We start from the raw sequence: 123,423 nt of genomic DNA, 5'->3' as shown, positions 1-123,423 counted from the left end.
GTTGGCTGAGTTGAGGAGTTCAGCTTGCTGAGCCCAAGGTCGGCTCCTTTGCTGATAAGAGCTGTGGTGAGGAAAGCTAAAAGCAAGGGCCTGCCCCTCCTTTCTCTTGGGAGCTGCTTTTAAGCAGAGAATTTACTGCTGGCTCCTGTTACACTGGTAGACACCACACGAGCACTTCAATACACTGATACCACTCGTGTATCAAGGCAGGTGGGAGCAGATAATGCCTCACCAACAAGGAGCCGGCATGCTATGTAAGACAGTTCTAGAGTCAGTTTAAATTTAAATACTCTTAAGATTAAACATTTTTGCAGAGATAAGATTTTATATTCCTTTTTGATTAAAACCAGCTATCATTTATGTGTGTGTGTGTGTACATATGTGTGTGTACATGCACTGCCATGTGTAAGTAAACAAAGCCACACAGGAAGAACATGTCAAGATGAAAAAAAACCCCAAGCATATAGAGGTCCTAGATTTCAGGTCCAAGATATCAGAATCTTGGAGGAATGGCAGAAAACGGTGTAATCTTAGGGACAAAATCTCTTACTCAGAATTTTGATATGAGGATTGGAAAGAAGAAGAGTCAGCTCCGTGTGAAATCTGAGAAATTAAATACAAATAATTTAAATGAATATGCAGTTTGTAACATTTAATACAAATGTAAGCATTATAATGTGCTGTGTCTCATCTAAACACATTGTTATTCTCAAAGCACTCTAGAAACATTAACAGTTTAATGATATCTTATCCCTTGATTCAAAAACTGAGGTTCTAATTAAAAATAGAAAAGGATTATCCACTTCTCTAAAGCGCATTTTATTTCTGAGTTTGACAGGTAAACCATTGGCCTGGCATAAACAATGTCATATCCAGTGCAGTTTTGAAAGTGTATCAAATTACATTTTGAGCAAACAACTAATGCTGCTAAACAGGCTGGTGCGGGACAGCTGGATATCCTGAAATGTTTTAGTGAACAGTGTTTGCTTAATCCAATAATCTCTAATCCATAGTGTGGTAGAGATGTTTCCATCAAGAAGATGAAGTAATAAGTGTATCATGCTGAAATGTAGAAGATTAGCAAGGCCTGGCTCTGCAGTACAGATTCAGGACACAGGGTAACTGTCATGTTCGCTCTTTATGCTAGCCTGGGACTGAAAATTAGAATATTTACAGCATCCTTTTCTCTCAGGGGTGAATGTGCTTCTTTGGGCAGGAGGAATGCTCTTCAGTTTACTTTGGCATTGGGGTGAGATTAATTCCCCTTTTGTCATGTTAGCATTAATAATTTATTATATACTGTGTGTAAATGGTAACTGTTCACCTGTGCCTTGTTTTTTCTGATTCACAAAGTGAGACAAAGAGTAGAAGTTCTGAATCTGAACGTATGTAATATCTCATGTCACAATCATATGGACTCATTATGGAAACTGCTGCCACAATATGGATACATCTGTCATTCCAGTTTTGTGTCTTGTTCACTTGAGCCTGGGTCTATCCACCCATCTTCCCATGCCACTTCTTCATTCAGATGAAGCAATACTGGTCACAAGGCCCCTCCCTTCTTTCGTTTCCCACCCTCCCACCAGCAGTGCCTCTGCCTCTTGCAGACAACATATGCATGTTTGGGAAGATGGGGAAGCTGAGGAGAGGTGTCGATCTGAGGAGTAATGTGAGAGAGAAGGGGAGGGTTGTGCTGGACGTGGAGAACGTCATATGCCAACTTGCAGTGCAGCTTTTGCCGTGAAAGGAAGGCTCCCAAGGGAGCCTTGCACTCTTCCCATGGAGATCAGGCGAATCCCTCCTTCCTGCACCAAGCCACCTCCCTTCAAAAGCACAGCGAAGCTCTCTGAAAGTTTTAATGCTATTGTGATGCTTAGTGGTATTCCAATCCTATTTCTGGCAGTACTGTAGTGAAAGAGTCAAATGCCTTGAGTCAGCTTTTGTGGCCAGTTGGGTGCTCTCTAGTTATGCCGGCGTGGATGACTGATGGGTATGAGTGGTGCTGCTGTCATGAGTAGAGCTGACAACCTAGGTGAAGTGACGAAATCAAACAGAAGCCTGTGACTTGGGATCGGTAACAGGCTTCGTTCAGTGTATATTGACTGAAGAGGAGCTGGCACATTTAGCATGAAAGAAAGATTGCCCAGATGAGACCCTAATATATTTGACAGACACCACTTTTAAAACCAGTTCTCCTCTTGAGTTTGTGATTAATTCATATTCACTGGATTAGAGAAATATGAGCCAACGTGTCACAGCAGAGAGCAAAAAGATCAGTGACAAGCACTCAGATGAGACACTACTGGATTAGTGGAAATATGACATCAAATACGAAAATAGATGCTTAGTTGGGGATAGTATTAAACCAGGGATTGTCAGCAGGTTTGAGTTTTTGAAATGCATGTGGGTCTTGGGTATATTTTCTAACAAAGTGGCAAAATACTTCCAGAAGGAGCGCCAGGACAAGTTGCAGTATTGATGCTCACAGGAAGCATAAACTTCAAGGAGAAAAATGGGCGTATCACATTAGCCTGGATGCCTTACTGTATGCATTAAGGAGATCAAATGTTTATTTCCTTGTACTCCCAAGAGCAGTGGGAGAACTTAGACTTCCTGAAATCAAATTTCTGGTTCTGACTGGCACATTTTTAACTGTCACTGGTCTCCTTAGGAGCTTGTTCTTACTGGGTGCCGGTGGTCTCTTCTGGGCAAGGACACCTTGTCCCACCTTTTGTCAGTCCCTCCGAGCCATGCTAGCGCATGAGGGGAATTCTGTCTGAATAGTCTCCTCGGGTTTGAAGTATTTCCAGGATAATACTTCCTGTACAGTTTACTAGAGGTCCTTCTGATTTCTTGGCTTGGAGAGTTGTTTTACTGTCTTGAAAGAAGGCTTGCTCACTGCTTGTTTCTAAAGTCCAAGTACCCTTTTCATGTGGCTTTATTTCTTTTTTCATAATGAAAATGGCCCCATTCTTTCTATTTTCTGTCATGGTTTACACTTGTGCTTTCAGTGCTAATGGAGGGGAAACTATCATTTTCTTACCATGCTGTGAGCAGTGGCCTACAACATCCCCTGGCATCCCAAATTTTCTGTTCTGGTAGATGTGTCAGTTGCCTTAAAGCTTTAAAGGCAGAGGAAAGAGAGACTAAAATAGATATATACTTTATTTACTTGTTCATGATGTAAGGAAGTTAATTTTTTTGCATTAAAGATTAAGGTCCTCCTTGAAAACCTGGACCACAAAATAATTTACAAGCGAAGCCCCAACTGATGAAGTGATTCTTTTTCACACTGTGTAACTGCTATCTTTAATGTTTATTTTTTACTGCATGTTCACCCAAGCAGTAATGCTTCTCTGAAAGCAGCACGTTTGTGCCGGGGAGCAGGAAGAGCGCGGCTGCCCTGGGAGGGAGCTGGCAGACCAGCTGAGGCGACCCCAGCCCGGCATGGCAGTGCTCTCATGGGCAGGGCGCAGTCCCCCACGTCCGAGCAGGGCTGGGATGGAGACAGGACCTGCCGATGGTCCAGTGGTAATCAGAGGAGGTGAGGTGACGGAGGAGCTCCCAGCCCCTGGGCAGCAGGAGGGGGTCCTGGGTGAGGTGGTCAGGGCAGCACAGCCTGCCCGTGCGCTCAGGGCCCCGACAGTTTGGATGAGGGAGGTTCTTCCAGCGAGACACCACCTAATGTCTTTGGTTTTGAAAGTGTACCTACTGCATTCTCCCAAGCTGAATTTCATGCTATTTAATTGCACTGTTGTTGTAATATAACTCCTCTCTATTTCAGTGGTGAGGCTTGGGACATGATGGGTTAATGAGCGAGTGCAGCTTTGTCGTGGCAGCCCAGGTTGGTACGTGCCTTTTGTCAGGCAGTGGTCCGTTTTCACCATAGGCACTCCCATTTTAGCCTATTGTGGAATGATTTATTGCCAGAGCCAGCCAAAGGAGGCAACTGTGACAAACACATGTAAATATTCTGAAAACAATCTCCTTTCTGGAACAGATAACACAAACAAGACAAGAAGGAAAGCAGAGGACTCCCTGGATCCCTGTCTGGCTGCCTCCAGCCAGTGCGTTGGATGAAGTTAATTCTGCCGCAGGAGGTGGTGCATAAAGTCATTAACATCTGCCGTAGGCTGAATACATCTCCTGGGTTTTGGTAATGTTTGGAACTAATTCCAAACCTTTTCCTTCATTTAGCTTCTCTACTCTGAAGAATGATAAATATTTAGGCTGTCTACAATACTTATAATACAGCGCACTTCTCTGCCCCTTCCTCAAGGAGAAAATAGTATTTGATGTGTGTTCAAGCCAGTTCAGTAACTGCTATAGCACGGGTTGTAACAACATAGCAGTAGAGCAGCTGAACATAGCAAGGCTGTCTCTGAAGTACAAGGATTTGGGGTTGGTTTCACTGTCTGCAGGTGGCACAGGCTGCTGCCCTCCAGAGCAGACAACATACAATAAGATATTGACTGTCTTCTTCCAGCACATTCTGCCCTTCTGCATGTTCTAGCAACCAGAGACCCCCCAAAGGGCTGTCCTTTCCTCTTGAGAACTAGTCTTTTCTTGGGACAAACCTAGCAGAAAAAGGATTCCCTAGACCTAAATAGCTCCTACTGGGGATGGCTCTCAGTGTTAATAAATCCATTTGCTAAGTAGGGGAATTCAGGCAGGTATATGTTTAAGTGTCTGAACTTGTTTAAGCTCACAGTAGGTTACCCTCCGAACTGGAAGCAGGATCAGGGAGTAGTAGAGCTGTTTGTGCAAAAGCCCAAATCAATGGGTAAAACTGCTGCCTTGTGTTACGGAGAGCGTCAGTCTCTCCACAGCTGAGGTTTCAGCAGTTTAGAGATTTATTTTCAGCCAAATAATAAACATTATCTGACCTTCCAGTAAAAATCTGTATTTGAACACTTTGAATGTGACTATTTTCAACACAAATTTGTAACATAGTAGCTTTTTTTCTTTTTAAAGTAGGAACATATAGGACAACATAGGAACAGTGAAGCCAGGGACTGAGTTTATCTGAATTACCTTTGTCTCTGTGAGCTTTACCCACAGGTAAACTGAGGTACAGAAAAGGAGCATAACAATAACAGTTGAGTGAATTTTGTGACATCTCACCTATCAATGAAGGCTCACAAATGTTGGATTTCATCAACAGAAAAAGTTGGTATCAGCAGTTCCGATTCACAGCTTTTTACCGATTTCCCAGGGTGAACAAGGGATGTTCTGAGACCCTTCTATTTGAATAAGCCAATTAATTGCTTCTTGTTCAAAGACCAAAAAAAAAGGAGAAGAAAGGATTACCCTCATGTAGGGAAAACCCTTAGGGGGGCACAATTTTAAATTTTTTTGGTGCAGCACACTAGGAAATAGCAGAACTGTCTTCATAGTGATGTTGGGTGCTACCATCGTTTAAAGGAACTTACAGCCTCTACATCCCACCAATACACGTGATGATAGTTCTATATATACATTTTTAAACAAATCATATTTTTCCATTCCAAATGCTGCCTGGAATGGGATGCCTTCAAGGAAACAATGTGTGAGTCATCCTCAAGAGACATGCAATTGAGGCACCTCCTTTGGAACAAAGTCATGTATATCCAGCTAAAATATCCAATTATAAACAGTGTTATGTTACTGACATAATTGCCCAATGGGCTTAGGAGCAATCTGGGGTTTTTATGACAGAATTAATGTTGAGTTATTGATGTTAAAAGTTAGAATAACATAACGTGAAGATTAAACTGCCATTTCAGTGATAGTTTGTTCTGGACTATGTTAAGAAAAGAAGTATGAGCCTGTGATCATTTAAGACTCATAAAACTTTTACTCCTCGTTAAACACTTGTTTGAATGTCTGAATGTAAAAGATACTTGCTGAGGCTTAATTCTTGTGGGAACCTCAGGGTGGATGAAGAACTCACTATGGATTTTGGTGGATAAGATAGCAGCACTCACAAACTTGTGTGGATTTTTTTTTTCTGTGTACCTTTCTGTATTATGAAAATACTACGATAGAATAGATTTTCACAAATTCCTAGACATACATGGGCTTAATGCTGGGTGTGTTTCTCAACTCCTTGGCTCTAGTTTTTAGTTCTCCCACTCTGAGGGGTATGGAAGAACTAATGCAAGGAGAGAAAGGTTTGAGAATAGGTAAGTATATGTTAGAGCCTGCTCGTTGCGGGGGGAGGCGGGGGGGGGGGCAGGGGGCAGAGGGTCTCACAAAATATAAACGAATGGTGTGGCTTATTTAGGAGGAGCAAACTAATTTTGTGTGACCTGATGCATGACGTTCAGGGAGTATCTGTGACGATGTGCTTCCCACCGCCCCCAACCTGACCTTTATCTCCTGTAACCCTGCTCAAGCAATAACCACTGGTGGCAGTCGTAATGGATGCGTCTGGTTGTGATGGATGCGTCTGGTCGTGATGGCTGCATCAGGCTCAAAGTGGATTTGGGGGAGACAGATAACAATACAATAGCCAAGGGCTAATTTGAGCAATGCGCCCACATAACCACAGTGCTGGTCAATGTCCGATTCAAGCCAAATTTGGAAGAAACTAAAATCTGTGGTCAGTATGCAACTATGACTATGAGTCAATCATTTTACCCTCATAAATAGTGAGCCGCCCAAGAGCTCTTTGAGCTCTCCTGCATGGCAGCGGGCTGCATGATATGATCTCTCCTGAGTACGGATGTCTCTCAAGGTTACACCTGCCACAGAGTTCCCTTACTCCTCAATATTGAGAGATTCCTTGCCACAGCAGATCCTCAATAAGTGAATAATAGCTTGCTAAACTTCATAAGCTTCGCTAAGATTATGTCTTAGATCGATTGTGCACATATAATCCTTTAGACATAAACCATTGACCAAGTCCGAGACTAAGTTTGTAACCAGCCGCACTTGGACTCCTCTAAGGGAAGGAGTCTAGCACGCAAGGGGGTCCTCTTTGAACCTCATGACTCAACAGTGTGGTCTCCCTAACGGTTTTGTCTGACCCTGTCCTTTATGCAGTAAATAATCAAGTGTACCTTGCCACCGAATCTTGTTAAACCACTGTTGCATTTACTATCAAACTTTGTTAAATCACAGTTTTATATCAACAAACGTATTGCTGCTTCTCTCTTACAAGTGAAGTGCATCTATTGCTCCATCCGTGACAAATTGGTGTAGTCAGCAGGATGGCAAGTAGTATCACCGATTATTTATGGAGGCATGGAGCGAACCCGAGTCCCAACTTCTCAGAAGAGTGGGCTCGTGACAATTGGCATAATTGGCAAGCCGTTGAAGAGCACCTGGAGGTAACTAGGGGCTGTACAAAGGGTGAAAAAGGGAAAGGAGTTATCTGCAAGATGCTAGGTACCTATTCAGAAGCTGCATATCAAGAGAGAACAGAAATAGAAAGGAGCAGGACCTAGAGAAAGAAGTATAAGGTAGAAAGGCAACTGAGTTGTTACTGTCTTTAAAAATTGAACAAATGCAGAAACAGTTACAGGAGGAAAAGGATAAGGGACAAAAGTTGGGAGAAAAGGTCTAGATGATGCTTATGCAGGCTCCCTGCCCCCCTGACATACAGATCAGGAAACTATTAATATCCTCTGAAGATTGGGATGAAGACATCTGGGGTGATCCTGATGATAGCAAGCCAGAAGACAATGATCCTTTGTTCCCCACAAATCCTCCTGAATATGAAGCCAGACCCGTTGTTAAAAGAGAAGGAACTATGGGACCTCGGGGTGGTCGTCCACAACATACTATGCAAACCATCCCCTGGGATCCATTGCAATTGACGAATTTGCAAGAGATCTGGCAGGAAACCAGGTGAAACTGAAACTGGATACTTGTGAGTATGCCTAAGTGGTGGTGACTGAATAATGTTGAGTGCGGATGAAGTAAGTGGCTATTGGGGTGCGGGACTTTTCTTAAATTTAGGACCTGACCTGACAAATACACCCCATTCTATCACCAGCTGAGTAGCCTGTTAGGCTGGAGGAACAGACACCATGGAGCGAGGTGAACCCTCCATAATCCCCATTAAGTCTTTATGTGAGCTGTCTACCACAGTCACAAAAGCCTCTTGCATACAAGCCATGCATGAATGAGGACCCCATGATGTCCCACTATCTGCTACAGTAGATTTCGCAATGTTAAAACCACTGATTAGAGGACCCCAGTAATTCTTAAACCCCATGTAGTTGCAAAATGAGATGAGATCAAGAAAGACACAGAACACAATAAGGGACAAGGTGATAACGCGCAAAATCCCCACAAGCAACTCCTTACATGGGCAGAATTAATGCACACCATTCTTAACTACAGCTGTGAAATGGGCTGGGACGATGCACCAGCTGAAAAATAAAACCTGAAGCCCTGGGGACAAGATCACAAATGAGACTTGTGAAACAGGGAACAGAAACTAGATTGAAGGGAAACAAATTTAAAAACGTGCAAACAGACACCAGAGAACGCAGGACTGAGTTACGGAAGAAAGCATTAGCCCTAGGCATTCCCAGAGCCGTGATACAAGGTCAGCCTAATAGTATTACCTTGAGTCTAATCCAAGCATTCCAGAAACGTGATAACGGTGAAAGGGGGCAGCATATTTTGACTCTGTGGGTGCCAGTTCCCAGAGAGGGAGATAGATAATCCCTTCCTTCCCCTTAGGAAGGAATTGCAGGACATGAAATCAAAAAAGGAGTAATGCCCAGAAGGCAAGTGGGCCTGCCTGTCCAGAAAGCAGAGGATTATTGGTGGATAAGTGATGATGGCCTATATATTTGATTCCAGCTGGCCTTCAAGGGCAATTGGTGAAGTTTTTAATAGATACGGGAGCACAAATTTCACTACTAACACAACTAGACACCGAGAAGCTGGGCATGCAACCTGGACGGCAAAGAGTTAAGATTACCGATGAGAACAGAGCAAGTCTTGTGTGTCAAACTACCAGGGTCTGTTTAGGGCTCCCTCCTGAGAAGCGCATGTCGACTACTCGCTTTGCAATTAAAGATCATCATGAAAGTAGTATAGGTTTTGATGTTTTAAATGGACAAACCTGGAGTCTGCTAAATGGCAGTGTGCGGTCCTTCGGCTCAAATATCCATCCCAACCCTGGTAGAAATGGGGAGGCTGCAGTGCACGTACTTTGCACAGCCCCTGCCCTCCCTGAGTCAAAAATTACCAACGTACCACAATATCCCATTTCTGCTGAGGCACGAAATGGAATTTCTGAAGTTGTAGCTGATTTGGAGAAAGGACAAATTATCTCCAGAACCCATTCCCCATATAACTTACCTGTCTGGCCAGTTCGGAAGCCAGATGGGAGGTGGCATTTAACAATTGATTATTGGCGCCTGAATGCTAATACAGCCCCAGTAATAGCTGCTGTACCAGACATTGCAAACTTAACAGCTGGTTTGCAAGCAGCTGCACACCCATGGATGGCAGTGCTAGATGTAAAAGATACATTCTTTATGGTTCCCTTAAAGGAGGAGGATAAAGAGAAGTTTGCTTTCACCTGGGAGGGAGTACAATACACCTTTAACAGACTCCCACAGGGGTATAAACATTCACCCACAATTGCTTATGCTGCACTTGCTGAGCTTTCACAGACAGTCTCACTCCCTCAGGATGTGAAACTACCAATATATAGATGATATTCTGATTGGAGGAACTTCGCCTGAGAAGGTGGGGGAAGTGGCAGCAGCAGTATGGCAAGCATTAGATAAAGCAGAAATTGAAATTCTAGCTGGAAAATGTCAGGGACCAAGTAAAGAAGTAAAATTTTTAGGCATTTGCTGGATAGCAGGCAGTGCAGTGATTCCTCCAGATATCTTAAGAAAAATTGAAGAGCTGCAAATGCCCTAATCAAGGAAGGAGTTACAACAGCTAATGGGAACTTTAGGATATTGGAGGAAGCATGTACCTGGATTTTCTATCATTTCCTGTCCATTATACTCACTCTTATGGAAAGGCAACCCCTGGGAGTGGAAATTAGGTCATAAAGAGGTGGTCAAAACTCTAACTGAAGAATTAAAAACATATCAGTCACTGGGACTAGTACACCCCTGCGACCCTATTATAGCCGAATGGGGTTTTGTTGAATGTGCTACTTACTGTAACCTGTTTCAAACTGTCCCCGATGGACCAAAAAGACCTTTACTGTTTAGCTCAACCGCATTTAAAGAAACAGAACAACAATACTCTGAATGGGAAAAGGGACTTTTATCTTTAGTCTGAGCAGTTAAACAAGTTGAGAAAATACATCAGGGACAACCTGTGCAAACCAGAGGACCATTGAATTTACTAGAAGCAATCCTAAAGGGGACTGCTCCCCCAGAAGGAGCTGCAGAAAACCCCACTATCAGAAAATGGTATGCCTACCTAACAGGAGTTGCAGAAAATATGCAGTTAACTGAAGGACACACTAAGGTTTCCAAATTGCAGATGCCCATAAACACAGACCCTTTAGCATTACAACAACCTTTTAAACCTTCACCCATTCTGGATGCACTGCCCCTCACTGAAGGTGCACCAACAGAAAACATTTGGTTTACGGATACTTCAGCAAAAAGAGTAAAGAGTAAATGGCAATATAAGGCCGTTGCATTAGATATTACCACCAGCAAACAAGTAATAGAAGAAGGTGAAGGCAGTGCACAAGTAGGAGAAATAAGAGCAGTTGTTTTGGCAGCACAGAATGGAGCAAAAATCACATATGTAGACCTTTACGCTGTGTGGGCTGGTGCCACGCAGTGGATCTGTCAATGGGAAACCTTGAATTGGGAAGTGAATAGATCCCCAGTTTGGAGAAACAAAGATTGGCAATTATTACTAGATATAGCCAGGAAAACACTTTTCAAGATGGGATGGGTAAAAGCTCATGACAAGGATAATCAACCAGCCACGAAGTGGAGTATGTCTGTCTGTGACAGCATGGAATCCATATGTCCAGCCAGCAGTCCCCCTGCTTGGTAGTAATACTTTCCTGTTACTGCTGCTGTTCTGTGCTACTACTAGAATAGCTCCTGTTGCTCTCTTCATTCCTGGGATAGCATGCATGTGCCATATGGAGCTAGCACAGGAGTGAATGATAAGCCGAACTTCACCCGCTCTCCAGAGAATTGACAGGACTTAGGGTGAATAATAAGGGCTGTGGAAGGGAGCCCAGAAAACACTGGTTAGTTAGCAAAGTAAAGGGACTACACAGACAAGTTGCATCGTTCTGGCATTTGCTTGAAGAAAATAAAATACCTAGCCCCTCTAACTCTTCTCTCCACAGTCACCCACCAGGTTGAGTTTTTTGGAGCTTTGTTGCAGCACAGATGTGGGAGACCTTGAGACCCTGGGAGCAGCCTGGACTCTGAATGACTACTGAAGGAGTAGTGATCCTTGGTGTGAGTAACACGTGCTATTGGGAGTAACTAGCTTTGAGGAATCATCTTGGAATGACACTGATGTATTTGCCATGTTCATTTGACTGCAGGTTTGTTTTGTGGGTAGGAAGAAGCTGCTTTTGAAAGAAACAATGATGATTAAAGGAAGCTGTTCTGCAGTCGATTGTAACTGCTTTCTGGAGCAGATCATGAGGATCTGCTGGATTGCCATCTTTCACTAAGTCCTCCAGTGACAGTGGTATGTCCCTATTTCCCTACCTGTAATATTTTATGCCTTTCCTTTTTAGTGTCCTTCCTCTTGGATCCTCTTGGAGCTCTTAACTACCCCTATTCAACAACCCTACCTCTGTAATTTTCCCTTCCTTTATTTTGCCTGGACTTTTTCACAGCTTTTGGTCATAACATAGCAATTCCCTCAGAAGTATGAGCCAAGGTTATGCAGCTAGGCTGTATCAGACTGGATCCTTGGCACAGACAGCTGAACCCCGGGGGGGTCACAGAGGAGGTGACCAAGAGAGGGTTGAAAGACACACTAGATAAGAGGTTACAAGATGCAGTAGATCTGTCTGGATCCAGCCCAGACAGTGCTAAGTGAGTACATGTTGCAGGGATACTGGGAATAGTATGGCTGCTTTCAATAGCATGTAGAATAGCATCCCTTTAGAAAATAATCCAAAATTCAAACAAATTAATAAAAGTCTTTATGAGTATGTAAAGGTCAGACAGTGCCTGTTACACACTGACCTGCGATATCTTACTTTTCAGTTGTAGCAATGTGTCAATATCTCGCCAGTAATACACGTGCAACTGGGATATAATAGGGGCTTTACTGGTTTCCACCGGGCAGTGAGTGGGGCTACAACACAGTCACCGACCCACTTTTATTTGAAACAAACAACCCTTCTCTCTCCCCTGCTGCAAACAATAAGATTGTTAGATCCAAGGCCAAATTCATGTTGTTGTGAACAGCTGCAAATCCACTGACGTCAGCAGAGCTGTAACCACTTAGTAAAACAGTGAGTCCAGCTCATGGTGGTTTTTTGGATTAATTTCAGTGGAACAATTGCATTCTATCTATCTAAAATTCTCCTGAGTTTTTCTCTGGATGGATATGTTTTTCCCTGTCCTACGTAGCGCTGAAGTGTGCTGTCAAGCAGCTGTTTGTGCCATGTAGGTGATTCTTGCAGTTCTCCACCTTATGAAGCACATTAGAGTCTGGCTGGATGAACTAGCTACATCATGGAAATGCAGGAGATTGTAAAAGGAGAAATAAAGCTTTGTATCTCAAGGGCCCAATAAACACGATATCCTACAATGCAGGAACTATGAAGCGTACTAGAGAGGTGCAGGCCCTACATGGCCAGCAAGAAGCATGAGTATAATGTTCAAAGGGCTGCTCAGAATAGTCTTAACTTACAAGATGCAGTCCACTCTGCCTTGATCTTGCAGAGTGTCTAAAAACATTAGTCCCGTTGACATAGACCTTGAGTTACACAGATCTATGTGAAGCAGAGAACCAGCACTGCAGAAGTTCAAGCTTAAGAACAGTCACTGCTGATTGCCAGGACTTTTTTTTTTCTGTTCTCCTGAGAAGGGAAACTCTAAATGAGAAGGGAGAAAGCACTGGGTGGGCATAATGATCTCCAGTGGCTTCAGCCCCAGCTTCCAGACCAATGCTGCTGTGCCTGAAGTACAGTGAAGCAAGTTGCTTGACCTTTAGCACAAGAAATTACTTCTGACAGACTATATCTACGGTTAGATTGTGCTGATCCTACTCCCTAATCAGGGCAACTGCATGGGAGTTGCGCTCCAGTTCTTCCCATTGAAATTGCAACTGTCTCAGGAGTTTGCATTCTCTGTGTTGAAATGGTAGATAAGTAAACAGGTTCTTTTAGGGGAAAAGAAAGTATTGCTTCTTTTAGTTTAGTCAAAAAGAGTTTCTTTATGGACATTTCTGTAAGGAAATCTGATAGTGTAAGAATGTTCACAGTTCTAATCTTCATTTAAGTTGTACAATGAAGTATGTACAGATTACTAAGGTGGACTTTCCAAGGCTGACATGAGCATAATATAACATCAGCAATCAGGATCTATTGATGACGTTCTTTGTGCAGAGTCACGTTTAGGCTGATCTTTGATCCAAGCAGTGTGAATGACAGTGGTTTGGGATGCTTACAATGACAAAATGAGGAGATGTAATAAAATTCTTAGCACTGAGATGCAACGATTTGATGAAAGATACATGTTTGAATCACTGAGGGAAAACACTTTATGTACAGAATGAATTCTGAGTGTCCCATCTTCATCTTGTTTAGCCTGAGGCTGTGGGAAGAGCAAACAAAGAACATGTAATTGTTCCCACACAAGAACAGACAAGCCTACACTGAAAAGATGATGAGTGAAACTAGCAGGATTCAGGGACATTACATGCAGTCTCCAAGGAGAATCAAACTTCAGTCTGAGACGTTGAAGATCAAAAGGAGTCAAAACACTTATAAACCCTTTGAAAAGAGACAGGAGGGGAAGATCACCTTTCAGAAGCTCCCTGTGGAGACAAACTGACAGAGACAGAAGGAGAGAGATAGCGAAGAGAATTTAAATACATCCAGCCTTCCTAGACCAGGAGGGAGGATGGCAAGCCTAACAGTTGGATGTGCGGACAGTTTCACGGTTTTAGAGATATCTTTATCTTTCATATGTAAGTAACAGATAATAGGATTTAAGCTGGCCGTTCATTACATCTGTCATTGATACTAGAGAAAACAGAAGTACAGTTACGTATGAAGAACTAGGGGAGTCATAATTAATAGTCTGGAAAGTGCAGACAGGGCCCCAACAGGAAGCAAAAGCATCATGATATTTCATCATACACAAAAAAACAATGATAGCTAGGGATGTGGGAAGAAACCTGCTAAGACTGAGGTCAGAGGTATTTTTCAAGTATAGCAATGCTAACAAGTAGCTTTCCCCCTTTTAAAAAGAATTGGAGTATGTTCATCCCTTCATGTCTTTTTCCTACTCTGTATCTGCAACTTTACCTTTTTCTGTCTCCTCCTTTTTGATATATATAATCCTCCTAAGGGTAGTATTTTTGTATGGGGATGTTAAACAGTTGCTTGTACTAGTAGTTCTTGTAACTACTACTCCAGCTATGCAGGGATGTCCTTCAAAGAAAAGGCACAAGTGTTTTAAACTTAATTGTTGGCTAAGTGGAGTTGTTTGAAGAAGCCTTTTGTAAAATCCTTTTGAAGCATCTTTTTTTTTAAAATAGAAGTACATTATTTACTGGGGGAGTGGAGGTTTTCTTTCAGCCATGTGACTAGCACCTTTCTGCATCTTTCTAAGCTGCCAAGCATTGACGGCAGGTTTCTAGTCTGCCAACCCTAGTACCTTGGGCAGTAGACGGCTGCTTTTAGCAGCAGTCATCTGCTGCCAAATTACTTTGCCAATGCTCTTCTGATTTCTAGAGAGCTTGAAATCCAGGACAGGCATGCTCAGGAAGTTTGACAGAGGGCACATAAGGCTTCCTACCCATTCATAGACTGTGCAACTGCTCAGCACGTCGTACATGGTGCCCTTCCTTGTTGGCCTCCCAGCCACAGACATTGTTTCTTTCCAGTTTGTCCTGCATTATTTCCCATTGCTGTCAGTAGCAAGAGCTATTTTTGCAGTTTGAATCCTTCAGTGCATCTTTGCCTGTTGCAAGGATTAAGATCCAGGGCCTTGCCATCAAAGCCCCCTGTGATACCCACACTAGTCTCATTTCCTCTCCTGTTGCTTTCCACCACATTTCTCTCACCACTGATGCCAACTGCAATGATTCCTTCATGTTATTCTTCTGTCCTCACCTCTCTCCATTATTCCAGTGAATTTGCTTCGTGTGGAAAAAATTCCTGACTTTGTATGTTGTGATTTTTCTGAAGAATTCATTAATTTCAGACCACCTGCTCATCTGCAGGCACCTGCTATTGTTTCCCTTCCTGCATGAGAAGGAAAGGGGAACACCAGGAGGCAAACAACCTTCTTTTTTTAAATTAAAGCCTTTTTTTTTTTTAGGTTTTTCCGGTGAGTCACAGTTTGTGCAGTGTTAGGCTGCAAGTTTATTTGATCAGGACTGGTTTTGTTTGGTTTGGTGTCGTGGCAAAGTCTGGCCCGGTGTGTGCACTTCTTTCCTGGGAAATTCTTCTATAAACTTATTCAGAAGCAACAGCCGGAATCCACATGCACCCTCTCCATCCCAGACACAGACAGGGCCTGCAGATATCACCTGCTAGCACACAGCATTTGCCCCACATCATTATTCTTTGCTTCTCTCCATTGAAAAAGAACAGAATAGAGTGAACAAGAGGACAATAGACTTGGCACATGCCATCCCTTGTGCAGGCAGTGGACCTCCTCAAGCTGGGAGGAGGCTGCCAAGGTGCGGCCATAGTCTAGCAGTGATGAATGAGCTTAAAGGAAAACAGTTATACTTCCCTGCAAAATTTTATTTTGAGTAAGCATCTCGAATGGTTGTCGACTCCAGTTTCATTTGAACAAATTGCAGAAACTCATTTCCAACAAAAGAAGTTAGATGTGATGCTTCAGAAAACATTTATTCTCAGTTCTTCTTTTCAGTCATTGTGACAATCTATTTGCATTTGCAAATATGAAGTGAAAATGTAGCAAGAATATACACTATTTTTTCATGCAAACATATGGTATTTTTATTGTAGAGAAAATTAAAAACCTTACATGTAAAGCACTGCATATATTTTCTTTTCAATTTATACTGTTTTGCATAACTGATTTCTAATATCTCATTTGTTTTAACAAACCTTTGTTTCAGATTTGCATATCTTTGGAGTGCCACAATAATACATATTCTTCTAAAGTTAATGCTTATTTGTATCTTTCAAGAGATAGTTAACAAGTTTATTTCCCTTTCATGTAATAATTTAAAATTATCTGGCTGGGCCATTTTTATTTACACAGATGAGGTTTGAATCACTTCCTCTAATCCCTTTTTATCGGGTGTCTCTTGAGGGAGTTGAAATTTAAAATATCTAGAACACTAACATGTCGTGTTGCTTTCCACACATTCCAATACTGTGGTCGTTCTCAGTGTGTGAATTTGCACCAACCCTGCCGATGTTAGAAGCGTTAACTCTTGGACAGAGAAACCTGTGTTCAACCCTATCCCCTCCAGTAGGTGTCATTGTGACAATGGAGAATACTGCTGGGAATACTGGGGATGAGACCTCCCGTGCCAAGGCAGGAAAAAGCTTTGCTGCAATAGACTTTGTTTCTGTCAAAACAAGGTAGTTCTCTGAATCCTTAGCATTTATAGAGAGCTTTTCACTTCTAGAATGCTTTGAAAAACATGGTGACTATTAAAACACAGCCACCAGTCAGGTCATACAGGGCTGTGGTCCATGGCAGTGGTGTCTATATGCTCTGAAGGTGGCCATAAATATAGATATATATGGGAAGACATCATGTGCAATACTCAGTTTGTCAACTGCTTTTTTTTTTCCAACGATATAGTTTCATTTGTATGACACCCCTTGCTCAAAGCCATCACATCCTTTCTGTTATACTTCCTCCTCTCCCCCCCAAGTCCTTTTTAGAACTAATTTCTCCAAAGGAAGACCCAAATCTTCCTAATTCATTTTTACCAAGAATGAATCCTTCCACACCCATCAGCACCTGAGCTGCTGGGTGTCCAGTCAGTTTTAAGGTTCATAGCTGCCTGAGTGAGTGATGGATATTCAGTGGTGAGTAAATCCACAACCCTGTATTATTACTGGGTATCATTTTAATCTCTCAAACAGAGAACAAATCCTGAGAAAAGGCAAGAGACAAGTTAGTCACTGGCAGTTTTACATGCACAAGGGCTGCAAGACTGCAACATACATAACTACAAAAGAATTTGAAAAACTTGTTGAAAATATGTTTAGCTATTGTTAAATAGCTGATATGAGTTTCTCAGGCAAGATCATGAAGTTCTGGCTTAGAAAAAAAATATCAGACACCTTTTCCCACCTTGGAAGTCTCGACAGTTTTGATCGAATATGTGATACATACCTAATGTGTGTTGTCCCTTTTTAATTTCAGCCAGTGCTACATCTGTGTTCTTCATGACAGAACGACAGTATGTAAGATGTCATCAGATAAACCAGAGCACAAGCTGAGCCAAGTGAAGCAAGAAAGCTGCTGAACTGAAATGTGACTTTCTAAAACTCAGCAGGGTGCAGCTGTATTAAATAGTAAGTCCATAATTTGAATGTTCTCTTTTGTCTAGATAATCGCCCTATGAATAATAACTTTTTCTTCTTTAAAATGTCAGGCTTTAGGGAAGTAGACAGCAAAAAAGCAGAGCACTAATGGCCTGATTAACTTAAGAGTCTGCTTCTCCTCCTTAGTCCAGTCTTTGAGACTGAAGCAAGTCTCTGCGATCAACATTATAAATTCTAGGGAAAACGGCCAAATGATTAGACCAAATTTGTGACCTCCCACACTAAGTGGAAAGCAAGACTTATTGGCAAGATTTTTTTTCATTGTTCACATTCTTAAAAAAAAAGTTGGCTGGAATTTTGTCCTTGACCAAGTGGAAAGGCTCTCTGCTGGCAGGAAAACAAAATATTTAATCAAAACAAAGCAGCTGATGCCCTTGACAGAGCAAGAACAGACATCTGTCTGGCTGTTCTGAGTAAGCAAAACCATCTCAGATAAAATATCAGAAAAGCCCCATAAAATTCTATTAAAATAAACGGCGTAATGAGAGGGGTGCAAAGAATGCACTTGTTATCATCTCATTTGGGTACTGTCAAAGTAGTATAGAACCGGGGAAAAAGAGCATGTCTTTATCCTCAGGAATTTAGGGTGTTTTATTATCAAAGTTAATAATGAAGACGAACTGTAAAAAAACCCCATAGTAACATTTTAAGAACTGGGAAGATATAGCTGTCAACTATAAAAACAGGAGACAAACGTAGCTATGATTTATCAGAAAAGGTAACAAAGATAACTATCTACCTCATGTTTGCTTTGGATTTTGCTTCAAATATGTGAGTTTTTTGTTACACATATATTCCTATTTAAGAATACTTATGTTCCCATTAACAGTGTTCCCATACTTATTCTAAAAGCATTTCATAATACTATAATTTAGCACTCTGAGTTTCACTTAAGTCTTAAAATATTCAGTCTGTAACCCATTACTTTGGGAGGAGAGAGTAAGCACAGCTGATAAAAGCCCAGAAGACAGTCATGAAGAGATATCACTGTTCTCTGTATCTGTCTTAAAGCAGGGTCAAATATACCTAAACTGTTCTTAAAAAACTGAGCTGATGGTAATTCCACGTTTTCTTCCACTGACCTGCTCCAGTTGCAGTGCTATCTGTACAGTTAGAGCAGGACTTCCTAATGCCTACCTTCTGTCTCCCTGTAGTTTGTCACCCTATCAGCTTTAAAATAAACATTAGCATTTCTCAGGGTTATGAAACTTAGTAATGTAGCTGCAGCCTTAACTTTCCCCAGGGGAATTGCTTGAAATGTCAAGTCTTCAGACCAGTGCTGGTTCTTGTACCCTGGAAGAGCTACAGCTGGGAGTAGGGTGGGGCCATGGCAGTTGAGTTGGGTCAGCCCAAAAAGATGTTGCTGTACAGACATACTGATGCTGCTTTTCAGGGCTGCTTCCTCCAGTGCTGTATGTAGCCAACCACAGTACATGTGCTAAAGGCTTGCTAACACAGGCCAGGTGTCAGGGTGTCCAAGCAGGACGTCAAGCTGCTTCTCTGGGCTAGCAGAAGACACATGCACTTTGTAGACTTGCATCTAGTGCCTTGGTTTTGGGGGCTAATGGGACTACATCAGAAGGGAGGGCTTCCAGTATAAAACTGTGTGCGTGTGCTTGTAGTTCTTGTGAGTCAAAGGAAAAGCTGACAAGCATGACCCAAGAGCAAGCAGTAATGACAAGTCAGCTGGTAGCTCTGAGCCCAACCGCACTCTTCATCAGCTAACCATGTGCCGAGGAAGGAAGTGGTGAGCACAACCGGGCCAGCCTCGTACACACCGAGCACCACCCGGGCTGCTGAGCGGCTTTGCCCTGGCCCTGGCCGCTGCCCCAGGGGGACAGGGCTTCTCACGGGGGAGCCCCCGGGTCCCCTGGGAGGCAGGGTGGGACACGTGTTGGTTTGCTCACTGGGAGACAACTCATGACTGTAAGCATCTCCTGAAAAGAATATGCAGCTCTTGGGCTGGTCAGGGTGTCTGAGAGCCCATGTAGACTGAGCTGTTCATTTTCTACAGTCCAGCAGCAAGACAATAAATACCCACACTCAAAATACTGTCAACATGCCCAGGCACACGTGGGCTGGGAGAGAAATTTTCTGTAGGAATAACAATTAGTGAGCATCTGGAGAACCATGAAAATGTAGAAATCCTTAGATTGCCTTCCATCATTTTTTCCTCATCTTTCTCCCTTTTACTTTCACAGCATCCCCACCAGCCCTTCCTGCTCCACTTTGTTTGTACAGTGAGGAGGAGCCCCCAGTCAGGCACCACAAATGGCTGTGGTTAGGGAGAGGAAATCCAGCTCAGCTGTGATAATTAAAATAGCTGTGATACTTTAATTGAGCTGCTAATACCAATGTAGGGATGTTGCATAAAAGGCCTGGTGGTTAGCAGCATTTCTTTTGGTACTTCCCTGAGCAGGGAGGACTGTAATGATGCAGGACTCACAGGAGGTGCTGTGGTGGATCCTTGTCACCTTCTTCCAGGTTCCCCCTCCCAAATACAACCTTTCTTGCTCGCGTTTCTTCATGATTCTGTGTGTTGTACTTCTTATGAGAGCAATCTCCACATAATTCTCTTCCCCTCCCTTGCCTCGAGGACTTGTTTCTAGGATTCTGGACTACCTGGACTTTGATGCAATGCTTGCGTCTTTCCACTCAAGCAATTAATCTTGTGAACTGCTGCGCTTACAAACCTACATATGTGCTTTTAACCTCTGCTTTTAAAGTGTGAGGAAGAAAAAGTAATGGATTTCCTAGCTCTCATGTAGTAGAAATAGTTTATGCATAATTTATGTTTATTATGATTTGGTTGCTATGTCTCTTAAAATTTTGACTTACAGTAGTGGTACAATAAGAAAAAGCTTTTTCTGTTATCAAATCCTCGTAGTAGCTTCTCCTTAAAGTTTAATCAAAATCAGGAGCTATTACATTTTATTTTCTAGTGTTGTAAGCATCATCAAAATATTGATATGGAACATATTGTTTACAGAACTGGACTTCAACAGCAAGTCAAACTTGGTTTTAAATTTGAGTTATTTGAATTTAAACTTTTGGAAAGCCTTTGAATAGTAGAATAAATTAACTATTTTGTTTTTAATTCTAGTGTAATGTTTTTGTAATAAATACTTCTTTACAATATTGGCAAATCAAGGCATAGTAGCATTATGCTTGTGTGTAAGTTTTGCCAAGAAAAACTAAGTAAGGAGACCTAGGGAGAACTCCAGGTTGCCAGAAGAACTCCAGGTCAGTAAAAAGCATAAGATAAAAGCTATCTTCATTTAGAAGAAATAAAACTTATCATAAATTGCACAGTAAAGGAAATGTATTTTTTGTAGTTCTATGCCAATGTATGATTTTTTAAAATCTTAAGTTCTATTAAAAGGACTTTATTCAATCAGTTGACCAACAAAATGTTTATAAAGGCCATCTTGAACATTTTTCTTTAAAGTGTTTTGTGGTAATATGTGAAATCTGAGCCTGTGAGATCTTCAGTGTTTTGGAGTCAAACAGATGTTAGTGATTTTTCAATTTCCTGGAAGATCTGGCAAAGAGCTTTCTGCTAGAGCAATTTTACGTCAAAACATGGATTTGATAAAATGTAACTTTTTGTAGGAAGAGATCAGTTTCATTTATGTTTTCAAGAGAAAGCTATCAAAATATTTTATTTGTGGTTGAAGCTAGAATATTAAGAGGAAAGCCATAAGTCAAAACTAGACATCTGACATTGTCAAAATATTTTATTTGTCAGTTGTTTCAGAGCTCCTAAAATAAAAATTGCAGAACTTGTGTTTTTGCAGAAAGTGTTGACTTCTTACTTCTATTTGAAAGGAAATTTCAGAATATCTAGTTTTTGTTCCTAGGTCAGCATGATTTTCGTACTTTTCTCTCCTGGCTTTTTACACGCTTTGGTTAATGAAACTGTTTTCATGGAGGATGTCAGACCAGGAGTCTCCAGAGCCATCTGCATTTGATACAAAGCTCTTGGAACTCTGCTGACTTGAAGAAGGACTCAACTCTTCCTCATAGTCCCAATTAGTGGCATTATCAAAGGCTCTGTAGGAAAGCAATGCAAGTTCTGAGTGTCTCTGAAAATGTTAGCTGAATTTCTAATCAAGACTATGGACCGCTTTTAATCCTGCAGTGAGTGTTACTCCATCCTAACCGAAATAGGACTTTTCCACAAAGGCACTACTGTCCATCTAGCAGCATGTGCAGTTGTTACGGTCACAACCAGCCTGGCCTAGGCTGGCACTGGGACAGAGGACCAACAAAATGTCACTTCTGGAGTTCTGTCTCTCTCCCTAAGCAGTGCCCTTCTCAGTGTCTTACAGGCTACGGATTTGCTATGAGAGCAGATTACTGGAAATAACTGCTATTTTTTTCACAAGGTCCAGATGCACTGTAGTTTAAAAATGGACTGTGTGTTGAATTGAGCTTTAAGAATGTGGTCATGTGACAGATTACAGTTGTTAAGTATTTATTTATCAAGGATTTCTATTTTTAAAGAAGCTTACAACCCCATTATAGTTCAGTCTAGATAGAAGAACTTACAATGAAAAGGTGCAGACCAAAAATAATGAAGCACGCAGAAGCTGTAGGTTCCAAATTATGTTCCTGAGCAATGAGAATGTTTTATGAAATCCAAAGGAAACTTCTTCCTGGAAATACTGTTTCTGAAACAACACTGAGCAGCCCTGACTGCTGGGGAAGTGGAACAAAAGCTCTCATACTTTGTAGCCCTCCTCTTAAAGGGCAATTTGAAATGGATTGCTAATGGTAAAAAAACTGCCGTAAACACAAGACTAAAGGCAGTAAGTGATGTGAACACCTATCCACAGAAATATAAACACAGTAAAAAGAAAATATATTGCATACTGCTTTGTGCATTTAGTGTATTTCAGGCTAATGTGGTAAGAATGCCTCAAACACTAAAATAATTTAGGAGTTATCAAAATCTGTGGAAATAATATAAGGTGAACTATTTCCTTTTGATAATGTGACCTGACGTGGCGCAACTGTTAATGTATGTCATATGCTGCGTGTGAAGAATTTGCCTGCCTTTTGTTTGTGCATGATTCATTACTTTTACTAATCATGAGAGTCATAACACATCAATAACAGTAAAATTAATAACTAATGACAGTATGATCTCAGTACATCTCTTTGCAGTTATCAGGGTCACTTAGTATGTCATCTGTGTCACAAGCCACTTCAGTACCCAGTCTCCCTCCTGACACTGTTTGTGTACTGACTGGGTCTGAGGATGCAGGCTAACAAACGCCTTCTGTGCTGCTGTATCTTTGCTCCCATTGCTTGTTCTTTGGTTGATGCTGCTCTTAGAACTGCAGGACTGAGTGGCGAACCCCAGCTCAAGGAACAGAATTGTGTTTAAAAAAAAAAACTTGCTTTTTCTATTTGGTTCTTTTCAAGCTGAATTGATTTGGTGTTTTGTGTAACTGTTGGGTCACAAAAACCAGAAGGGTCTCAGGAATAGGTACAGGCAGCAGGTGGGAAAGACATTGTGATGGGACCTGCATATGCCTGCACTGTTGTTGGCAGAAATAGTGGTGGAAATGCAGAGAAGCTCAGATAAAGAGCTTAAAAAAAACCCCAAACCATTAAGTATTCTGGCTGTGAGTCAGATGTATATTCTTTCTAAGGTAGAAATTTATTATCTCACTCAAAGTCCCATTTGGTTGTTCCCAAGACTATGGCATTTAATTGTCTCTCTTCATCTTAGTAAAATAATAAAGCTCTCTTACACCTTTGTTGGAACAAATACCATCTTTCTTTTCAGGAAAACAGACCTATTTTATCCAGTGTCATAGAAACTGATGCCAGCATGAATTTAGACCGTAACACAGTGGGAGTGATCTAAAGACAAATGGCTTAGTAAGAAAGATATTTATGTTCTAAAAGCAGTTTTTATGTATCATAATTAGTATTACAAAAGAGCCTTGAAAATAACACATACATTTTATTGTCAATAAATTAAAATTATATACTAGATGCTTATGGAAAAGAATGGTACAATAGCACAAGTCTAGATGCAGTTTCAAACAGAAAGATATTCATGTACGTACACAGGATGGCCAGGAAATCTTGAAGAAATGCGGTGAAATTTTCTCAGGTTCAGGGCTCCAGGGAAGTCAGACTTCTGTGTGAACACAGATTATCTACCTGTATAGAGTCATTTAGGAAATTAAGACTGGTAAGGCATAGAAGAGCATGGCTTTTAAATGAGTAATTGTATGGGACAACACTTCATGAAAGTAAGTGTTGGTGGAGCTGATTTGGGCTCTGACATTACACGGTATTTGACACTGACCAAATCGCAACCTCCTTGCCTCAGTTTCACCACACAGCAATTAGATTACTGATTATTTTAATCTTTATTAATCGTGAAGATTACCATAGCACGTGCTTCTGACGATTAAAACTTAATCCTCAAAGCACGCTTGCAAAGAAACCCTGGTTGTAACAAGAAATGTAAACCGAACTTTAATTAAAACAAAAAGTAGCTAATTATGCAATATTCAGTTTTATTACATGTTCATTCTTCAGAACAATCCAACGATGGAGTCAGTAGACAAAAACTGCAAAAAAAGAGGAAAGTACTTGTAATCGAAAAAGGCCTTAGAGTGCTGTGGAATGAGAGTTGCCCACAATTGTTCCGCTTTGGGAAGGCTGTTAAGAATCCAGTCTCTAAATAATGATAAAGATACGCCTGATAAAAATTAAGAAGTATTCAATTATGAGGTATTCTCACTAAAGTGCCTGGAAACATCCCTTGCGGAGCTGTCAGCCAGTATAATCGTCCCTTTGTGAGGGCTGGGGAAGTTAAAGACTTTATTTTGCTTTATTAGTCTCATTAGTCAGCCTATCGCTAGCTCTATTTTTGTTTCTAAGCGATGGGAGCCGGAGGGGTGAGGAAGGGAGGGGGTGGTGTTTTCGGACAGCGGTAAAATACACGTATCTGGTGCCGGCTCCCTCAAACCCATCCCAAGCGCTGCCGCTGCGTGTTTTGTTCTGTGTGACAGCTCCCACCAGCGCTCGCAGGGCAGTTTCGAGAGCGGGCGCTTCCCGCAGCCCCGGAGGCAGCATCTCCCCTCGGGGCACGACCCTCCCCAGCGCCCCGGGCTCTGCCTCAGCTGCCGCCGCGGCGGGGCTGGGTGCTGCCCGGCGCTGGAGCCACGTTCCCGATTCAGCCCCGGCGGGGAAATAATGACTTGTTTTCCCCCCGGGGCTACCGCCGCCTCTCACGTTTCCGGGCCTGCAGCGGCGGTACGCCGGCGGTGCCCGCCCCCCCGGGGCGCCCTCACAGATCAGCGGCCCCCACCCGCCCAGCCCGGCCGCCGCCCGCCCTCGGAGCGGGGCAGCACCACCCATTGGGGGAGAGGAGGGCGCGGGCGCCCGCACGGTCCTCTCTGCCATCCTATTGGCTGGCGTGACCGCGCTTCGGTCTCCCATTGGCTGCGGCAGCCGCCAGGCAGCGGCGGGGTCGGGCGGTGCCAGCCCGCCGCTGGCCGCCGTCGCCGCTGTCGCTGCCGGCGGGCGAATAAGTCCGCGAGCGGCCGTGGTGGTGGAGGAGGAGCCGCCGCCGGGCGGGACGGGTGAGTTTGACTAGCGGCCGCTCCTGCGGAGCCAACTTTCCCCTGCCGGGATGGAGTAGCCTTCTGCGCTGGTGGGACGGTCTGCGGCCGTTGGGCAACTAACGGCCGGTTGAAGAGAGCCCCACTGGCTCCAGGTCCCGCGCGCCGACTCCGCGGCGGCCTCCCCCGCCCCGCCCTGGGGCAGCCGTCGGCGCGCGGCTGGAGCGGCCGTTACTCGCCGGGCTCGCGCGGGGGGAGGGGGCGGCGGCGGTGGGTGAAGGGCGCGGGGAGGGAGGAGGCGGCGGAGTTGCCGTGGCGGGGCTGGGGGAAAGGCCGGTGCCCGGGCGCGGTGGGGGTCGGTGGAGGGGCAGGGCGGGGGGCCGTGACGGGCTCGGCGGGCCCCCTCCCGCATTGCCGGGCAGAGGGCCGGTCTCTGACCCCGGTGCGGGGCGGGGTGAGTGGGGCCGCGGGGTGGACCCCGGGACTGGCTTCAGCCTCCCCCCGTTCTCGCCGGTCCCCCTGGAGCGCCGCCGGCATTCTGGCCGCCTGCCGGGGTCTTCCCGCGCCCAGTGTCTCGCTCAGCTCCCGGGCGGCGATTGGGGAGGGCGGGGGGGGAAGCGGCGACCTCGCCGGTGCGGCTTGGGGCTGGCGGGCAGCGGTCACTTGTGTCGCCTGGAGAAGGCAGCTGGGGGTGCGGGCAGCCGGCTGCGGGCGAGACAAAGGAGCTGCTCCCGCTCGTCTCCCCGGAGCCCGGGGCAGACAGTGTGGTGCCTGGCAGCAGACTTTCCGCTCCTTGTGCTGGGCTTCTGTGCCTACTCGTGGGAGTATTTAGGAAATAGTTTAGTGACGTGACGTGCTGTGAAATACATTCATTCTACCCCACCTCTTCTGTATGTTTTTTTTCTTGCCGCGTTGACTTCGGTGTCCGCGGGTAGGGATGCGAGAGGTGGCAGCAACAGTTACAATTGCTGAGAGTTTGCGGTTGAGGTTCGTAAGTAGGAGGTGCCGCAGACTGCAGGGGGTTGTGCTTGTGTAGGCTTCGTTATTTAACTTCACGCACGTTAAATTGAAGTAACTTTCCGTGTGCTTTGTGTTTTAAAGGTAACGGTAAAAGCAGCGGTAATGCCCATGAACTTGTCTTGTTCCCTGTAATCCTGAAAGCCATCACCTTTGTTTCCTGTCCCATTGAATTCTAATTCTGTCTCGACAAAGCTCCTGAAGTCTTACGTTCGCAAGGAAAAGATTTGTGTACTCGAGGATTATTAAGTCTTGTTAGCATTGATCTTTCATAATTTTTAATATACATTGCTAGTGTGTGAGAAGACGACTACAGAAGAACAAAATATGAAAGTTTCTATTAAGTGATTGCTGTTAGGTGGTTTTGCTATAGCTGCAAATTCAGATTTGGCGATTAGGTTTTTTTTTTTAAAGGCAACTTGAACAAATGACACTGCAAAGAAACAAAAAGCAGTTTTATGTAGCGAAGTGTAGAGTGACGTTGCTGATTGCTTTTCATTGCATCTAAAAGGCTTTTCTGCAGTTTTCTCCCTGCAATAATGTAGCTAGATGCTGCAAAGTGTCTTCAGAAGCTTGTGCTTTTCACAGAATGCCTTCTTCTATGACAGTTGTCTTGCTTTTGTTGTCCTCTCCACCTTCCAACAAGGTCTTTTATGTTGTGAAAAGTGAGTAGTGTTATAAAGCTTGGTCAAATTAACTTCCAAACTAGTTAACTTTCATCAGTGAAATACTTCTGGTAGGAGTAACGTACTTTGAAGTTGGGTTTTAGATCCATCTGGCAGTGTTCTTGGACGTATTTTTTTCCTCTAGAGTAAAACAATATGAAAATACTACTTTTGAAATGTGAAACTCTGCTGCTTCTCTTCTGTGATAATCTCTTTACGAGACAAGGTACTTTTAACAGGCCTTTTATCAGAGGGGTGACAATTTTGAGGAAGTTCAGTATTGCTTCGGATGATTTATTAACTGTAGCAATTCACTTCCTTTAAGTGTTAAGCTGTTTTAAAGGTACAAGTTAAATTTATTCAGAATGCTGCTTGCAAGGGAGAAGGCTTTCACAGGCAGAATCGTGTTGAACTTTTGCCATAGTCTCCTGAATGGGAGGGTTTTCTTTCTCTTGAGAGAGTCCATGGTAGACATGTTCATAGGCATAGCTGGGTAGTTAAGTCACTTGGATTCTAATTTTGCAAGGACTTGTATCGCAAGCAAGCATGTGCGTGAGATATTGCAAGGCTAGGCACTGCCAACGGTATGTGTCATCTGTATTTTACTTAGCACAATGGGGCTGGCTTTAAGCTGGGAAAAGAGCCTGTTTACTGTTGCATATGTTATGACTGTATCCAGCCTAATAGTAAGTTGCCGAGTTAAAGTCTAATTCTTCGTACATGTTAGTGTGAAACCCTGGTATCTTGAACCTTCTGTGTATGTTCATGTCAGGAAATGTATTTTCATTAAATCTTGCCTGAAGGGTACATAATTAGGGTCTCTCTTAACCTGTCACTGACTTTAACGCATGCAATGTGAAAATCATGTTGTTCATTCTGGAGACATATATTATTATTTATCAAATGTTGGCTAATGTCTGGCTATTTCAATTAGAAAATAAACACGCATTTTATGGCCCGATGTGACACTGTTTTGTTTCAGGTTGTGTGGAAGATGCATAGTTTGAGAAATCCGCATGATTTGTAAGAGAAAGGTCACAGGTCCCAGGCTTTCCTTTGGGACTAAGAGCCTGTGGAGTACTCTTTATATTTGAGGCTTTTAAATGAAACTTTCATGAGGCTTAAATGTTTATGTGATGAGAATATTAAAATGCAGTAGCACTTGGACTCTTAACAAACATCACCTGGGCTCTCTGCAAATATACAAAGCCTATATATATCGGGACCAGCTTAGACTTAAATCCGTTAGGTGGATCACCAGGTCAGGTTGCATTCCCAAGCCTTAACTTAGGCAAATATGCTCTCTGTGTAACCTGGCATGCTTCCTCTCTTGGAAATGCAAGATTGGGTACAAAGCTTATACTTAAGTCTGCCATAGGATTTGTGTGGGTAGTTTTGTTAGCATAAATGGAGATTACATGTATGAATCACTGCACTTGTGTGTTACTTAGTGTTACCAAGCAGTCAGTCTTTAGGAGCGGTATGCATGAAGTTTAAGCAGGAGATCCTGTCATGCTCTATAGGAAATGAGAAGCCTGGTGACAGGACGCTTGCTGTGTGTATGCTCTGTCTTCTTTGAAGTTAGGAGAACTAGAGTCCGACTCTCTTACACTTTAGAAAAACTAAGACTGCAAATTTGTATTTATCTTCTGAGGTGTAATAGCTTGATGACTGGAGTGACTCTGTGTAATATCTAAGACGTCTTCCATGGTATTACGAAAATACAATGTGCTTGAAACCTGCATTTTCTATGCAGTGCTTTTCAGTGTGTTTGTACTTGATAGGATGTACTTGAAAGTATTTGTTGTTTTACTGGAATGTGATAGTTTTCCTGCTCAACAAAATTACAGCTTTTGATTTGTTAATGCTATTCTGTTTAATTATGCAGGTATAAAAAACCCCCACCTTAATTAGAATTGTAGGCATGATATCTTTTCTTTAAATCCATATTTTCTTTTTTAAAAAAAAAAAAAAGGCCCTTTTGGCAGTTTGCTGTCCTCAGTTGCCGGAATTGAAATGGTGGCATATTAAATGCACATTTGGGACTGGAGAGTGTGTTGGGATTAAAGCCTTGTTTTATTAGCATCAGTTAATTAGAAACTTAAATTGGATTATTTTTTTTTTAATGCTTCTTGAGATAATCTTGGAAGGCAGTAACAAAGTGTTGTGAGGATAAGGACTGAAAGCTGTGTCAGATCAGTGTCATCGAAGACAAGGAGTACTAAAGTATGAAAATGTTTTGAATGTGTAGCAACTGCATATTGCTGCAAGGCCGTACTTAAAGCTTCTAGGCTGCTCAAGCTCTGCATGCCATTAAAATGTTTGTTAGTTCCTGCATTGACCAGAATCTTCCCTCTACTCTCTAATGAATATTATAAGTGTATGCACATGCTTTTAAGACGAAGGACTTCTGCATGCTCTCAAGATTTATTTTTTTTTATAAATAACTGACACTTTAAAATATTTGAAGTTATTTGAAAACATTGGTGAAATTTAAAAAGTTTTCCCTGAGGCTGAGGGGTGAAATGCTTCTGCATTTGTTCTTATTGTAAATCATCAGATTTCTATCAGAATTTGTGGTGGAACTTTGTTAGTGTGGAAACTCAAATACTTCTGGATTGAAAAATAGACAGATTAAAAAAAAGAAAAGCAACATCTGAAAGATCCAACAACTATAATAGTTTTCAATTTATAGCACATCTAAAATAATGCAGGGTATGAAATGTTTTCTTGTACTTCTGGTGAAACTGTTGTGAAGCCTTTGTCCTAATTAGGACCGTGTTCAAGAGCAGCAGAATAAAAATAGAATGTTGGCTTAGTCTGGGAGGGCGACTGTTGTTTACAGCGATTTCTTTAGATGCATCCCCACATGAACTTACATGCTTTGGTAATGACTGGAAAGGTAGTGAATGAAAGCAGCACAACTTACAGGCCAAGTGAGTACTGAAATAGTCTGAATGTGATCCTTTCTTGTCACTGCAGTGCCAGAAATGAGATGATGCTGGTGTATTTGTTTCAGTGTGATGAATTAAGGGCTTCATATAAGGCTTCAGTGTAACTTCTAAATGGTGTACAAATTTAATACAAGTGGGTTTGATAAATAGTTGTTACTAGGAGTGTTATTTATTAGAACTGGAATCAATAAAGCATGTGGAATTTGGACAGATACTTAATAATCATCACTCTCCTGTATGGAGAATGTAATGAAAAACGAGGGCGTGCATGAAAACATTTCTTAAGTTTATTTTAAATGACCAGTTTTACTGGAGAATCCTCTGGTTGTTGAGAGGAAGTCTAGAAATGGGTTATCTCTCCAAAACAGATGTATGTTTGTGTTCTTCCATCTCTAACCCCTGATGATACAAAATGCTGTGTAGCAAACAAAGCGTAACAAAGAGATTTAGGTAAAAGCAATACTAGCTGAGTAGTAAAACACACCTATTGCTGATGCAAAAGTCACTGAGTATTTGTTTTCCATCCTGATTGGCATAAGAGCTCTCATTCTAAATTTAGTGACAGAAACTGTATATTTTGCGCACTTTTGATAGCTACTAAAGATGGCTCTCTTAGGTAAGGGATAAGATATCCCTTGCATTTTGTTGCTTTTTTTCTATTTTGAAGCTAACCTTTAATTAAAAATAGCATAGTAAGCTCTGAGGCTGCACTGGATACTAATTAACTCACTTCAGTGCTTAAAGCCACGCTGTCTCCTAAGGTTTCCTGCTGTTTGCACTGGATAAATATTTATGCTTCAGCAAGGCATTAACTTCAATGTGATGAATAGTGCATACAACGTTAATATTTTTGTTAATACTAAACACTATGATTCAGTACTATTACTATATTTTATTGCAATTCTTTTTTTTTTGGAAAGGAGGGAAGAAGCCCATTACGCTTTAAATATGCGATAGAGAATTAAATCTAGTACTCAAATAATTAAGCTGTCTAGCAGTCTGAGTATTGTATAGAAGCTAGTGCTGGATAATATAAGGTCTTAATGAATGGTTAATGGGCAAGGCTGTACTATATCATTGTGGTTTGTTTTCAAGTACTTGAATCTGGTTCTCATATGTAAAGACAATTGTTTTGTATTTTAAATTCTTTTTAATCCTGCAGTATTTGCTGTATTAAAGGAAATGACTGGAATATGTGTAAAAGAATTAAGTTGACCTAATAAATCTTTAAAAACTGCATTTAACAGGTTTTTAATACCAGCCACCGTCTCTGAAAATTAGGATATTGTGAATGTTTTCAAACAGTCTATTATGTAAGACATGTTGGATATACTACAGTAACACCTCTATGTGAGGAAGCAGGCTATAGGATCTTCAGGTACAAAAATGAGAACTTTTTTCCCCAGTGACACTCCTTCTCAGTGTTTGCTGGCTGAAGGAAATTGTGTTACTCTTTTGGAGTTGAAGTAGGTTGCAAAATCAGACTGCAATGTCATATATTTTGCGGTAGGCTGATGAAGGGAAATTTTTTTGAAAGCGTGGGGAGGAGTGATACTAGGGAATTCCTTAGCTCTTGGTACTTCGTGCTAAAGCAACAATTTTGTGGTCCTTACAGTAACTTTACACTGGATTTTGCCAGTGAAATTCTGAGTATTCTACAGTTTGTGGTTAGTAGCACATCTGGCTGAACCAATTACTGTCTACTCAGTTAAAAGAATACCTTTCTCATTGACTTTATTTAGATTGTGCCAAAATACCTACCTGCTTCATGTCACATGCTGCAGACATGCTAGTGCTTTTACTCAGTTACAGATTTTAGGCTCAATAAGCTGTAGTCTTTCCACTCACATCTTTCACGTTCCCCATTATATTAACTCCATATGTCAGGTCTAGAAAGACTAATAGGCTCCTGCATTTTTTTTTACTGCTTTGAACTAAATTCCCAGCGCAGCAGCCAGAGGAGCAGGTGAGAGGCTTTTGACAGTAATTCTGCACGTCTGCTTACATATGCATTCTGTAGCTTTGCCAGCGCTGGTATAGTATTTACCAATTCCTGCTTGTCTTGAGAGAATGTGATTTACATCTAATTGTAAAGCTGAAGAAAAAAATTCAAGTTTCTTTCCCCCATTCCTGTTTTCTTAGCAGCATTTTATGTCAGTACTGTAAATAATGGGTATTTTCACCACAGTGGTGTTGTGATTGAGACACTATACTTCAGACAATCAAATTTGTCATGTTACGTAGTGAAACACAACAAAGGGAACATCTGTTTTGCAGAGTACTTAATGATATTGCTTGAAATACCAGAATTCTGTTGTTTCAGCTAGTTGAAGTTTTGTTGAATTTTTAGTAATGTGTGCAAATATAGCAGAACTACTCTTCCAGCACTTCTGCATCATGTTAGAGATTGCCTGAGTAGGTCAGCAATCTCTGCTATTTTTTTGTTTTTTGCTGCCTTAGTAACTTTTATTTGGCATACGTATTTTCAATATAATTCTTTTTGTCTTACAGCAAAACTTAAGAGTATCTGAAACATGTACATTTGCACTGGTTGCCAAGAGTTCTTACTAGAATGTAATGGTTGTTTGTCCAGTGATATTTCATCCCAAACTTTTGTTACTGGCAAGCTGTAGCTGTACAGGGAAAACTGATAAGGATTTTTCCACCTGAAACTTAACATAATCAGAGATCTCTAAACTGTGTAGTTCCTTTGCATACATAATGCATACATTCATTCATTCCTTAAGGAAGTAATTAAAATCTTTGATTCATGCCCATTTTACTGGTATTTAAGCGTCTTAGATGTTTTGTCCTATTCTGGCAAAGTGGATGATAGTTCACCAATGCTCACGAAGTTGCAGCAATCCAATGAAACAGTGACAAGGACTAACTTACTTAACCATTTAAAACTGCTTTTCAGTGTGGTAAAATAAGTCCTGTATAAATTCAGTAGCAGCGGTAGGATGTGCATATACTTCACATCAAGGGAAGAAGGAATACCTAAAAGAAGGTCCCTGCTTGTACAGTAAAGAGAGGAACTGACAAAAGTGGGAATAGGAAGTTAACTGAGTGATGAAACAGAAACCAGATGATGCCACATGGTACCCTTCAAGAGGTTCCTTAAATGTGTCTACTGATTTTAAATGATAGGTGTATGATCTTTTTGTTGTGTGGTTGTTAACCCCCACCCCCCAGATGTCATACTGTTTGAAATGTGGCCATTCACTGAGATTATATTTGTTTTTTCCTCTTGTGATATAGCTTGCTTTGCTCTTAGTTCATTGCAACTCCTCTTTCCTATGCAAATGACAGTTTTTACAAATGTGGTGGGTTGACCCTGGCTGGGTGCCAGCTGCTCTATCACTCCCCTTCCTCACTGGACAGGGGAGAGAAAAATATAACGAAAGGCTCATGGGTCAAGATAAGGACAGGGAGATCACTCAGAAATTACTGTCGTGGGCAAAACCAACTCGACTTGGGGAAAACAGTTTAATTTATTACCAATCAAATCAGAGTAGGATAATGAGAAATAAAACCAAATCTTAAAAAACACCTTCTACCCACCCCTCCCTTCTTCTGGGCTTAACTGAACTCCCGATTTTCTCTACATCCTCCCCCTGTGTGGCACAGAGGGATGGGGAATGGGCGCTGTGGTCAGTTTATCACATGTTGTTTCTGCTGCTACTTCCTCCTCAGGGGGAGGACTCCTCACACTCTTCCCCTGCTCCAGCGTGGGGTCCCTCCCACAGGAGACAGTCCTCCATGAACTTCTCCAGTGTGAGTCCTTAGTGTGGGCTGTAGTTCTTCATGAACTGCTGCAGCGTGGGTCCCTTCCACGGGGTGCAGTGCTTCAGGAACAGACTGCTCCAGCGTGGGTCCCCCACAGGGTCACAAGTCCTGCCAGCAAACCTGCTCCAGCGTGGGCTCCTCTTTCCATGGGTCCACAGGTCCTGCCAGGAGTCTGCTCCATCACAGGCTTCCCACGGGGTCACAGCCTCCTTCAGGTGCATCCACCTGCTGTGGCGTGGGGTCCTCCACAGGCTGCAGATACCTGCTCCACTGTGGACCTCTGTGGGCTGCAGGGGACAGCCTGCCTCACCATGGTCTTCACCACGGGCTGCAGAGGAATCTGCTCCCATGCCTGGAGCACCTTCTCCCCCTCCTTCTTCACTGACCTTGGTGTCTGCAGAGTTGTTTCTCTCATATTCTCACTCCTCTCTTCTCTGGCTGCCATTGCGCAGTTGTTTTCCCCCTTCTTAAATATGTTATCAGAGGCACTACCACTGTTGCTGATGGGCTTGGCCTTGGCCAGCGGTGAGTCTGTCTTGGAGCCGGCTGGCATTGGCTCCATCGGACACAGGGGAAGCTTCTAGCAGCTTCTCACAGAAGCCACCCCTGTAGCCCCCCCGCTACCAAAACCTTGCCAGGTAAACCCTATCAACAAACATAACATGTTGCTTCCTAGGATTGTTAAGCTGTGTTGATATTGTTCAGCTCTGGTTCATTTGAGTCCACTGTGTCCCAAATACTTCTGTAGTTAATGACCAATTTCCATGTATTGCCATAATTGCATCTGCCATTCAAGTGACTTTTCAGTTGCTGCTTGTAAGCAGAATACACTAAATCAAGTTCCAAGTTCATAGACTTCAGATTGTTATAGAAACAAATTTTGACTACTTTGTTGTTAGGCTGCAGAATTATTGTCAGGCTTTAAATCATGAAGTCGGTGCTCTAAACCAGGGCTCTGAATTTGTAATTGAATATTGAAGTGCCACTCACTTATTCTAGTAATACTAGATATGTAGGTCTTAAAGAATAAACTTAGAAATCAGGCCTGTCTTGAGTAGAAGACATCTTGAGATTTAATGAGAATGCAAATAAAAGAAACAGGAAAAGAAAATGAATGCATGCTCTGTTACTTTTAATCTTAAACTGTTTTCTGCTGCCTAAGTGATATCAATATAAATTCATTAGAAACTTTCTGTTGTTATGGCTTTGGAACAATGGCAGATTACTTGGTGATATCATTTACTGTGGAAATCTGAACATGAGTTGCTCAAATAAGAGTCCCTCCAGAACCCGTGTAACTTGAGTTTCATTAGATTTATGTTTCTTTCTTGGAAGAATTAATATTCTGACCTTTGGATGTTTTCATGAAGTGGGAACTTCTTACTTGAAGAGCTTTCTCATCTAATATGAATTCAACCTAAATTAATATGCCCTACAATGTGAGACAATTAACACCTTTTTTCTGCTTTGCCACTTTTATGCTTTTTTAAAAAATTACAATACAGAGCAAGACATACAGGGTAGTAAATTGTCCGAGACTTCAAGTTGCACATGCTTTGTCTGTACTGCAGCATAGAAATTATATGTGGCAATAGAGCATTTCACATGTTGGATGTATCTTTCTGAATGAGACAGAAGTGTGGCTCCTGCTGTTACTTTTAACAATTTTAGTTAAAGAAATCATGTTTCTCCATTGCTTGTAAAGTATGTAAAAAAAACACAAAAGTTGTTCCTAGGTGCTCTGAAACGTTTTTCAAATGAATGTGTCCAGTCTTGTGAGGATAACAGGCTTGTGCAGGAGGGCTGGGGGGGGGGTGGGGAGGTGGGCAGGGGGCGGCAGGATGGGATGAGGAAGCATGAGAAAACTGCCATGGAGAGTTAAAGCATATTTTTCCTGAAGCGGTTAAACACAGCATTATGTGCATGTATCAACGGATCATTTTAATTCTGTAACTTAACAGGGAGCAATCATCAACCACTCAAAGCAAACTAAATCCTAAGATTATTCTCAGTATTGATGTACCCCTTTTCTAGAAAATACAACTTTGTATACCTTTTTTCTGTCAAAATGAGCTACTAAAACACGTATCAATAGACCACCAAAAGCCTCTTTTTGATATAAAATCTGTGGTGGGTTTCTAATAGCAAGGTTCCTGCTTTTCTCTCATGATCTTTGGGCAAATGGTAGAATGGTATACTGGAGACAATATTTTGCAAATATTAAGTTATCAAGAATGCTAATGCTGCTGCATTGTTAGAGTTAGGGTGATGGGATGTATCTTAGCACTCATTTAAAATAAATGCTCTGGAGTAAAAGTAAAATCAAACCCTTCCATTGCAGTCATATTTGATCATGTCTGATGTTGCTACACTATATTGTAGATCTACCCTGGGGAAACATACCTTAATGGTTTTTCTTGCAGTATACCAAGTTCTTTAAAGCCTGTTTCTGGGACATCCAAATCATTGACCTGTCCCAGGATTTATGCCAAAAGCATTGTTTCATGCTTGTTTCAAATGCAATGTGTTGGACTTTCTCAGCTACAGGTGGAAATGCTTTGAAAGGATAGTTCATATTTGTGGGTACATGAAAGCTTATGAATGCTTGCGGAGTAGGAGTCCAGGTTGCAGAGGGAAGTTTTAACTGGACATGTGTGACTGTGTTGCAAAGGAAGGTATGATTTCAAAGCAGGCAGAATTCTCTTTAAATGGTTGTCATGCTAGTAATACTGTTTTTAAAAGTTTTTAGAACTTATAACAACTTATTTTTGGCAAATAAAAATAAGTGACTTCTGAAGCACCTGTAACTTTTGCAACCTAATTCTCAGTTTGTGGAGCTCCTTGCATTTTGTGGAGGCAGAAGGAAGATTCAGTTGAAATTAAGTCCCAAGAGCTGCTACAAAATTTCTTCATGGGGCTTGTCTAGTCTCTTCTAAAGTCAGTCTCTGGCTTGCAGGTAGGCATCTCTGCCTTTCAAATTAAATGAGGTGCAGATACCTAAATGGGGTTTGAAATAGGCAGAATCTGCCAGAACCTCATTCTCAGCCAGCGGAGTTGGGAAGTTTTGGCCAAAAATGTTGCATTCTTAATGTTGCTACCAAAAAGTAGAAGGTGAAGAGCCTTAAAAATGGAAGGTGAAGAGCCTGCTCAAACTCCTGTCCCTACTTTGTGAGCTGAGTGGTTTTTTTCCTTCTGATAAGTCACAGCTAAACTACTTGTCAGATTAATGCTTCTCCACTTGCTCTAGCTGAAACTACATGCTGTAATGGTAGAAGCTGTTGGAATCGTGCCTTTAACAGTTGATGCTCAGAGGTGAAGTACAACCTCTGCTCAATTCTCCACAGGCTTTTTAGGTCATACTTAAGCTATTTGTTTAGCATATGCATGCTTTGCACTGAGAGTCTTTCCAACAGCTGGATTACCTGACACCTTTCTTTTTGATATGTGACTAAAAGTTCTGAACAAACTCTAACCTGATGACTTGGAATTTTCACTTAGAAAGGAAAAGTTGCTTTTAAAATTAGCTTGCAGCAAACAGACTTCACAAACAGCTAGATTAAATGAATAACTACCAATAGAGGTATACTATAGTAGCACTGAAGTTTGAGGAAGGAAGGAACTAGGTGTCATGGCATTGCTACCAGAATAATGCTCTATGCTCTTGAAAAGTCCATTGGTTGGTTCAAGACTTGTTGCAGCTCTCATTTCAGTGTTGCATACATAATTATTCTCTCTGCATAGTTTATTCCATTTCACTATTTTAAATTTGTCTTTGGGTTTTAGGGAAACTTCCTGAATTCATGGCGATGTAGTGTACTTTAGGCTTAGGGAAACAATGGCGCATGAGAACAGTAAGTTTATGTTGCTTGGGGTTCTGTAGAGAATGTTTCTTGTAAGTGGATAAATTCTGCAGTACTGCTTTCCCTTACAGAAGTGGTAAGAGCACTGTGTCATTTACTGTGGTATTGCCTGCTCATAGATGCTTTTGACACAAGTTACAGGAGTGCTGATACACAGAAAACAGGTAACATTTCTAAAGCTTTCTGGTTCATTCTCAGAACATAAAGAAGATACCTTTATTTTAATACTGTGGAATTTTGTGGCAGGACAAGAGGAAATGGCCTCAAATTGCGCCAGGGGAGGTTTAGGCTGGATATGAGGAAAAATTTCTTTACTGAGAGAGTGGTAAAACACTGGAATAAGCTGCCCAGGGAAGTGGTGGAGCCACCATCACTGGAGGTGTTCAAGGAATGTGTGGACGTGGCATTGTGGGACATGGTTTAGTGGGCATGGTGGTGTTGGGTTGATGGTTGGACTTGATGATCTTACAGGTCTTTTCCAACCTTAGTGATTCTGTGATTATGTAAAGCAAAAACTGGAAAACCTGTGTGGATTAGGTCACTTTTGTAGTATTAGCACACTGTTCCCTTTTACACATTTCTTTATGTCATTTCAGTTATGTTTGGTTAAGCTTGTGGTTGTACTCACTTTAATGTTACTATAATTTAAATTCTATTTACTTATGATGGATATAGTTATTACCTTGATTTTTCTTTGTTTATGTTAAATTGTTAACTATTTTAATCCAGAATAAGAACATACTTTAAGACAAGATTTTTCAACTACATGTATCTTATTTTATCAAAGACTAGGCTGTTTATATCTGTTCTTTCTTAAAGATTGAATAAGATGTAAACAATAGTGTTTGCGTGGGGTAAAACAAAAGAGGAATCAAGTGTATTTCAGCTGCTAAGAAAAACTGTTTTAGAAGTAATAGCTCTTGTTTTATTTTTCTATAATGAATGTAACTATTGGTATATTACAGATGATAGAAAAGCTAACACTTGAGGATATACTGCAAATGAAGTAGCTTGAGAGAGAGTAGGGCTTCTGCAAGCTGGAGAATGGGATGTAACCTCAGTAAGTTGCTGGTCAGTTTTGACTGACTCTGCGGTTACCAGTATAGCAGTTGTACTTATAGTGTGCTTTTGTGCAGAAGGCAGCGAGGAAGAAATAGTAAAGTAGGATTAAAAAAAAAAGAAAACTCAAGCTGTGGAAGTTACTTCATCTTACTTCAGTTTGGCACTGTACTGCTAGGGCTGCTTTTGTACTGCTTTGACAATATAAATCTGACTTACTGTGGCTTGTATAAATACAAATGAATATATCAATGTGTAATCTCATATCTGTATCTTGGTGAGTTGTTTAGCTGGTATGAGTCATTTGGTTGTCTTGAAAGAGTTATCTCCTTGTTGGTAAAGGGCAAGTACATGGTTAGTTGCGTACAAAGGTGGTTTGTAATTGTTGTTTGCTAATCTGAAGTTGAGCAAATATAATTGCCAGGAGTCAAAGATGAGGTTTAAAATCTTCAAAAGCCTATGCTTATAGGGATCCTACCTGCTACTCAAGACTTTAGAAAGCTTTCATCATGAATGTTTTAGGTCATGTGTGCCCATATGACTATTTGCCAGCATTGTAAATGGCGTTATGACTTCAACTGTAGGTTTTGAGGTTTTTTTTTCCTATTGACAGAATTGGAAGGTTGTAGAAGGGTGAGTTATAGTTAGATATGCCAAGTATTTGTGTGTAGGTTTCTGGGCTGCCAAGTGTCAGTATTTTATGGTGCTGGATCCTTTACACAAGAAACAACTGCATTTAAGACACTTTCTATACAGTCTAGTTAATGTACACTTTCTTTAGAGTAACTTTTTTTTTCCTTATTTGCTGTCATCAAAACTGAATTGAGGTCTGTCATCTGCGGCTAAATATTATTAGCCCTATGATTTAAAAAATTTGTAATGGGTATCATTCAGGAGGGCAAATATCTATCACTTTGTCATATCCCAAGTGTAAACTGTTGAAGAAGCATATGTGCACAAGATCAGGAAATCTTATTTAAATCTATATCATGGAAAGGTCCATTGACACCTGATTCTTCAAGGCTGACGTTCCACATTGTCATCTAAAGTGTAAGCTGCAAATAAGGTGGTTGCTTCTGGCACTGACAGAGGGTGGTGGGGAGAAAGCAGCAAAACTGAAAAATGCCCTTGGCAATAAGAAATTCAAATTGACTGCAGTTTCAGTTCCTAAGGTTCAGTAACCCTTACAAACTGCTGGGAACAAACATGTTCAGAACACTTATCTGTGTGTAGGTTTACTACTGTATTGTGAAGACAACTGCAGTAATGACCGTACTGAATCAGACCAGAATTTCTGAAACCTCGTTGTCTAACAGTGGCTATGAATAGATGCCTAGAAAGGAACTGAAAGGGGAAGCTGGAAGAGTGTTTTGTGGGAGCAACTTATGACTTCAACTTTCTGAACTGGAAGAAGTGCTTTTATATTTAGGGGCTGTGGATGTATTCTTCCATGAATGTGTCCAGGCTTCTTTTTTCTGTGCATCTATGTAAAGTTCATGTACTTGGACTTGGGACTCAATGCATATTTCCTTTGCATTGTTTTTGGTAACCCCTTCTGTTTGTTTTGAGCTTGTCACCTATGGATTCACCTCATGCTTGCTAGTTCTCCTGTTAGAAGACTTTGAACAGCCATCTCTTGTCATTTCAGGAATTTGCTTGAGCCTGAGTGAATGATACTTGGTGCTCTGTAGCAATCTTGTTGACACTGCCTGATTTTACACTGAAGATAGCAATTATCAGAGAATATTTGATACTGAATCTTTGAGCACTGCTTGCATTGTGTGCTTGAATAGAGCATGTCACTGTTTCAGGCTTTGCATAATGGGGTTTTTGTTTCTTTGTGCAAGTTTGAAAAATGTCAAGAAGTCAGACCTGGCCTCTGTGCCAGAGTGGTTTTTGGAGTCCAGACTAGCATCAGTTTCTTTTCTTAAGAGACTTAGAATGATTTGCTACCCATTACTGCACCTACAAGTGTCTGTTTGAACAGGATAGCTTGACCATATTCCAAATTACATAGTAAATGAACAGATTACTGTATCACTAGAATGATTTGTACATTAACATCAGGAAAACACATTCTCTTTCGCAATTTATTCAAGAATACACTTGCCTGAGTGCTGTTTCCTCGTCTGAGGCTTACCGAGGATTCTGTCTTTGTCTCTGAAATGCGTTGGGAGAGAAAAGGGTTCAGCAACATTAATTTGAAGTATAGACTGTAGTCCTTAAGTGAACTTGAGGTATGATGTAGAGCTGATTAAAAAGTTTTTAATACTACTTGTACCACTTCAAAGGGTAAGAAAAGTTGAGTCCTAACTGGCCCTTCCTTGCTTTTGTATACAAACTACTACAGAATACAAGATCAACATGTAACCAGGGACTTGATCTCTTGTGGGTTTGGTACATCCTACCAGAATGCTCACAAGTTTACTTCGTTCCTCTTCTGGGATGAGTTGACGAATTTGGCTGATGGTTCTTAAAAATCTTAACTTTCGCCTCCATGTTTCCCTTAGGCTAAAAAAAATTTACTTAGCAAATAGTACAAACTTTCAAGCAGATACTTTTCAGATTAGGTAAGGACACAGTATATGCTTTCCCTCATCTTCCAGCAAGTCCCAGAGGACAGGACTTGAGCAGTTTTTGGCTCCTGGTTTTGTTTTTTTCAGCTCTGTGACTTCCACTGGCAAATACCTAATACTGTGGTTCCAGAAGGTCAGTTCTGCAGAATTCAAAAGTTCATTCTTCATCCAAGTCCAGCCTCCTTGTACTTAATCCAGTAAATTTCATTTACACACATGCATTCTGTGGATGAATTCTACAAAGGCTGGGTATCTATAAAGAATAGGAAAGCCACCTATTGTGAGAATTTATTTTTAAAGAACAACCTGTGCATGTGTTGTCCGTGATTTCATTCAAGGCTATGATTGTATATTATTGTATTAAAAAAGTCTTGAGTGACAGGTATGAAAAACTGAAGCCAGTTAAGTAGATGGATCCATTAGTAAGTTTGCCAGAGAATACATCTTAATCCATCTTGGCTCGCCCTCCACCAGCTCAGTGCGTAGTAACTTCCCCCGCTCCTTAAAAACAGTGAGTTCAGTAAGTTCCTGTTGTATTTGTGCTGTAGTGGAAAAAAGAACGGTCTCTGTAGAGACTTTGTAGAAGTCTCTTCCAAACAAGACTTGCTTTTATCAGATAAACTTGCTTGATATCTTATTCCAGTTGTATTACTCATCTTGAAACAAAGCAAAATGGATTGCAGGCCTTGAGTGGAATGTGAGTTAGACCTATTCTCCTCTTGCTGATATTAGAGCTCAAGTTGCATATGTCCTAGGGTTCCAATGTTACAGATTAGTAAGGGCTGTATGGCTTTATGTATGCTTGCTTTAAATAGATGTTCTACTAGGAAAGGTGGTTTGTTAATTATTGTTTAGTATAAATCCTATCTCTTGCTGCTAATCCAAGTTGAGAGTCTTGCAGAAAATACTCCAAAGTGCTTTTAACTCACAAGGCATAAACACACAGATAAATTTGCCATGTGTTAGCTGGGCTGCAGTAGCTATACATGCTTTCATCATGTGGCAGATGTGAAGTAATGTGGTAAGACCTGCAATGAAAGAGTGTTACCTAAAGTTGCTTTACTTCATGTATTATGTAAGCTAAGGATATGTATGCGCCTAATAAGTTCAACAGAGATGTGACAGCCTGACTGTAACTGAGATCCATCACAAATAACTTTGTGGTATCATTTGAATCTGTGAGACTTCTTCCTCTTTCCTGCAACTGTCTTCCATCAGGATATCCAAATGACTCTGCCTCTTAATCTCTTGGAATGACAAGCATGGGGGCATTCGAAGCTGCTTGTCAGTTTTAGTCAAAGTATTTTTTTATTTGTGGGGACAAAAGCAATTTGTTTTTAAAGAAATTCCCGAACTCCACTCATCTGAACTCTTTGCAGGGACTTAAGAGGAAGAGACCAAGGAAAAAAAGTCTATTCAAAGGGAATTATGTGCTGGTGTACCTTAAACCAAGACTTTTTGGGGAGAAATGCTGTGTAGTGCTTGCTGTATTGTTTGAATTTTCATTACAGTTTTGGTATTTATAAAGTACACTCTCAATATAATTTTACAGATTTTTTCAAAGTAGCATGTATTTACTTCATTCACTTTATGTTGCTTTAATTCTGTAGTGACTGGGGCATCTAATGCTTACAGTGTCCTGTACCTTTGCAGTTGAATCCACTCAAACAGAGCTGTAATTAAGGCATGCTTTTTTAATCCTTTTGGGATTTTTTTCTGTAAAAGGTTAACAGATGCTATAAATTAGACCTTATTTTGGCCCATTTTGTGCTAAAAATTCCATTTTAGAGTTAGTTTTGTAAACTTTCTGTGGGCTTCAGAAAAAATTGTAAACTGAAATTTGTTAATCCTGCCTTTAGAGCAGTCTTGGGTTTGCCAACTCTGTCCATACATTCACAGAATCGTTAAGGTTGGAAAAGACCTATAAAATCATCAAGTCCAACCACCAACCCAACACCACCATGCCCACTAAACCATGTCCCACAATGCCACGTCCACACATTCCTTGAACACCTCCAGTGATGGTGACTCCACCACCTCCCTGGGCAGCCTGTTCCAATGCTTGACCACTCTCTCAGTAAAGAAATTTTTCCTCATATCCAGCCTAAACCTCCCCTGGCGCAACTTGAGGCCATTTCCTCTTGTCCTGTTGCCAGTCACTTGGGAGAAGAGAGCAATGTTCACCTCTTTGCAAACCTCTTTCAGGTAATTGTAGAGAGGGATAAGGTCTCCCCTCAGCTTCCTCATCTCCAGACTGAACAACCCTAGTTCCCTCAGCTGCTCCTCATAAGGTTTGTGCCAAACATTGTTGCAGCCCAACTTGATCTATTATTTAACTAGCACAGAATGTGGCAATCCTCAGCAAAACAGTAGGTTGTCTGCCTGTTTTAATAGATCCCATACACCTGATGTGTGGAATTGAAGCTTTTTTACCTTCTAGGGAGAGATCAGTCTAACAGATAATCTTTGTCTTCAGGGAAAATAATTATAATATTAGATTTCTTATTTGTGACACTCAAATGTGTATTGCTGTGGATGCATATGTGCTTGAGGTTAAACAGTGTATTCAGAAGGTACATGCATTAATGCATGAAGGTGAAATGACAGTCTATTTTCTGTGCATCTCAACTGCCTTAACTCTCAAAGGAATGCCTCTGCTACTTTAAAAATCAAAGACCTGATCAGCAAAAACTTTGACCTGTTTCTTTTAGTTCAGCTTTTTATAGAGTTCCTTTCAAAAGTTCATGCTTTTGCTAAAAAAAAGACTTGCCTTCAAATACACAGTCAAAAGCTTGAAGTGTTCTCCATAGTCAAATGGATAATGCCAGCCAAGGATGCTCTTACTGTTTTTACTGGTCAAATGAATTCTATATTCTCTGGGAGCCTTTAATCTGAAAATAATGCTTGATGGATCAGTAGAAATAGGTACAAAAAGGGCATCTCTTGGATGAATGTAGTGTCAACTATGGACTTGGAGCATCCAGGACTCCTGGACACTTTTAAGTCATGGGGTTTTTGCTTTGAATCATCAATATTAGCACAGGCATTTGTGCTATTAATGGGGCTCAGTAGGGAATGGTTACTATTGTCAACCCTGCTGAAGCATGAGGTATTGCAAAAGCCTTTGTCCGCCTTCACAGGAATGAAAGTAGGGCTAGTAGGTCTTGTGATTCTGTAGGAACTGATGAGGTCGTTGCTTCAATAATTGTGGTAGGACTAGCCTTTGCGTTTGTTAGCACACAGTATTATCCGTGAAAGCCTCACTTCACAGCAGGGTTTGACACACAACCTATACCATTCAGAGGCCACTAATCCGTATTGTCATTATTATATACCTTTAGAGACCATCAGTGCTTGTCAGAAAGAGTTGATATGAAGGAAACTCATCTAGCTAAATGACAATCCTTCCTGTTTCTTTGTTGGAACAGGATGACAGAATGGATGAGGTTTGAATGGACCTCTGGAGATCATCAAGTCCAACCTCCTTTGCTCAAAGTAGTGAAAATTGGAACAGGTTGCTCAGGATCTTGTCCAGCTGGGTTTTGAGTATCTCCAAGGATGGAGACTCCTCAGCCACTCTGGGCAACCTGTTGCAGTGTTTAATAACCCTTACATGAAATCACATTTAAACTCTTTTTTAGTGTATTTCAATTTGTACCCATTGCGTCTTGTTCTGTCACAGGACACCAATGAGAAGAGCCTGGCTCGGTCTTTGCTTCCTCCCCTCAGGTAATTATCTACATTCATAAAATCCCTGTGAGCCTTCTCTTCTCCAGGCTTAACAGTCCCAGCTCTCTCAGCCTCTTGTCATGTGAGAGATGCTCCAGTTTGTCCATCAGCTTTGTGGCTCTTTCCCAAACTCTTTCCAGTATGTCCATGTGTCTGTTGCGCTGGGGAGCCCAGTGCTCTAAATGTATCTCACCAGAGCCGAGCACAGGGCAGGATCACCTCCCTTGACCTGCTGGGGATCTGGGGGCTGTTGGCAGTCTTTGCTGCAAGGGCGTGTGTGGCCAGCTCATGTTCCCCTTGCTTGTGAAGACCCTCAGGGCTTTTTCTGCAAAGCTGCTTTCCAGCTGTTTCATCGTCCGTTGCAGGGTAGAGCTCCATGAATCCCTGCTGCTCTCCGAAATAAAGGGCAGCTTTCCTTCCTCACCATCCCAGACTGTCCTTAAAAAGCCCATACCCTGCCATAGCCATAGTCTGGTTGTGTGAGCTATGCTGCTGGGTCTCAGCAATCCTGTTGAAATCATAGCCCTGCAACTGCACCCAGACCACTAATTCCTCCTGCTTGGTTGCCATGCTGTGTGTGTATTGGTGTATGGGCACTTCAGAGGCACTCAGTCATGCTGATTTGCTGGAAAAGGTATTAGAGCTTCCCCATCATGCTGTCTTGCAGGCAGTGCTTTATATATGTGCTTACATTTGAGGTGGGGCCCTGGTTAGCTCTGTTTTTTGTCTGAGGTCTCTCTTGCCTACATCACTCTGTACCCTTTACTTGCCCACGCGGTCTGCCACTTCCTCACTTGGCTGTGTGTTTCATCTACCTCCTCTGATGTTGCTAGTATCCTGCCCATGGAGCTGCCCCAACCCTCTACCTGCCAGGAGAAGCCTTTTAGTGGAACTGCTGCTGCATTGTATCTCCTAAGTGTTTACAGCCTCTACTGCTGTTTTCTCCAGAAATTAAATCTAGTCCTGTGCAGTTTATAATTCCTTAGCCCTTCTTTATTCCCCTTTCATCCTCAGAATGTTCTTGTATGCTTTGTGCAGACTTGCCTATCTTTCTGGGGTTGTAAGAGGCGATTACCCTAGCTGGTTCCTAATGGTTTCACCTGACCAGGTCATTTATTTAATGATACTGCTGGGGGCGGGGAGTGGGACTGTGCATAGCAGAAATCTCTAGCTGCTTACACTATTATTGTGTATTAAAATGATTCAAGAAGTTGCTGGACAGTCTGTTCAATTTTATTCCTTTTGCTGTTCGTGTCTGAATAGTCATTTCCTCACAATCATGTCCTATGCATTGAAAGATTTTTGGTCGCTTTCTCATAAGTAAAGCCTTACTTAAGTATATTTTTTCCCCTTGCTTTGGAGGGTTATAGTGAGCTCTCACTGTTATCATGTCTGGTTCTTCTCCCTTTAGGCTTTGTAAAATTCTCTGGATGTATTCCGCTACAGCCTGGATTTCAGAACAAAATATTTGTATTTATATTATACAAGGCAATTCTTCCCCTCTTTTCCTTTCTTGTCATTCATAAACAAGCCCATACTTGGGTATCAGTACTTCATAACTAATTTTAAACTGGCAATGCAAAACTTGATGGGATGTCTCACATGACTGAACATTTCACCAAGTAAGTGTTAATTTTTTCCTCAGATGAGTATTTAATTTTGTCACTGTTTGAAATCCATGGTCACAATTTGGATAAACTACTGTGTGTTGTTGAATAGTTTACCTGTGCCTAGGGTATCCCCTACAGCATGCTCTTTTAATAGTTTTGTATCTTAATGGTATGTTGCTCTTTGTTTCAGAATAAGCCGTTCCAAAGGACAGTTGTTTTTAAGTGTTTTTTCAAAAATTAAGAGAAATCAGAAACTGATTTCAAAAGTCACTCTGCATCTCTTGTGTTCAAGTCTTACTACTGATGATCTTGCTCTGCCTGAGATTGTGCAGGATGTTGGGCAGGGGACTCCATCTTAGGCTACATGCTGAGGCAGCAGGCTCGTTGTCTTGCAGTTGCCATTGTGGGGGAGGATTGAAAGGTTTTCTATGAGCCTTTATTTCAGTGACATTTTCCAAGTTAGGAATAGCAGCTGAGTAGGAAAAACCTAAACAGTCATTTCTCTTCCGTGAGTCCATACAGTTTTCTCTTGACTTCTGTAAGCTGAAAAATAAATTGAAATTGAGAAGGTAATATCTTCCGTTTTCAAAATGCCATTTCTGCAAATCTTTGACTTATTGAGCTTCCCACACAATACATACTTGGAATTTATTAAACTGTTATACATTAAGACTCCCATGCTTAATGCTTCCAGCAGCTTACATAAGTGAGGTAGAATAAAAGTTCAAAGTAATGTCAGCATGTGAAATGTTAACAAGTAAAAGCATGATAAGATTCTTTAAATATTCACAGGGACTTAATTTTCATCATCTGCTTAACGCAGTGACTACATAGTTTTCACAAACTGTGTTTGCTTATTCTTTCAGGCTGAAGGTTTAGGAACGGATGTTGGAAGATGTTAGCTGTGGATACTGGGGTTGTGGAGGAGTGGTTATCAGAGTTCAAGGTAATATACTCTCAGATATTTAGCCAGTAGTGTTTGAATCACTGCTGGAGCAGTATGCAAGAGTGCTTGATTGCTGTAGAAAATGAAGAAAAATAGTAATCTTGGATTTCGCTGAGATAATGTGATATATACAAATGTCTGCTTGAAAGGATTTTTTTCCTTGTCCTCTTTGGAATTACATACTTTCTGATACAGAGCAGTGAAAATGTGTATTACAGATGAATGGTCTTGGTTTGAGTACGGACTAGACTTGAATATAGGTTTTATTCCTGGACTCCTTAGATATACCAGGAATGTGCTTACCTATCTGTATAGTGGAGTATGATCTCCTTTGAAGGACTGCAGATAAGAAGTACTGTAAGAGCTATGAATGGTAAGTTTAAATGTACAGCTTCCAAAGGGTTGCTAAAAAGATTAGATTTTTTTTACCCTCTTAAGTACTGGCAGAAAATCTGTTTAGTGTTACAGAAGAGCTGTCATGTCAACTGGAATTTGTGTTCTTTCAGAGTAATACTATATTCTGTAATAATGTTCACTAGCTGTGTACAATCAGTCTTGAGAAAACTCCTTAAAGTATGGATCTGCAAACTGCTAAATTTCACGGTAAAACTTCAGTGGGGTTGCACCTGTGAAACTCTTGGTTTTTATCTTTCTCATCCACTGTCATTACATTCTGTATGAAACTGTCTGCAAAATTATAAAATGCAGTGTGTCTTCTGGCAATTTTGTTGTCCTGAAAACATGGTGATATCCATAGTAAGGATTTTTTTTGTGAAACAAGTTTTAATTTACTATAAACTCTGATAAATAGTAACTTGAAATGGAAAATTGTTGTTGAAATTAGCTGTTATATTTTAATGATAAAAATTGTTTTTTCTAGTAGTTATAATATTTTTATTTCAGACACTGCCAGAAGCATCCATATCCAGCTATGCTAGAAACTTGAAAGACAAGAGTGCTTTGATTTCATCTCTTTACAAAGTAATTCAGGAGCCACAGAGTGAAGTGAGTATATTGGATCTCTCACACAAAATGTCTGACATAACACCAGCAGAATAATATAAGACCTTGCGTGCTAGTTAATTGTGTTCTAACTATGTGAACTACAGAACTACATGAAGAGCCTCCCTCAAAATGCTTGTTCTTAGCAATGACATACTACCATGGAAACAATTAATAAGTTTTGTAACCTACTGATCATAGCTAAGCTTGTAGATCATGCTCATGGGTTTCAGGACTTGGGTATAGATTTGAGAAATATGTTAAGGAATTGAAAAGATGTTTGAGACTGACAGAATTCTTTCTGTAATTCAGTATCACTTGAATGTGAATCTATAGCTATCAGAAGCTTGTCTATTACAACCCAAGAGAACAATGTTAGATAGAAGAAGGTTATCAGAAGTAGTCAGGATGGATTCACCAAGGGGAAGTCATGTCTGACCAATCTGATAGCCTTCTGCAATGGCATGACTGGCTGGAGAGATGAGGGGAGGGCAGTGGATGTTGTCTAACTTGACTTCAGCAAGGCTTTTGACACTGTCTCCCACATCATCCTCATAGGCAAGCTTAGGAAGTGTGGGTTAGATGAACGGACAGTGGACTGGTTTGAAAAGTGGCTGATAGATAGAGCTCAGAGGGTTGTGATTAGTGGCACAGAGCCTAGTTGGAGGTCTGTAACAAGTGGTGTTCCCCAGGGGTCAGGACTGGGTCCAGACCTGTTCAATATATTCATCAATGACCTGGATGAAGGGATAGAGTGCGCCCTCAGCAAGTCTGCTGATGACACAAAACTGGGAGGAGTGGCTGACACACCGGAAGGCTGCGCTGCCATTCAGTGTGACCTGGACAGGCTGGAGAGTTGGGCAGAGAGGAACCTTATGAAATTCAACAAAGGCAAGTGTAGAGTACCGCACCTGGGGCGGAATAACCCCACGCATCAGTACAGGTTAGGGGCTGACCTGCTGGAGAGCAGCTCTGTGGAAAGGGACCTGGGAGTCCTGGTGGACAACTGGATGACCGTGAGCCAGCAATGTGTCCTTGTGGCCAAGAAGGCCAATGGCATCCTGGGGTGCATCAAGAAGAGTGTGGCAAGCAGGTCGAGGGAGGTTATCCTCCCCCTCTACTCTGCCCTGGTGAGGCCGCATCTGGAGTAGTGTGTCCAGTTCTGGGCTCCCCTGTTCAAGAAGGACAGGGAACTGCTGGAGAGGGTGCAGTGAAGGGCTACGAAGATGATTAGGGGACTGGAACATCTTTCTTATGAGGAAAGGCTGAGGGACTTGTGTCTGTTTAGTCTGGAGAAGAGAAGGCTGAGGGGGGATCTTATGAATGCTTATAAATCCTGAAGGGATGGGTGCCAGGAGGATGGGGCCAGTCTTTTTTCAGTGGTGCCCAGCGACAGGACAAGAGGTAATGGGCACAAACTTGGTCATAGGAAGTTCCATCTAAACATGAGGAGGACATTCTTTGCTTTGAGGGTGGTAGAGCACTGGACCAAGCTGCCCAGAGAGGTTGTGGAGTTTCCTTCTCTGGAGATACTCAAAACTCACCTGGACGCATTCCTGTGCAATCTGCTCTAGGTGAACCTGCTCTGGTATGGGGGTTGGACTAGATGATCTCCAGAGGTCCCTTCCAACCCCTACCATTCTGTGTATTTGTGCAAGGTGGTCATGTCATAGGAGTAGAGGTTAAAAACAAAATTAGCTTTTTCACTCATTCCTAGTCAAGCATGTGTTGTGCTTTGCAAGGATTGATGTTTCTCTGTATCACTTTTTGGACCGTTCTCCAAGCACCTGTCACTTTGTGGAAGGGGCTACTTGGAGCTTTCCACATTGTGAAAATACTTATAAACCAGCAGTTAAAAAGACAAGTAATTTCTTTCAACTGTTATTTGTGACCTATTAGCTGCATTGTGTAATGACAACTTGCTCTACAGTGTAGGATATGTGCTATTCTTTCTTATCTCATGTATGTAATGCAAAGGGGAAGGATTAATGCGTGAACACTACAAATACTGCTGAGATTAAAAACAGACAAACAACTGCATCTGTATACCTTTGCATATATGCACTTCTAATATAATAATCTATACCTTAAAATTGTGATTAATCTCATTTTGGGGGATGGATGTGTTCTTTTTTAAGCATTTGAAAAGTAACCGTGTATTTGCATCTGTGACTGCATTTTCCTGCTGGTTCATATTTGCTTTTCATATGGGTTTTTTGGTTTGCTTTTCCAAGAAATTAATAATCCATTTGTGAGATAAAGGAACTACTTGGTTGCTATAGCAAAGAAATATCCAGTTCATAGTAGCTCTGTCAGTAAAGAATTTGTTAGTTACTTGGAGGTTCCTGGGCCACTGGTAGGTGAAAAATGTAATTCAATACCAGGGGAGTCTTCAGTAGATGTGAAGATTTAAAGGACTTTTAATTTGACTCAAGAGTCCAACAGGAAAAAAAAAAGTCAGAGGTTTGTTTCTTCACAAATTCAAGATTTTTTGCTTTCTATCTAAAACACTATTGCTGTCCTTTTAGATAGTAGCCATGAAGGCATTTGCTTTAGGAAATAAAGTGTTTGCAGTGTCTAACACATTTGGATGCAGCTTAAAAGGAAAAGGGATGAAATTGCTTGGACATTCTTCTGTTCCAGCATTAAAAATTGTTTCAGTCTGGGTACCTTTCAGAACTGTTTTAGTGTAAAACAGTATCTTGAAACAGCAACAATTATTAGTGCATTTTGATATCAGTTGTAGCATGCGGCGGCATTTTGAGTAAGAAAATCTGTTTTTGTACTGATTATGCATTTAAATGTGTTGATATAAAGCTGTCTCAACTGAGATAACGTCGTAAACATGGATACCTGTCATAGCTTTTAAAGTTCAAGCACATCATTCCGAACTGATGCTTCATTAAAGGAAGCATGCACACTGTGTGAAATATGTAAGCTGAAGATGGAAGGTACTTGTGCTGGTAAAGTTTTCTAGAAGGATCTTTGGTAGTCTCTTAAAACTGATGACTATTTTAGCTTGGCATGATTTTTTTTGCCTTTGCTGTAGATTTTTCACAGATTTTTTCCAAAGAGAAGCTATATCTGTCAGAAGCTAAAAGTTCCTCTTTTCTTGAGTGGTTCAGATTGTCCCAAATTACTACTTAAAAACAAGCAAAACTTGCTAAGATCCTTTTGGGTTCAGAAGTAACTTTGGGAGGTGAAGAAAGGTTGACTCAACTTTCTTTGTATTCGGGAGGAAAAACTTAGGAAAGCAAGCAGATACTCTTTTCTAGCATGCTGTTCTGGTGGTGTTGCCTCCTTTGTTGCAATAAAGTGAGGAAAATACAGAAGAATGGGTTTCTTACCTTTTTTGAAAGCTTGTTCCATTGAAAAACTGAAGGTGTGACCTAAACAAATAGCAGAAGAACTGAGTGTTGTAGTTAGAATTAAATGGAAAACGTGATCTGCATGTTACTAGCAGTAAAGTACGTATCTATAGTCTAGTTTTTAAGGGTTTTCAGAAAGGTGTTGAGCAATACTTTACTTTCTGAACTGAAGTGCAGTGGCACTTCTAATGATTGTGGTATCTTTTCTCAGTGCAATCTCTAAAATACTCTAAAATGCATGTCTGGTTTGGATTCCATCATTTTCAGGTTGAAACTTTTTGGGATTTTGTGCAGGAATACATTTCAGTGGAGGCCTGTTACTAGCCTGAACATTCCTGGTTTTGAAATTAATTTAGAGTCTATTTCTGTGAGTCATGTAGATGAACTGTTAATCCATTAGTTCTTGGAGGTAAGAAACAAGGTAGCAAAACTAGTCCTTTAGTTATGTTACATTTGAATCCTGTCTTTCAGAGATTTGCAGTTGGAGAATGTCACATTTTATGTAATGCTTTTTTTTATATACTAGCTGGAGCTGATAAAATGAATTCTAAATAGCTGGAATCTCAGATTTCATTTTGTAAAGTTCAGTAATATAAATGAATCCACTGCCTAGATTCTTTTTCAGGGAGTAGTTCCTTAGATGATAGAGTCCTCCTATTTGTTATTATTTGCAAATAAATGATTTAGATTTAATTAAAAATCCCCTTTTCCCCTTCCCTACCCCACTTTATTTTTTTTTTTTTAAGAACTCCTTTTGTAGTTCCAAACTCTTATCGATGGTTTCCTGCCAAGAAGTATTTTTGAGTACATGCTTTTGAGTTTTTGCTTGAGAGTTCAGTGTCCAGTTCAGCTGGCTTTGAAAGTGCCTACTGGTTTTGACAGTATTTTCCACTTGGGTTAGGAAATCTCCTATCTAGGTGACAAAACAAAAATATAACTTCCGTACATTGATGCATGATGTCTAATACTAACACTGTGTTTTGTCCCCTAGCAGAAGTAGGTGGTAGCACAAGAATATGCATTAAATCCAAAGCGGAGTGCAAGCTGATTGCCTAATTGTTTTAAAGTCTTTTTTTACCTTGTTCTAGCTCAATGTATTACTTCCATTTATGTCAGCTTAACAAATTTGATTGTAAAATTACTCTTGAGGCTTCCCATTTCTGTCACAAACCTATACATTGAAGTTTCTAGAAGATTTTAATGAGAATGGAAAAGTGAACTAATTCTACTGTATACTAAGTTATTGTAATACTTGGAGTGTTATGCAGCTCTTCTCACTTGGTGGATAAAACTTCTAGCAATTTGTGTGTACACTGTTGGAGCTCTAGAATAGCAAGACCTTTTGTTCAGGTGCTTTTCCTGTATATTAGAGATATTGAGGGCATGGTATGAGGTGTGGTGATAACAAGTATCCTCTATGCCTTTGAGGCTGGAGGAAGTGAGCCAGAAATGAAAGGAGATATTGGGATTCTTTCTTCACATGGGATGGAAGGCTCTACTTTTATCATCTGAAAGTATGTTATGAGGGATGAAAAGTGTATAAGGTGACTTGGGCAATTATTGCATCAGTTACTCCCTAATAGCTAAAATGTAACATTTATCAGTTTACAGTTTTGTCCAAAAGATTGATCCACACCAAGTTGCAGTTTCTTGTAATGTTTTATTCATTCACAGTTGTAATTTATATTTCAGCTTCTGGAGCCAGTTTGCCATCAGCTCTTTGAGTTCTATCGCAGCGGTGAGGAACAATTGCTACGATTTACGCTGCAGTTTCTACCAGAATTGATGTGGTGCTACCTTGCTGTCTCAGCCAGCAGAGATTTGCAGAGCAGTGGATGCATAGAGGCTCTTCTCCTAGGAGTTTATAACTTGGTTTGTATTTGCATGTAATTATTCAGGCCTAAAAATATTAGTGTGCTTTTGGGGGATACTATATTTTACTGGGGAATAATTAATAATAATTTTGTTTCAGAATTGAAATGAAGTGATTGAGTATCTCAGTTTTGACGCTTCAAAATGGTGTCTGTGTCAGAAATCTGCAATATGAAATTTTATTATTTTGGTGAATAGTTTCTCTGCTCTTCTTGTGGTTCCTGGAAAGTAATGGCTGAAGGAGCCAAAGGAGTCCTCTTAATTTTTTGTTAATTATTGGTATGGTGATTAAACTTACATTCTGCTTGAGGGCTTTTAGACATGCTACTTCTGAAGTGGTTGCCAATATTTTCTGGGGTATTTTGACTATCTTGACTAGAAAACACAAAAAACCACTTTCAACAAACTCTTAGGACTCGACTGCTGAACAGATTGCTTAGCTTTGAGAAATTAAAGGTCTCCTTTCATTTTGTAATAACCTTGACTTTTTTTTCTATTTTGTATGAAAAGATACTGTTTGTTACTAAATTACTGCTTTGAAGAACAGAACTATGAAGGAACCTTTAAGAGCACCATATTTTAGTTATGCAATTAGTCTTTATAAAAAGCTTTATGTTATGTCCATTGGGATTCTCTTCAGTGTAGTTTCTATGTTCTGGATGTTTTAGGAAGGCTTCTTGAGAAGTGCAATGGTGATGAACTTCAAGTCTCCTTTTCCCATTCTGAAAATTTAGAGAAGGCAGCTCCCATCCTTCTAAAAATAATCTCAAGTGTCTTTACCAAGCAAGTGAAAACATTTTTTCACCCAGGAGTCTACTTAAAAAGACTTGAGCCCTTATATTCAATTCTTCTTTAGGCAGAGTAACAGGCTTCATGTGTTTTGTGTGTGCTTAGTTGTATCTGAGAAGAAAAGCATTCCTGGAAAGCATTTGATGTATCTCATGCCTTAAGTCAGTTCACTCCTTTATTTCCATTATGAAGTCATCTAAAATGGTTGATGGATGTGGCTATAATAACTTGTCTTTCTCCTAGAAGGTATTATATTTACAATTAATCTTGAAACCAGCCCAGTACCATCTTCTTTTATCTATGAACAGTTTCTTCCTCAGTTAGTAACATAGCTATCCATCTCCAGCTGCTTGGGGTCATAAGAATTTTACAGCAAGCTTCTGTAGGAAGCTGTAGATCAACCTGATTTTTGGAAACTTTTCCCCCTTCTGCTTTAAGACATAGTGAATGCTTATGCTAAAGTAATGCAATGTTACTGATGCTGACTTCTTCCCCTCTGATGTGATACAAAATTTGTAGCTTAAACAATCAAGATGGTACTGTTCTTCAGTATACAAGGTTGAAAAAGGTAGTAGGTGACCTGCTTAGATACTTATTTCCTCTTTAAACAGCTACTTTATGTTTTCAAAAGCAAGAGGAAAGATGTAGCCTAATACAAATAGTAATCCTTCTATAAATATTTATGACCGTCTCTTGGAACTTGAGGGAATTAGCATGCTCAACAGAGTCCTGCAGTTTCTTACTGAAGGAAATTGAAAAATTAAGTATTGCTGAGAATAATTTAAAATCCACTACATTAACAGGGGTATGAAATTATTGTGGCTGAACCTTAAGATCATGAAGCGGTTTGTTCTACTTTCAGCTTGGAGACATACAGTAGTAGTGCATGCAGTTGATATTTTTGGCTTTCCTGGCTTTAGGTGTCAGTTTTTTCTAATATGCTTCAGATCTTGAAATGCAATTCTGAAAATTAATTACAAACAAATTACAATAAAGAGTCGAAATAATGATATTTTTAGGTTTTAAAAGTTTGGATGTAGCCAGTTTCTCTTCCCTTCTCCTCCCATATATTCAGGAAACTGTTTTCCACATTGATGCAGAAGCGATATTGAAAATTTAAAGTATCAGTGGTTTATGTGGAGAGTGGAAGAGCTGTATAACTCTTCAGACAGAACAGCTCTCTATGCCTTTTTGATACTTCTCAGTCTTCCTTTACCACTCCATATTCTACTTTGACATGAGTTTTAATAATTACTGTGCAAAGTTAGTCCTTCAGCCTTCTAAAACGTGGGTTTTAGGAGACACTGAAGCTCCTCTGTAATCTCTACCTTTGGATAGATGAAATCTGCTGCTGAACTTTAGAAGAAAAAAAACCCTGAAGTTCTTGTGTGTGTAGTGTTGGTTATTGGTCAGGTCTGCTTTAGAACTTCTGAAGTTTTTTATTTGAAGTACTTCAGTGCTCTTTTGTGATACGTACGCACATCTTGTTTTTTGCCTCGCCCATTAGTCTTCTCCTAGCTTACATGAGTGAGAAGTCTGCCAACATGCTGCTATGGTGGTATCTTGCAGGAAACTAGCTTCTCTAAAGCTTCGCATTCATGCTTCTTTCAACTCTCTAAGTATGGAATTATCAGACTTGGGCATCTGCAAATACTATGATGTCTGCTACTATCAAACCATATGAGGCTGCAGTAATTCCAGAGCTATAATATTTCCAAAACAAATTACTTGTACAGTCATTACTTGATGGGTAAATAATTTTAGAACAGAATTATTGGGCATTCACCTTCACAATTAGCAAATAGTGTATAATTAAAAGAAGACAACACTGTTTAAATGTATTGAGATTTCCAGTTAGTGTTTTTAAGGTGGACTATGTATGCAAATGCATGTGTCCTTTCCTAAGTCATTTGAATAGCTTTCAGAAACAAAGCAAATGCACTGTGATAAAAGCAAATACAGAGGTAATTTCTAGCTTGTAGCTTGGATTGTTCTAGTATCCCTATCTGTCCCTATAATAATTTGTTGACTTTCTTCATCCATTCACCCTCACCCAGCATTTAACATTTTTGAATGTCTGGTTTCTGCAGTACAGGGTAGCCATTGGTATCTTCTGTCTTTTTCAGGAGATAGTTGACAAAGAGGGACATAGCAAAGTGCTGAGTTTCACAATTCCGTCTTTGTCCAAACCTTCAGTCTATCATGAAGTAAGTGATATCTGCAACATAAAGTTGTTACTGATTGTGAAAGGCAGTATGCTTTGGGGGCCTGTTTGTTAAGAATAAAAGTGAAAAGTAGTTTTAACATGTTGCATGATGACATAGGAACATATTTTTCAGTCTTCTGAGTACTACTAACTGGACTCTGAGGCCTCTTCAAGACTGAATAGTCATAACTCCATAATATCCATGTACCAACTATGTCTGTCTTTTTTCTATTCAGAAGCCACATACCTTATCTGGTGTAAAAATAACTGCTCAAATCTAAGACAGCTAAGCAGTCAGTTAACCTTAAGCCCGTTGAAAATTTATGTACAAATATGGTGATGCTGATCATTGTCTATTTTCACTTGCATTGTAGCAAGATTTCAGGTAGACATGTTTTGAATGACCCTTTTTCCTTTAGCCTTCCAGCATTGGCTCCATGGCTCTCACTGAAGGAGCTTTATCGCAGCATGGTTTGTCCAGGGTTGTATACAGTGGACCTCATCCTCAGAGGGAGATGTTAACAGCACAGAACAGGTGAAATTGTATAATAGGATTTTTCCTGAGAATCACTAATGAATCTTAATTTCTTATATTTTTTTAATATAGTTATATGCTGAAGGTGGATAGGTGTATGCCGTGTTTTGTGGGTTTTTGTTTTTAAACACATGTAAATGTAGATGCAAGATGACTAGCAGCACATATTACTACACAAAGAGGAAAAGCTTACAGAACCAAACTACTCAATTGTCAATTTTATTGAAATGAAATACCAAATCTGTTCAAATAACTCTTGCAAATACCTGTGTAAACTTTTTTGTTTTCAAAAGTAAAACTGGTAATGTAATTCTTACGTTTTCTGGTAAATCCCAGGTTTGAAGTGCTGACTTTCCTTCTGCTCTGTTACAATGCTGCCTTAAGCTACATGCCTGCAGTTTCTCTTCAGTCACTGTGTCAAATTTGTTCAAGGTAATTTCTGTATGTTGATTACACTTAAAAAGGCATTTTCCACTTGAAATTCAGTTTGAACTTTTTTCATTAAAAAAAAAAAAGCTTCAGTTTCCCAGAAACTGCTTATAAACTTGACTTTTTTTCATAAGTGTTTACAGCTGCATTATTTGCTTTTAAAGTATCTCTTATATAACTTTGGGTTGAGATCTCAAAATGGGGAAGCAATGACCGGGCTTATATGCAGGGCTGTGAAGTGGAGAAGTCAAATCAAGGGAGCTGTTTGTTTTTAATCGGAGTAGTTGTAGGTGTTTTAACTAAATAAAATCAGAAACGTGTTCTAAAATCTTGGTAAATTTTGCGTTGCAATTTTGCATTGCAAGCTTAATAAATATATTTGGATGCTGTGCGAGTTGAAACTTTCTTGAAATTATAGTAGATCTTGAAACTAGAGTTCCATCCATTCTTACAGATACTTTGGATAATGCCAAAATCTGCTGTTACTTCAAAAAACAAAACAAAACAAACCTCCAAACCCCACTTCAGCTTTAGTGACAGGACAAGGGGCAACAGTTTTAAACAGAAAAAGGGTTGATTTAGACTGGACATAAGGAAGAAATTTTTTACGATGAGAGTGGTGAGTCACTGGAACAGGTTGCCCACAGAAGTTGTGGGTGCCCCATCATTGGAAGTGTTCAAGGTCATGTTAGACAGGGCTTTGAACAACCTGATCTAGTGGAAGATGTCCCTGCCTGGGAGGCGAGGTGGCAGGGGCGGGAATCAATGATCTTTAAAGGTCCCTTCTGACCCAAACCATTCTGTGATTCTTCTTTCATAAACATCTCATAATGTTTTTGTTTCCTTGCATGTTGTCACTAGAAAATCTTTTTTCTGTTATTTTTATTTGGAGATACGGGGATATCAGGATGAAGAGTCAAATTTAGATCATAGTAGGTGCGAAGTACATGCTTTGCTGAGCCATAGAGATCTTGGGGGTGTTGTCTGCCTTTTTTTTTTTTTAGTAGCCAAAGCAGAAGAGGAGTTGTGGGATAGAGAAGGAGAGGAAAAAAGGTGCAGTAGGTTAGTGGCAAAGTTATTATTAATAAAAAACGGCTCCTGAAATCTAGTACAGATGTAATTTGAAAGGGACTGCAATACAATTGTAACACAAATGTTTTTCTGGAAAAAAATAGTTTTAAGAGGAGTTTTACAAGCTCTCTGGTATTGAAGCTGAAGAATTGAAGCTTTCTGAGACTAAATCTTCTAGTCTATGCTTTGGAGAAGGAAATAGTTTGATTAATGTCATTAAAGGTCATTCCAGAAGTCCAGTGATAGCCAATGAATTGAAGATTTCACTACTCAGTATCTTTTGATTTCCAAAATGTTTTTACTACAAAACCTGATGTGGAATTTAGTTCAGAACTAAATTCTACAGCTGACTTTAACTGTATTTTAGAATAGTTTTAAGAATGTGACACTTCTGGTCTCTTTGCTTGAAAGCTTGTATGCAACTTGCATGTTATATGCAATGACTTGCTTCTGTCTGTAATATTAATAGTTGCTGTGCTGTTTTATTTCCTTAAATACCATTAACTTATTTTTTGTCTGTTCTGCAGCAAATGCATGGATTCATAATGACTTTTACTGGCAGTTTTCTTTCATGTTCCACTGTAGTATAAATGTAACAGGAGTGTCTAGGATGTCTCTGTTTTGAAGGATTTGAACTCTGCCAGTAGAGGGCATACCCTTCTTTAATGATAAGAAATAGTCTGCTTCAGTACAGCGTTGTTGATGAATACCTTCCTGTGGGTCTATTGTAGTTAAAAATGTATACTAAACACCTCACTTTGTAGAGTTCTATACAAAGGTTGTTCTACATTATTTGCTAATGACAAATGCATGATTTCTTTAGAATTTGCGTCTGTGGATATCCTCGACAACAAGTGAGAAAGTACAAGGGAGTCAACAGTAGGATTCCAGTTTCATCTGAATTCATGGTGCAAATGCTAACAGGGATTTATTATGCTTTGTAAGTTTTTTAATATGCATATAAAATAAAGAAATGTCAGCTTAATTTCTATACTCACTTAGGCGTGCTACCTTTTGAAATCTTTTATTTTCTCGTGGACAGATGCTATGTCTAGCAATAAGGTCCTCAGGAAGAGAACATAGTTCTGCAACTGGTTAGCTGAAGTTACCTATGTCATATTGGGGAAAGAGGGCTAGAACAGCACTTAATGGGTATAACTGTTGATATGAAAAAATCTTTTAAAAAAACTTCTTCCAACCATTGTCTACTGTCCATATCTTTGCATGCTTAGTTTTGGCATCAGTCTAGTTAAGGAAAAAAGGTCTTATTCTTTCTCTGAAATGCTGATGTCATTTACCCTTTGATAGTCATGTTAATGTGTAAAGCTCTCTTATGAACTGAAATAATTAGACACTAATAACTCAGGAATACTCAAAAGGTGGAGTAATATTAAAACAGTCCTGTTTGAATTTCAGACTATTTCATGACTAGCTGATCAATAACTAATTATGTCATTTTTAAACGGCTCAGGGTAGCAAATGAAAATAAAACTTTGTCTCCATAAATGCTGCTTCAGAACAAGTTCTCTAAATAGCAGGCTTACTGCTAATGAACACAAGAAGTTCAACTCTAAATTGAGCTCTCAAAGAATACTAAAACTGTGAAGGTTATGTGACCAAGAAAGTTCATCTTGATATAGAAGCTTATTATTATGTATATATTTACCTTTGTAGTTATAATGGAGAATGGGATCTGGCTCGTAAAGCTATGGATGACATTTTGTATAGAGCACAGCTGGAACTGTATCCAGAACCTCTGCTGGTAGGTGTTGTATTTCAAGACTCTTTTTTTTTTGAGTAGAATTTTTAGTCTAGGAAATCCTTCCTGTGAACATGCATGATGCAACATCACACCAGGAACCTAAATCCTATGAGGTCTATGTGGCTGTGTTCATGTGAATAGCTAGATCTGCCAATATGCACACACATGCACAGGTATTTTCAATGTACTTAGTTATTTTGTCATCTTCCCTAGTGAACAAGCTATTTTCAGTAGAATGCTTCTAAGCCTTGAAAGCTTAGATGATAGTTCAGAAGCATTCTGAAGTTCATGTTAAGTAATAGCCACATCTTTAAAGTGGAAACATTGTTTTAAAAAGTGGCAGGTATTAAATGTAACTTAGTTCTGAGAGGTAATTGCAACCAGCATTCTTCGTAACCTGTGCAAAAAGCTAGTGCACTTTTTGACCTTAAACTGGAATTGTACACAGTATTCTTGGATTAATAAGAATCCCTTGACATAATTCTTCCTCTAAAATTTAAATGTTCACGTTAAGAACTTAACTGCATCTTTTCTGTTCTAGGTTGCTAATGCAATAAAAGCTTCACTGCCTCAGGGTGCCATGAAATCTAGTAAAGAAGGTACAAGATGCATTCAGGTTGAAATTACACCTACTTCATCCAGAATATCAAGAAATGCTGTGACTAGCATGTCCATCCGAGGGCATAGATGGAAAAGGCATGGTAAGAAACACATTTTGCAATGAATTCTCGGTTTTTTACATGTGTTTAAAATAATATTGAGAATTTTGTTATTGCACATCTTTGTTGCTAGTAAGCAAGCAGGAGTTTGGAGGTTTTTTATTTTCTTAACTAGTAAATGGGAATCTTAATGCAGTTCAGATTAAGTATATTCTTTTTTTTAAACATGTTTAAGGAAATAAACACAAAAAACCTTTTTGTTAAAGGGGCCTGTACAAAGTTTTTGATTCTTTAGAGGCCAATGTTCCTGTTGTATTCTGAAAAGTAATGTGTAGTACCTGAAGCAAAGCAAATATTTAACAATTTTACTGCAGCACCTCATCTGTCTTAAATTATTTAAATAAAAATTGGATTGAAGGACAGAAGGAGAAATTACTATGTTTGGTGTTGTGGTTTAACCCCGGCCAGCAGCTAAGCACCACATAGCCGCTTACTCACTCCCCGCCCAGTGGGATGGGGGAGAAAATCGGAAGAGTAAAAGTGAAAAAACTTGTGGATTGAGATAAAGACAGTTTAATAGGTAAAGCAAAAGCCGTGCATGCAGGCAAAGCAAAACAAGGAATTCATTCACCACTTCCCATCGGCAGGCAGGTGTTCAGCCAACTCCAGGAAAGCAGGGCTTCATCATGCGTAATGGTTACTTGGGAAGACAAATGCCGTAACTCCGAATGTCCCCCTTCCTCCTTCTTCCCCCAGCTTTATATGCTGAGCATGACATCATATGGTATGGAATATCCTTTTGGTCAGTTGGGGTCAGCTGTGTCCCCTCCCAGCTTCTTGTGCACCCCCAGCCTACTCACTGGTGGGGTCGTGTGAGACGTAGAAAAGGCCTTGACTCTGTGTAAGCACTGCTCAGCAACAAGAAAAACATCCCTGTATTAGCCACACTGCTTTCAGCACAAATCCAAAGCATAGTCCCGTATTAGCTACTATGAAGAAAATTAACTCTATCCCAGCCAAAACCAGCACATTTGGGCAAACTAATGTAAGGGCTTCCACAAAGTAGAACACAGGTCTGGGCTGAGAAGTAGAAAAAATGGTGCTGAACGTACTGCAGAAGGAGAAACATTATATTCCACTTCTTTTACCATCTTCAGATGAGGGAAGATCCACTGGACCAGCAATCAAAATTGGCAATGGCTTGTTCTGCTGGGCTTGTAATTCTGATGACAGGCTAAGCGAGTGAGTGAAGACAAGAATGCTCTTTTAATAGGTTCAATAAAGATTTTGAAGTAGTATCATAAAAATTTCTACATGATGTGTACTGTATGAGCTTTTGTAGTATATAGCAATATTTTTCGAACCAAACTGTTCAAGTTACTTGTAAGACTGAGAGGTAATCTAGGTTAAGTGTTGAGAAAACTATTTATAAATATGTTGGTAAAAGATGACTTTAAAATAATGATAGAGCTTTCTGAGCAGTAATGATGCACATTGGTGGTAGTAGTACAAATAGTAAGCTGACAGAGGGGGTGAGGGGCAAAGAAAGGTAAAATAACCAAACTTTTTTTCAATTGATTCAAAACTGCTTAAAACTGTCAGACAAAGCTGAGGAGTGAACATTAGTGTCTATAACCTGAGTGAGGTCCAGTAGCAAGTTATTACTGAAATCTCAAGACAGCTAAGGACCATTTTAGTCTTTATTATTTATTTTCCTTTCTTCAGGCTTACAGTTGTTAAGCAGGTATTATTGACCAGGTGTAATAAAACTGTAGGATAGCTCAGCTTTTAAACAGACGTGCCTTCTGAAGCTTGGCAATTTTGTCAGCTATTATTTTTGAATGGTTATGATGCTTGTTCAAAAGAGGTGGTGGAGGGGAACACAGATTAGGAATACTGAGTGCTGGTTCATTAAGAGGAATTGAAAGTGTATTAAAATAAACATTCCTTTTGTCTTTGCATTTACAGAAAAAATGAAATGTTACAGAATCAGTATTGGAACCATCCTTATAAGAATGCAAATTTTTCAGCAAATACAGAAATCTAGAAGTTTTTAGAATTATTGCCTTCTTGCAGGGGGGTGATGCTTGGTGAAGTTCAAGGAAAAATGGGTGGGACAAGTGTGCCCTGCAGCAGATAACACTAAGGTGAAAGGGAAATGAGAATAATAGTAGGACTCTAGAAATGGGGTGGGAATGCTGTGTTTTAGGGGAGTCTCATAAAGCAGGACAAGTTGAGAGAAACAGTGGTAATCTAGTTAGTATGACCTAAGTGAGGAGTAGTCAGTGTAGGGATGAGGATTGAAAGATTAAGGACTTCTACAAAAAAGCTCTTGTCAACATTTTGTTTGGGTTATTGCAAAAACTTTGGATTTGCCTCGATGGTACAGGATTTAATGAAGAGGAAGAAAATAATTTGGTGTAGGGCGGGGGTGGAGGGGAACTCGTATAGCAGGTTGTGGGAGTAGTTGTAAATTTGAAGGCTATGTAAACGTTAGGCTAGCCTTAAAGGCCAAAGCTGAGTCGATGGTATCTTTGACTAATTGATGGTCCAGTTGTTTTGTTTTAAATGGTAATTGTTCTGTGTATATGCCACTTCATCTAAACTCAAAATTTTCATTATAAAATACTAACAAAATTGTTGTTTGTGACTTGAAAAGCCTTTTTGAAGTCAGAGTGGATGGTCTCCTGATTTTCAAATTTCCTAATAATATAATTCAGTGCCCCACAATTCCTGATGAAAGAAAGATATGGAATAGATCTTCAGGGTCAGCATGCAGAAAGAATAACGAGGCTTGTGCTTAGAGATGCTTGTTTGAATTAAAATAAATGCTGGAATTGGTAGAAATTGGATAACAAACCTTGTACCTCCTGACCGTTATTCTCTCTCCCATGGTGTAAGGGGAAAAAAATGTATTCGGGGGTTTTATTTTTGTGTTTCAGTATAATAAAAATGAGTTGTACAAATTTATTAGGAAGCTAGAAGAGACAGCTGAGAGGTAGTTTGTTCTTATACAGTACGTGGACCAGAAGACCTGATGAAGCAAAGTATCCCTTGGGGAAGAAAGGGCAGCAATTTTCAATCTCTAGCTATTTGTGTAAAATAAAATAAAAGAATTACAGCCAATCATATTTCCATCTGAGAAGCACAGGCTATATTTTTTTTATCTTTTAAAAACTTCAGTTTACTATTAAAGTTTTCAGACATTAGATCTTGCCAGACCTTTGCTAGAACTCTAGATTGAAGTCAGTTTTGAAAAAAGATTGACTTAATGTTTAATCTTGTTATGATACTCAACCCTGTAACTTGTTCATTAGAGCAGAGAGTTACTTAAAAGGACTTTTTAAAAATCAAATTAGTATTGTGAATTTGGACTTCTAAGGTAGGTACTTTAGAGGTACTAAGGGTGAAGGTGATCTGCAAAATGGATCCAGCTAATCACAAATGGATAGTATTTATAGTCAGTGGATACTAGCCACCACTTATCAACAAAATATTTAGTGCTATTGAATTGGATTGCCTATAAATCATAAAGCGGAGCATTAGCTCCTCTATCTAGCATTATTTTTTTGTAGTGTTCATGTTTTAAAAACAAGCCTTGGGTGGCATCTTCATTTCCTTTCATAAACAGAGAAAAACCAGAAAAATCATACAGTGTGTGAGGGACATAAACACCTAAATGAATGATTATTTATGGAAGCTAGGGAAAAAACAAAGCAAGCCCTAGCAATACTTTCCTTACTAATGAGAAATCTGCTAAACTGCCCCATGAAAGGGTTGCTCGCGGAAAAACTCTTGTGTACAGAGGTAATGCATGTAAGAGAAATACCATGATGTAACAGACTGAGTAAGAAGAGCTAAGCGGATGTTGGTAAGATACATAACACAAAACCAAAGACATCAACTAGGGAAGAAGGACAAGATGCCATTTTTTCCCCCATTGCAGAAATTGACTTTGATGTAGTACATAAGGTTTAGAAACATTAGTCTTTGAATCTCTGTGGAGAGAATTTTCTTACTTTTTTGAAACACTATTAATTCCTGAAATATTTATAAATTTTTTTAGGAATCTGGAATGAATGTTAATTTGGGGATATAAGCTTGATGCTTTTGTGAATAATCCGAAATGCTAATGTTGTTGTGCAGGAAATGCAGCTTGAGATTGTGGTGGTTAAAATTGAATTACAATCTAAATGGTCAGTTCGCCTGTGTAATCTGAGGTAAATGATGTAGGTAACTATAATAATAAGGTAGACTATGATTGAAATATCTTTTGAATTAATTCTTAGCAACTGGTAATCACGAAATGCATTAATCAAGGTCGATTGTACTACTCAAAGCATTCAGAAATGTGACTCCAAATGCATTTTCCTTCAGCTCTTATGGGCATATTTATATTGACTTTCAAACCTACATAATTATTCAGTTTTGTCTCTACACTATTTAGCAGTCTCCTTTGTTACCTCTTTTGCTACACTGCTTTGTGCACTGGGTATTAATAATCTTTCTCAAAGGATAGACCCCCAGAGCTGTCCAGCTTGAAGCAGTATTATCTTCAAACCCAAGCACTAAGAAGCTGAAGGTTTGTTTTAGGTGTTCTTAAAAGTTTTAAAATAAGGAGGGGATGCTACTATGATGGACCTGGATTGTGTAGGTCTTATCCATGCCATGAGACTGTAGATGCTATGGTAGGCAGTGTTAATAGGAGTTGAGATACTCAGTGTCCCATTTTTTCATTAATTTCCTGCTGTAGTTCAATGTTAAACTCAGAGAAAGGTGTATTCCCTTTCATTAGAAGTAGTTAACAGCACATAACTTAAAAGATTAGACATAATTGTGCTGAGTAAAATTCTGAAGTTTTTTGGTTTTTTTTTTTTTCCCCAGTTCATTGGGGTAATGGTTACATGGCTGTGGGAATGCAGCAATGATGGGTAAAGTGCTGATATCACAGTAGGATATTACATTTAGAAATGCACACCATCAAACAACAATAAATATTGCTATTATACAAAATCTGTAACAAAAAAATTCTTCCTCTGTTCCTCTGATTTCTCCTGTGCACTCCTGAGTCTCCTTTATTTGGAGCTGGATGCTGTTAATTAGTGCTTTTCTGCCCTTGCTGGGGAAGGGACTGAGAGTAAGCTCTGTTCTGCCCTCTCCTCTCTCTGAAGTTTCTAGCAGAATCGACTTGTGCGTATGGAGATCAGTGGATCCTGGGAAGGAGTTGTGCTGAAAATATGGTGCCTGTAGCTGCACTGATGGGATAGCAGGAAGGGTTTTGAAGATTGCCGTAGGAGAGGCACAGGTAGCTCACCCTAGTAAAATTAGACCAATGAGGCCAATCAGTATTGATCTTCTCTCCTCACTAATCTTTCTGCTCCTGTATTTTTAGAAAAAAGGCTATATTTGATGGTGGTATTATTATTTATTTGTTTATTACTATTGCAGTTCATGGTGCTCAGTTATTACCTTTGTTACTGACGATAGAAGGCTTTCTGCAAAAGTGCTGTTAGCAGGTGTAACACTTGGAAACAGTTCTAACTTGAGTTTCCTGCCAAGTATCATGAAGTTAGTGGCTGACAGCAGCAATTATTAATGCCATTTCTTTTGGATAGTACTTGTTAAATAGATACTTTCATTAGTAGTTGACTAGTTAGAAAGAATAATGGTACTTAGCATTTGCAGGTGAAATCAGAGATAGCTCTTACACCAGGGGACAATGATGTCCATCCCTGCCCACATAATGTTCTAGCTCTGAGACTTATTTCATTGTTGTGATAAGTGCAGAGAGCACAAATGCTAGTGAAAAGCCCAGAGCTGTAGCCCACTTCACCTAGAAGTACACTGTGCCTGCACAAGAGTCCTCAGTGCAGTGACAGGGGGAAGAGAGGATCCCCTCCAGCTAAAAAGCATTAGAGCTGCCACTGTGAAAAATAATCTCATCATAAATTCCTCTGGTTTTGGACTTCATACTGTCAATTAAATGTCTGTACTGTCAATTTCTCTCACATGCAGTAGCAAACTGGCAGTATAGTCTGGGTGGTCCTTACTTAATCCTCAAGTCTGAAAGAGTTGCATTATGAATAAAGCACAGGGATTCAGTTGAGCTTTATGCTGAGCTGTGCTTTTACTGCATTTTTTAGTCTTGTCAAGTTTGTGGCCATAGTGTTTGCATATACTATACATATTTAACACATACAGAATATATAACTATATAGCATATAGTGTAGTTCTTGTTCACTTGTATTTCTGTGGTATACATCTTCATGGAGGATATGCCCTGACTATCCGTAACTGATGGCTTCTCTTTTTTTCTTCTCCAGGTCATCTAAATGCAGTTTTGTGGTTGTAGAGCTAGTGCTGATAAAGCAATTCTGAATACTTTTAAAAAGACCTTCACATACTGAGAGTACTCCAAACACTGTGGAGCTGACAGGTCGCTAGGATTGTAACTTGTTACTTGCGTATACTTGGAATTTCATAAAGTTTCAACTCCCATTTTTATTTTCACTTTTTTTCCTCTCAAGACTTGTCTTCATTTAATGTAGACAAGCATCTTTTGAGTTGGGATTTGTTTTACCAGGACCTTGTAGGAACTATTACGTTCTTATCACTCAATACCATTATTGAATCTCTTGTGCTTACACACAACCATCATTCTCACACTTTGAGTAGCAGTGGAGTTTTCTGTTTGCTTAAGGATTTTTGTCTGTGTCTGCAGGAATCTTTGACTGTCTTGAAATAATTTTTTGGCCAGGCTGAGCACTTGTATATCTGCTGTTGATGACTTACCCAGATGAAAAGAAATAATCTTAGAAAAAAGCTGCATGGGTTTTTGCCTTAGTTTCTTTCTTTTTTTCCAGTGCTGCAGAAAATTATGGTGCTTTCCCTCCCCTCAGCTTAATCCCTGTTTTCTCAACTGAACTTAGTAGCTGACTTGTGTGACACGAATAAGTTTATTGCAAACTAATTTAGTTGTAAGCTCATATAAGAAGCTTAAAAAGGCTGAGGAGATCAACATTTATGTTACATTAATAATAGGTGGCAAAAACTGCAGTAAAACTCCATAGGTTTTATCTGAGTAAGTTGATTTTAGTAACTGGAGAATTTGTCTACTTGTAAATATCTTTCTGGCTGAAAATAGTTTTTTGAAATGAAGAAAGAAAATTGAAGTCAAAGTGTGCTTGAGTTGGCTTAGCTCTTTCACTATTAGTTTTCAGGCTGACCACTGTGCAGCATTGTGTGACATTGTGTGTGTAGAATTTCTAGTCTTACTTGGCATATCAACTTTATCTGTTATCATTTCATTGTAAGAATAACTTTCACTTTAGCATGGTGATACAGAGAATATAGTCATAAAAGTAAATTATGGAGAGTTCTTTGATTTCTGATAATCTGACTGTTTGTTTCATGACCCTCAAATTTCAATTTTGAAAGATCAAGCATGGTGCTTTGCAGTATGTGGGTGCAGGCCAATAATCTGAAGATTGAAGCCTGCAATTTAGAAATAAAATGAAATTCCATACTCGATAATGTTGCTAATTAACAAGAGGTTAATATGTGAACATCTGCTTTAATTCATAATGCTTTAGTCATCTGTATCTATTGGCTTTTGTTTCATGTTTTGTTTCAGACATATTTTGTTTTTTTTCTTATCCATCTTTAATTCTAGAACAACCAGAGAATGGTAATGATGCTACTGAATTGGGCAACTTTATCATACCTGAGATTAGTGTCACAAGTGTGGCTGGAGAGAGAACCGGGAATGGGGAAAAGAGCAGAGCACTAGCAGACAATGATGTTCAGCATTTACAGGGAGTGCAGGAAACAGCTACAGATCCTAGAACTGACAGCAAAGGCATGCCAGAAATCAGGAGACAAAAATCTGTAAGAAAAATGATGGAGGATGGAATAAACTCATCTGGCAGAGTGCAGTTTTAGCAGAGCACTTGTAGCTGCACTCTAAGGTACCATTGTTGATTGAAAGGGTCACTGCTGCATGTTTGGAGAATTAAAGTATGCAGTTAATATATTTGCATGTATAATAACACAAATGCATGTATTGCACACAGCTTCGTCTGTGCCACAGACAATGATGACACATTACCTGTAGATTTATTTAATCTGGAGAAAATACACTGTGAGACTCAACATACTTTTTAGTTTATGAAGCATATTTATTGGGTTTACAAAAATCCAGTGATCAATGGTATGAAGAAACCATCAAAATGGATGTGAAAAGTATCTCGCTGTGTACTCAGATTTTCTAAATTCCACCTTTCACAGTATACTGGAGTTCTCATGTTGTGCTTGAGTTTCGAACTCATACTACCAGACCTGTGATGCAGAAAGTGACCTTTCAGTCCTAAAGCATTCTTGGGTTGCTAAACGTGCAGGTGCCATATTGGGTGTCCTGGGGCATTGATCACATACCTGTATAATTAATGAGCTTTGCAAAATCATGTATTGGAGCACTTGCTCAAAGTAAGATTTACACTTTTTTTTTGTTTTGTGTGGTATCTTCTAATCTATAAGTTTCTAATCTCCTGCATGAATTAACAAGACTGCTTTTTTTTCTTCAAAATAACTACAAAAAATGAGATTGTGGGCATGCTTTTTGATCTAGTTAATGCAGCATTATTTGCTGTAACTTTATATCCTAATGAACCTTAATTCCAAATATAATGGAATAGGTAAGTGTTTTGTCTTCTGTTCTCTGTTCTATTGCTGTATGGCTTCATGCTTGTAAATATCAAAATCTAGCAATACATAAAATCGATAAATGTGAGAAAGTCAATTGCTAATTCTTGATTTCTTTTTCTACTATGCAGGTAATAATGATTTAGCAATTCAAGAAGAACTGATAGAAGTATCTGAAGCTGATGAAGGGTTTTGCTCTAGGGCTACTTCTAGTACAAGTCAGTCTGCCCTATCTAACAGCAGCAACACAAGCAGTAAGAACCTTTTAGGGAAGAGCCAACGAAGGTCTGGAGGAAGCAAGGCTGGAGGAAAAGAAAAAGAAGGAGAAACCTGCAGAGAGCACTTGTCACGAAAACAAACTCAGAGAGCCATGAGTGAGAATCTAGAGCTTGTCTCTCTGAAGAGACTGACACTGACAACTAGCCAGTCCCTGCCTAAGCCTGGCAGCCATAGTCTGGCCAGAACAACCACTACTGTGTTTAGTAAATCCTTTGAACAGGTCAGTGGTGTCACAGTTCTAAATAATCGTGGTGGTGTATCTGGTACAGAGGCAAACAGGTTTTCAGCTTGCAGTCTTCAGGAGGAAAAACTGATATATGGAACAGAAAGAACAGATCTTCCAATTTTAAGCAAACAACCTAATCAGCAGCGACCTCCTAGTATTAGCATAACTTTGTCAACAGATTGATATTAAATTGGCAAGTATGAAAAATGAAATATTGAGGGTTCATGCTGATATTGGTACGTTGGTACATTAAGCTCCTTAATATGCTATACATTACTTTCTTAAACCTCAAGCCCATAAATTCTCATTTGGCTCACATTTGATAGTAATAGTGAATAGACAACAGTTGTCATTACTTTGCGTCAACTTCTAATAGCTTGGAAAGTTCTTCTTTGATGTACTGTATTTATACACATGATTGCTTATAGCTTCATGTGAAGTTTACAGCTTCACCAATTTATCAAATATTGATTAGTTTTTAGCCACTGACCAAGATGTGTGGCTTTTTACAAATGCATAGTATGGGAACAAATAGAGCCTCTTTCCCAGATTCTACTTCTTCACTACTGCTTAGCATAGGCAAAATTGCAAGTACTACTTTTATTTAAGAGGAGTCTTGCAGTATGGGCATGAAATTTTGGAACAGCACTGTAAGAACAAAAATTCTTTTATGTCAGCCATGAGAAAGCTGTGCTTACATGTAAGGTAAAAACTAGAAGCATCAGTTCAGTGTTATGGCAGTTTTTATAATGGTATTTAGTACACGTTGCAATGTTCATCCTTCATGCGTATATGAGTCTGAACTATAGATGCATTTTGGTTTTTCTTTGAAACTGGGCCAAAAGTCATACAGCAGCACTACTTGTGGATGGGAGTTCTTAGCAGTTGCTGTAGTAGTCACTCTTTAGACTTACAAATTGTCTGACAGGCTCTGTCTTTCTTTCAGGTTCTTAAATATCAGGCACAAAGCTACTCATTGAAAAGTCACTGTCATCAGTATTTTTATTATTTATGGGGAAGATGTGCTTGTGTAACAATGCTATGTAGGAAATAAGGTATGAGCCCTTTGCACTGACTCAAGCAAATCAGGAGTGTGAATGTGTTTAACATGAACTTCTTACTTGAGACTAAGAATACTACCAAAGGATGTGTACTTTCAGTAACTTGCAAGCACAAAGGGAAATTATAATGTAAATATAACTAGCACTGTAATTCCTAGGCTTTTTATATCTATTATTTTTATAGTTTGAAATTCTAAAACAGCAGCCAGTTCAAGGTTACCTAAACTTTAACCTTCAGTTAGTTTGGTGACCTTGTTTGATACCAAGTTTTATAACATTAAGATTTTAATTAAAAATGGACATTAAAACTTCCTATGCAGAAATTTGGAGAAGCAATAGCTGACAAAACCATTCCAGTAGCAGTGATTAGCTGATAAACAGAAAATATATTATTATAGGTAGAGAAATGCATGAAGATCTAAGGTACAGTCATTCCCAACTGTCCAGATTTCTGCAGCTTATGATCCCCTATTGTCAAGAACCTGGTAACAAAACAAACACTAAAATACTGGTAGACTTTCCTATTTGCCTGGAGATAAGTTTAGAGATCCTTTTTTGACTTAAGCTGAAGCTCAAATAACTTCTAAGCAGCTAATGTTATTCAGGTTTATAGCAATTAACAAGCTGGTTAATTAATGAAAAGAGATAAGGAGACATAGTTGACAGGGACAAGTAAGTTGTACAGTTCTACTTTTAAGACTGCAGTCTAGATGTGTACAATTCTTAATATTCACCAACCCATGTGGAATAGCTGCATCAGTCTATAGATACTTGTCTTCACCTGAGAGCCTGAGTTTAAATGAATATGCCACACTTTCTCATTCTTCAGATTGTGTGACAGTGTTCTATTCTAGTAATACAGTATTTCACCTTTATTTTTACAGTGAATTATTTTCTTAATTGTACACGAAAGCTTACATTCCTAATGTATAAACTACAAGGTTATCCTGTTTAGTGTTTAATACTTTGGCCAGTGAAATAAACTGGTTCTTTGGAGTTGTATGTTTTTGTAAATACTTTGACAGCAGAAAATTTTGCCGCCTCTTTACAGGTTTTTCTGCAGTACACATTAGACACACATTTGTTTCAGATTGACTAATACATGTGGCTGCTGGAGCATGCATAACCACAAGCAATAGAAGGGTTTTAGGCAGCTGATAGCAGACACTGGCTAGCACTACACATACTGAATGTAGAACTCCTCCTTTCCTTGAAACTTGTTCTAGATGTTATGAAGAAATAACCTGCAGAACTTACAGCTGCCTCCTGATCTGCTCTTGCAGTGTAGCATTTAAGAATACTTTGGAAATACTTTACAGTAATTTAAATTGAAACATAAACTAGAATAGATAAATAAAATTGCAATTGACAGATGTTTGTTGTGATAGTATTATTTGTGAGTGTTAAGGGACTAGAATTTTTAAGTAATTCTACTGATTTTTGTTTTGTTTCATTTAGTTCATGATTGTTTCAGTTATCTCCACTCTTTCAAGCTGGGTGTTGGTATAAAAGATATTTATTATACTGGGAAGATTTAGTCACTTTAGCTATAAGTAATTAGAATTTTGAAGGATATAAAATGTAGATATGTAACATAATGTTTATAATACTGTTGGCTACAAGTCAAACAGTGTTAAAGTGAAGTTAGTTTATCCTTTTATTTTATCCAGCTAATTACTCTAACTGTGGTCAGGCTTGAACCCAAGGCATAGGCTCATATTGGTACAACTGAAATGATACAAAGCTTCATACTTTGAGAAAATGATAAAAGGAAAGGTTCTTGGTACTAAAGGCTGCCATTTCTATACATTTTGTGGCTTCATATAAGTATATATGTATTGGTCTCTGGAGCAACTTACACAATCAGCTTGTTTTTGTGAACTGACATCACACCTTGATACTGATGGAGTAATTCTTTCCTGGTGTGAGTAATAAAACTTTCAGTTGTTGTGCTTTCTTTTCTCACAAATGAAAAAAAAAAAAAAAGCAGGATGGGGAGAGGGAGATTGGAATTATTTGTTGTCCAAATATCCATGGTGCAGGATTGGGGTCGGGGGGCGAAAGGGAAGGGGGAAAGTAGGGCAGGAAGCAGATGCATTCTTTCATGATATTTCTAACATTGTCAAGCTTTTGGGTTTTGAGCATTATCTGATCACTTTAGATTGATGAATGAAAAATGTATATTAAAGAAGTAGAGGTCTTCTAACAGTGTAAGGAAAACCTATTAATACATCCCATATTGTAGTCTACCTGGGAGTGGATAGTTCTGATGAATACAGTCCAAACATCATAACGTTCTGCAGGGAAAATCTTATGTAAAAAGAAGCTGTTTTAATGCTGACATTTATAACTGACCTTACTGTTTTAAATCAAAGGGCACTGTTTCCAATGATGGCTTTGAACAGCAACACTTTCAAAACTGTTGAAGCTGAATCTGTAACATTTGTGCAAAAAGCGTTTGGCCTCTAACCACTTGCTGTAGAGCTGCAATGACTTTTTTTGAAGGAAGTGAGATGTCCTTGAATTGCCTTGAATACCTGACTGATTTGACAGGTACAGAAATATATAGCTATTTTAGCCACACTTCTCTCTAAGGAGATCTCTTCTGATTTCTATGAGGATTCTAGAAATTTCTAACTTAATTATTATGTCTGATATCTTTTGTCAATGTTTGAGGCTTACAGTGCTGTATATAGATGTGTAATATATTGCCTTTTGTATTTGTATAATTCTACTTCGAAGACTAGATGTGTACATTTCTTAATATTCACCAAAGTACATGGAATAGCTGCATTAGTCTATAGATGTCTGTCTTCACCTGAGAACCAGAGTTTAAATAAATGTGCCACACTTTCTCATATTCTTCAGTTCATTGTGTGACACTGTTCTGTGTTTTAGTAATGCAGGATTTCACGTTTTTTACAGTGAAGTGTGCTCTTAATTGTACATGAAAACTTACATTCCTAATGTATCAACTACAATGTTGTTTTGTTTAGTGTTTAATAATGTGGGCAGTAAAATAAACTGGGTTTTTTTGAAGTTGTATGCTTTTGTAAATACTTTGCACAGCAGAAAATTTTGCCGCCTCTTTACAGGCTTTGTTTAAATACACATTAGAAAGCAGTATATTTGTTCAGTTTTCATTGTACGCATCTAGAAGTCACAGTAAGTTTGACCACGTTACTTGAAATATGCTGAATACCCATTTTACAGAGTGTAGGCTCTGCAAATGCAGCCTTGCCAGGTAAGACACCATGCCTAAACCACTTGGCTGAGAAACACTGACCGACAGGTGGAAGGTGAGTTCAAGCAGATTAGTTGTAAATGGGTTGATGGCAGAAGTAGATGACTGTCCTGTCAGTAATGTAGCACTACTTGGGCAACTTGGTGGTTTTGATGGTCTTAATATAACAATGGTTTGATGATGCACAGCCATTATCTGCAGTGTGTCTTTATTATTAGATCTTCTATCCAGCAATCTTCACTGCGTTTCTGTGACCTGCTGGCGATCTGGAGGCTGTTGGCTGTCTTTGTGGCAAGGGTGTGTGTGGCTGGCTCACATTCCCCGTCTTTGTGAAGATCGCCAGGGTTTTTTCTGCAAAGCTGCTTTCCAGCTGTCTGGCCCCTGTGTGTGCTGGTGCCTGGGGTGGTTTGTCTCCAGGGGTAGGACTTGGCGTTGCCCTTGAAACTTCCAGAGGTTCATGTGTCGGCTCACATCTCCTGCCTGTTGATGTCCCTGTGAATGGCAGCATACCACTCTGGGGTATCGACCTCTCCTTCTGGTTTTGTGTTACCTGCAAACATGCTGAGGGTGAGCTCTGTCCCATTACTCATCTTCATTAATGAAGATTTCAAACGCTCCTGGCCTGAGTATTGACCCCTGGTATACACCAGTAAGGCCAGGTCTTCAGCTGGGCTTTGTGCCACTGGTAACAGCCCTTTGAGCCTGGTAATTGAGGCAATTTTCTGCTCTGAGGCCTGGGATTCCTGAGGGCTGCTTTGATGGTAAACAACAGAAGCAAAGGTGGCAGTGAGTACCTCTGCCTTTTCCATATCTCTTGTCAGCTGGTCCTGTATATCTCCTATCATATCTCCTACTCAGCTGTAGAGGCCTATTTTTCCCTAGTCTTCCTGTTGCTGATGATACCTGTGCTAAAGCTTTTCTTGTTGCCCTTCATCTCCCGTGCCAGATTCCACTTCATTTGGGCTTTGGCTTTCCTAACTCCATTTGTGTGTGCTTGGATAGTGCGTCTATAATCTCCCTAGGTCCCCTGCTCTTGCTTCTATCTCTTGTGTGCTTCTTTTTCATGTCTAAGTTTAGTCGAGAGCTCCTTGTTCATGCATCCAGGCCTCCTGCTGTCTCCTCTTGAATGGTCCATCCCAACACAGAAAATCTTGAGCCTGGAGGAGATAGTTCTTGAACATCAACCAGCTCTCCCGGGCCCTTCAGATGCCCCACAGGCATCTACCAAGCAGATTCCCTGCACGAGGCAAGTTCTGTTCTTCTGTAGGCCCAGGGTTGTGATTCTGCATTTTGTTCAAGGTTTCTTTCCTTTCTCCTTACAAATGCAGTCTCTGGTGCAATGCTGTAGAGTAACCTGGATGAATGCAAGAGCTGTTCTAGATGGCAGCAGTGAGAGAGCTCTCTCTGCATTTTTTCTTTTTTTTTTTTTTTCAAATGTCAGTCTTTAACCTGTTTTCTTGAATGGGTGAGAAAGGAAATCGCAGATTCCTAACGTTTCACTTGAACAAATTAAAAGTTTTCTTTTCCAAAAGGTACAAATTAGACTTGATGCTGTGGTTGTCCGGTAAATGTGTAAGATTTGCTATTTCAGTTTGTGGGTGAAAGGCAGTGCTTAGAATGGGCTCTTACATGGTTTTGGGTTGGAATTGTTACTGGTTGGTGAAACACAATGTGAATTTGAATATCTCCTCTCTTCCCAAAATACAGTAGGGGAGTACAAATGAAAGTAATGGTACCCCAAAATACATCCCTTAGTGGAAGATGAAAGTACCTGAGAGCCTGCTGGACAATTCATAGTGAGGAGGATGTTTGAAGGTAATAAAAGCAATTAGTAACTAGTTACAGAAATTACATTTGTTCCTGCAGACTTTACAGCTAGTTGCCTGTATTGAGCTTGTAATAATTGTTTTTCACTTTTTATGTTAATCCTACTCTGTATGAAAGATGACTGAATTCAGTATGCAGGTTTTCACCCAACCCACAGCTGACAGGTAATAAATACATCAGCTAATTCAGGATAGTGGGGAAAAATGTCACTGTGACTCCAGAAACCTTTGTGAAACAAGCCTTTACATTGCATGGTGCTCGCCTCATTAACTTGATTCCTAAAATGAGGTTCTGTTTAATCATCTGTTACTCTAAATGTGCTGGGACAATACTGAAACTTAATGGTGCAGAAAGACTTGTGGAAGTTAGTCTGAGTCACAGTGTACTTCTGACAAGGTGCGTAGTTGTTGTTCTTGCCATTAATGCTGACTAATACTGGCAGTCCTCTCTAGAGTTTCTTGGTCTGGACTATGATGGTAGATTTTTCTAGTATGAGAGGATAGATTTCAGAGGAGGTGAGAAGAAATACCAACTTTTACCTCCACAACACACAACAAAGTAAAGGACGGGGTGTCAGGTATTGGTACAAGAAGTCCTCAGAGTGGATGTGATTTTTCCAATGTTTCTGTAGTACAAACAGTGAACCAAAATAATGAACAAACATTCAGTGCTTTCTCTGAAAAGATACTTTGCTCATGCATGAGACTTTGATATCATTTTTGATTCCTATCAAAGTAGGAACAGAACAGTGACTCATTTAAAACATACATATAAAAACATATAGTGTGTGTATATACATTTATGCATATATATAGACAGATATAGACGGTTTCCTCTTCAGCTAGTCAAGGTATGGGGGTTGTAAAACTGTTGGGAAGACTTGGAGCTGGCAAAGACTTGGACCAGCACTGATGTCAATGACCTATGATACCATCTAAAATAAACATGGCTAGGCACTAAAAGGTTGCACTGTCACTGGTGATTTTCCTTGTGGTAGTATCTGCCGAGAGTAAAGTGATTTGAATATAAATGGTAAAGGATCTTGCACTTACTCCTTACATAGGTTTAAAAAAAAAAATCACTATTCATATTTTTTCTTTTGATTTTTTTGTCGTTAAAATGCATTGTGGTTTCATTATTGCTAATAACCTGCAGTTCAGAGTTTGCTAATCATTCGGATTGAATAATTGAATTGGATAACATTATATACAGTAACATTTTGGAATCAAGTGTGAGCTAACTGTCATACCAAAAGTCAGCTTTCAGCAGCTGTCCTGCCCCTAAAATGTTGGTGTTTGAGAAATCTGTTATAATAAATCACAAAATGGAAAGACTTTCACAAGGTAACAGCATTGATATTCCCCGGAAGATTGTTTACTTGTTAGTTCATTCCTCGTTTCAGCCATTGAAGAAAACCAATCCAGCTGCTATTTAGCTAAGCTACTAGTTTCAGCTCTCCCTGTATTGACTGGAGAAAGATACAGGCACTGTCAGACTGATTCAGCACATCCTGAGAGGGAGATCCTCTTTGACTCCTGAAAAGTGTTCATCCCATCTCTCACTTCCTTCTCATCCCGAGCAACTGGCTTAGCACTGCTGCCTCGTTACTGCTTCCTACTGAACTGAACCCGTACATCCCCCTTTGTGCTGCATAAAGCCAAAGTAAGCTTTAGCATAGCATCAGTCACTTCAGCATATCTCCAAATGTCAGCAGCTGTCCTATTTTTACTGAAGGCCATACGAGCAGGCAGATGTCTAGGAAGAATAGATCTGGTAGTTCTGCTGGCCAGGATGTAAATATCAGCTTGAAATAATGTGGACAGGTACTGGGAGTTAAGATTCAAACTGCATCTGTTTGGGTTATTTGACGAATCATGAAGTAGTTGCATTTCTAAATGTCTAAAGCAGGGAAGAAGGAAAGAACTGGAGCACAAATCTCTATGTAGCATTCCTGTTTCTGCCATTCTTGCTTCAGGATCCCACTTAAAGGTTTGTAATAGCTTTATTAGCTTTTGATTTTAAAGGTAGAATAGCAGCAAGGCTGTTAAAGCTTCCTTTCAGCGGAATGATACCTGTTCAGCTCTAGCTGAATCCTCTGACAAATCTGAGGCTTGGTTCTTAACTATTCAGCCTGGGAAGGAGCTTCTCGACTGCCTCACATACTGCATCAAATTCATAACTTTAAGCTTCTTTGGTTATCCATGAGAACTTACTTTTTCTTGCTACTAGCGTAGGAAGCCATGCTACAAAAGCATTGCCCTTGAATGTAGCATGAACCTGAATGTGTTTCAGGTGTTCAAGTCTTCCCAAGCCCAGTGAAGGGCTGAGGAGAGACTTTCATCACTTCAGTCTTTGCCCAAGGCAGGCTTCCTGACCAGCATCAGATGCATTATAATGCTGCCAGCCTTGTACTGAGCCATTCTTATGGCAGCCAGTTCCACCTGTGGCCATAGGAGTGAGGGCAGAGGCCAGCGCTATCGCCAGCTGGAGGCCTCTTCCAAGACTCAGCCTTCACCTGGGCAGACCTCTGCAGTGTGGAACAGCGGGAGGCTGGATGCATGTCCCGAACAGCCCGCTGGAGAGGCAATTTCAGAAGTCCCAGACTGGGCACTGCGTTTAGCCCGAGCAGCGTTTCAGCTGCCCCTCTGAAACACTGCAATCCAGCTTCTAAATGGATTAGTTCACTGCTTTGGCATCATTACCCAAAATAAAATGTGCTTATGAACAAATAGCTTGGAAGAAGAAATTACTGAGCAATGGATTTCTCCAAGATCCCACACTGTATGATCTATCTTTTTTGTAAAGCCTGGTATGCATGGTACATACTGCAGCATGATATGTGTCCTCTGTTCTCAATGAATGACACAGTGGTTTTGTACTTTAGGAGCAGTATTGGATAAAAAACTCGGTGATGCTTGCAAGCATTCTGGTAATGGTGAGATGAGTAACTTAAATACACCACCATAATTAGTTACTAGGCAGATCCACTTATAAGGTATTTGTTGCCATAATTTAATTTCAGGCAGAAAAGCAGTGCCTTGGAAGAATCTTTATTTGATCTTGAGTTATTGAACAGCTTTAATACACCTTGACATTCAGTACCACATTCATAATCCCCTGTAATTATTCCTTCCTACTCTAATAAGAGCAGGCACTGTACAGCACAAGTACTGAGGGATAGTTTGGTTTCATGCTTGAACGAAGGAACATGTCGTATAAAGCACACTTCGTACTGAGATGCAGGAAGAGAGGTGAATTGGAAGCTAAACCAGAAGCTTTAAAAGCAGTTCCAGAATGTCTAGTATGCTTTTTCTCTGCCTGTCTCTGTAGGCACTTTTGAATAAATGAAGAAGCTGCACAAAATGAGAGAGGCATAAAGCTGAGCACTTACTGGAGGGGGGAGAGCTTTAGGAGGAAATCTCTTCTCCCATGGCTCCCACCTGACTGCAAGGGCAGGCATCTTCCCATCAAGGCAGGGCTTGTGCTATGGTGTTCTGCCCCTTCCCTCCCTCTGCCTAAAACTTGTGCCTCTGTCTCCTTCTTGGAGAGGAACCCAAGTGCTGGTACTACCACGGTAATAAATGCAGGAAATTAATACTGAAACAACCTAACATGGGACTATAAGAGCATTTGTGGGCAGCGCTGGTGCCTGCACTCTGCTATGTAGGTTTAAACGTCGGTGATTTTCTTGTCATGCTTTGGTGTCAAGAAATGAGTGACTGGTACCTGAAGCCAAAATGTTGGGAACTTCTGGAGTGTTCCTGGCAGAGGGTTAAAGAGAAGGAGGAGAGACAACGAGTAGGCCTGAAGAAATTTTTGCTTTCTTAAAGGGCTGGCTATCGAGGTGCCCCTTAAACTGGAGGAAACAATGGAATTAAGAGGACTTGGTGAATACTAGCCATCAGCTGAATATCTGAAGGAGTTTATGGAAGAGATGGTGCAAAGGCTACAGCCTTTGCTCAGATCTGAACTTACGAGGTGTGAAGGAGGCATCGAAGGATGGAGGGTTGGAAGTTGAACATCTCAAAGTTTGCAGATATCAAACAAAGAGGACAATAAGGAGCTTGCAGTTCACAAGGTACGTGGAAATGGCAAGTCTGGTGTTATGGAGGAACAAAGTTGTCCACCCAGAGCAAGAACGAGGTGCAGATCTGACTCTACAAGAGATACCAATAAAAAAATTTTGTCAATTGTCTCACTGGTTTGGGGAGTGTGATGCGACTTACAAGGTTTTGGGGTTTTTTTAATAATGCAAGGGGTTTGCATAACAGGGCTAACTGAGACCGCTCATGTAGCAGTATGTGAAAATGTTTGCTATAGAAATAATACACTGGAATAGCTTTTGTAAGTGGAGTATGAGCATGGAGAGATCCATGGGACTGAGAAAAGGCCCAAGTAAAGGTAAGGTTGGTGGACTAGTGCAGCACATGAACAATGTGGCAGGTTTTAAAAAATAGGAAATGACTATATGCTCTTTGAGCTAAAAATCTCTTGGGGAAAAGAGTAGTAAAAAGATCTTAGTGGGATAGTGCTACAGGTCTGCTATAATCCTTTGGGGATGCATTTGTAATCTTCACAGAGGAATGTTAACAGAAACTGTCATTAGGAGAGACTTAAATTTTCTTGCTATGGGTTGGAGGACAAATTCTATCGGTAATTGCAGGTCCTTATTGCTTCTGGAAGTCATAACTGACATGCTTGTTCAACAAAATATTCCTGAACCAAGAGTAGGGCGTGCTGCTTCAGGCATTGAGCATCTTTGTGTTGCATACTGCTGGGTACTGGATTGCTGAAAATGGGAAAAGAAGTAAATTGGCCCTAGGTAGGAACTTGGCTGGTGAGAGCACCCTTCTGGTGTGTAAACCGCCTTGTTCAGCTGGGACTCTGGTCTTCTACACAAGACTTCATTGTACCACTGTGCAAGACTTAGAGTGAAGTAGGAAAGAGTTGTATAAAATAACTTTGTTGTTGTTTTGGACAAACAATAAAAAATAGACCTTGAATGAAAGGGCTTTTTATTTCAAAAGGTGAACTCTGAGAAATGAAGATGGCTGGACAGTGAAGTTTATTGGCTGGAGAGAAAGCAAAAAAAACCCCAAAAGCTCAAAGAAGCTTTAGTCAAAGGATGGAGTCTCTAGCATTTGCACCTTAAGTAGGGCAGAAATCTTGTATGGAAAGCCGGTATTGAAACATAATTCACTTTAAAAGTGTACTTGAGCACCTGTAAGGAACTGAATGAAGGGGGAGTAGAAGAAAGCATACAGCCTAGTGGGAGCAGAAAGTCTTTGTGACGGACTGAATTACCAGAAGACAAAACTGAGTTTAACTTTCGCAAAGGATATTAAAATACATGTAATGATTCCTTAACTGTAAAAACAGAACAAGGGAAAAAGCACAAAGGGGGAGGAGCTGGAACGGGGGCAAGGGGTGGTGGTGGTGGTGGTGAGGGGCTGAGACCAGCGAGTGTAAGAAAATGTTTTCAAGAAGATTGACATTGCCACCCCATGGCAAGTCAGTACAAGGACACAGGGATGCACATCCAGAGGCTAAAGCAGAACGTACGGTAAACGTTACATTCCAACAGTCAGTGTCACAACTGCTTCTCTGAATTGACAGTGAAAGGTCCAGTGTCCTGGGTAGGGCACAGCCTGAGCTGTACATCATTCCCACTGCAGACACAAGGGTAACCCCCATAAGTTCATTTACATGTCATGGTATGTGGTCTGAATAGAGTGGACTCCTTATGCCAAGAAGAACAACCCAGTGACTCACAAGGTCAGCAGCTGACCTCCTTTAAGCTTTTAGTTATGACAGCAGATTACATTTCCTTGAGGCTTCAAGCAAATGTAATAGAAGCTTCCATGTGGTTTGTTGTGCTGTACTCTACAGAAATACTTGCGTTAAACTTTTTCTTTGCAGCTTTCATTGCCTGGACAGATGATGTGAAGCGCGGCAGGGTTACAATCCTGAAGTCACTCCATGGGTCCTTCTAGCAGTCAGAAGGAAGATGTCCCATAGTGATCTGACTTGACCATATTTACTCAGATCTCTCAATGTCTACTCAGCGGGCAAGTTATTATCCAGCATAAACTCCCCTAGCCTTGCCAGTCACCTCTTCTAACCTCTACACTATTCTGACAGGCAAATCAAAATGTCAAGTCAAATAAAACACTGAGCACCTATGACAGCAAGCTGTCACATGGAAAACAGAAGAAAGTCAAAAAGGAGGTTCAGGGTGCTCAGACAGCCTTTTTCCTATGGACTAATATACAGCAAATGCTCTTAGAAACAGCGTGACAGAAAATACAGATTCATTCAACAGCAAACATGGAGCACCCATATCACTTTTCACATGTCACTGTACCTCATAGATGTGCCTGTGACTGTCATCAACTGAACTCATCCCAATTTGTATTTCTTGGGAAAATTTTATTTTTCTGTGGAGTTATACAGAAGGTGACTCAATTAACTGAAAAAACTACGTGGATCTATACGAGAATATATGATAGAAGAGAAATGCTGGTTTGCTACTTAATAAAACTGATAAATCCTAACTTTGTATAAGCTACTGCATTGTACAGATGAAATGAGAGTTTTGCTGTCATAGTTGATTTGTGCTAATTACAGCAATTATAATGCTTGCGGAGAAGGAAATTTGCAAAAAGTATATTAAGTGTTCAGCACTCAGCTGCCTGTCAGCTGAAAGGAAGGCGAGTTAATTGAATGTAACAAGTCTATCCTCTTTCTGTAATAAATCAGTGTTTAATTATAATGTGCAGCTACATGGCCATATGTCACTTGCTGTGGCATAACAGGAACATGTCATGTTATTGGTCACTGCACTGGTGGAGCTGAAAGCTGCTATGCCCCTGCGCTAAATGCCTTACAGAAGTCTGACTGGTTTCAGTGTTACATAAAACTAATCTTCATTCAAAGTGTAGGAATTAAAATTAGGCCAAATATCCTACCAGAATCTAACATACATTTAGTGTGTTGTATTAGTGTGTGAATTTTTTTTTTTTTTTACTATTGCTATTTACTGTAAATACACTTAAATATAAAAGAAAATAGATGAAGTGGCAGAAATATCCCCTAGGAGCAGGCACAGAATTACTGAGAAAAGAGCTGTTGCCAAGTGCAATTTTTCTGTAGACTTCTTGAAGCTAAGCAGAGCTGTCCTAAACTGATTTAATGTCTCCAGGTATCTGGAAATTGGCTACTTTTAACCTACAGCAGCTTTGATTGCCCTCTAAAAAATGCAGAATTGTCTAAAGGGCTGCTTTTGTCAAATGTTTGTTTTCTATTTGATAATATACTTGTGCCTGATTTAAAATACTGCTTAGAAACTAGGTATCATTTTCAAATTAGTGTTGATAGAAATCATTCCTCTACTGCACCTCTCCTGATGGATTTTCAGGCCAGAAGGCTGGTCTGTGTAGGTGCAGACATAGCAAATGAGGGTGGGAATGAATGTAAAGCCTTAAACCTGAGAGGCCAGTTGTTTGGGGCAATAAGAGCCCAGAGCCACAACCTGCAGCCACTGGGAACTGGAGATAATGATGTAGTTACTGGAATATTTAAAGAGGACCATAAGGAATATACGCTAGAATATATTGCCAGACATTCCTCTAACTTTCCCATGTTTAAGCACTTCTGTGAGGATAAACCAGAATGTAACAGTATGTATTTGGCATGAAGGACAGTACAGCGTGGTAAAGAAGTAGGCTTCATGAAGCTAGCTAAGCTAATTGTGAAAGGGAGGCACTTTCCAACGCAGATCGAGCGTGTCTTCCGTTCTGCTTCAGATAGCTCAATATTGGACATCACGCAAAAATGTGACATTTTGTGTTGCCAGGAAAACCATTATTAGTCCAGTTTATTAGACTGTGCATACTGTAGCCAGTATGTTTAATCATTTTTATTCCCTATTAACTAGAATAAAAATTGGTGAGCACCATAAGGTGTTTTGTTGAAAAGGGGAATAGGGTCTTTACAACATTTGGTTGTTTAAAGGTGAGAAAATGCCCAGCTACTTTGAACTAGAGGAGAAAGCACACCACTTAAACATTCATTTATCCACCTGTGTCTGGAAAACAGGGAGTTAGGTACCCGTCTGAATGTTTGCACTAGCTTACACTGAGGACTTGAAAGCATGGATGGGAAATTAATTCTCTGTCTATTCAGACCAGAGCCCTTAATGCCATATTCTCCTCATGATAGTTGTAGCCAGAAAGGTTTGCTCCAAAAGGATAGCACAGCATTGATTCAATTTCAATAGATCAGAATCTCACTGAAGACATTGCAGCATGTGCAACGTAAGGCAGGAAAACCACATTTCATTAACTTAGCTGAATCAGCACAGCATAGTTCAGGTACAGTATTACCTTCTCCTGTCACTGTTTATAGCACTTAATAGGAGACTCTGGTATCCTTTCCCAATATTTCCACTTACTTGAAATGAGGTAGATGTTCTGTTTTCTATCAGCAAACATCTTGACTTCTGAATTCAGTAAGAGTGGCGGTGTTGATGCCCGTGAGAGCAGAATGTTGTCCTTCGTCTTAGATTGTGTGTTTTTATTGCACCCACCTTACCCTTCCTTCTTAGGGTACGCAGTTTCATAAATAAGCATCTCTTGCACACAAATTATTACTTGAAAGTCAATGGCTTTCAAATTTGTTTATTTCAGGCCAGCATTGAGATACCTCATGGAACCAGAGCTTTCAACATGTGAGCTCTAAGCTTTCTGCAGTGGCTTGCTCCGCTTGGTCCTACGGTTTTGGGGCTGTGGCTCTGGTTTTGGAGCATCTCTGGAGCTCGCCTTTCAAAAGGTGACTGCTCAAAAGGTATATTAGTCATGTACGCCCTCTATGGCATAAAAGCCCTCTCTAACTTGGCTGCTGTTGGCCTTGGGTTGCTTCCCCTCACCCTGGCCCTCATAGGAAGCCACGAGCAGAAAAGCAGGGGCCCAATGGGCATCATTCTGGGGCTTTCTGTTCCAAAAGGCCAAGATGAATGTCATTTCTGAGCGGCATTTTTATTTCTGAAAGTACAGAAATCTATCCAAGAGCTGGTAGCTACTCAAACATCAGACTGTTCAGGGCAGCATGCCCAGAAATGTTGGTATTTGAGTTGAAAATGTAACTGTTCATACATCCCACTTCCCGCATTTGTCTTTGTGTAGTTATGGTATGGGTCTGGGAAACAAAATACCATTCTGCCTTTTCCGTTTGACTCAGATGGTATTTTGCAATGTACGTTATCTTTCACAGGATGACACAGGTATAAGCTCTTCCTGACAGTTGTTCTTGGGTTAGTGGTGGCTGCCTCCATCTAATTGTTTGTAGACTTACTTGGAAACTGCAGTGACAGAGATCAAAGAAAGAAGGAGTCCTTCTGCACAAGGCACAACTACTGTTTACGATTCTTGTGAAGGAGGGAATGGAATATCCCAGGTGAAGAGGTTAAAAACAAAAGCAAGACACCACAGCAGTAATAGCACCGAAAGCCTACACAGACATCACAGTGTTACGGCTTGAGGTAAAAGGAATTTATTTCTTCTTGTTCCGTGATGGTCTGCATGCTTTCAGATAATATAGAGTCTTCTAGCAGTGTTTATCAAACTTTTCGCTTTGCCGCTGTGTTAACAGAAGCTCAGTTGCCCTGAGGTAAGTGAGAACAAACTGCAGTTTATGACTGTAGTGCAAACCTGGCTCTGGAAGAAGGGAACCGATCCCACTAATCTGGAAGAAGGGAACCGATGCCACTAATTGAAGGTATTTTATAGTTACAGTGTCGAGACATTGATTCCACAGTTGCAGTTTCTTTTCACTGGCCTGGCCAGGAAAAAGTGTGTTGCTGCTGAGCCGCGCTGTGTTTTTCTAATGTTTTGTACTTCCCTTGCCAGGCCTAATCATGACCTTGCAACCTGAGAAACACTTGCCGTCTATACAGGGCTGGCTGGGAGCATCAGCTCCTCTTTCAAAATGCCAGCATTTTGAAATGCTTTGCTCCTAAATGGGTCTTTTACGAGGAAAAGTATGTCGGAAACACTAGCCTGTGTCTTTTCCACTGCCCCTCTATGTGTTCCATATAAAATATATAAAAGAAAATAATCCATTCCACTCCTGCCAGCTCCCAAAGATGTCTGTGCATGTAGCTGAATTCTGGCCCTCATGGTCAAAGATCTGCCCATGACTTTTTTTGTATCACTGCTTCACATAAACTTCACAAGACAATTGTCAGAGGTGCCCATCTTTCACTTAGCTTCCGTCAGATTTATCTCTTGCAATTAGTTAACCCAAACTATGTTTAACATGTACCTATCAGCAGATGATAGAGTACCCCTTCCCTCTGTAGCTAGAGTGACACCCCAAACCTTTTCCTCAGCATGTGCCTCATATTCTTGGAGATTTGATAGTTTGAACTTCATTTGCAAGTGATGCCTTGCCCAACCTCTTTGCATCGTACTTCTATGCAGGCAGGTTCATGGGGCTTTTCGGGGTGGTGATAGGGTTTGTCCAATGAGCTTGTTTATTTTCTAATGAAAACACTTCTGTGATGGCTTCAAAACAGAGCTGTTAAATAGCTGGATGAGAGCTTCTTCACATTTTGGCAATGGCTGATGCACCTCTTCCTTCCAGCTCCTGGTTATTGCCTTGCTGCCTACTATGGATGCTGCAGTCTTGCACAGAACTGAGTGCATGTGGAGTGGCTGAATTACTGTCAGCACCTGGCGCTTGGCTGCTTTCACAGCTTAATTAAACTTCAGCAGTGTCATCTGGGGGCTCTGTAATTTAGTAATGCCTGAATTATCCTTGAAGTAAGACTCTTTATCCTTGAAGATTATGTAGAAAGTGGATTATTCTTTGTGCTGGGCTGCTATGCCCCGTCTTGCCTGGTAAGTCAGAAGTTGTTGTGGTCACCTGTGAGGGATCAGACACAGAATGGGAGGTCCTGAGCACCGTCAGTGGAGCAGCTTTTGAAGTCATCACGGGCTAGGCTGGACCTCTTGTGGTCCCTTGTAATCAGGTCACCTCCTGCCTCTAGCAGCTCTTGGTAGCCAGCCTGACTGAGAGTATCCCTCAGGTCACCTACCCTGCTGACAAATGGTCCGGCTGTGTGAGGGAGCAAATGAGGTTTAAATCTATTTTTGCACGTCACTTTCCCCCTCAAATACATACGGTTTATTGTTTGGCAGACAGGGTTCTTAGCAAACCAGACTTTCCCCCTCCCCAGTGCTCATCTTTTGATTTGAGATGAAGTATGTGCCAAATATATATCAAGGCAGAAGCCTTCTAACATCAGTTGTAAGAGAACAAATATGGAGTGAAATTCTGCTCTTGAGCTCTGTAAGTCTAGAGGCACTCCCAGAGAAGACAGTTTTGATATTGCTCTGGATTTAAGACATTTTACTTGGGTAGAAAATGCAGTTTGTGATGTCAATAGCAAAACATTTGGTGTTTGGAAACAAACTTAGTTTCTGAAAGCTTTCACATTGATCAGGCCTTTGGTTAATATTGCCAGGCATTGATCTCTAAGTAGCATCAATTCCTTATAGCACCTGCCATCTTTTCCTTCAGTTGCTGTGAGGGAATCTGTTACTCAGCGGTGAGCATGTATACCAGTCTTGGCTAAACCAGCAAGTGTAATATTGTCAATAAACACTTAGAAAGACTGGCTCATGGTTACCTCTGGGGGCAGCAGAAGCCAACTGGCTGGTGAGCTACCAGTAGACTTTCTGCTTTCTGCAAAAGCCCAAACTGAATTTGAAAGGATATATAATTGTGTCAGAACAAACGTCTAAGCTCTTTTTGTGATAACTGCCTAAGATCAAATACAGCTGGCTCCCAAGTAACATGTAATGTTTAGTCCTCTGAGAGAAAGGCTTTTGCAGTACTTAACACAAGGATGTCGAGCCTCACTGACATCTGGGTGACCAGCTAAATGGATGTACATACTGTAGCTTCTTTTAATGCTACTACGGTGAGAGAGAAGGACAAGGATGTTTATTTCTCCATCAGATTTTTACCGGGTTGTGCAAAAGGCAGTGTAGTCTGTTGCCCTAATCTTGTCATTTGGAGGACTTGATATGTGAAGCCTACCAAAGCTCATGAAAGAAACAACATATCCCAGTCTCCATTTCCTCATGCTACAGTCCAGCCTCATTGTAACTGAGCCCTTCTAGCAGTCGTCTCCTCTGACACTACGGATCCAGGTTAGTGTGGAGTGTTGGAAAGCATTATTCAAGCATCATACCAACTTTTGAGTTGTACTGTGACTTCAGCCAAGTCCATATCGTCCTTGTCTCGGGCCAACATGTTATTTCCTCATTTTCGTTGTTTAAGGACTTAAAGCAGACTTTTTCACCCTTCCTCCTTCACTTTCTCTCCAACCCTTTATTTTTCACATGGCTTTCCATGGAGTAACTGTTCTTTACCAATAACTACTCAACTATGATTTATTATTATTTTAGTCCAGTAGTGCATGGGTGTCCTCAGAGAAACTTAACTTCCATGCCATGAAATTCTGTACAAACTCCATGTTCGTTGAGCAAACCAGGCAATTAGAAAAAAAATAAAATTGGGAGGAAATATCTTCTATATACTTGTAGATAAACTGACATACAGTTTGTTATTATGCCACATCTAGGAATGAATGCAGCAGTTAGAAATATCTCTGCCCCTCTGTCTGTGGGGAAGATATGATATGGTCCTCAAGCTGAATGACTGTTCATTCTTGTAACAATGGGAAATTGCTGTAACAGAGAAATTAGTGTGAGAAAGTTCAGTGTGAGATCTTACGAAAGGAGAAGGGGGTATTTATTCACAAAATCTTTAAGCAAGTTGATTTTATCCATTCACACGCGTTCTCCTATAGATTTAATTCATTCACACTCTGACACCCATATATCCATGAGCACCAAACATACGTATCCAAGTGGCCTGGCCGGGATCACTTGTGTTTGACACAAAGGAGCAGGGATGCCAACTGCCAAGCCCTCACTACATGCCCAAGGTGCCCCTTGGCTGGGGACAACAAAGTAGTTTCTGGACAGATTTTTCATATCCCTTAGGAAGCATCAGCTGGTATGTGGTGGTTTTTTACTTCAGAATCCTGCTTGCTTTGCTCTCCATAAAGGATAGGCCGTGCTGCTACCCATTGCCTGCTTTTCCTTGTTTTCAACATGTGTTTTCCTGACGGGCTAACAGGAAAGGCAAGGCGTATCTGATGCTCAGCCTTGTTACCATCCTCCTGGGGTCCGGATGCTGGGTCTTCCGTTCACAGGTCATCTCTGTTGTGGCTGTTTTCGATGTGCAGGTCTTTTGGCCTTGACATAAACAGGGCAATTCCTTAATTTTACTGCTGGAAATGTTTTCCTGTGTTAATAAAACAGTCCATTCTTTTAACCCTCTAGTCTGCTGTTCCTGCTGGTGCTTGCACACATTTCCATTCATACTTAATTCATACCAGCCTTCATTTTTCTGTTACAAATCTCTACAGCTGTATGGTCGTTCTTGGATTCCCGATCCCTTTTTATTAGGATTTATAATCTCTCTAAAATACATCATTTAATGCCACACATAGTCTTTGACAGCATGCAGATGAACGCTCTGTGGAAATGTAAATGAAGTTTGTAAATGTTAAGGTATCATACTCAGTGAAAGCAAGCTCTAAAATCTGGGAGGGGCGGAGCCCCATCCCCCATGTCTGCTGAAGCACAGACTTATTAAAATGCAGGAGTGAAATAATTAAAACACTGAGGTGGCCAATATAAACAGCTTGAAAAATAGCAAAATTATGCCTGCCAGAATAGTAAATGGGAAACTGTGTATTTCCCATGACGTGCACTGGAGGATTTGAACATGCCGCTCCCACTGGTGTCGTGAAGTTACTGCTCGAAATTTATTGTTAGTGGGAGAAAAGCAAACCATCCATGGTTTACTATCTTCTTGCTCGTGTCCAGCAATGGAAGCTATATGTTACCGCTGACAGGAGGTGAAATCCTAACTTTACCTAAGTCTTAAAACTGTTTGCTAGTCCTAATTACTGCTGGGTATGAAGTCAAGAGCAATGAGTCTGCATTTAGCAGCCAGTGTTAGAGTGTACTACTACACAATAGCATTAGACGCTTTGAAATGTAGGATAGCACAGTAAAGTCACTAATTAGTCTTTTGTGGCTGGTTATTAAAAACCAATGTTGATCAGCTGAAAACTGACCAGTGGAAGCCTGCACACTCCTGGCTTTTAGCCCTATTTTTAGCTACTTGCTATTACTTGGGAGTAGAGTCTTGAAATCTGTTCTCAGTATCCTTGTTCTTTCTGTAACCGGATTCATCTGGGACATGGGGGCTAAGATGTGTTTCCTATGATGTCAGTGACTTGTGACACGGGTGCAGATGAGCAGGGTAGCCTGAAAACTCCAGCTGCCTTAAGGGGAGAAAAAAATTGCAAATGCATGATGCAATACCTTAAAGAGAACACAACCGATCTAACAGTTTACTCCACGGGTTCTAATGGAGAGTAATGTCTTCGTGGGACAGGTATTTGGACACCCCAAAGGACTGGAAGCTGCAAGGCTGGATTTGTCCGAGTTGGAGATAAACCAAATCTTGCACAAGCTAGAATTTGTGTTTGTTTTCTAATATTGAGATCTAATTAAAAATGAAAGTTAAATGTGGTTACAATCCCACAGAAGTATGTAGTAAGAGATGCCACGCACTGTCCTATCTACAATCTTAACATAAAATCCTTGTTCTTGACTAAGCATGCAATCATAGAGCCACGGTCCCTGACTATTTTTGTCACCACACACGTTCTGGCTTTTTCAAAGTTTGGATTGGACAGATCTAGCATTCACCACAATTGTAAGATAAGTAAGTGCTTGAAAGACCTTTTTTTCTATTTGTTGTGGAAACCAGAATCAGAAAACGCAAGAGGACTATGTGTTCCTGCCTCTACCTACCACAGAACTCCTATGTATCAACCTAATCACTCCAACCAAAATACTAATAATATTCCTAATTTTCAAATGTCAAATATTTGTATATGTGGTTCCAGGTAGCTGAAACACTTGAGTATTTCCAAGCTGCAGCTGAGGTTCGCTGTATGAGTGTGTATATATATATACACATGTATATGTATACATGTATAAACATATATACTCAGTAATGGTGTTGGTATTGATATCCAAGATAGCTCATTTTAAATGAATTGTGATAAATCTACAGTTCTGTACTGTATATGTACACTTATATGCATGTAATACATGCAGAAGTGCCTATGCACATGTACATACATATATGTGTGTGAGCTGCAGGTTTTTCAGAATTGACTTAAGACAAGCTAGTTTGGATACTAATATCATTCCTGCAGCAAGCAGAACCTTCCCTATGAGTTATAAACCAGTTTCTTGATGGCAGAGACACTGCAACTTGCCAGGTAGCTTGTGAGAAATGTTTGTGCCTTAATGTTTTTTCAGCCTTCAAAAGTGCTGGTTACTCTGCAAATGCTGAAGCTCTCCTCTATGAACTGGGCCTTATGTCCTATTGAGTAGGAAGAATACAGCCTTACCAGAAAGCTGATTAAATACGTTTATGTTGAGGACTCCTATGTTACAGCAAGATCCCCATAAAATGAGCATGGAGAAATAATTTTATTCAGTGCACTTGAAGTGAAACAAACAGTAGTTTAGAAAATTCATGGTAACCACTGGTTTATTATACAAAAAACTCCACAAGTACTAAATTTACTATAACAGCATACAACAACCAAAGAAGCAGAAAGAGAAAAAATGAAAAAAATCAGTGTGACCGAGGTTAAGAAGCATTTGTGCGAATGGATGTATTTCTGGCTTGGCGCCAACTGGGGAGGAAAAGAAACTGCTATACATAGATTCCCAGGAGGTGTAACAGAAGTTGCAGCAGACTGTTGGAGGATGAAGTGTGTCAAGAACGAGATTAGCGATTAGTAATTTCAGATAATTTAAGCAGAGTCTGCTCACAGGTAGTAGACTCCACAAAGTTCTAAACGTGGAAGCAATCGTTGGTGTTTTTCTGCTACTTGTGACAGTAAGTATAAACATGCTTAATTTACTGAAAGGGAGTAGGACACTTCAGCACACATTTAAAGGTCCTGGCAACTTGACAGCAGCAGGCTTTAATTTCCGTAGATGTAGAAGTATCTTTTCACTGTCATTGAAACTCCCATCTCTGAAAGTGCATTACCAGAGTAACTGATTTTGATCAAATACGATTGTTCAAGCTTTATACATGGCATATTCAAATTTCTTTGATTTTTTTTAATCCAAAACTAAGTATACTTTGCCAGTAAAATACTATTTTATTTTTTATCACAGGCACACAACAATGTCAGGTCCTTTATTCAGACAGTATATATCTATCCATTTGTTTCCAGGTAAAGAAATATAGCAACAGGCTTTTGGTCAATCTGCCTATAGAAACAGCTACTGCTCTAAGACAGTTATTTTGCATTATCTGCAACTCCCTCTGTAACTGAGTTGGGTCCGCTCAGCAGAACAAACACAACTGTACATAACAATAACGTACTTCTGAGGTAGTAATATCTTAACTGCTCTTAAATAATGAATTTTTGAACATTTCAGGTATATATTACAAACAAAAGGGAAACTTGGGTACAAACAAAAGAGAATACACACCATCTAGGATTAGTGTAAGAAAAGATCATCGTGGAGGTAAAGCTGTAAACCCGTGAAGCTTACAGCAGGAAAAACTTGCCATGCCCCCAAAAGCTCAGGCTTATTTCCCCTTAATAATGGTTAATGGCTTTAACTGAAAGACGTAATCAGTTACACAGGTAACAATAACAAGGTAAAACTGTCCTTTAACTCTATGTATTGAACAGATATAACTGGTGCAGTGGAACTCTCCTCTCATTTTCCCCCATATTCAGGACATTTTTAACATTGATTTTCATACACACTTTATTTTACGTAATTGCTTTATCAACACTTTTTCTATTTACACATGATTTTTATGTTTATAGCTTACAAGTTATCTGTCAAAAAACTTCAATTCAAGAGTCCAGAGTGGATTTATCTGTGGTTTCCAAATAAAGGGAATTTTACCACGGAAAGTTTTTTTTTTTTTTTACCATGGAGTAAAAGGTAAAAAAAGCCCCCTATAAGCTGGAAAGATGGGCTTAAGATTTATCTGGGGGCACATGGATGTTGTGCTTCCCATGAATCCCCACCTTTGCTCTCTTGCTGGAGAATGTGCTAGCTCTTCCAGTATATCGTACTTCTGCACTGAGAATGAAGAACATGTTAGCACTGCTGCAAAAGACTGAGAGAGGGGATTAAACAAGAGAGCTAAAGCCTCCTCACACTGAAATACAGCAAACCTAAAAAAATCTGGAAAGCATTGGTGCTACACTGGAATTAAGGTTTAATTTTAGACTCAAAATATGGTATATCATATGCATCCTTCCCAAAATCATAGCATTTGCCCTGGGAGTATGAAATATGTATTTTTTAAATTTATAGGTAGCAATGTATAATTAGGGACAAATTAAAGAAGTTTGACACTGGGAACCACATTTCTCAAAGCAGCAATTTTAGTTAATTGAATCGTTATCTTTCTTGCTGCTTCTTGAGCTAAGGGATACAGTGGTTTACTATAAAATTAGTCTGTTACTAAATGCCTTCAATTAGTGGTTATTTTGAGAAGAGGAGAGCTTACCTTCTGCAGAAGAGAAAATTAATCCTTTCCCTTCTGAGGTAATTGCATTTTCAGGCCTCTGTGAGTTAGGGAAAGTGATGACTATTTCGAGATGTCGAGTCTTTGTGAGGCGTAGAAGTATAAAGTACAAGGAGAAATCATCAAGAATCTTAAAGGAATTCAAAAAGTGGACTCTTGTAATCTATTCTTACAAACCTTCACACAGTACTTACTTAGAAAATCTTGAATATAGACTTGAAAAGTCAGTAACAGCCTATCATAAAGCTTGTCTGAAAGCCCTCCCTGCACATCTGTCTCTGGACTTACTTCTTTGAAAGTTAACCTGAAATTTATTGCTTGAATTTACAGTAGTAAGTTTTGGAATAATTGCTGCATTGTTTTAATTTACTTTAAATCACTGCCAGATATTTCTGACTCCTATTTTAACATTATTTGACTGGAAATATACCAAAAATGAATAACACAGTAATAGGTTATACAGTATTCGAGTCCAAAGTGTAAATGCCCACACATTCACATTCTAACGTATAATTTTCAATGTGGTCTTTTTCACTGGAGTCATATAAACCAATGACTAATTCCCACCATCACCAAATGTCCACTGTGAATTAGCAGTAAGTAAAAGAGAAGAAAATGCATTGTGCAATGTGCTCATTCATTCTACAAATGGACTTTTCAATATGTGGCACCAAATGTTCTGTGGTATATCTTACACAAGTCTTAGCAATGGCAAGCTTTGTAACAGCATGCCACCAGTCTTTTCCAGAAAAAGCAGTTTGCACTAATGTTTATAGATAAAAAATTCAGCATATTTTTGTAATTCAAAAAGCTGTTACAATGGGTAATGACTTCCTAAGCATATAAAGAAACTGGAATAGATTTATTTTATCAAATAAAATTAGTGATTATGTTTAGCTATTCAACTTAGTGTCAATGAAGGAGGGCATTTAATGATAAGTCACACTTATCCCATGAATGTTACTGACCACAGGTACAGTAAATAGGATGGGCTTGGTGAGTTCATAGGAAGCCTGTTGAATCTCTCATAATTTGAAACCCTCATAATTAAAGATGAAGGGAAGGGAGGAATGGTCTATTAGCATCTTAATCCTTCACCTCTATACAAATTGATTTTTTAACCATACATTTCCCAGTACTGAGATTGGAATGGCTTTAAAGGTCTACATAGAAAAGCTTTTCATTCCTTGGAAAAAGTACAACCTAACTTTAATAATAAAATACTATTTTTAATGGAGATCTTTGGCCATCTGATCTGACTGCCACCCATCTTCTTGAGGAGAATATTCTTCTCAAGAGCTACAAGCTGCCCATCAGGTTACCTGCCTGTTTCATTAGTGTAAGCTCCTCAGCTTCAGCAATTTGGGCTGCTTGCAATCATTTCCATAATGTTTGCAAGAGTTAGACATGTCATAGTTTGTTTGTCCAAAAGATACACTTGAGCACAGGACTAGATCTCAGAAATCTGTATTTTGGTAGGTCACCTAGATGGGTAATTTGCAAGGCTACCACTCTATTCCCCAGTTTCCTCATGTGTAAAATGGGGATAATGATATTCACTAGCTTTTAAAAACCACTTTAAGATATACATTGTTAATTATTAAGCAGTGCGGATTCTCCCCTGTGAATAACACACAGCTGCTAATACACTGACTTACCCACTTTCATATTAGCATCTTTATTTAAACATTTTGCTATTCTTACTGCGACATAGCAAAACACTCATTTTGTCAAACAGCAATTGTAAAGAAGCTTTTATCCAGCACAAGTGTAATTAGAACAGTAGAGAAGTGATGAGATTGTCATCAGCTTTGAGCTCGAGGGACTATCTGGTATTTTAAGTTCAAGTAACTGAAGTAGCAAAAGTAGTTTCCAATTCAAGTCTGCCCTCCGCTGGCTTTAATGAAACACTGCTAATAAATTTTGGATCAATAGCAACTTTTTATAACAAAGTGGAGGAACTAAATTGATAGAAGCTGATACAATTTATTAATTGAGACCTTTTGTCAGCATTTCTTTTTAATTTTTTTAATACTAGTTAAATAGTTTATTAATTTCTTTTTAAAGTCCCATCTAGGCTCCCTGGCAAATTCTTGTTCTTCAGGTTTTCAAAAGCCCACCAGCATCTCATTCATATCAGAGTTGCTGGAACTAATATATAACATGGGAAGTAACATTCTGCACATGGTTTTAAAGACATCTAATAGAAAAACTATAGAAAACTCTTTTGCTATGATACAATTAATGATTCTAATACATAGTGCTATATGTACTAGTCAAGTACTAATGTCCTAAAAGAGATCAGTATCAGCCTAGTCTAGTACTCTGTCACTAGAAGCAGTCTTTCCTCCTAACACGTGAAAGGAAAGAAGAACAACTCTTATTACTGTGTTTATTTTAGAGAGAACTTTCCATGACAAATCCCACACGCAATTAACTCATGTCTTAACTCATGAGGACTCCTTTTCCTTTCTATATTTAAAGTAGGAAGGTAATTAATTAGGGAAAAACAGCCCCTATCTTCGTTATACTTACTCACATAGATTCATCTAGTATGATTTCAACCGCATGGTGACATTTGTGTCTGGAATATAAAATCTGTACCATTATGCGTTGGAGGATATGATCAAGCTGAAAAGCCTCTGGTTCATTTATCTTGTCATCTTCATGCTTCGTTACACTTAACAGCGTCTGATCTCCTGTGACTGCTACCTAAACCTAAAATAAAGGAGTAGAATGTGGTTTTTTCAGATGTGTACCAAATATACACTTGAAAAATAAAGGAAAAAAATAAAAGCATTACAGAAATGTCATTTTACTTGGGCCTTTCAAATGCTTGAAAATCAGAGTCAGATTCATAGCTTGTGCCAAGTGTGCCTAACAGACTTTATAAAGCAGAACATCAGGAACTTTTGGAAGTTCCTTGAATGTCCTCTGCATCTGCTAAAATTCTTGCTGAAATTGCTATCATTCAAAATTAAAACTTTAGGAGTCCATATAACATTTTACAGGAAGCAGTGAAAGGCACACAACTAATCTGTCCTTACTGTTGCTTTTTTGGTTTGTTTTTGCTTTAGGTAGGAAGCTATGCAAAAACCTCCTGAAATCTCATTAATCAATGCAGTATGTATTGTTACACATCACTCTCTTAAATTGGACTCCAAAAAACCAGATCTGAAATGACTGCCATTACTGCTTGAGCTCTTCAATAATCATAACTGACAAGCAGCAGAATTGCTACACTGAAACACCAATAGATATTTTCCTGGAAGGTCATTGTGTTCAATGCGTTAGTGGAAAGAGTCTAAGATGAACTTACAGATATATAACTTAGGCTGTCAATATATAGAGAAGATACACTTGCGTGTCTATCGGACAATAATTTAAAATTAATAAAATCTAAAAATGTTTGTCTGGGCTAAATATGACATGCTTATGCTAAAATAGACAAAGTCTGGACAGAAATTATGTATGAAAGGCAAAAGGGACAGCATTTTAAGAGATTAAGTTCTATTTTAATAGAATAGTAAAAACTTCATAAACCATGAGTGGTGCTTCATTTAATCCTGATAGCACTGCACAAGACTTGCAAAGGAAGAAAAGAGCTTTCCTTTATCACCTTCTTGTATTTATGAGAGGTCTTAATTACTCCTTATTGTAATACTAAACTACTGACTCTAATCTTCACTGTGCTGAAGATCTCAAAAGAATTTTCAGTGAAATCTGAACTACTGAAATGCAAACAATAAAGACAGGCATAAATGCTGATACTTTTGTTAATATTGGTTCAATTTCAGGTTCTGAAAGGCAGTTCCTTCTGGAACGTCACCTTTCACAGGAAGCTCATGCAACGCATTCTGATGGAGCTTGGCAAGAGGAGACGTGAACTCCTCCTCACCTTGTTGGTTGTGGTTAGGCCATGCTGAATTAGGAATACGATGAAAGGTTTGTCCTTAAATATTTGAAGTTAATTCACCCAAAGTGGACAATCAAGGTAAATTAATACCTATAGGCAGTTTATCTAACTAATTGTTTCAACATTTAGATACACTGAGAGAGATTCAGTTTATACATATACTCGACCCATTTACTTTGTTGACTGGGTAATCTTATTCAAGATCTGAAAATATACATATTTTTACCCTTCCTATTATGCTCTGAACTCTGTAATTTGCATTATGAGTTGTTAAAAACTATCATAATGACAACACTAAAACCTAGACTATGTGTGATGTAAGAATTAAAGCTATGCTTTAAAGTCTGTCTAAATTAAAGCTATACTAAATTCAAATTTAATTTAAACTTAAAAAAAAATAATCTTAATTTTAACATACATCCTTCCTGTTTTGGAGGCACCAAAGGAAAAGGATACTTAGGGATATACACAGTAACTGAAACTATATTATTTTTTTTAAGCTGTGACTCAAGATAAAAAACAGAACAAACTCACATTCCAGCAGAAAACCCACACAGACCTGTTCCACAACAACCTGGCACATTTCAACTCAGAGGTCTTTCTTTTCGCTTTACTGCTTGTTTTCTCTTTGCTTATAATCACGAGATAATTAGTTGTTGTATACATTTATCTCGTAAAACCTGAACGAGTACATCCAAAATCACTATTGTAAATCAGTGAAGTGAATGCTGTGCATCAATCGGTTACAATTTTCAAATATCTCATTGTTAGAAAAAGTTGTTTCAGCAGGATATGTATTTTTTGCAGATGGATGCTAAGAAAGACTATTACAACAAATGCTCACTGAAGAGAGGAAGCAGAATATGACTTTTAATTACAATTCTTATTTTTCAAATGCTCCAGTTCTATGTTCAGTATCAAAGAGAAATATTTCATTTCATGTGCAATGCAGTCAACTGATTGTAAAGATTTACATTCTCGGTTTCATGGTTGCCTCACCTTAATACAACGTCCTAAGGCCAGAATTGGTATAAAAACAAGTATACTGAGAGCAAAGACTGTTTTGGAAATCAGAATATATTCACAGTTTTCCTCATCTTGTTTCAAGCGTAGTAAAAATTTGCCTAAAATAAGCACCTTTTAAGTTCTTTAAAATCTTTATAGATGTGTGCTGTTATAAAAACATATTCTTCAGCAACAAATATCTATTTGAGATCTGCTGACAAATAAAAGGTTTATATTCAAATATCTTTAGAGAAAAATCCTCCTAGAGCTACTGAAACCTTCACTACTCAGATGCTAAAAAAAGAACTTAATTTAAAAACAAAGAATGAGTAAATAAGGATATTAGTTTTGGCCTCAGAAAATCCTTTAATCCATCAGATTTTTGCGTATCACTGAAAGTATGCAAGGAATCAGATTATTGTTTTCATCCTCGGCCAAGTACTGCAATCACAGAAACATGCATTTAAGAACTGATGTGTTTTTAGAGCAACTACCTATGGTAAAAGGTAGCAGTATCTTTAAATGTAACACTTCATTATTAAATGAAGATGGGGACAATGGGAAAGTCAAGTTTCAAACAGGACTAAAACTGTGCAGCAGGTAATATTTAATTTTCAAGCACAACAGCAGTTCTTCTCAAAGACGTCTCACAGCATTTGATGAGTTTTTGTCGAATGTTGTCTCACCTCAGACTGCTGTTTCTCCTTCACTGGCCTCAGGAGCTGTAATGAAAAATGACATTATTACTGTGTTTGCACTCAACTCCACATTACCACTCAGTTTTGTTTTATTTTTAAATAAATAAAATGTATAGCTATTGTATCGAATATACAAAATTACCACATTGCTTTTTGTTCCTACCACTCTGATCGTTTTCCTAATTTTCTAGATAGGCATCTGACAATACCACTTTTCTTGGAAATAACCCATAGCAGACAGTGACCAGAGTACGGCCAATGACTATCACGCAGAAATTTGTATGAAAGAGATTCTAATGTGGACAGAAATTTTTTATATGCATTACTGCTCTATATTCCAAGTTTGTTTTGAAAATATGCTAAATGCAAAAACTCAAGCATATTAAAGCCCAAGTAATCTAGGTCTTAACAACAGTCAATAAAGAGACATTTTAGAATTCTGACTTTTCACAAATGGCATAATCGGACAGCCTTAGTCTTTCTATTTTGACTGTAGTGCTTTCCATTTCTATTTGCCTCTTTGTGAAATGTGATCTCTACAAACTGACATTTATTACCCTTTTTTTTACTGACATGATAAAGATTCAGCCTGTAATGGAAATCTGTTAAATATCTCTTGTTTATGTTCTTATATTGTTTATACTGATTTACAGTGTATCTTCAAGTATGAAATATCTACTGCAGTATCTTTGAAATGTAAGATCCTCCTGAACAGAGTCACACTCAAACTTTGTTCCCAAGCAGATTAATTTAATGCAGTTTCTTGACAGCAAATTGAAGAGGAAATCTAAAAAGTGAGAGTGGTAAATGCATAATGGAGGTCTGCAGGGATTTCCTATGAAGAGTTTACAATGATTTTTCACAAGACTTTAACATGTCACTTCACTTTGTCTCCTTCTTCAGCCTTCTAAGTTACATGCACTGTTGCATGGCTTTACTTTGTGATGTGTTGAGATACAGCTTTAGAGGTTTGGAATTCTTTGACCAGAAATGTACCCTTTGCACCAAACAACAAAGACAAGCTAAAGCCATCAGACCGAGCGACATTATTTACCTGAACCAGACGCTTAAGTGATTCAGTCATGCCTGTAAGAATCTCAGTTCTCTCCCTCACCCATAAAACTGAAACACTTGGCCAGTTTACAATGAGTGTTAGTGGTATTTATTTGCTATGAAAACACAGCACTTGCAGAATTACTGCTAATCAACTTAATATTAACAGTAGGGATTCACATTCTTGTTACCCCAGTTAAAATCTCTGCAATTTTATTTCAGATTATAAGGTTGTTGCTGATCACATGAACTACAAGGCAAAACAAATTCTAAGAGGTTTTTGTAATGAAAAACTTTCACCACACATGGTATTACTAATTTTCTTTTGTTACCCCAGCAACTGAGGATCTTGTTTTTCTTATTTAATGAATACACCATTCCAACTGTTTTTGTCTTCATTATCAGCCGTAAGAAAAAATATAATTCAAGTAAAACCAATATCCTTCATGGAAGTGTTACCACAATACATTATAAACATGAACTAGTACCCACAGCATGCCCACAACATCCTGCTTCTGTCTTCTGCTGGCAAAACTGCCTCCCTCAATTTCTTAACAGTACTCATTCCTTTGGGTATTAGTTCTTCTCCCTTCAAAACAGCTCATTGTTTCATGCCCAATCATAAGCATCTTTGGTTTTAGGGGCCAATTTTCAATATTTCAATTATTTGAATACTGCTGTCCCACCACCTTGAAGTTGCACGGAAGGTGACAGATGCTCCCTTTCACCCTTTGGCTAAGTCATTAGCTCACCAAAGGACTGTTGCGCTCTTAGACCATCTAACATCCTAGGTGCAACAGGAGCCAAATAAAGGCACAGAAAACTTCTGGAGTCAGTATAAACCTTTTCTGTTGGTATGCGCTGATTTTTTTGGTTGGGGTTTGTTTGTGTGTTTGTTTTGTTTTGTTGTGGCGGGTTTTGTTGGTTGAGGGTTTGGTTTTTTTTATTTCACTGCAAATACGATACTTTGGACAGTATGAGATTATGGAGGTGTGCTCTGATGGAAGAAGTGCTGTTCTCCTGTCACTTTTCTTAGTTTACAGATATACTTTCTCAGCTTCAGTCTGTAACACTATATACATTTAGATCATTAGCTATACAGAATCAGCTTTGTTTTATTTGTATACAAAACACATGCAGTTGTGCTCTTCTAGGCCACAGCGCTGATTTTATTTGCAAGAGAACTGTGGCATAGAAATACTAACTTTATTGCTATTCATTTCTTGGCTTCTATGGTTAAATAAAAGAAATAACCTACAAGCTTCTAGTCAAACATTAGAATTAGCAGGCATGAGAAATGAGAGCCATCAAGTAAAGTTTCTGTGCTCTGAAAATTATTCCTTGACTTGATGTGTGAAGAAGAGAAGCAGCTGGTACACACAGCACACTTCTGTGAATACCCTTTCTCAAGAACATCCACAATAAGAATATACTGTATCACACGTGACACTGTTAAACCTATTTATACCCAAAGGAGACAGAGCTGTTTAACCATTTCGATCAGTTGTTTAGTACATTTGACCTTCTGAGTCACACTTACACTACAATTACAAGAAGTTTAAGGAAAATACCTTTTGAATTTAATTCCGATACAGTGGGTCACATTTTACTGTAATATTTTGTAAGATATCATTAATCAGCTGTGTGCTATAATGAACAGTTGGGTTTGTATGTTTAGAAAGAACAAGCTGTAACAGTAACTACATTGTGGAAACAGACCTGATTTGGTCTCATATACAAAGGAAAATCAATTTAATACAAACTGCTGAAAAATAGGTTCCTGCAGCAACCACTTCTCTTCCTTTGCAAGGGTCAGAAAAGATGGTTCATGGGTTTGCGTTTTTCTCTTTTGAGTATGACAAGCCATTACTGACAAATAAATGTGCCTCTTGCACTACATTTGTTCAGAAGAATAGTAAATTTGTCATTTTGAATGTTGGTACAATTCTACTCATGAGCACTAGTTTGAAAAGTTTGACAACAGTGATATACCAAAAAAACTGAAAGCTAATGCAAACCTATGGATACAAAGACTTGTTACCTCAATTTCAAGTTAGAATTCCCAGCTCGAATAGAAGACTATCCCTAAAATAATCTAACAATAGTTATATAGTACTCAATTTCAGGAACAGAAATACAGCAATCCACTGATGTACAAGTAGCAGGCCAGATATGACAAAGTAGGAATATGGGATCACATTGGTAAGTACAAACTCACCTTTAATACCAATCAGAAAAAAGCAACAGACAAACAGCACTTCAGAGGCAGCTGTCTTTTATGGATGGATTATTTGTATTACTAGTTGCCGAAGACGGCCACAGAAAAGTCTTCATTAGTATGTTCCATAAATCCTGGATTTGTTACTTAAAGTGTTCCATTAATCTGGAGGTACTATTTTGAATTAACATCCTCTTGGTTGCTAAACAATGAACTGGAAAAAGCCCTACCCGCAAGATGATACTGGGAACATATTTTTTTTAAAGTGAAATGAAGATATCTAGCTAGTATTTTTCTACCTATCCCAGCAGCTTACCTGCTGCAGAAAGAGTGGGATAAGACAAAACTGATTGTGTGAAAACTTCACCAAGCAAAAGTAACTCTTACAAAGTCAACTGCACACAATGTGTGCTTCCATTATTATGTCACATTATTTGGAGCACATTATGTTGCCTCTAATGGCTGAGAATGTATAAATAAAATATGACATATGATCATGTCATATGCCATTTGCCATGAAGGGATATTCTTCTGGGGAAGGTGTAGGCTCACAGTCCAAGCTTCACGCCGATGTTCATCTGCTGATAAACTACAGCACTGCTGCCTAACCCTTCTTTAGGGATCAGCTATTCAGTTTATAAAGAGACTCACGAACTCTAAGCCTTAGCTTTACTTGTTAGATATCGTTAGATATGTGCCAGTCACATGACTAGAAATACTGATGTATCCCATCAACGTGTCTAATGCATGTGAAAGCACAGTGCGTATGGACTGGTTTACGTGAGGAAAGGCTGTTTGTGCGTTCTGTAACATGACAGCACGTTTGTGCCACCACATCACCAAAATACTCTTTTATCCCCCACATTTTGATTATTGGTAGACCGTGGCAAAAGCAAGCTGTGGGCTGCCAGAAACCTTCACGTGGCTTGCAGCTTGCTACCTATCTGCACCTGCAAAGCAAGAAACAAGCTATAAGCTCACATTTTGACTATCTCGGAATGGCAGAGCAGACATCCACACACTGGAAGAGGAAATGAGGTATTTGTATAAGTGATATTTATTATAGCTCTGGATTCTTTTTTGGATCTAAAAGCACTGACCTGTTGTTATTCTTAATGCGACAAAATGGCTGCAGAACTTCAAGTAATTGCCTTAGGCAAACCAATATGTAACACGCAGAACTTCAACTGTGTCTGGTCAGTAAATCATGATTATGAACAAAACTGAGATTTCTGCACTGTCACAAGGAGTGATTTCTAAGAACTTTTTTCAGAGTTTCCATATGCAATTAAATTCCCTTCAAACTATGACAGGAGTTTGATACAGTTAGCAGACATGACATAGACTGCCAATGTTAAATACTGCAGCCGCATTTGTAATACTAGGAACCTGAAGACCTGGATCTGGCATTACAGCAAAAGGCAGTAGACTACCTGAGAAAGAGTGAAAACATGCTATAGATATGACATAACTGGCTGAGTCAATGGCACAGACATCATGCAACAAGATGTCTCATAAGTAGTGGTGTCAAACAGACAATAGCTTGGTGGTTAGGGCACTGCAATGGGTTCTTGCAGAGACCACTCATTTATTAGTCAGAAAAGACAGTGCCTCAGCACTTATCTGGGATCTGAGTTTGTAAGGGCAACAAGCCCTAAGCACTGTAGTGGCATTTTTTAGATATCAGGTCTAAAACCAGAGCGCCTCTTCCCGTATTTCTGGTGAAGCTTTCACTCCCAGAACTCCGCGTTTCCATTGAGCGAGCACATCGCGCAGTCTGGTATCAAAGATGGAGAGGCATTTCCAATGTCACCCAGACGCATTTTTCTTATCACTCCATCTCTAACTTACCAAGAGGCACTTCCCAGCCTCCAGAGGCGGCGTGCAAAGCGTGCGCGTACCTTGAGAGCTCCGGGAAAAAACAAACAATTAACCAGGACCTACAGGCAGACGAAGAAGGCCCACAGCTTTTGTAACCCCCTCACCCTCGAACAAACACCCCGACTCTGGCGGGTGCCCTCGGTCCCTCACCCTCGCCTTGCGGGGCTGACACGACACCGCGCGACAAGCGCTTCCGGGCTGCGGGGCGGAGCGGCAACGAGCCGCCGCGCTGCGCATGCCCGGGGGTGACGACGAGCGGAAGGAGCCCCGCGGCCGCCATTTCCTCGCCCTTCTTGGGGAAAGCCCGCCCCACGCCGCTGCAGCCGCCGCCGAGGGAGTGTCTTCTCCCCGCAGCGCGGCGGCGGCGTGATGGGGTCCCGCCCACCGCCGTTGGCGCAGCGTAGCAGGGGCGGCTGGGCTCCTCCTCTCTCCCCCGCCGCCGGAATGCCGAAGCTTAGCAAGGAGGCCAAGCAGCGGCTACAGCAGCTCTTCAAGGGCGGCCAGTTCGCCATCCGCTGGGGCTTCATCCCCGTCGTGCTCTACCTGGGTCAGTGGCGGATGGGGGACCGGCCGCACAGCGCTCCAGCGGCCCGGGCGCGTGGGGTGGAGGTGGCGCTCGGCGGCCGTTGGGGAGGCTGAGGACGGGGCGGCCGGGGGCGCGCGCCGCCCTGTCTCCCGTCCGGGCCGTTACTGGCCGCTCGCGCTGTCGGGGAGGTGGGGGACAAAAGTAAGGACATGTGCGTGGGGGAGGGGCTGCGCGCTCCCCGCCGCGACCCGGGCTCTGCCGCCCTGACCACGCATGCGCGCCGGAGAAGGCGGGGGAGCGCCGAGGGGTTGGTGGTGGCCTGGAGGTCCTGTGGGACCCGCGGGGTAGGGGTGGGGGCTTGCCCTTGACAGAACTGCGAGATAGGGTGGGGGTTTTCTAACTTCTTTAAAAAGTCTTTTCTACCCCTTTCCCTTCCCGGAGGCTGTTCCCGCGCTAGGAGCGCGCGTTGAGCCTGCGTGCCCAGTAGGGTGGTCCGCGGCAGGCCGGCGGGTCGGGCCCCTCTGGGGAACGGGCTGGGCATGCACCGGAGCAGCTTAACAGCAAATGAAGCTGGGATTTAATCATGTATTAGTGACTGACTGCTTTAGTGGCTAGCCTGTGTTTCTTGCAGTAGGGAGTCAGTGTGTGATGAGAAAGCTGTCTGCAGCCGGGCGCTCTGCTTTGTGGTGCTGAGGGGATTGCCAGCCTCTGGCAGGTACCTGGCAGGTACAGGTTACAGTCTCTACCAAAATGACGTGGCTCCTGTTTCCAAATTGCTGTGGAGCATTCAGGGGATCCCTTGATGACATGCCTGGCACCCAGGATGTATTTTGCTTGCTCCTATCATAGGGCTGGCTGGGCATTGCTACCACATGGTAGCTCTCCTGCTGAGATTGGGCTGTATGCCATCAGCTGTCCTTGTTAAAGAGCCTGACCTGCTTAAGATATGCATGTGTGCAATAGGCCTGACACTTTTGTTCCCTTCTTTTATGACAAGGGGTCCCAGGAAGGCTGATGACCACAGTTCATCTGGCCTACTTTCTGCCTCAACTCTGTTGGGCCTTTTGGGAAAGGCATCTGAAACAGGCAGGCATCTCTGCCTTGAATGTAAACATGAAGGAGGGTTGGGAGCTTGATGTTTACAGGCAAAGCTGATAGGTTGTTTTAATTAATTGAGGGTAATGCAGAGTCCAATTTGAAGGGCTTTGATTGTTCATGTAATAGATAACAATCAGGAAAAAGTTGGTCTCTTCAGCAGTTACATACATGCTTTAACGACTGCAAGTAAAATAGGTCACTTTGAACACTATGGAAAAAACCAATTGGCAGTTTAAATAGGTTTAAAGTTTAATTACATTTCCATTTTTAGTTTATCAGTTATTTTAAATTGATAATTTTGGGGTGGGAAGTTCAGCAGAGTGTTGTGACCTGATTTTGCTCTTGCTGAAGTTTTATTTTGTTTTACTTTTATGACATTATCTGTGAATATGGGAAAGATGTTCTTTGTTCTGAGGGACACCAGAGGAAGTTAAGTAAGTTACTTTAAGTCATATAAAGCCATCTTACTGTGTTTACAAGTGCACTAATGTCAGGGTGCCTAGTATATTTCTGTTACGTAGCGGTCAGAAACTAAGGTGTAGTAGTTTAACTTCATACCTCCAGAAAATAAGTGTGCTGTTCCACATGTGAGCCTTATAAATTTGGCTGCTGTAATGAAAGAATATTAAGTGTAAGCAGATGGGAGGAGGACATGCAGGTGCCACCTTTGCTTGCCGTAGTCTTTTGGAGGTGGCATGCACTCAAAGTCTGTAGAACTGGAAGAACCTTTTTTGTGCTGGGATTACATTTGAATCTGTGAGGGAAGCTGTGATGCAGTGGAAGGGCAAGAGGCTACACAGTCCTTGGTGTCACTGATTCTTAAACTTGCTTTGAAGTGGCTGCCCCTGTTTTAAGTAGGTAAGTTAGACCAGTGCAGTTTTGTTAAACCTGGCTTGCGTATTTAAAAGTACTAGTGGCGGGTGGGGGGAGGGGAAAGCCAGAAACACACACACAGAGTGTGATTCCTAATACAACTAAATGAATTTTAAAGCAATTTTGCTCGGCAGTATGGCAACCAAAGAAAATGGGACAGGATGTTTAATAGTCTCAAATCACACAAGGTTATCTTCAAAGAGCTAACCCAGTGCCCATGAAGTTAATGGAAATTTTTCCATTAACCTTCATGGCCTATACTTCAGACAAGCTGACATTAATTATTTATTTTTTGTAAATGAGGGAAACAATATATTTTTCATATAACCTCTATTTCTAGATAGCAAATGTACGAGTGAGTATGTTGAACAGTGCATGAATTGCATGATTCCACTTCAAGACTTTCAGTTTACCGTGGGCAAAGATGTTTCATACACTGAACCTTCAATTGCTTCTTTAGCATACATTTGCTTTAGTGAATTGGTATTTAAGTCAGTAGCTGGGGATGAACTCTTTGTAATTAACTTTCTTTTCATTTTCCTGGGTGTTAGTAAATTGGCAAACATCTTGTTTCTTTGCAAGTTTTAGTACTAGGTAGCTTTTTGAAAACTGTCAGTAAAAATAAAAGATTTTAGGTTTAATTGACTTAATATTTAGAGTTTTGTCATCCTAAATTGAGTGAACTGTTATTGAAATACTACTTTTAAGTTCCCCATCAGATGTCATTGGAGAACATTGCGTGTTAGGACCCAAGGTGCTCGCTTATACCAGTTATAGGTGTCCCTGTTGGTACTGCCTTACTAGGTTGCTTTCTGAACAACATTTAAAATCTGTGTGTTTGTATGTGTAAGTATGTATGTCTTTGTATGTATGTCTATGTATGTATTTGGGGTAGATAACTCTCTCCATCTCACATAGCTAGTTGTCCTGAATTTTAAGTCAGATAAAGATACAGGTAAGAATTAAAAAAAAAAAAACACAACAAAACTGTACACTTGTATTTATTTTCTCTGCTTTCTAACCCTGATAAGAATGTGCAGGTTTTATTCAGGTTAGTATGTGACTTCATGAACCACAGTTCTCTGCTCAGTAGGTTTTCTTTTTTGTTGCAGTTTAATCGGCTGGAATAATTTGATAGTGATTTAACTATGTAGGAGTCTGCACATACATATTTATATATATGTATGTTTTACTTCAGGTTTTAAGAGAGGTGCAGATCCTGGAATGCCTGAGCCAACTATCTGGAGGTATGTATCAGTTCCAAATGTCCATGCAAATCCAATGCAGATACCATTTTGGGTGTTACCTCTGGACAGCAACAGTTGCAAAGGTTGCTTTCATCCACTGTTCTTAATTGTTTAGGGTGAAAGCATAGCTGGCCGTGGTGCTTGCTTCTTTAGAAATCCAAATGAGAAGACAGCGAAACACAAGTTCTTGGGAGGGCCTTTCTCTTAATCTTGCATGGCTTTTAATATATGGGACTCCTTGGACCTTTTGAGTGGAAGCTGCCCTTGTAATCTGTTGTAGAGCTAGTTTATGCAAGTTTCTGCACTGAGGAATAACTTCTCAGCTTTCTAGCACAAATTTAAAACAAAATCCAGTCTTCTGCCTTTGCAGATATGGTAGTAGCACTGCATAAAAGTTGCATGAAATAAAGGGCTGTCCTTCAGTGTTAGTCATTCTCATGAAGCAAAATGCATTTGCTCATATTGCCTCTTTCTTGTGGGACTGTTTGTTAGTGCTGCAGTGTCATGGCATTAGCAATACTTGAATTCTTGTGGTATCCGAGTTTTATTGGAGGGCTTCCATGGGTCAAACTAACTGAATTAAAGATTTGAAGAAAGCGCGACTCTCGTTTTTCTTGAAATAACTTTCATTACCGTGCAGAAACAGGTATTCCTAAGACAAATCAGTGATGGACTGTATTGTTTACAGAGTCATGTTTTAACTCATCTAGCTTCACATAGTTACAATCTATAGAAATCCCGTTTTTAGGATTCAAAGATTCAAGGGAGCTACTTCTAACAATAGAAAATATGAAAAAAAAAAAGTCAAGATCATGTTACAATTTCAGTAAAATCGTCTGTTGTCTTAAGAACTAACTTGCTGGAGTTGTTTGCTGACAGTATTTCTATGTTCAGCTTCACTAGTAGTTTGAGACTTTTTTTTCCTTGGTCCATTGAATGTGTCTCTGCACAGCATGAGGTATATATTTCATACCAGTGTGTATGTATACAGATACCAGAAACATGTGTTTGGTCTAATCCGAAGTTTACAGACCCTCATTTTTCTGAGCACATGTTCATGCTCTGTAGGCTTAAATTTTATTTTAAAGGTGGCATTATTTCAGTATTTTGGGGGGCTAGCATTTACTCTATACATTTACAGGGCTCTTCCTCCAGACTGTGTTTTACAAATATCCATTTAAAAACAAGTACATGCTGCAAATCTGACTTTTGTTTCCTCCCCCCTCCGCTTTCAGTCTACTTTGGGGATGAAGTATGTGGCGGTCCTGTTCTAGAACCAGCTGATGGACAGAGAAAGTGTCTGAAGATACGTACATTCCAGAGGATGAGGCGGACACTTACACCAGCTGACTCAATCAGCTTGCTAATGACATAGGTTGTACATACAACAAAATGGAGTTTATATGGACCTAACTTATTTGCATTACAATGTAATTAAATAAATATGATTTGAATGGATACGCATTGTTTTTAAGTCTTTACATAAGTATAAAGTAGTAGTTTCTTTATTAGAGAAAGAATAACATGTAGTGTGTTGGGTTTTTTCCAAAATATGGTGACATTCAACCTCCATATTTATCCCTGTTACTATGGTCTTTTGGGTAAAGATTCCTCTTTATCTTCTCCATAACCAGAAGACTGAGCTAATGCTTTAAATACTTCAATATTTTTCAAAGATTTCTTGCCTGAATGTTCGTAAGCCTCTGCAGCTGGTCACTATATTGGCCTGTTTTTTCCCTTTCTCTTGGATTTGTTCATCTCTGGATATTTTAAGGATTGAGAATTGTATATGTTTTTTCCTAGCATAGTCAGATAGTAGAAAGTATACTTTTCTGCCAAATCTACCTTCAAACACTATGTATGTTTTCCCTGATTTGGGATGGGGTGGGAGGACACAAGAAGAGTGCTCTCTGTGTGTGTGTGTGTATGTGTATATAGTGCTTTTGTCGTAAGAGAAAGATGCTGATGTGCAACTGAAGGAAGAAAACAAGTACACTAAACAAGTTATATGCCTTATTTTTACTCCAAAGTCTTGCTCTTTGGAATATTGTTGGTTTGGCTTCAGTTGGTTCTTTCCCTTTTAACACTGAAATTCAAGCATTGAAATGGCAACTGCTTGGTTTCTGTTAAATAGAAGCTGCATTGGGTAGATTACTCTCTCCCCTCTAGAACTGTACAGGCTAGTTTGTATCTATGCAGTGATTTTTTAAAAAAAAAAAAGTTTATTGGCTCCAAATTATCATTGCAACAAAAGTGTTCTAGATTTCAGATTGGCCTTTTTTTAACCCCATAGATTTTCAGACAGTTTTCACATTAATTAAATGTTTAAGGAACAGGAGATTCCTCAGTTTCTCATCTGCTATGAAAATTCATGGTAGAATGTTACTGTGTTTAAGGGCAGATGTAATTGGAAGGAAAATGAGAAATGAGCCAAGAGGAAAAAATTAAATTGAAAGACAAGAATTGGGAAGAAAAAATAAGTGGGAAACATTTGAGAGCTAATACAAACCAGCATGTTCATTAAAATTCCATTAATCATGGTAATTAAATCAACTGTCATGAAATAGTGGAATAGCTAATGATAATAGACCATTGACAGGGGAATGGAGTAAGGACTGAACACAGAACACTTTTCTTGTGTTCCCTATATCCTGTTGCTAGTGCAGCTTTTCTAGAGCCTTTTTTCTAATGGTAACTTGAGATTAATGTAACTGCTCATACGTCTTAAATTATGAAAGGAGTTCAAATTCTGATCCTTTTTCTTGACTGATCCTAATTACAATGGTAATGAAATAATGTGTTGGTACTTGATAGTGGCTTTGATCATGATCAGGAACACTTCTGTTGAATCCAGTGGAATAATCTGAGATGTTCAATATTAAGAGATACAGTATTCAGTGTAAAGTAACTCAGTTTTCTCAAAATCGGATTTTTCATTTCACAAGGGTTTACAATACCCAAAATGCAGTAGTGGGTGGATGGACCCAAACACCTGCAGAAATGTATTTCATGTGCTCTATTGTGTGTCAGACACTTGCGGATGTGGTTTGTGGGTCCTAACCGCCACGTGGTTGCTCTGGCTGCTTTCCAAGAATAATAGTATTTGGCAAGAAGTAGAGAAACAGGGAAGTGTTCTTGTCTCTTTTGTTAAAAGTTTTACGTAAGCTTGGCTATATCTAGCACAGGCCAGATTCTGTGACCTCACCATGCTGAAAACTTCCCTTAGAAGTAGTTGTAATTCAGGTTTTTTGCGACTTGGAATTACTGGCTAAATATTGCTTATGGAATTCTTGCTTTTAAAATTTCACTTTAAGCACATTGGATAGCAAAATTTTGGTAATTCACTGCTATTGTGGAAATAAGCAAAATTATTTTTCTCTTAAAAATCAAGTACGATTCAGGAAAGTTGTTAGCATAGAACCTTTGGGGTTTCAAATTGAGGAAAAACTGTCTTTCATAGTACATTCAAGTCAGGTTAAATTGAATGCCAATATGTAGTATAACGTTTTTAATTTGTACAACTAGACAGTGTTTCATTCAGTATAGCTCTTTCTGTAAGTAAGAAAGACTTTTTTTCCCTGGAAAAAGCAGAATAAGCATTAATCATGTGTCTTGGTAACTAATTGTAAGGTAGCAAAAAACAGAATTGGAGAAAATTTTTTTTTTATTTTAAAAATTAAGGAATCTTTGGCAGCAATGTCTTGAAATTACTTTGCAGTCATTGTCATAAAATTCAGATGTGCTTGTAAGAGCAGATCAGTGTTCTGTGAAGTTCTATGTCAAACAGATTCCAAGGAAGAATCTTAATTCCTGAAAATAACTTCAGCAAATATGCTAGTTTTATTTTTTTGGTGGTGTGAGGGAGAAGAGGGCAGGTCTCTGGATTAGAGGGACTCATGTTTGTCAAGGCTGTGGGCTAGGGCCTTGTAGTTAGGTGTTAGTTGTTCCAAGCATTTTAATGTCTAATTTTTGCTTTTCCATCTCTCTCCCAGTAAAACCTGAAAGTTCTATTTTAGTGTCGGATGGGAGACACTTAAAAAAGAACAAATATGAGCTCCCCTGCTTGACTGTATTGATCTCTGTCAAGTGAATCGGTGGCTTCTGCAGCCGAGTATGGATTCATTCCTGTAGTGGGGTTTGTGATGCAGGCCTGTGAGACCATGTATGAACTTCTAGTGTTGGAATAAAGTCAATGAGTGTAGTTTACTGAAAATCAAGCTGTGACTTCCATGGCTGAGGTCAAGGCTACCATCTGAGATAAGTGAAATAAAATCATTGATGCATTCCTGTGTGCTGTGAAGATTGTACTAACTTTGAGGTATCCAGCTAATCTCACCTGAAGATAGGAATTGTTTGGCTGTGTGTCTTGTGCCTGCGAAGTGGAGGTGGAGCATGCTTGTGGTTGCCTTTAGTGTCAGGGAAATACCCCAGGTGGGAGGCTGTCACTGTACATGGTGACAAACAATTGCGTGAAGGACCAATAGGAATGTTTCCACCTGGACCAGTCTTAGGAAGGTCAAAGGTTGCTGTGCTCGCTATGCTGCTTGCCAAAAATGAAGGCATCTTGAGGATTTTAATGCAAGAAGAATGCCCTGTTCTCAGTCTCGAGTGACCTGCAGTCTCATGCCCGTGGTCTTTTCACAGCAGGAAGACAATGTTATGCCTTGTCAGAAGGTGCTGCTCTGCCTCTCAGCCTCCTCCTGCAAGAGTGACAATGGCAACGATGGCTTTTGTTTGGTCTCCAAGGAGGGTGTCTGTGAACAAGGGATTGTCCTTAACCCAGGACTGAAGAAATGGGCTGTTTCTCCTGCTCCAGTCAGACTGTGCGTGAAATACCAGCAGAATGTCAGAAGGTTATGATGGGCAAGGAGCAATATGGTATCCTGTCTTCTGAATATCTTGTTCACTGGCACACTGACCACAACAGCTGATGGTGGTTTTACCATTCAGGAACAATTTCTATATTTTCTATCACTTCTATTTTTTCTTGAAACTGGCTCTGCCATCATTGTATTCAGCTGGAGTCAGAAAATCAGGTACAAGCTGGTACCATTGGGTAATCGTGGTGGGCAGCCCTCAGTTGTGACAGCCCTTTTAGCAAAGCATCTCCTGCAAGCTCGGCTCTGAGGAGCTGCCCTCAACTGTGTGTGTAGCGAACAGTTGAAAGGGGGACAAAGATGTTGAGCTAAGAGACAGGTAGGGAGAAATTTAGAGACCTGAAAAGAGAATAAAGACAAGGAGGTCAGTCAGAAGAATAAAGAGTAGGAAAAATGGACAAGGTTTTTAAAGGTGAAAATGAAGTAAGAAGTGAGAAAAAGGTGTGCACATCAGAGAAGGAGACACAGCACTGTGATGCTTGGTGTGTGATGCTGAGGGAGTCTTGTGAGTTCGGTAGTTTTCCTGGTCTTGGTGTGTGGACTGGGGGTCTCCTGGTACTAGGGTGTGAAAAATTGATGTGTTTAGTGTCATCACTAAACAAGGGAGGGGAAAAAAAAAGATACCTGGCTTTCAGTATAAACTTGTTCTTAGTAAGTTCATCTGCAAAGGAACCTACTTGTTTGCTCCAAAAACTCTTCAGGGCCTGGCCAGTTGTGAGGTAAAAATGAAGCTGATAGGTAATACGGAACAAGTATTTAATTCTGCTACAAATTCCTGGTGTAGGCATAGCTGGTCTAAAGTCACTGTACTGTATCTCATCACAGTTATAAAACAGAGGGTATGTGCTTTTTTTCCCTTGAATTAATTCATCAGCAAAACTCACGTTAACTTAAACCTATAGCTTTCAAACGTAAAATCTGCAGGCCAAAGCAATGTTCATAATTTTGTGGCAACAGGCCTCTGTGGCAATGTATAAAACCTCTTCTTTGCTCCTTTGTACAGCCATCTTCCAAAATGGCCGTAGATGACAAAGTGCTGCTTAAGATGTATTTTTATTCCATTGTGTTGTAAGTGAAACAGGGATCTAAAACATTGGGTTTTATCAGGAAAAAATGCTAAAACAAACTATATACCCTGCATATTTTTGGAAATATTTTGTTACAGACTTGGAATTTAAGCTATGATGATACTGATGATATATTTGGAAATAAAAGCTCATTACATCTCACCACAAGAGTAGAGACCACATCCTGGTTAAATGTCATATGACTAATTTAATTTTTACAAGTGACTACTTAATGGCAATTTCTAAATACTTTTCCATGATGGTGTGCAATGCAATAGCTGTTTCTTGGTTAAGCTTGTGGGTTACATGCATTGTTTCTTGGTTATGCTTATGTTAATTCAGAATTAGGGCATGGGTAAGACAGGGGATGCTTATCTACTAAGTGGAAAAGGGTATTTACTCTCTGATTATTTCTTCTGATTAAGAAATCAATTCCAAGTTTCTGTTGAAAATAAGGAGCTCCAGCAACTGCAAAGCAGGGAGCAGTTACTAGCCTGGGAAGTGAGATAAGCCCGGATTTCCAGTTATGTTCCAATTCTGTTTCTCAGGGTCCACTTTATTCTTGTAGAGACACCCCCAAATGGTGCAGTTCGTGATAGTGCAACCTGAAAGCAGTCCCTTTCCAGCCAGACTGGAAGATTGATTGCCTGTACATCTGCCTTCATCCCAAAGGGTCTGTCTTCTAACAACGTCCATTTTCTTTTATAGCCCTCTCCCAGGTCACTGTGCTGTATGATTAGGTGGGGTATAGGTCTCACAGTTTGAGGGACATCTTTGGACTTTATCATATTTGTTAACGCATGCTCATGTGGGATCCACAGGCATAGTCAATATATAATCCCTTTTCCCTTCACATCTCTTTCCAAATTATTAGAAGTGGAAGAGGAGGCAAAGACTATTGCTGTGCAGCAGTGACGGCATGGTAGGTAGTTTTTATCTTTTGAGCTGAGGATGGGACTTCGAGCTTTCCCTACGTGATTTTACTCTTGTGTCTGTGTGTGTGTGTGTGTCACAGCTTGAAGTGATTCTCTTGGGTAATAAAACTGTTAATATAATTTGCTTATACATCATATTGTCCCTATTTATATGGTATAGAATGTAGAACTGTATTAATACATAAGTTCAAAGGGGTAAAAACCCAACTAATCATAAATACATTTGCTGTTAGAAAACAGTCGGAATTTTGCCCTCGGTATAGTCGAAATGGAATAAAATCTTGAAAATACTGTGTTAGGTAGGCACTGTCTGGGAGAAATAAGTATGGCAGGGCAAATCAAATCTCAGTCTTCTGAATCTGGAGATTAATGTTGAATTTTTTTAAAATAGATTTTCTCATGAAAGATTGAATCTTCTTAGATTCTGGCCACTGAATAGAAATTCAAATTGCAAAACTTCTATAGTGTGTTTGTGACCGCCAAAGTCAGTCTTGAAAGTATACTGAGATGTGGTTAAATATGTTTAGATTACAGAAATTGATTTTGTTAAGAGTTCAGGGACGAAATGGTATTTCAGTGTTGGAGCCTGCAGAGACTGTGTATTCTGGGGGTGAGGGGGTGGGTTTTGCTCTTCCTCTTATCAAGAGGAAGAAATTATCTCTCACTGAGAGAGATAAGAAATTGTTATCTAATCATTCGACTTGAGAAGCAAGCATTTACAGAAAGCTTCCCACCCAATATCACAAGATTTGTAGTAATATATATGTATTTGGCAGCACTTCTCGACCATTAGGATCGGACTTTGATGTATACTGTTGTATACTTACCTTTCCACCATTTTATCTTTTAAATTGAATGCAGAAAAGATTATTAGTCACAAGTAACAGTGGCAATCTTAGGGGGAAGTTTCCCGTTGAGCCAACCTAATGGCTCATTACTGCTGAAAAGTGATCCTGCTCCCCTTTCTTCACTGGTGGCATAACTTCCATCTCTTGTAGCATCAGCTCTGTCTTGCTAACCTCACTTGCCATCAGCTGTTAATAAAATCTGTGAAGGTACTAGAGATGCAGACAGTCTCTTTCAGGTAACTGTTGTTCTTTCTGCCAAAATTTAGCATGTACATAGGCTTACTGTGCAGGGGATGGTACTGCAACCTGGGAAGTGGATCAGGCTGAAATGTTTTCCTTTTTTTAAGTTTCTTACACATCTGATAAAGGAGTATGGTTAAAAAATACAAAAATGATACTTCAGAGACTGTCATTGAAAAAAAATTAAGTAATTCTGCATGACAGATTACTTTAGTATTAGGTTGCATTCTGTTGTTTTAATTTTTTTTCTCTCTTGTCCAGCATTTTAGTGTCATGTCCACAGCACGGAGGAATATTTTGTTTCTCATCTTTAACACTGTGTCTTAATACCATGGGCTTTTTCTTGCGTACTGTAGAGTGTATGCATGCTTTTTAACATGGCTTTACCCTTTCCCTGCACTGGGAAAGGAAATTCAGGATGAAGGGAGTTAGTAATCTCTTGAGCATTCCGAAATCTCTGTGTGAGGTTAACGAGTAGGGATGCAATCGGGACATGGGGAAGGGCTGGCTGGGATCTGCGGGGAGAGGCTGGTCCTGTACAGCAGCAGCCTAAATGCTTCTTTGCTGGGTAGTTTCCTAGTTTTTTTATAGGCAATTATTAGCAGGTCTTTCTGGTTTTGTGTTTTTTTCCCTTGCTCAGTTGAGTTAGCTGTCAGTTAGGAGGAGCTCTCTTCAACAGAGGTGTTGAGGTATTTTATGGTTGCAAAAGTAGCACAGTTATTTTTGAGGATTGATTTGTAAGAGTTAGGAAAGCTCATTTTCACTATTCTGGTTTTTTTATGTGTTTGTGCTGGTCTGCCAACGAAAACAAATGTCCATGTGTGTTTGTTGGTTGTTGTAAAATACTTTCTACACAGCAAACTAAAAAGGACAGTAAGTTGGTTAGTTTGAGAGGCTCCAGAACATGCTCAACAGTGTTTAGTTCTCCTCTGACTTCCATATGAATTCCCACTGTGAGTCTTCATGTGCCACAGACACCAATGTGTGTAGATTTCACCAAGTGGTACTTATCCTGGGGACAGTCCCTGAAGTTGGCACAGTGACAGCAAGGTGATGGCCAGCAAGGCAGCTGCTGCATTGAAGTACCCTGAGAATTGCAGGTGGAGGAGCCACAGGTGAGATAATGGCAGCTCAGCGGCAGCATCAGGGATACCCGTCACCCCAGGAAGAACTTGAAGTTGACCTCCCCCCCACCCCAGCAAGCAGTGATCTTTGCTTATCTTCTGCATCCTAAAAATGTAGTACCATTTACATCTTTACTAGAATGGTGGGACAACCTGGGGTGGCCACCAGCTGAAGGGTGCCCGTGGCAAGCGTGGTCACTTGTCTATCAATTGTGTGAGATTTCAGTACCCCGTATCTTAGATGTCTCCTGGAATTCAAGGAGGAAATCAGCATGAGTTTGTTTAGCTGTGACGTACATAGTAACTAATGGTGATCTCGGGCAACCACCCACCCACTACTGGGAGAGGTGAGATAGGGAGATGCCTTTCTTTTGGGTCGGTCTGTCTTTCTTTCCTTCCACCACCCCCCCCCCCCCCCCCCCCCATCCCTGGCCCTGTTCTCACATAGTAATAATAAAGTCCTTAAAAGGTCCAATGTGGGATCCATATTTGGGACTTACAGCTATTATGGACATAATAAGGGCCAGAATGGTCTCTAACCAAACGGTCACTAAGAAAATCTCTGTGGTGGTGAGCTGTGAAAAAGTCAGACCAGGCTTTCCTATGTCTCCTAGAGCACATGCCAGGACAGCTAAAGCAGGATCTTCTGTGTTGTGAGAAGACACCATTCACCACAGACATCTTGAAAGTGACCAACTTGAGGTCTCCTCATTCCTTCTTGAGATGTTGCACAACTCAAGATGGTTTTACCATATTGAGCAAAGCCGTGGTTTGTTTTGTTTTGAGCCTCTGAGATGCGGGCTCTGGGTAGACTGGTCACTGTTTTGGCATCCCCAGTGGTGGAAGGCGTGTGTGTATGATCAGATCACTCAGAGGAAGAGGAGAATTTACTGACATCCACATTCCAGGGGTTGCCTTTCATCTCCACCACAGTGCTGTGTGCCGCATGAAAGAGAGAGGGTAATTAATGGTCCATCACTTGTAGGGACAAAGCTCGAGGGGCTTCTGTCGGTTGCATCCCTTGTGTGTCCAATTCATTCTCTTGGATGACAGCAATAAGTCTAATTAGATGACTGTTCATGTCAGACCTGTTAATTTGCTATCTTACTATTTTATTAAGTTAAAAAAGACTGCTTGACTTGTAAGCTTAAAAAACTACAGTTTTACAGAGTGTTGTTTATTAAATATAGGAGACTCATTGTTCATTTATTGAGAGCCATGATGCTTTATCGTGTTCATTCTGAAGTGCCATGTTCAGTGCATCTGGTTCCTTTATATCCCATTTTAAGAATTGCATGTTGATCAAGCTGTGTGTGTATGCACTATGTAGACAACTGACCTAATTATACAGATAAAATTTAAATTCTTGAAGGTGGTTATTTTGATAGTTGCTGGTATTAAAAACTGGATACGTTAGAGTTCCTTAGTCTTATTTAAAGTTCAAACAGGTTAAACAGTTTTTTTAAAAATCAGCTTTTATTTGTTCTAAAAATATAAATAAGTAATAAATACCATCTCAAATATTTTAAAAGCATAAGTTGTACAACAATTTTTCTGGCTTCTGAAAATACTTTTTTGTTGAATACTTATTAAATAAGTTGATATTCTGAATAGTACCATTAGGAATGAAATAAAATAGAACCTTTGTTTAAATTATTTCTAAATATTGAAAATATAAATAGGAAATATTAGAAATGAATAAATATTTTAAATACAATAAATAGGTTCCTAGAAGGAAATGAGAATACATATAAAAATGCAAACCATTGTTACTATTTCTGGTTCTTAAAACAGAACAACACTGTCATCTGCCACATGACAGATTTGTAACAAAGGATTGTGCCTGAATTAAAACATTCAGACACTGAAACTCCTGGTATTTTTCAAATAGCGAAGAGCCCTCACGGTTTTCTCCATAAATGAAGTAAAGCCTCGGAGGATGAGGTGGGTGGTGATTTTCTCTATCCAGGCCTTATCAGACTTCAGCTTTCCGCGGAGGGATTCCTGGGTAGCTGGGTCTGGGATGATCACTTCATTGGGGTTTATCACCTGTGAAAAAGAAAATATTGTGGTGCCCCATTTAAAACATTGTAATTGAGCTTGTTGGAGAGCATCAGTTTATGTGGAATACATTCCTCACCAGCTGTGTATCCATCGTTTCTGTACTGCTGCCGACAGACCTCCCTGGGACCTGTGCTTCCCTACAGACCTGCTTCTGCAGTCGGTTTTGAGGTACCTCGATACCTGCTATGATTACTGCAGAAGAATCAAAGGGTCTCGTCTGATCTATACGATTTTTTTTCTGGTTTGAATGCAACATCTGGCATCACGGTCCAACACGCAGCAGTGAACAGATGATACACCTCTCCTGCTATCTGCTGACCATGTGGTTAGTCGGGAAGATGCTGAACATGATTTGTCCTAACGTGTACTGGCTGCTACATCCCGAGTCAGAAGTTAATTAGAAGACATTGGAGTACTCTCACATTTTGTGGTAGATTAACAGTTTCCAAAGACGTCAAACTTGTCTAGCTGCTTAATTCTTACTTTCCAGGCATTTAGGCATGTGGGAGACTGTCACCAACTTTCGCTGATGTGTGGGATCCTTACAGCAAGATGAATAAAAGGAGCTGCGTACCTAATGCTGACTGACAGCGCTGGGCACCTGGTACCCAAATGCCTTTTAAGAACTTGTCCCATGAAGTGGGTGGGTGACTTCTGAAAATGGGAGTTGCTCACCCAAATTATGGAGCTGCTTTAGATGGTTTGGGGTCTAGAAGTCTAACAGTGAAATATCTGCTTCATCCTGAGTTTACGATCTCTTCTACCCTTTAACAAGTGACAAAAGCACGTGAGTCTCCTTCTGGAACATCTCTTCCGTGAAATTTGGTAAGATACAAATATTCTTCCCACCCGGGCTACTTGGAAGTGGATTCTGATCACACCCCCAGTTACTGGTATATCCAACTCCTTGTTGCACACTGTAAAAGTTTGTATCTGGATATCCAGACAGGTATCAGGTATTGTGCTGATGGATCTACCTGACCACAAGTGACAGATTCTGTCTTTGCTCTCCTTGCCTTAAATAGAAGATACACTTCTCTTGTAAAGAAAAATTTTCCACCCTGGAGATCCAAGACTTCTCTCTTCCTCAAAAGCTCTGTAGTCTCTACAAGTGAAGGTTTTGCTTTTGATCACTGTGTTTAATTCTGCCTGTTCCAATTACCTCGATCCTACTAATTTTCCAAAAAAGGTAGTCTTCCCCAGTTATGAAACAAACTTTCTACAAACTAATATATCAAGTTGGAAGCCAGTAGTCAGTTGCTGTCGTATGACAGGACTATTATTTTTAGCTAGCACAGTGTGAAAAAAGCAGTTCAGCTCCCTTTCACTTAAAGAATGATGGACATAAATAAATATGTTAGGAGAGGTATGGCAAACGCACAATGGGCTTTTCAGATGCCAAAAACCACCTTGAACGAAGGAATGCCCTGAGACTTCTGCAGTCCTCACCTGGGTGGTTCTTACTCAGGCAGTTTCCCTGATGATGTTAAGGGTTATTAATGTGAGTAAGAACTGCAGGAGTGAAGTGAATTTTTGAAGTGTGATCTTTCAAAGCTCTCCACAACATAGAAAACGACTGTCAGAAATTAATAGCATTTAGTTTACCGAATCAAAATATTCGGTATCAAAATACCGAATCAGGTATTTGTAAAGAAGGAAGGTGGGTTTTTTCATGATGATTACAAGCAAAATGTGTGCTTTTCAATAGGCAGCACCTTTTTATTTAGTCAAGTTAATAACTTAAGTTCTGAATTTAACTGTCTTCCTTAATTTTTAAGCTACTGATTTCTCAATATATCATACAGCTTGGCTTAAAAGTTTGTTTTGGAGAGTTTTAAAGAATAATAATATTTTAAAAATGTATTTGCTTTTATTTACATGGGTTTTCAAAAAAGGTTACTTATTGCTACTTCTCAGGGGGTTGCAACATTAGAAGGCTTGGACTGAACTGCAGTTCCACCACTAGGAACAAGCTCCCTGAGAAATCTTACTTCTATCAGACAGGTAGCATTACTATATTTGTTCTTGAAACAATATGATGCATTTAATTGTTGGTTTGAAAATTAGGAATAGCAATAGCAAATAGGAAGAAGAGTTGTTTCTTTTTAAGAAAAGAAACCAAAACCTTGTAAAACCTGTAAGTTAGTTGTAGGGGTAAGTATCTGAGCATAAGGAACCATCACCTGCTTCCGCTGAGAGAAGTGAAAGCGGGAAATGTTCAACTTCACAAAGCATCCTGTTTCTCTGACTACACATCAGTGCTAAGCCATAACAATTATCGGAGTGAATTTAAAACCAACTCACCATCTGTCTTATGGTACGTGCCAGGTGCTCTGTACTATAGCACAGCGATTGGACGTTTTGCTTTTCACTAGTAAAAGTCTCTTGTATGTATTCGAGGTATGTCTGAAATTTATAAAGCCCGCTGGAGATTTTCCTCAAGCATTTATCCTGAAATGAGAGAGAGGTGAGAAAGTCACTTACAGCTCAGAAATACCTCGATCACAATATTGCATGTACAGTGCAGGTAAGTGGATGATGCTTATAGAGAGTGCAGAGGTCTGTGCCACGGCAAAGCCAGCTGGTGCTGCCACAAATCTTTAGGTCAACTTCTGCAGTTTTTCAGAGCAGGCAAAAAAGTACTGCTGGGGCTTATTGCCCCAGGTCTATAGGTTTAGACCAGAAAGGAGAGCGGTTCCTTGCCTCGTGGAAGCCGGCGAGCAGACACCCATCTTCCTCCGTCACCTTGGGGAGGTTGAGGTTGTTCTGGACGAGCATTTCCATGCTGTTCTCGCAGACGGTAAACTTCTCGCACATCTGGGGAGAGACACCAAGAGGTTTTGTTGCAGAGTGTGTGAGTGTGTGAGTGTGTGAGTGTGTGAGTGTGTGAGTGTGTGAGTGTGTGAGTGTGTGAGTGTGTGAGTGTGTGAGTGTGTGAGTGTGTGAGTGTGTGAGTGTGTGAGTGTGTGAGTGAGTACCCACCTCCTCCTGCAGCTGGGCTGCCCGGGCGTGCAGCAGCCGGGCCAGCCGCACGCAGTCGGGCAGCGCCGCCCGCCGCACCGCCGCCTCCTCCAGCTCGGCCTCCCCCGAGGAGTCGGCGGCGGGCAGCGGGCCGGCGGCGGCCCGCGGCAGCAGCAGGAGGAGCAGCAGCGGCGGCGGCAGGGCGGCGGCGCGGAGGGCGGGCGGGCGGCGGCGGCCGGCGCGGTCCCGCTGGCAGCGCTGGGGAAACTCCATGGTGCGGCTCCTCGGCTGCGGCTGCGGCCCCGGCCCCTTCTCGTCGGCGAGGCTGGCGGGTTGAATGAGCTCCGGGCATCCCTGAACGTGTATTTATCGAGGGGGCTTCGAGATTATTCATGGCCCGGGAAAATCCGGCATGAGAACACGGGCTGTGAGAACCCTCCGAGAGCGGCGGGATTGTGAAACGGGGCCGGGGGGGGCAGCCGAGAGCGGCCGGCGAGAGCATGAAGTCATCGTGCTCCCGCACGGTAACTCCTTGAGAGCCGG

General features: G+C 40.1%; 3 protein-coding genes, 1 long non-coding RNA gene and 1 other non-coding gene across 7 annotated transcripts; 2 read left to right on the top strand and 3 right to left on the bottom strand.

The window, feature by feature from the left end:
* The first annotated feature begins 25,260 nt into the window (after positions 1–25,260).
* HYCC1 (hyccin PI4KA lipid kinase complex subunit 1) lies at positions 25,261–74,481 on the top strand. 3 transcript variants are annotated; one of them, XM_059818618.1, is made up of 12 exons: positions 44,899–44,927; positions 47,404–47,483; positions 48,387–48,488; positions 53,546–53,725; positions 56,641–56,721; positions 57,140–57,255; positions 57,592–57,687; positions 59,579–59,695; positions 60,430–60,517; positions 61,059–61,218; positions 68,849–69,143; positions 70,008–70,046. In XM_059818618.1, exons 2-11 carry the CDS (start codon positions 47,433–47,435, stop codon positions 69,115–69,117), a joined length of 1,260 nt encoding a protein of 419 aa, XP_059674601.1. In that variant the 5' UTR covers positions 44,899–44,927; positions 47,404–47,432; the 3' UTR covers positions 69,118–69,143; positions 70,008–70,046. The 3 variants fall into 3 exon arrangements, with proteins under 3 accessions (XP_059674599.1, XP_059674601.1, XP_059674598.1); XM_059818616.1 differs by lacking the exons at positions 44,899–44,927; positions 68,849–69,143 and adding an exon at positions 25,261–25,299 and having other exon boundaries at positions 70,008–74,481; XM_059818615.1 differs by lacking the exon at positions 68,849–69,143 and having other exon boundaries at positions 70,008–74,481.
* Positions 74,482–96,637: 22,156 nt separating this feature from the next.
* On the bottom strand, positions 96,638–105,138 carry LOC132317215 (uncharacterized). The gene is made up of 3 exons (XR_009484037.1): positions 104,991–105,138; positions 99,857–99,892; positions 96,638–96,967 (listed from the first exon to the last, which is right to left on the bottom strand). It is a non-coding gene; the product is annotated as an uncharacterized LOC132317215 (long non-coding RNA).
* LOC132317266 (small nucleolar RNA SNORD93) lies at positions 99,520–99,607 on the bottom strand. The gene has a single exon (XR_009484048.1). It is a non-coding gene; the product is annotated as a small nucleolar RNA SNORD93 (small nucleolar RNA).
* A 251-nt stretch (positions 105,139–105,389) lies between the features above and the next one.
* On the top strand, positions 105,390–110,222 carry TOMM7 (translocase of outer mitochondrial membrane 7). The gene is made up of 3 exons (XM_059819045.1): positions 105,390–105,567; positions 108,716–108,764; positions 110,000–110,222. Exons 1-3 carry the CDS (start codon positions 105,390–105,392, stop codon positions 110,013–110,015), a joined length of 243 nt encoding a protein of 80 aa, XP_059675028.1. The 3' UTR covers positions 110,016–110,222.
* A 9,490-nt stretch (positions 110,223–119,712) lies between these two features.
* On the bottom strand, positions 119,713–123,153 carry IL6 (interleukin 6). The gene is made up of 4 exons (XM_059818830.1): positions 122,902–123,153; positions 122,623–122,736; positions 122,224–122,370; positions 119,713–119,904 (listed from the first exon to the last, which is right to left on the bottom strand). Exons 1-4 carry the CDS (start codon positions 123,151–123,153, stop codon positions 119,713–119,715), a joined length of 705 nt encoding a protein of 234 aa, XP_059674813.1.
* Between the last annotated feature and the right edge of the window lie 270 nt (positions 123,154–123,423).

The sequence above is a fragment of the Gavia stellata genome, chromosome 6 (assembly GCF_030936135.1).
Source record: "Gavia stellata isolate bGavSte3 chromosome 6, bGavSte3.hap2, whole genome shotgun sequence".
In the NCBI taxonomy this organism is placed as follows: domain Eukaryota; kingdom Metazoa; phylum Chordata; class Aves; order Gaviiformes; family Gaviidae; genus Gavia; species Gavia stellata.
This window is presented reverse-complemented; position numbering and strand designations above follow the sequence as displayed.

Excerpts from the sequence above, each read along its gene's own strand:
- HYCC1 (XM_059818616.1), top strand. The coding sequence starts at position 47,433 with ATGTTAGCTGTGGATACTGGGGTTGTGGAGGAGTGGTTATCAGAGTTC. Across the intron at positions 57,256-57,591 it reads ATGTTAACAGCACAGAACAG|GTTTGAAGTGCTGACTTTCC; the intron begins GTGAAATTGTAT and ends GGTAAATCCCAG. Across the intron at positions 61,219-70,007 it reads GCATAGATGGAAAAGGCATG|GTAATAATGATTTAGCAATT; the intron begins GTAAGAAACACA and ends TCTACTATGCAG.
- TOMM7 (XM_059819045.1), top strand. The coding sequence starts at position 105,390 with ATGGGGTCCCGCCCACCGCCGTTGGCGCAGCGTAGCAGGGGCGGCTGG. Across the intron at positions 105,568-108,715 it reads CCCCGTCGTGCTCTACCTGG|GTTTTAAGAGAGGTGCAGAT; the intron begins GTCAGTGGCGGA and ends GTTTTACTTCAG.
- IL6 (XM_059818830.1), bottom strand. The coding sequence starts at position 123,153 with ATGGAGTTTCCCCAGCGCTGCCAGCGGGACCGCGCCGGCCGCCGCCGC. Across the intron at positions 122,737-122,901 it reads CAGCCCAGCTGCAGGAGGAG|ATGTGCGAGAAGTTTACCGT; the intron begins GTGGGTACTCAC and ends GTCTCTCCCCAG. Across the intron at positions 119,905-122,223 it reads CACGTACCATAAGACAGATG|GTGATAAACCCCAATGAAGT; the intron begins GTGAGTTGGTTT and ends TCTTTTTCACAG.